Raw genomic sequence first — 134,675 nt, 5'->3', positions numbered from 1 at the left:
TCTTCCTCACAGATAAACATGCAGGAGATGGAAAGCAGTGGAAGGTGCTTAATAGGACAAGAGTATCAAGGTTGAGAAACTCTACTTTTTTTGGAAAAAGAATGAAAAGAGCTAGGGTTTATTTCTTACACTTGTTACTTAGGTAAGTCATTCTATCTCTCTCATTTCTCTACCTGTAATAGACACAATTAACATTTTCATTTAAAAAAAATTATCTAGAAAAATTAGGAATTCCAATACACAGGGGAGAAAGTAAGAATTCCACCACCCAGAGAACCAGAACTGACATTCATTCATTCAACAAATACCTGTCAGGTACTTTCCTAGTGTCAGGTACTGTTGCTAGTGCTCAGGATGACACAGTGATTGGGGTAGATAGAAAGTAAACAAAGAAAATATATATGGTCTGTCCGAAATCAATAAGTACAGTGGAGGAAAAAAATCAGAGGAAGGGTAAAATGAGTGCAGGACTGGACACGTCAGAAGACCTCACAGAAAAGGTGACATATGAAAAAATCTGAAGGAGGTAAGATAGTAAGTCTTAGGTATATCTGGAGGAAGACTGCTCTAGGCAGAAGGAACAGTAAGTACAAAGTTGCAAGATGAGAGCAAGCCATGAGTGCCCAAGAAACAGCAAGGAGGTCACGATCTGCCTGGAGCTAAGTAATGGTCAGGGAGACTAGTAGGGAACATTGTTGTTGTTAGGTGCCATCCAGTTGATTCCTACTCATAGAGACCCTATGTACAACAGAGCAAAACATTGCCCAGTACTGTGCCACCCTCACAATAATTGTTATGCTTAAGCCCATTGTTGCAGCCAGTGGGTCAATCCATCTCAATAAGGGTCTTCATCTTTTTTGCTGACCATCTACTTTACTAAGCATGATGTCCTTCTCCTGGTCCCTCTTGATAACATGTCCAAAGTACATGAGACAAAGTCTCACCACCCTTTTTTCTAAGGAGCATTCTGGCTGTACTTCTTCCAAGACAGGTTTGTTGGCTCTTTTGGAAGTCCATGGTATATTCAGTATTCTTCATCAGCACCATGCTTCAAAGGTGTCAATTCTTCTTTGGTCTTCCTTATTCATTGTCCAGCTTTCTCATGCATATGAGACAATTGAAAACAACATGGCTTGGGTCAGGGTCACTTTAGTCCTTAACGTGACACCTTTGCATTTTAACACTCTAAAGAGGTCTTTCTCAGCAAATTTACACAAAGCAATGCATCACTTGATTTCTTGACTGCTTTTTCCATGGGTGTTGATTGTGGGTCCAGGTTAAATGAAATTCTTGACAACTTCAATCTTTTCTCCGTTTTTCATGATGTTGCTTATTGGTCCAGTTGTAAGGACTTTTGTTCTCTTTATGTTGAGATATAATCCATACTGAAGCTGTAGTCTTTAATCTTCTTCAGTAACCTCTTCACTTTTCAGCAAGTCTGTCTTAGTCTGGAAGCTCAGCTGAAACCTGTCCACCATGAGTGACCCTGCTGGTATTTGAAATACCACTGGCATATCTTCCAGCACCACAGCTACACACAATCCACCATAGAATGACAAACTGGAGGGGTCAGAAAAGTAATGGAGAGGGCTGAGTCAGATCCATAAGGTAAGTTAAACCATTACAAGTACTCTAATATTTACTCAGGGTAGCATAGGGAGCCATGGAAATATTTGAGCAGAGAAGCGACATGATCCAACATCAGCCTTGAAAGGAACTCTCTGGCTTCTATGTTGGGACTTTGTTTTGGAGAGCAAGAAATCAGGGAGACCAGATAAGAAGCTATTGTAATAATCTATGTAAGAGAAAGTCATTGTACCAGTGGAGTCGTGGAAGTGATCACATTCTAGATATATTCTGAAAGCAGAACAGACAAAATTTGCTGATGGTTTGAATATGGTGTATGAAAGAAAGAAGAGTCAAGGATAATTTCAAGGTTCAGTGACACAAGTAATCAGGATGGAGTTGCCAACTGCCAAGATGGGGATGACTGCAGGAGAAGTTTTTGAAGAAAACATGAGGAGTTCCACTTAGAGCACGTCAACTTTGAGATGTCTATTACATAGATGAAGAAAGTAAAAGGTCATTAAAAAGACAGGAAAGGCAGACAAGACCAAAATGGATGTCAGAAGACACTCTGAAACTTGCTCTTGAACATAGAATAACTAAAGCAAATGGAAGAAATGATGAAGTAAAAAAGATGAATAGAAAATTTCAAAGGGCAGCTTTAGAAGCTAAAGTATTATAATGAAATGTGCAAAGACCTGGAATTAGAAAACCAAAAGGGAAGAACTGGCATTTCTCAAGCTGAAAGAATTGAAGAAAAAAATTCAAGCCTTGAGTTGCAGTATTGAAGGATTATACGGGGAAAATATTGAACGATGCAGGAAGCATCAAAAGAAGATGGAAGGAATACACAGAGTCATGGTACCAAAAAGAACTGGTCGACTTTCAATCATTTCAGGAGGTAGCACATGGTCAATAGCTGATAGTACTGAAGGAGGAAGTCCTAGCTGCACTGAAAGGAATGGCAAAAAACAAGGCTCCAGGAATTGACAGAACACCAATGTTTCAACAAAGGGATGCAGCGCTGTCAAGAAATTTGAAGACAGCTTCCTAGCCAACTGACTGGGAGAGATCTATATTTGTGCCCATTCCAAAGAAAAGTGATTCAACAGAATGAGGAAATTATCAAACAATATCATTAGTACCACACACAAGTAAAATTTTGCTGAAGATCATTCAAAGGTGGTTGCAGCAGTACATCAACAGGAAACTGTCAGAAATTCCAGCCATATTCAGAAGAGGATGTTGTGGAACAAGGAATATCATTGCTGATGTCAGATGGATCTTGGCTGAAAGCAGATAATTCCAGAAAGATGTTTAGCTGTGTTTTATGGACTACGCAAAGACATTTGACTGTGTGGATCATAACAAATTATAGATAAATTGTGAAGGATGGGAATTCCAGAACACTTAATTGTGCTCATGAGAAACGTGTACATGGACCTAGAGGCAGTTGTTCGAACAGAACAACGGGATATTGCATGGCCTAAAGTCAAGAAAGGATCTGTAAGGATTGCTTAGAATAGAAGAATTGGGTTCGTTTTCAACCACATATTGATAGGGGATTTTTGTGCTCACAGTAATAGTATTTATGCCCTTAAATAAATACAGATGTGGTGCAAATGTGAGCTGGGGTCAGTCTAGGAGAGGCTACGTGATGAAGGCAAAAGGAAGTCCAGGTTCTTCCAGAGAAGAACCAGCTGTACAAAGAGTAATCAGGCTTTAACAGCTCGCTTGGGGAGTGTGCCTTAATGACAGAGTTGACAAACACTGCCTTTAGACAAGAGACAACCACACCTTTTTACCAATAGGGAAAGCACGGGGCTGTAAAGAACTCCTATGTAGCATATTTATGAATTCGAATATGTACTCAGAGCATAACAATGTAGATAGAATGAAACATCTGACTCCAGGATAGTGGTTGTTGCTTAGGAGAGAGGGAGGTAAATGGAATCAGAAGGGGAATGAAAGGATTTCAACTATATATGTAACATTCTATTTCTTAAGAGCAAATATTTAAAGCAAAGAAGGCAAAATTAAGGTATCTTAAATTTGAGTGGTAGGTACATGATTGTTATGCTATTCTCTATACTCTTGTGTGTTTTGAAGTTTTTATTTAAAAATGGGTATTGAATTGTACCTAACAAGGTAGTAAACAGAGTTAATAATATGCTTCAGTGTTTGATACTATGTATCTCTATGCTGCTGGACAGAAATGTTTGGAAGTGAAGTCAGTTCTCTCACAGAGGTTTTTTTTTTTTTTTTAAATTGTAAGTTCACTCAAGTGTGGGCTTTCTTAATATATGATATTTTTCTATAGTAAAATAATAAGTGAATGCAACTTGAACTTGAAATAATTCTTGAGAGTTATGATGAGGATGGCAACTCTAGAATAATCAGGAAAAGCAACAATACAAAAAAGATGGATGCTTAACTGACTTTTAACTGGCACACAAATATATATAAGAAAATTATATTCTTACAAAGAATCAAGAACATATTTAAATAATCCATAAAATTCAAAATAAACTTCATGTACTCATTGAGTACTAAGGCTAGAATTATGTAAAACAAATACATTTTGGTATTTTCTTTCCTATCTTTATAAAAAAATATATACGTATAAATGTATACATATACATGTATATATATAAAGACAGGAAAGAAAATACCAAAATGGATGTTAGAAGACACTCTGAAACTTGCTCTTGAACATCAAGTAGCTAAAGCTAAAGGAAGAAATGATGAAGTTAAAGAGTTGAACAGAAAATTTCAAAGGGCAGCTAGAGAAGCCAAAGTACAGTATTATAATGAAATTTGCAAAGACCTAGAGTTTTTTTTTTTAGAGTTAGACAACCAAAAGTTAGACACACTCAGCATTTCTCAAGCTGAAAGAACTGAAGAAAAAAAATTCAAGCCTCATGTTAAAATTTTGAAAGATTCTGTGGGGAAAATATTAAATGACTCAGGAAGCATCAAAAGAAGATGGAAGGAATACACAGAGTCACTATACCAAAAAGAACTAGTCAACATTCAACCATTTCAGGAGGGACCATACAAGCAGGAACCGATGGTACTGAAGGAAGAAGTCCAAGCTGCACTGGAAGCATTGGCAAAAAACAAGGCTCCAGGGATTGACAGAATATCAATTGAGATGGTCCAACAAACGGATGCAGTGCTGGAAGTACTCACTCATCTATGCCAAGAAATTTGGAAGGCAGCTACCTGGCCAACCAACTGGAAAAGATATACATATACAAAGAATTGCCAGAAATTCAAGCCAGATTCAGAAGAGGACGTCATGGAATGAAGGATATCATTGCTGATGTCAGATGGATCTTGGCTGAAAGAGGATAATTCCAGGGAGAAGTTTAGCTGTGTTTTCTTGACCATGCAAAATTGTTCGACTGTTTGGATCATAACAAATTATGGAAAATATTGTGAAGAATGGGAATTCCAGAATACTTAATCATACTCATGAGGAACCTGTACATAGACCAAGAGACAGTTGTTTGAACAGAGCAAGGGGATGGTTTAAAACCAAAAAGGTGTGTGTCAGGGTTATATCCTTTCACCATATTTATTCAATCTGTATGTTGAGTAAATAACCTGAGAAACTGGGCTATATGAAGAAGAGCGTAGCATCAGGATTGGAGGAAGAATCATTAACAACCTGTGACAGGTAGATGACACAACATTTCTTGCTGAAAGTGAAGAGGACTTGAAGCACTTACTAATGAAGATCAGAGACCACAGCCTTCAGTATGGATTACACCTCAACATAAAGAAAACAAAACTCCTCACAACTGGACCAATAAGCAACATCATGATAAACAGAGAAAAGATTGAAGTTGTCAAGGATTTCATTTTCCTTGGATCCACAATCAACACCCATGGAAGCAGCAGTCAGGAAGTCAAACAACACATTGCATTGGGAAATCTGCTGCCAAATATGTCTTTAAAGTGTTAAAAAGCAAAGACGTCATTTTGAGAACTAAGGTGCACCTGACCCAAGATATAATATTTTCAATTACGTCATATGCATGCAAAAGCTGGACAATGAATAAGGAAGACCAAAGAAGAATTGATGCCTTTGAATTATGGTGTTGGAGAAGAATATTGAATATATCATGGATTGCCAAAAGAGCAAACAAATCTGTCTTGAGAAAAGTACAACCAGAATGCTCTTTAGAAGCAAGGATGGCAAGACTACGTCTCACGTACTTTGGACATGTTGTTAGGAGGGATCAGTTCCTGGAGAAGGACATCATGCTTGGTAAAGTAGAGGGTCAGGGAAAAAGAGGAAGACCCTCAGTGAGATGGATTGACACATTGGCTGCAACAATGGGCTTAAGCATAACGATGATTGTGAGAATGGTGCAGGACCGGGCAGTGTTTTGTTCTGTTGTACATAGGGTGGCTATGAGTTGGAACTGACTAGATGGCACCTAACAACAACAATGTATGTAGAAAATATATCATATATCAAACATGCTCATTAGATCAAAACTATTCAAATAAAAAATGAGAAAGGAATTAATAAAACATGGAATCTCAGAGGCTAGGTCAAAATCCTTTTGCGAAGTAAATGGCAGTTTTTTGGGGGAGGTTATAATATGTATACAAAAATTAAGAGCTTCTGGGAACTGTATCTAAATTATATTCAATATTTAATTATTATTAAAGTGCAATTTTTTTAAAGGAGCTTAGAGTATGAAAATGATCAAAAATCTTATGTGTATGTGTGTGTTTGGAAAATAGTTTTATTTAATAAGCCACAAAAACATCAAAATTTTGATTTGGAACCAGAAGCATATGTGACCTTTTCCCAGTGAAGATACTGTTTTCCATCATAGGTTACACAGAGTAATCTGAAGATGGATTCAAAGAGTTTACGTCAAACTGTATCCATGGGCATCAAGGTGTTCTCATGTAACATAGAGAAAGCAAACAGCAAACATCATTCGAAGCTATCTATAATGAAATCCAAGTACAGTAAATATTACTTCATAAAACAACAACTGTATCAGTTAGTCCATTCCTAAGTTGATCTGACACAGTGAAAGGAGGTATTTATTCATAGAAGCTAGGTAAATAGAATAGATTTTTTTTTTTTTATTTGCTACATAAACCTGAGAGCTAATGCCTTGGGAACCCATCCATATGGATATAAAAGTTCCCAGAATTGTTTTGCTGTTTTAGCTGAAGAGATTTCTCCTCCTTGATATATTTTATATTGTTGAGTCTGTTCTCAGGGTTTTCCACTCATTAAACCACAAAGAAATGTAATAGATTTTATCAGGAAGAAATTTTGTACAGAGTACATCAGGTAAAATCAGTCATATCAGCCTAGAGCATCTATAACAGTTCTATCCGCTTACCTATTCTTGTTATGGCCAAGAATTCCTTCTAATTTTCAATACACAAAACCATAAATGATTTTGTTGAAGAAACACATAAGCTGACACAGATTTTCATTAGCAGTATGTTTTGGATAAACTTACATGTATGTAGAACTTTTTTATTACAAACAGCAATAGTCTTATTACATGGATTTCACATTTATTGAAGAAGCCCTGGTGGCACAGTGGTTAAGCACTTCATTGGTAAGCAATAGGTTGGCAGTTCGAACCCACCAGTTGCACCATGGGAGAAAGATGTGGCAGTCTGCCTTTGTAAAGATTACAACCTTGGGAACGTTATGGGGGCAGTTCTACTCTGTTAGATAGGGTCACTCTGAGTTGGAATTAACTCGACGGCAATGGGTATGGGCCCATTTATTCCCTTCTCTAATTTCGTTCTTTTGAATGTCACGGAAGAAAGGTCCTCAACTCTCAACCTCCCACCACCATAAAGAAATAGAACAATCCATTGACAAAGTAAGAGAACAACCATTCTGTCATTTGTATCACAAAAAAAAAAAAAAAAAAAATGAATTAAGAAAATAACTCCCAAGAACCAGTGAAAAAAAAAATAACATCTCAAGTTCTTTCTGGAAGTAAATATGGTAAGATATAAATAAATGAAAATTAATTCAGAAGGACAGCACCTGCACAGACCACTCCAGCCAGTTGTCAGATGAGGCTTTCTGAAAACATCACAGCCCCAACCTAAAATCTGAAATAGGCCAGGAAGTGTTAAATCTGGACCAAGTAATTAGGCAATCGAGACACCTAAAGAGATCTGTGTCTTGACAGTACATAACTATTGCCATTCTAGATACACAAGACAGAAAGCAGTTCATTACAAAGCGTGTTTTACTAAGGCTTAGGGCATTAGAGCTTAATTCTCTCAGAAGCCTGGTTGAGAAGAGGTGCTCTAGAAGGTGTTTGTTCACACATAAATGGACATAATTAGTCATCTATATGGCAAGCACTAATGCCAAAGATGAAGGAATTGAAGATTTTTACTAACTTCTGCCCTCTGAAATTGAATAAACATGTGATCAAGATGCATTGATAACTACTGGTGATTGGAATGAGAAAGTTGGAAACAAAGAAGAAGGATCTATAGTTGGAAAATATGGCCTGGGTGATGGAAACGATGCCAGAGATCACGTGATAGAATTTTGCAAGACCAACGACTTCTTCATTACAAATACCTTATTTCAACAACATAAACAGCAACTATACATGTGGAGCTCACCAGATGTAATACACAGGTGCATCAGTTTGATGGGGACAATGGAGAAGCTCAATATAATCAGTCAGAACAAGGCCAGGGGCTGACTGCGGAAAAGACTATCAATTGCTCGCAAATAAGTTCAAGTTGAAGCTGAAGAAAATTAGAGCAAGCTCACGAGACCCAAAATATGACCTGAAGTATATCCCACCTGAATTTAGAGACTATCTCAAGGATAGAGTTGACTCAGTGAACACAATGACTGAAGACCAGATGATTTGTGGACTGACATCAAGGACATCATACATGAAGAAAACAAAAGGTTATTAAAAAGACAAAAAAGAAAGGAAAAACCAAAATGGATGGCAGAAGAGACTCTGAAACTTGCTCTTCAACATAGAGTAGCTAAAGCAAATGGAAGAAATGATGAAGTAAAAAAGCTGAACAGATTTCAAAGGGCAGCTCCAGAAGACAAAGTAAAGTATTATAACGAAATGTACAAAGACCTGGAGACAGAAAACCAAAAGGGAAGAACATGCTTGGAATTTGTCAAGCTTGAAGAAGTGAAGAAAAAATTCAAGCCTCAAATATTGAAAGATTCTAAGGGGAAAATATGGAGCAATGCAGGAAGTATCGAAAGAAGTTGGAAGGAATACACACAGTCACTGTACCAAAAAGAAATAGTTGACTTTGAACCATTTCAAGAGGCAGTATATGATCAGGAAATGATGGTACTGAGAAGAAGTCCAAGCTGCACTGAAGGGAATGGCGAAAACCAAGGCTCCAAAAATTGAAAGAATACCAATTGAGATGTTTCAACAAACAGATGCAGCACTGTCAAGAAATTTGGAAGGCAGCTTCCTGGCCAACCGACTGCGAGAGATTCATATTTGCACCCATTCCAAAGAAAGGTGTTTGAACAGAATGTAGATACTGTCAAACAATATCATTAATATCACACACAAGTAAAATTTTGCTGAAGATTATTCAAAAGTGGTTGCAGAGGAGGTGAGGCCAAGATGGCAGTGTAGCCAGAAGCTTTCTATGGTCCCTTTTACAACAAAGACTTGGAAAAAAACAAGTGAATTGATTATGTATGACATCTAGGAGCTCTGAACATCAAAAGCAAAGATGAGGAATTGGACTGAGTGGTGGGGGAGAGACGGTTCAGAAGCAGCTAGGAGTTGCCAGACCTGACCCAGTGGAAACCAGCAACCCACAGGCCAGACTCACTGTTGTGAGCAAGGTGAGGCAAGCGGTGATGTTTGGGACATGTTTTCCACATCAGCAGAGACCAAGCAGCAGGGAGTCCACTCATGCCTCCAGAATCAGCAAAAAGTGGCGTGCAATTAGCTAAACATAAGTACTTGCATCTAATCTACTGTGTGGAGCAAAAAACACCCCTTTGGGAAAAAATCTCTGCCATTTATCTGACTCATACCTGCTATGCTCCAGGTCCCGAGCTGGCTTCAATGATAGCCGCTTCTTCTAGGCCAGAAGTAGAACCTGTTGCTTGTTCTGAGCCATTTTCCTGGCCTTGGAGAAGGAACAAATTAACAAACAGGGGAAAAAAAATAATCTACTGGCCCCCCTAAGCTAGGAACTCAGGGCAGAAACAGCTCCTTTGCCTAGGAACAGGAAGAAGGGGTCCATGGACTTTTAATGTCTTTCACCCCTGCACAGACTTCTGTGGGCCCATTTCAACAGTGTAGGCCCTCACTAGCACAGTACAAGGTATATACCTGAAGTCTAACTTCAAGTGGTTCAGCTACGAGGTGGAAAGGCAGGCTTGTGACATTTGACACCACCTTGCCTATTAAGCAGAGTTCTCCCCTACCCACATCAGGGACCTGAGGACTGGTGGCTCCACCCATGCTACCTAGCCACCAGTGACAGGGGTCCAAGGATAAGTCATGCCTCCCAAACCTTACAGCCAACAGCATTGGGTGCCTATAGTGCAGCTGCAAAACACACCCACCTATGTGCTCACTTAAAGCACAATTAAAAAAAAAGATGAAAATTAAAAAAAAAAGTGGTTGCTGCAGTACATCGACAGGGAACTGCTAGGAATTCAAACTGGATTCAGAAGAGGACACGGAACAAGGGATAGATATCATTACTGATTTCAGACGGATCTTAACTGAAAGCAGAGAATACCAGTAGGATGTTTACCTGTGTTTTCTTGAGTATGCAAAGGCGTTCAACTGTGTGGATCAAAACAAATTATGGATATCATTGTGAAGAATGGGAATTCCAGAACACTTAATTGTGCTCATGAGGAACCTTCACATAAACCAAGAGTCAGTCATTTGAATGGAACAAGGGTTTAAAATCAGGAAAGGTGTACATCAGGGTTGTACCCTTTCAACATATTTATTCAATCTGTATGCTGAGCAAATTATCCAAGAGTCTAGACTATATGAAGAAGAATGCTACATCAGGATTGGAGGAAGACTCATTAACAACCTGAGATATGCAGATGACACAACCTTACTTGCTGTAAGTAAAGAGGACTTGAAACACTTACTGATGAAGAACAAAGATTACAGTTTGAGTATGGATTGCACCTCAACATAAAAAAAAAAAAATCCTCACAACTGAACTAATAAGCAACATCATGATAAATGGAGAAAATACTGAGATCGTAAAGGATTTCATTTTACTTGGATCCACAATCAATGTTCATGGAAGCAGCAGTCAAAAAATTAGTCGACACATTGCATTGGGCAAATCTGCTGCAAAAGGCCTCTTTAAAGTGTTGAAAAGCAAGAACGTCACTTTGAGGAAGGTGTACGTCACTCATGCCATGGTATTTTCAGTTGCCTCATATACATCCTTAAGCTGGACAATGAATAAGGAAGGCAGAAGAATTGACACCTTTGAATTATGGTGTTGGCAAAGAATATTGAATATACCATGGACTGCCAGAAGAACAAACAAATCTGTCTTGGAGGAAGTACAATCAGAATGCTCCTTAGAAGCCAAGATGACGACTTCGTCTCACATACTTTGGACATGTTATCATGAGAGACTAGTTCCTGGAGAAAGACATCATGCTTGGTAAAGCAGAGGATCAGTGAAAGAGAATGAGATCCTTGTGGTGTGATGGATCACTTTTATGTGGCCTTTCTTGCCATGGTCTTGTAACTCCTGCCCAAGCGATTGGCTGGGACAGTGTGATAGGGTAATTGTTACCCACCAAAGGGATTGGTCAGTTTTGCCACTCTGCTGAGCTTGAAATGAGCCACCCCAGAGGCAAGAAAGAAAGGATCCAAACACTACCAAGGAAGAAAAGCCAGGAGTGGAGAGGCATCCTTTGGACCTGGGACCCCTGCACTGAGAAGCTCCTGGAACCAGGAGACTCAGCCAGCGAGCAAACTGTAACACTGAAGACATCGAGAATCACCGACAGAGACCTGGCAGCAGGAAAACAGCTTGGTGGGCTTTCCGGCCCACAGAGTGAGAAAGCTGAGTGCCTTTGGGCGGAGGCCTAGGGCCAGGGAGCGACATGCCTGCAAGCATGGCTGGGAAGAGGCTGTCCTGGTGGAAGAACTGTGTCCTGAGTGTTCCTGATCCTGGCTTGTAACCTGTTAAAAAAAAAAAAAAGTTACTTCCCTAATAAACCCCATAACCGTGAGTATGGTCTGTGAGTTCTCTGTGGCCATTGCAATGAATTATCAAACCCAGCAGAGAAGTAGAGAGTGACGTCAGAGGAACGGTTGGTGTCAGAACTGGTAAAGATGGCTGAGGGAGCAGGCCTATCTGACCTCCACCTCATAGGAATCAGCACTGATCTTGATTCTCCTTCCCCCTTGTGAAGTAAGAGGTCAGACACCGCTCCCACGCAGTTTCTACATTCCTCAACAAAATGGATTGTCACAGCGGCTACAACAAAGGGCTGAAGCATAACAAAGATTGTGAGGATGGCACAGGACCTGGCAGTGTTTCGTTCTGTTGTACATAGGGTCACCATAAGTTGGAACCAGCTCAGTGGCACCTAACAGCAATAATGTGGCAACCAGATGACCTCTAACTACAAATCCATTGCTGTGCAGTGGAAACATGTTCATGTGAAACTCTAAGCTGTTATTCTGCCAGTTCTTTTAATCCTCTGCTCAGAAAACCTTTGAGAACAATTAGAATAAAAAAAAATTCCACCCCTCTTGAAAAGTGTGAAAGAAACTAAAATGAAAAAGGCTCATTTTAAATTTACTTATATGAACTCTTGTCTAAGTATTGATTTCACAGTTCAGTGGCTCAAGTGTCAACTGAGGAATGAAAGCCCAAGATTTACAATCAGACCCTGGAAAAGTGAACTTCCCCAAGATATCTGAATATGTACCTCATACTGTCAGACTTGGAATTCCTGGGTGGCACAAACGGTTAAGTGCTCCACTACTAGCTGAAAGGTTGGTGGTTCGAACCCACGAAGAGGTGCCTTGGAAGACAGGTCCGGTGATCTACTTTCAAAAGGTCACAGCCTTGAAAACCCTACGGAACAGTTCTACTCTGTCCACATGGGGTCGTCATGAGTTGGGATCAACTTTATAGCAACCAACAACTGTCACAGGCAGTTGTTATTAGAGACCAAAACTCTTTTCTTGCACCAGGTAAATTCTCTAGCAGAACAGAAAACAGGAGAGTCAAAGAAGCCATTAAATTAGCTTTCAGAAGCTTGTTTCCGGCACCATCCTGGCACTCCTCAGGGCCAACCTGGTCTAGAAGCAAAACCCAACAGCGGCTGCACTCTTGTGTGGTCACACTGGCCACTCTCTGCTCCAACAGTGCCCACCCATCTATGTCAAGGTACACGACTGTTATACCAACACCCCACCTAAAAAATCTATAAATCCCCCTAAAGTAATCAAAAACAAACACTAGCAATTTTTCAGGACCGCAGAAAAGATTGCTTGATGCTACTGAAAATGCGGACTGGCGTTTGTAAAATCTATAGTTTTAGAGAATTTATAATACATGTCAAATATACTGTAAAACTGACGTTTTTCTCTTGCTTATACAGTTCTTAAATCCACCCTAAAATCTTCTTGAAAGTTTCCAAAGAGATTGCAACTGGTAGCCCACAATCCTTTTATTACGTTAACAATTCTACTGATAACTCCAGTAAGAGAATGAGCCCCAAGGAACAAATACAGCCAAGTTGCCTCAGTGATTTTAAGATACAGTGTGAAGAATATACAATATTTTCATATGGTGGAATATGGCTCAAATACACAGATTAAATTTTTCATGTACGATTAAGATGTGGTCAAAAATATAAGTCTACACTGAATATATGTGGAAAAGATATTTAATCGTAAAATAGAAAAGTAGGCCAGAGTACAGTTTTAAGGGTAATTGCTTCTTCATACAGTCTAAAGGGGTCTTAGGGTTAAACATTTTCATAAAGCGACAAAACATTTTTAAAAATAAAGCAAGAAAAAGGAGCCTGAAGTTATGTTTTACAAAAAAGAATGAACAGAATGTCAGAGTTTTATGTCTATACATTGTGGGATTTAACAATCTTGTGATGAGAACAAGTCACAGCACAGACACACAGCTTTCACAAAGTAAAAGTTACATTAGACACATCTATGGCATCCCTATAGTACAAAAAGTTCTTGTTCTACATACAAAAGCAATTTTTTTCCATAAGAATAATTTCCTGGGAGGCAGGGGCTTGGAGAAAGGAGTCCATGAAGTATTTCAGAAGCCCACATGCATTGAGTTTTCCAAAAACATTATCTTAAAATCCAGTGCCTTAAAGTGCTTTCATGTGGAAATCATGATGGAAGGCACAGAATACAGGTTCACGTCCCCATTATGAAATTAAAAACAAAACAAAACAAAACATAGATTTTGCAATTTCAAGTTATCTTGTAAGCTGCTCCTTCCGAGAACATTGTCATTCCAATAAAACCGGCTGCCAGCTTACTTAATTTCAATGACCTATAGAATAAAAGGCTTTTTTTTTTCCTTAGTAACTTTCATCATCTTCGTGGGAAAAATACGTATGCAAGTGATGCATTTTGAAATTAGAAAACATGCAAAATATTTACAAACAGAAAGTTTAAAAAATATTTGTTTCATATACATGTAAATCTACTCGGGTATAGCTGAAATTGAACAAATATAAAAGTTTTGCTTTCTAAAAAATGTTTTCAGAGAATCTGAGACAACTTAAGCTGTACAAAGATTTCCTGGGAGAAATCCTCTCTTCATATTGAAGTTTATACCTACAGGAATAATTCCAGCATCGGTTCGCCACATAATTATACACAACATTTGGTCTAATCAACAACGATCACCCTTAAAACTGTTCTGTTTCTGGGAAATTAAGGTTCATACTAAAATCAAAAGGCTTTCACAAAAACAGTGGCTTATTGTGTTTTTGGATCTCTTCAACAATCTTTTATCAACTCATTTGGAACCGTAAAAAAAAAAAAAAAAACAAACAACTATTTACAGAATTCGGCTTTAAATACATCTCACAACTTCTAAAGTTTTATGTTACAAGAATTCAGAGCTCATGGCTTAAGTCCAATTATCAACTGTAGTCTCTTCTATTATCCTGTGTTCCCATGACTGTACCCATACTGTGTACAGTTCAAGATTGTATTTTCTTGACCAAAAGTAAAATCAAACTACATGTTCATTTCAATTAAACAGCTTCTTTATTAGTTTGAAGACGAGTCATTGCTTCTAATTTCTGTCTGTAGGCCTCTGCTTCCTGTTCTTTTTTTAGAAGCTGCTGTCGATATTTTTGCGCTTCTCGATTTGCTTCATCCAGCTGTTTCTGAAGAGCTTCTCTCTCCTAGTTAAAAAAGAAAAAGTTTTATTTTCAATTTTAGCACAAGAGCTTTATTAACACAACAAGCACGCATCCTGCAAATAAAAAAAAAAAAATTGCAGCAGCTGAAAGCAGCCACCCTGTTGATGTTTCCTAGACATCTTCTCTTTCTAACCAGTTCAGTATCAATTAAACCCTCATTCTGGGCTCCACACTATGTTGCATTTGATGACGGCTTAAGGAAATTACTTCCTAATTAGAAATAAGACTAACAGAATGAACACAAATCGACTGTACTTTTAGTGAAGAGTTTTAAAGGGGTGGAGGTGGGAGAGACATATAATCCTAACTCTTCATATCTATATTTGTGATGTTTTTGCCTAAAGGTAACAATAATAAAACAATATTTTTTGAGCACCTACTATATGACTAAACTAGGTGATTTCTAATAATAAGCCTCTAAGATAGATATGTCCATTTACAGATGAGAAAAATGATGCTCAGAGATGACGGAGCTTTCCCAACATTACACAGTGAGGAGTTGGGTTTATGGGGTTCTGATATTACTGTTTTTAAATCTAAATTCTTCTATGATAACAAGCAAGATTCCTCACCTTTAAAATGAAAGTGGTAATCTGGATTAGTGTTTCTTAGATCACATCATTTAAAAACCACTAAAATGTCTCAATTCTATACTCTGATCCCTTAAAATTATACTGGTATAAAACATATGTATTAAACTACTCGGTAAATCGAGTTGAAACAGAACTCTAGTCCAATAAGAATGGTAATTTCTTCCTTTCCACTCTCCCCCTCTTCAGTCCCCTCAGGGAAAGCATTTCAAAGAATCCTTTCCTTTACCTCTGGTGCGCACAAGGACAAAAGCTCCACCTGTAAGGGCCCCAGTTAAGGGAACACTCCATAGTGAAGCCATCTCATTGCAAAGACCCAGGACCTCTGAGTAAGGTAGGGGCGGGGGAGAACTATTGAACACAAGGAAGGCTAGGTTCACACTGGACAAGATAACTGACCAGAGTGAATCGAAGGTGAGGGGTCAGCAGCCTGCTGAAAAGAGGGACTGTGTGAAGGTCTCTTCCTACTTGTACCCTGCCTCCTTGACACTCGCCTATTATTAACACCAAGAGTCCCTCCCCTTCATTACCCACATGGGCCACAAGGAAAAGCATATATAATCCTCCTGCCTTTCCCAGATTGCACCCCTTTCCTCACACTGGGAATGACGCTACATCAGACATTTCTTTTTCCCACAAGTCTATCAGCTCTAAAAGTGATTGATTATACAAGCAATCCACAAATCTCCCAGTTACATAAAATGTACAAGTGAAGAAAGGTGTGTCCCTCATCTCCAATTGAAGCAATGCCCACAACCCTCCCTGCTACTGCTCTCCACCCCTGACATCCTGTGGTTACCTCCTTACCCTAACTACAGGATGACAGTGTAGGAACAAGTAGAAAGGAGACCCAGGAGACTGGCCTCATGTAAGAAATTAAGCCCATCACCCTGCCAGTGAACTATACAAGCCTTTGAATACACTAGTGGGATGGATGAGGGGATGAAGGGTAGGGGTAACTAGAGCCCACCTCTGGCAGGAGCACTCACAGCCATGTACACGTTTTAAAATTTTGCATGTGTCAAGAAATAAGATTCTTCGGTAGCAAAAATTTTGAATATGGATAAAAATTTGCCATGACTGATAGGAAATATGGGAACGGATGAACACTTTAAGTGTCGTCTAGTATTATTTATTAGCGTTTAGAACCATAAATATTACCAGCAAAGAATACACAATTATTTTAGAAGAACAAACTCAGTGAGGTAAACAGTCCAACAGCAAATACAGTTTAACCCTATTTTTCTTATTGCAAATTTGTATTTCGAGAAGTAGAATATATTTTAATATAAATGAAAAGATAGCTCCTTTTGGCCTATTGGGCCAAATAAGACTCCTTTTACAATGCATCTTTAGCTAAATCTACAAAATGTAAAAGGGAAAGATCTTTACCTCTACTCTTTGAATACATTTAATCTTGAGACTGCAAGCATGGTTAACATTATGATATATATTTTTAAGTGCTTTCAGTTTTTACCTACTACTCAGGCATTTGGGAAGAGAATCTCTTTGTTATCTCACTTTTCAAAGCAAATAAAAATCTCTGAGAAGTAGAATTATAATTTCTTATTTTACTCAGAGATCCTTTGTTTCCAAATTTATTCATTAAATGTTCATTGAACATACATTACATGCAAGACACCTCCTTAATGCAAACAGTAATTTGGCTGTTTCACACATGAATGGTACAAAAGACTTATATTTGAGGCTTATATTTAAGAAGAAATGCCAATCCAGTGGGTTTAACCTTTTGCAATAAAACCACAATAAAAAGGATTTTGATATTTTTACATAAACATAGTTTAGCCTACTAGTATGTAGTACTATTTTTCCCTTAACAGTCTAACATTGAAGAATTCCAGGAAAAATAAATTCTGTTGATAATCAAGATTTGGTAGCAACAAGGAAGTTATTTATCTTATGCTAAAATTCAAAACTTAAGTATTATATCACTATTAGATTAGGCAATGAGATAACAGAGCAAGGATAGACTTGAGTTTGGTTTATTTTCACACATGATTCTTGAATTCTGTTCCAGCTAGCTGCAATTAACTCTAGTTTTATAATTTTTAATATATAATTTTCTAATACTCAAATGTCTATTTTGTTCTGGTTATTATAAGAGCAAAAATCATCACAGTGATTTATCTTTTACCATACTTCGATATAATTTTAGAAGGATAATAATAATACTGATACTTATCGAGCATTTACTATATACCAGCCAACGTACAAGCTTTTCACACGCATTATCATCTAATCCTTACAACAATCCCGTAAGTGCTGTTATTTTCTCCTTTTTACAGATGGGGAAGCCAAGTCTTGAAAGCTTAAATAACTTGCCTAAGGTCACACGATCAGAAAATTATAAATTAAAATTCCAACCCAAATCCAATTCCATACCTGTATTTCTAAGTATTGTTTTCAGAAAGAGAAACTGGGCAGGGTGTGTGAGCTGTTTTGCTTGTGTGTAAACATCAGTTTTCTAACCTCCACAGGCCAAACATAGTCCTGCTTTTATAGACAAAGTTTTACTGAAACAGAGTCATACCCATTCATTTCCCAAATTGTCTGTGGCTGCCTTCCTGTTGCAATGACAGAGCTGAGTAACTGTAACAGAGATTGCAAGGCCTGTAAAGCCAAAACTGTTTACTATCTGGCCCTTTACAGAAAAAAATTGCCTACCCTTGTTCTAAAAGAAAAAGTTATCAAGGAGAAGACTACAGAAATATTTAAAACTTTGGCATATATTAATTTTGCATCCAATAAAACACTGAATAAAGAGCTCATACAAATCAATTTTTGTAAAAGAACAGTAAGGATCCCAATCTATCACTGGTTAAAGGACACATATACTCCACTAAAAATAAACAAGTAAAAAATTACTAATAAACATACCCATCTCTAACCTTCATGGCAAGAAAAAAGTCAAAGTATTAACTGAAGTCACACAGATAGTAAGTGATGGAGAAAATCTGTCTGTCCTAATGCACTGACGGCATTTTCTTCCACATTTAGAGAGACCGGTTTTCAGCTCAACTCAGAACAGGCTAATGTTGTTTACTTATGGGCGAAATCTGCAAATGGCATGCTTCCTTCAGAAATATCTCTGATACAGTAATATCAAGGGCTGACAACAAAACGACACAATTACTGCAATTTAGTGTCTTATTCATACCTTTCTCTTCAAAAAACAAACCTATTTCATTTCCTATATTGCTATAATGTAGATGTAAAATCCACAGAATTCATAGTAAATTTTCTATAATTTAAACTAATTTTCCATCATCAGCTGGGAAATCATATATATAGTTTCTTAACACCTTCATTGTAGACAGGTGCTCTGGTGATCGCAGACACACACACACATAGAGCAAACCCAAACACGGTAGATTCTGTATAATGAGGTGATTTTTTAATCCCTTTAGAGCAGGGTTTCTCAATCTCAGTATTATTAATATTTTCCAGCTGGGTACGTCTCTGTTGTAGGGACTGTCCTATCCACTGCAGGTTATTGAGTGGTACTGCTGGCCTCTCCCCACTAAATGCCAGAGGCCCCCCCCCACCAGTCATGACAACCAAATCATCCCAGTTGAGCACCACTGCTTTAGAGAAACTTTGGGTTAATGGCCAAGCTGTCACTTAGAAGTATAAAAGTCTGCTTCCAAAACAGCTCTATTTGTCACCAAGGAAATAAATCAAAAGAACCCCTTCAAGCATATAAGGAAATAATTACCTTGTTTGATGAAAACATTGGAGGTCATCTCTTCATTCTACATCCTCAAGCCTGTCTCTACCATCTATCCTCACTGTATGCTTCAAGGTCTCCCTGTTATAGCCCTAGGAAGTCATGCAACCTTGACCTGAACATTTCCAGAGATGGAGAATGAGATTTCCATCGCCAGAAAGGTCTAATTAGTGAAAACAAAACAAACAAAAACACTCTTCTTTACACCAAGCTAAACTTCCATTACCATAAAGTCCCATCTCCTTGGTCCTAATTAAATACCTCCGTTAACACTTTCCTATTTTTTGTGATTATTAATTTCTTCCTAGGCTCTGAAAGACTGTAAGAGAGGGATTGGGCTGAACTTTGAGGAAAACAGCAACTCTTACTGGTCATTAAATAAATAAAGGTCTAAATTAGCTGCTCAGTCATTCTGTTTTAAAAATAAAATTTGTTGAATTGAGTAAGCTTTTACTGAATTAAAATGCAATTGAAAAATAATCTGTATTGCTAGATAATGAAATCAAAGTAGCGTACATAACATTTTTTCCACTTATATGCCTAAAATTTTTTTTTCTACCTCATCAGAAAGATAAGCTAATAAAAAGATTATTTATTAAATAATAAGTGCACCAATCTTGTTCAGTGGAATAAATTAATAATCTGTGAATAAGAACTTCAACATCCTGAACATCACTTTAAGTTTTTAAAAAAAATAAAACAACTTTCAATAACTTTATTTAAAGTCATAATTCTACCAAACTTCCTGGTTAAATCATGAATCAGATCATTTTTAATTCAATAATATGTTATTCCCAAAGATGTATCAGTCTTATATTTAAATGAGTTTGAGCAAAGATATTTTCTAATTGTCTTCAATCAGAATTATGGTACCTGCCAGTGATTTTATTTTTAATATTCTCTTTTCCATAATAACTAGACCCTTTACAAAGAATTTCTAAATATTTGCCAACATTCATTAATTATATATATATATATCAGACACTATGAATATATGTATAAGTGAGTATATTAACTTTTTCAATTCTCATAAAAACCCTAAAAAGTAGATACTGTTATTCTAAATGCCAACTGGGAGAAAATAAAATTGAAGCTCAGAGCTCAGAGAAATAAGCTGCCTCAAAGCTAAAAGGGCCAAGAGTTGAGATTCAAATCCAGCTCGTTAGACTTCAAGTCCAGTGCTCTGCTCTTTACACAGCAGTTGCTCAATAGCTTTGTTTACTTTTCATGTTAGCTGATATCAAATTCAGGGGACATAATTTGATGTACAGCCATATGAGAAAAAAAACCCTATGAGGTAACTAACTACAGTTGAGTTAAACTGATGAACTAGCTTGGGAGAGGGGAAAAAAGTTGAATCCTACGAATAGTTAGTCTAAATTAATTTAATTTCCTTAAAGGACTTACCAGTGAAATTAGCAGGTGTCTGTCGCTTATTAAAAGATACCCCATTTGTCAAGTGTCAGTCTTCTTTAAGAGGATCCCCTACCCCAACTTGGCATTTACATTTCATTTTTGAAAGAAACAAAAATTTAGTCATATATGGTGACGTTTTCTTTCGGTGATTTGTGAGAATGAATATATCCAAGTTTAATAAAAATAAAGGATGGAGTGCAAGAACCAAAGACATCCAATGTTAACATAATGACAGACTTGTTACAAACAAATTCTTCATTCATTCATTCAATATTTATTTATTGAGGGCTTGCTATACGTATAAGGTAAAAAAAAAAAAATAGACAAAATGATAATACTATGCACCTTCATTCTATATCAAAACACTTTCTGTAATAAATATAAAAGACAAAAAAAAAAAAAAACAAAACAAAACCAAATTGAATTTATTTCTGATGACTGCGGCAAAACACACCGGGTAAAAGACTCCTTACTTCTATTTCTGCAGATTCCACCCGGTTTTCAATTATTTCGATACATTGTCTCTTAGCTGGTGGTTCTTCACTTATAACAGTTTCTTCGGCAATGTCTGTTGCTGGTACTGTTAATACTGAAATGAAAAAATAATACATTACTTCACTTCAGATAGGTTTAATAGAAATAAAACTAGTCCTGCCATTGCAGATACAACAGAACTCAAATATATTCCAAAATAATAATTTCAAAATATTGATTTGTTTTTGTGAGCATATCTATATTCATCTTCTTCACTTTCTTGCAGTAATCTGATTACTGGTATGTACTTATTTATTTTTAATTTTAATAGATAATATAGTCACTTATATGGCTGAAAAATCAAAACAATATTTAATGAGCATACTTTGAGAGGTCTCTCTCCCACCCTGTTAACACAGATAAACATTTTTATTAGTTCCTTATGTTACTTCATGTGTTCATTCACGCAAAAACAAACATGAATATGGAATCTCATTTTTCTCCCATTTGTACACAAAAGGTAGCATATGTATATAGATGCATTGTTCTGCATCTTGCTCTTTTCACCCCATATATCTAGGGTATCTTTCTGTTACCAGTGCATAGAGAACTTCTCTTTGTTCAGCTGTATAATATTCAATTATGTGGATGTACCATGCACATTTTTTGGACTGTCTGCTCTATAACATTTGCTGGTCTTTCTACTGGGTTTTGGACTTTGTCTCAGTTTTTAGTTAATTCTTTGTATAAATGTAATATAAAATATATAATTTTATATATACATATGTAAATGCCAAGTTGGGGTGGGTGATCCTCTTAAAGAAGACCGACACTTGTCAAATGGGTTATCTTTCAATAAGTGACAGACACCTGCTATATATATTATATATATAATATAAAATTTATATATATATATATATAGATATACGCAGTCCTCACTTTGCACATAAAAATGACTGGGCTAGCCAAAACCATGCAAAGCAATCTTAATAACCCATGTAGGAAATTAAAATTGTTTCATGAACTTTAAAATTTTTTGTCAAAACATTGAACCTCTCTTACTGTCAAGTTTTATGTACAAAGAAATGGAAAAAAGTGGTAACACTAGTACTTAGTACACTGCCATTTAAAACATTAGAAAGATTGAGAATTAAAATTTTTTTTTTGTAAAAAATTTATCAAGAGTAGTTTGACCAGTTTTGCCTTCTTTGTTAAGTTACCATACTGAGCAAGCATCTTTTCTATGCCTTGGCAAACTGTCATACTTTTTTTTTTTTAAGCAGGGCAGGAATCTTTTTTTTTTTTTAATGTTACTTTTTATTAAAGTCAGTTAATATCATAGAATTTAGTCAGAGAAATAATTCCTACCATTCTACTTTCTTTTTCTTCCTCCCCTCCCCCTTTCTTTTTTTTGGATTTATTTTACTTTTGGTGGAAATATACACAGCAAAAGATACACCATTTCAAATATTTCTACATGTCAGTTCAGTGACATTAATTACATTCTTTAAGTTGTACAACCATTCTCGCTATCCTTTTCCAAATTATTCCACCACCATTAACATAAATTCACTACCCTCTAAGCTTCTCATCTAACCTTATGAGCTGCTGTTACCAATTTGATGCCACACAGACAATTCTTTAAAAGAGCACAATGCTCAAGGCAGACATACTTCACTAATTAAGCTAAAATATTATTTGGTTCGAGAAGACTTCAGGTAAGTCTGTTTGAGGTTTCAGGTAAATCCACACTTTCTGGAGCCACTGAGGCTGGATGAACCCTCCGAACTATTGCCCTATCATGATCCTTTTTAAGTATGGATCAGCTTCCAAATTTTACCCTTTGCATCTTCAATGCCATGAATTCTCTCTGAAGGTTCCTTTAATACCAAGTTTTTTTGCTGGCATCACTTCTGGGACATCTTCATTCTTTTCATCAAAATCACTTTCCTCATTTATGTTGGTAAGTTCACCTTCACCAAGTTCCTCTGGCTGCTTATTACAGTCTTCTGAATAGCAACCAAGTAAACATTCCCATCGTTAGCTGTTTGTTCTATTAACTTTATTTATGTTTGAGTCACATTTTACTTCTAGCATTATTATTTTTTTTTCTTTGTCCTTTCATCTTTGTTGGCCAATTCCTGTTTTGATTATCCATTTTTCTAAGATGTCACATTGGTTTATCACTAAGAGGCAAAGAAGTAATACAGCTCCATGCTTTGCTGTCTATGCATGAACTGAACCATAGACACACAGTGATCTATCACAGACAGGCTTTGAAAAAAAGTGATGTGATTAGTCACTGACCACTATGTGTGTTTCTTAGTCACACAGTGATTTGTAGGCTAAAGAGCTATCAAGGAAGTTGGTGCTTTATGCAGTTACCACAGCTAATATACCATCGTAAGTGAAATCTGAACGACATTGCTAACAAGGTTGGCGTTATTTAACCAAATTGGGGAAACTGCAATTAGCGCATACTGGAACTGTGCGACGTGAGGACTGCCTCTATGTGTGTGTGTATGTATGTGTGTATTTTAAAGTAGGGAGCTGAGTCCTCTGCCTTTACGTCAAATATCTTTTCTGTTTCCGTTTTCTGAAATTGCTTATGGTATGTCAGTTACCGTACAAAAAGTTTTGATTTTTATGTGGCTAAATTTATCAAGTTTTTGTTTTCTGGATTTATGCATCACGGCTAAAAGGGCCATCCCCACACCAAGGGTATAAGAGTTTGTGTTTTTCTTCTAACACTCTTACACTCTTAGTTTTGTTTTTTAAATTTAAATCTTTGTGCCATTTTGGATTTTATCTGAATGTACAGTAAAAGGTAAGGATTCAGTTTTTTTCTAGATGGCTATCTTGTTGCCCCAACACCATTTATTAAGGAGATCATCTTTTTTCCAGTGATTTGAGATACCATCTTTTTCTATATCTATCTGTTTATCTATCATCTACCTACCTACCTGCCTACCTACCTACCTACCTACCCACCCACCTACCTATATATCTATCCATTCATGAAGAAAATATTGAAATCAGGGAGGATTTCATTTTATTTGGGTCCACAATCAATGCCCATGGAAGCACCAGTCAAGAAATCGAATGACATATGACATATTGCATTGAGCAAATCTGCTGCAAAAGACCTCATTCAAGTGTTAAAAAACAAAGATGTCACCTTGAGGACTAAGGTGCACCTGACCCAGCCACGGTATTTTCAATCGCCTCACACGCATGTAAAAGTTGGACAATGAATAAGGAAAACTGAAGAAGAACTGATGCCTCTGAATTATGGTATTGGCAAAGAATACTGAATAGACCATGAACTGCTAGAAGAATGAACAAATTTGTCTTGGAAGAAGTACAGCCAGAATGCTCCTTAGAAGCGTGGATGGCGAGACTTCATCCCACGTACTTTGGACATGTGATCAGCAAGGACCAGTCCCTGGAGAAGGACATCATGCTTGGTAAAGTAGAGGGTCAGCAAAAAAGAGGAAGACCTTCAACAAGATGGGCTGACACAGTGGCTGCAACGATGGGCTCAAGCATAGCAATGATTGTGAGGATGGTGCAAGACCGGGCAGTGCTTCATTCTGTTGTACAAGGGGTTACTATGGATAGGAACCAACTCAACGGCACCTAAAAGAGCTTATTTCTGCACTTTCCATCTGTTTCATTGTACTGTCTGTATATTTATATTCATACAACTGCTGTTGTTGTTAGGTGCCATCGAGTTCGCCCCTGACTCATGGCAACCCCATGTGTTACAGAGTAGAAATGCTCCACAGGGTTTTCTTGGCTGTAAGCTTTATGGAAGCAGTTCGCCAGGCCTTTCTTCGTGGAGTGGCTGCGTGGGTTTGCACCACCAACCTTCAGGTTAGCAGCAGATGACAAACTGCTTGTGCCACCCAGGTTCCTCGTGTTAGTTACACATTTTTAATTAAGGAGGCTTCAAAAGTTTATTTTAATATATAGTAGGGCCCTCTTGGAAACCCTGGTGGTGTAGTGGTAAGTGCTATAGCTATAGCTAACCAAAAGGTCTGCAGTTAGCTGGTTAGGGCCCTCTCATTGCTCTTCTTTTCCACAGTTGTCCTTCTTCTTCCTCTAACCCCTCCCCCATCAACATAAACTTTAGAATCAGTTTGTTAAATCACAGAGCATTGATAGCTTTATGACACTGAGTCTTCATGGGTTTCTTTGCATTTGTTCATCAGTGAGATTAGACTGTTTGTACAATGTCAGGCTTTAGAAACAACGCTATATTTGCTTTGAAAGTTTTCTTCTTTTCTATGCCATTGGAATTGTTTCTTTAAAGTTTTGTAGAAGCACCTGGGCCTGATCCAAATCTTGGACCAACTATCAGCAGATTTCTGCAGAGCAGGAGAGAAAGTCCTCCCAGGCATCACAAGTCCAGGGCTCCCTCCTCTATTGCTAAGTTAATAAACTCTACTTGAAACATGGTGTCTCTATAGTGTCATACCTCCTCCGTCACTCAAAAACCACACTTCTATCTCCAGATAGAAGAGATTGTATCTCCAGGCCTTCCTTTCCTGGGTTCCTTCAGTGGCCATAAAGGGACGCACTGTCTGTGATCCTAGTCATTTTCTAAAGGGTTATGTGTACACACACTTTTTGGAGGGTGGCAGGGGTTGATGCTTGCAGAAATAAGCATTTTCTCTTTATGGCTGCCCCAGCCTTCTTGCCCTAGCCTATCTTAGCCTTGTTTGCAGCAGTTCTTACTAGGGTGAGACTGTAACTTTCTGGGAGTGTATATTTCTTGCTGATTTTTGAGCCCAATGATGATTTTTAATTATTTAGTGTATTATTTATGGCAAAATTTAAGCTCATTTTTCAACCAGAATACTTTGTGGCCAATTCTTCTTTCTACCTAGTGTATATGCAGAGAAAGTAAGCTAATTTTAATACTAGCGTAAGCAAAATAAAATTAGGCAATTAAATCTGTTGCACAGGTTACAGTAATATAATTTAAGGCAAAAATAAATGATTTGGGAAACATCACAATTTCCTGCATTAGTGTATGTAAGTAAGAACTGAAAATAAACATAAACTTTATGTAAATGTCTACTACTAACCTTGCTGTCCATCCGGCATGGTCACAATGATGGGCTGACCTATTCCACTGGTTGGAATGGAGTGCAAATTTCCAAGCTGAATTCCATCTGTAACTATTGTGATGACTTGTTGACCCCCTGAACTAACTACTTGCTGAATTGCACCGTCCACAGATTCTGCAGTAACCACTTCCTCTGTGGCCACTACTGGAAAAAAAGAAGTATATAAAAATCAGTGAACATATATAAAAGAATGAGTAAAACTTTATTTTTGCTTTTTCTGCTACCTTTGCTTTCTCTGCTTCTCACACAGGAAAATTTTGTGTGTTTTTAAACTCAGTCCCCAGTGGTGCTGCAGATGGCTATTGAACAGCTGACTACAAGTCCCACAATTTATAATAAGTTAGCTCCTATTTATTGCAAACACCCTTGAATACAGTGATATATTTTTTAAATGCTTATTAAGCCAAATGCTTTTCAAATATAATATCTATCTATGCATATGCATGTTTAAGTAAATAATTTCTCTTTATTTAGTTACATAAAGTACAAAATCTCCTAAGGTCACAGGTTATGGCAAAGGTTACATCTGATTAATAAAATTCCACAATACAAAAAAGAACATCATACGTGATTATATACTTCATTGACATATGAGTTTACATATATTTCCATATTCAACAAAACATGGAAATTTGTGTATTTAAAGTAGACAGAAAAAACACTTTTCCCTTTTTGAATTAAGTGATCAAGGGTTGCCTTGATAATAAGTGGCACACAGATGTGATATTTGTATAACAATGAATAATATATTAATGTTTACATAAATAATATCCCAAAATATGCTCTTAATATTTTATAAGAGAGGCTTAGAGAAGATTCTGGCAGTTGGAAACAGTAATAAAAGTAAAAAAATCACAATAGTGCCAAAATCCTTTGCCAAAGGCAATCCTATGTCCAACTTCTGTCCCTAAAAGACACACACAGGAATGTTCACAGCAGCTCTACCTATACCAGTCACAAGCAGGAACAACCTAGATATCCACCCATAGTATAATGGTAGATTCATACATTAGGATACTATACAACCAAAAAAAACCAAACGCACTGCTGTCAAGTTGCTTGTGACTCATAGCAACCCTGTAGGACACAATAGAACTGCCCCGTAGAGTTTCCAAGGAGTACCTGATGGATTTGAACTGCTGACCTCTTGGTTAGCAACCATAGCACTTATCCATTACGCCACCAGGGTTTCCCGGATACTATATGGTTAATCAAAATCACTACATATAACAAAAATAATGCTCAGTGATGTAAGAGGACACAGAAAAGTATTCACTGCCTGCTTTCCATTTATGACCTATCAATGGTTACACAGTTGTGATCACTTTGTGATAATTCATCAAAATGTACACTTACATGACCTATATACTTTTCTGTAAGTATGTGTTACGGATTGAATTACGTGCTCAAAAAACATGTGTTGTAAATCCTAATCTCTACGCCTGTGCTTATAATCCCATTTGGGAATGGGCTGTCTTTGTTATGCTACTGAGACAGGATTAGTATAGTGTGTCTTGAGTCAATATCTTTTGAAATATAAAAGATATTAAACAAGCAAGCAAAAGAGGCAGAGACATGGGAAGACATACGCCAAGCCACATGAAGACTGCACAGGAGCAGAAGCTCAGAAAAGACAAGGACCTTTCTCCACAGCAGACAGAGAGAGTGAAAGCCTTCCTCTAGAGCCGGCACACTGAATTAACTGTGAGAAAATAAATGTTTATTAAACCCATCCATTTGTGGTATTTCTGTTACAGCGGCACTAGATAACTAAGACAGTATGATACACTTCAACAAGAAAAAAACCATAAGGAATAATGATAGTAATGAATTATATAACACTAAATTTCTAAAAATCCATTTGTCTGTAGTACTACTATCTCATGAAAAAGAGGTGAAGGGTACAATCTTCTTGATGGAAGAATTACATCTATTTAACAAAGAAGGCCTAACAAAATCAGAAAGATCATACCGTAATTCCCAATGTGATAACTGATTTAGGCAAGGATCACTAATGGATGCTAAAATCATCACTAAAATGTTTTTAGGGGACAGGATATTCAAATGGTCTCAAAGTATCACATGATATTAATATTAATACTATTAATATTAGTATTAATATTACTATTAGTGACAAAGGGGAAAATGTGTCTATAAATATATGGTAGTCACCAGTTTTACCAAGTGGTCCATATCAGGATGGCCTGATGTGATGCCAATAGAAGTTTACAAAATATCACCTGTGTTTTTCCTGGAAATGCTTGACCTGAATCTAATCCCTAAGAAACAAATGGATATAGATTATGCACCCATTTGTCCTGCAGGCAAGTGACCTGAACTCTATACCAAGATTTCATTCCCGTAAAAAAAAAGAGGAGGCAGTAAGGCTGTTCTAGATTGGAGGAGACTAAAATACACAATAACCATATACAAAGTGTAAACCTGGATTGGATCCTGGATCAAAAACAAACAAATGGCTATGAAGGATATTTTGGAGACAAATGGGAAAATCTGAGTATGGGTCATATGTCAGATAATGTTACTAAATTAATGTTGATGTTTTGAGGTTATATAATAGAGCTGCGGATGTGTAGGGTACGGTCCTTGCTCTTGGGAGATAGATGCTGAAGTATTAAGGATGAAGTTGTCATGATGTCTGTAGCCTACTTTCTGATAATTTGGCAAAATGGAAGCGTTGGGGAGGTGTGTGTCAGAGAGGGCATGCGAGTGTTGCAATATGTTAAAGTTGGTCAATGTAGGTGAAAGGTATAAAAAGTTCACTATGTTGCTCATCTTCCAATTTTTCTGTGGGTTTGAAAGAGAAAAATAATAATTTTAAGTAATACTGGTAAGTTCAGATAAAAGAAATGACATAAAAACTACTTCTAAATGAAATATTTTTTAAGTGTTATTTGAAGTTAACACTTTATAAAAAGTATAACTCAATAAAATCATTCTCTACTGAAGTCGAGCTACCATTCAGATACTCAAGTGCTTTGAAATATGCTCTCTGAGTTGCTACCAACTCACAGCAGAATATATGAATATCAGTAATAAGAGAGGTCATAAATATATGAACTCCTTCAAACAAAAAAGGCAAGATAAATACTGGGACCATAGTTTTCAAGGCTGTACTCATGGCAACAGGCCTGGCTTCTACTCTATTACTGTGCCATTTCATACTCAAGGGTCACATACAGACCACAGAAGATAACATCTGAAATGCAAACAACATTTACGTTTTGAGTTCTCTCATTATTTTTGTTTGCTTTTAAACTATAATTGGCTTTATAACCAAGTACTTAAGAAAATTTCAAGAAAGTCATTACAAAACATAATGTAGGGTACAAAATAGTAACATACTCAGTGGAGAAATTACTGAGGTTTTCAAACACATTAACTATTGCTTTGATTTTTTAAAAATATCCATATGAAAAAGAAATGTCCACTCTGGCTGAATACTATCTACAGACAGTAAATATCCTAAAGCATAATCATATGTAAGAAATTTCCGAGATTACACACAATAAAGGCACGACTCAAGAACTTTCATCTTTGCCCTATTTTCAATGACTGTCATTAAAATAATAGAGTTTTTACTTTTCATCTAAAGAGCTTTCTTTTTAAGTTGTGCTATTTTATGGCAAGGAATTTAAGAAAAAATTACAAAGAAACCTTTACGTAAGAAGACAAAGTGTCCCCCCAGAAACTCTACAGACAACCTAATAGTAAAATGTTGAAACATGTAAGAATAAAACAGAAAGCTTAATAACTCTAAAGAGTGTTGTTTTAAAATATATATATTTTCCCAACCATAAAACCTCTAAATAAAAATAGCTACTATCATAAATATTCATTGATTTGATTAAAAAGTCAAGTTGTAAAATTCAAAGAGAGACTAGATAATTAATACCATTTTTAAAAAAATCTCTCTTGTTCAACATGACTTCTGATTGTAATGCCATAAGATTCAAGTAAGACTGGGAAAAACTTTGTAAAAATATTCTAAAAGATTAAAAATTCTATATAGAAATATTTTCAACAATAAAATAGAAATTATGTTTATTACAGAAAAAAGATAACATTTCAAATTTATCATGCCTGCAATTGAACTTGAAATTAAAAGTAAAAAAGCAAAAAACAAAACAACCTCATAACTCATTCCTTAAAGCCAATTCATTTATATTGCCCAATTTTAGGAACTGACCAAAAAAAAACAATGTGTAAAAGGGACCTGGTTCAAATTTCACTAGTAGGGAGAAAGAACAGAACATTTATCAGCTACTAGACATATCATGGAAACGCTGGTGGCGCAGTGGTTAAGTGCTACAGCTGCTAACCATGAGGTCAGCAGTACAAATCCGCTAGGAGCTCCTTGGACACTCTATGGGGCAGTTCTACTCTGTCCCATAGGGTCACTATGAGTCGGAACTGACTTGACGGCAGTGGGTTAGACATATCGTAGGAGTCCCTGGCTGGTGCAATGGTTAATGTGCTTGGCTGCTAACCAAAAAGTTGGAGGTTCCAGTGCACCTAGAAGCACCTCAGGAGAAAGGCCTGGCAATCTACTTCCAAAAAAATCAACCACTGAAAACCCTATGGAGCACAGTTCTACTTTGCTATCCATGGTGCAGCTATGAGTCAGAATCAATCTGACAGCAACTGGTTTAGATCTGTTACACCTTTACAGAAACCACCTTATTAGCGATTAGCAGAAACTGCTCTAAAGATGAAGAGAAGGATGGTCACAGGTGTCTACTTAATCAAAGGATTATGCAGCTGGGTCACAAGGAAGGATAAGGTTAAGCAAAGAGTAGTTGATATAGGACTGCAGGCTAGATCCACAAAATAGTGTTTTATTAAAGAGTACAAAGAAGATCACACAGTAGACGTAAGGCTCACATCTAACCAATCACAACTTCCAATTCTATATCCAAAAAACTCCCAAATCTATTCACTTCTTACTATCTCTTTGACACAATCCTAACCCAAGCTACTATTATCTCTTTCCTGAGGAGTTAAATAGTTGGAAAAATAAAAGTTCATCAGGAAAAGATAAAACTAAATATTTCATGAAAAAAGGCTATTAAGGGAGCAATCCAATAAGACACACAAATGATCAAGTATTAACATCGTGCAGTTGTATTTGCTCGTAACGTCAAGAAAAGACAAAGATACCGTTTGGTTTCGTAATCAAAGCATTGTAATAGACTAATTCCCTTTATCAGGCTCCCATTGGACTAACATTGAAGTTCATTTTAGGTGTCAAAGATGGTACTAACGAAGTAGTCTGAAGGTATTATTTAAACTCGTAGTTTCCAAGTGGAAAGCCACAGTACCTTAGACTCTCACAAGTGTCTTCTCTGTATATATAGGACCATACCTGTAAAAATACAGTCCAGGAGGCAGAGCCATAAGGCACTATAGACAGAAGCACCATACCGTCTCTCTGCAGCCAAGCCCAGAAAAACTAAGTAAAACAGATTTAAATGTCAATCCTGGAACCCCAAATGAAGGAATAGAGAACTCAATCAAGCACCGAACGGAATAAGAAACTGATAGAGAACACAGAGAATGAGGAGAGCTGTGGAATGGAGGTCCCATACCAGCTAACATGGTTGGATTTGCCATTTTGGGCTACAGCCACCAAAGAACACAGACAGGGGGTAAGGGAAGGGAACTTCACGGAGCTCCCATCAGGAGACAGAGCACCTGGTAACCAGGGATACATGCTTTCCCACCTCACTTCCTTCTTCCCTGTACGAGAGTTTTGCCACTTGCCAATGCTCCACAGTCACTCGGCCAGATGGATGCCAGCTCACTGCCTCCCGGATTCACCATCTTGGCCTACAGCTACCAAAGAACTCTGGACAGGGAGAACAGGAAGGCAACTTCACAGAGCTCCCAACAGGAGACAGGGCTCCCGATAACCAGGGATACATGCTTTCCCATCCCTCATCCTTTCTCCCTCTATGCAGTCCCCGCCTGCTCTTGCCAACAGGCAACAGTTGCTCTGCTGGAGAGAAACTAGCTCCCTGCCTTGGAGATCTGCCCCGTCCCCACTGGCCAGCCCCTTCAGCATCATTTTTTTGGTTTTTATTTTTCTTTGGTGGGGGGGGGGGGCTTTTTGTGGTTACTTCTCTCTTCCTTCCTTCCTTTCCTTTCTCCCGCCCAGCTAGCCCCATGTGCTATCCCCTCCCCTTTTTGATGGGCTATGATGTTTTTGGTTTGCTTTCTTCATCTTTTGTGTGTGTGTGTGCGGTTTGTGTCTTTTTTCTTAATTTGTTTGTTTTTTGATATTGTTTTGGGGGCTTTTTTCCTTGCTTACCTGTCTCTTCCTTCCTTCCTTTCCGCCACCCAGCAAGTCCCCTGTGACATCCCCTCCCCTTCTTGACAGGCTGTGATTTTTTGGCTTGTTTGCTTTGTTCTTTTTTAAACATTGTGCTTTAAGTGAAAGTTTACAGTTCAAGTTAGTTTCTCACACAAAAATTTATACACACATTGTTATGTGACCCTAGTTGCTCTCCCTATGAGATGGCACACTCCTCATTTCCAGCCCGGATTTCCCGTTCCCATTCAACCAACTCCTGTCCCATTTTGCCTTCTCATCTCGCCTCTGTACAGGAGCTGCTCATTTAGTCCCATGTATCTACTTGAACTAAGGAGCACTCTCTTCAAGAGTATCATTTTATGTCTTATAGTCAGTCCAGTCTAACTTCTGAAGAGTTGGCTTCGGGAATGGTTTCAGTTCTGGGCTCACAGAGAGCCAGGGGCTCCTCCAGTCTCAGTCAGACGATTAAGTCTGGTCTTTTTACTAGAATTTGAGTTCTGCACCCCACATTTCTCCTGCTCCATCAGGGACTCACTGCTGTGTTTCCTGTCAGGGTGGTCACTCGTGGTAGTGGGGCACCATCCAGTTCTTCTAGTCTCAGACTGATGTAGTCTCAGGTTTATGTGGCCCCTTGAGCCTGTTGGGCTAATATTTTCCTTGTGTCTTTGGTGTTCTTCATTCTCCTTTGCTCCAGGTGGGTTGTGACCAGTTAATGAAAATTAGATGACTCCTCACAAGCGTTTAAGACTCAAGACGCCACTCACCAAAATAGGATGCAGAACATTTTCTTAATAAACTTTGTTATGGCAGTTGACCTAGATGTCCCCTGAAACCATGGTCCACAGACCCCCGTCCCTGCTACTCTGTCCCTTGAAGTGATTGGTTGTACTCAGGAAATTCTTAGCTTTTGTTTAGTCCAGTTGCGATGACCTCCCCTGTACTGTGTGTTCTTCCCTTCACCAAGATAAATCTTATCTACTACCTAGTTAGTGAATACCCTACTCCCTCCCTACCCACCCTCGTAACCACCAAAGAATGTTTTTTCTGTGTTTAAACCTTTTCTTTAGTTCTTACAATATTGGCCTCATACAATATTTGTCCTTTTGTGACTAATTTCACTCATCGTGATGCCTTCCAGATTCATCCATATATTATGTTTCCCAAATTCATAGTTGTTCTTTATTGTTGCATAGTATTCCATTGTGTGAATGTACCATAATTTGTTCATCCATTCACCAGCCGATGGACATCTACATTGTTTCCATCTTTTTGCTACTGAAAACAGTGCTGCAATGAACACAGGTGTGCATGTATCTATTCATGTGATGGCTCTTATTTCTCTAGGATGTACTCCAAGGACTGGATTCCTGTATTGTACGGACTTCTATTTCTAGCTTTTTAAGGAAGCGTCAAATCAGTTCCCAAAGTGGCTGTACCATTTTATATTCCCACCAGCAGTGTATAAGTGTTCCAGTCTCTCCACAACATCTCCAACATTTATTATTTTGCGTTTTTGGCATTAATGCTAGCCTTGTTGGGATGAGATGGTACCTCATTGTAGTTTTGATTTGCATTTCTCTAACGGCTAATGATAATGAGCATTTCCTCATGAATCTGTTTGCCGCCTGAATATCTTCTTTGGTGAAGTGCCTGTGCATATCCTTTGCCCATTTTTAATTGGGTTATTTGTCTTTTCGTTGTTGAGGTTTTCCAGTATCTTGTAGATTTTACAGATTAAACCCTGATCAGATATGTCATAACCAGAACTTTTTTCCCAGTCTGTAGCTTCTCTTTTTAATCTTTTGGTGAAGTCTTTTGATGAGCATAAGTGTTTGATTTTAAGGAGCTTCCAGTTATCTAGTTTTTCTTCTGGTGCTTGTGCATTGTTAGTAATGTTTGGTATTCTGTTTATGCCATGTATTAAGGCACCTAGCATTGTACCTATTTTTCTTCCATGATCTATAGCATTTTGGATTTTATATTTAGCTCTTTGATCCATTTTGAGTTAGTTTTTGTACATGATATGAGCTATGAGTATTGTTTCATTTTTTTGCAGATGGATATCCAGTTATACCAGCACCATTTATTAAGGACACAGTCTTTTCCCCATTTAACGGGCTTTGGGACTTTGGCAAATACCAGCTGCTCATAGGTGGATGAATATACATCCAGGATCTCAATTCTGTTCCACTGGTCTATGTCAGCTGTTGTACTAGTACCAGGCAGCTTTGACTACTGTGGCAGTATAATAGGTTCTGAAATTAGGTAGTGTGAGGCCTCCCGCTTTGTTTTTCTTTTTCAGTAATGCTTTACTTACCTGGGGCCTCTTCCCTTTCCACATGAAGTTGGTGACTTGTTTCTCCATCTTATTAAAAACTGCCATTGGAATTTGGATCGGGATTGCATTGTATCTGTAGATCGCTTTGGGTAAAATTGACATTTTCACAATGTTGAATCTTCCTACCCATGAGCAAGGTATGTTTTTCCACTTATGTATGTCTCTTTTGGTTTCTTTCAGTGGTGTCCTCTAGTTTTCTTTGTATAGGTCTATTAAGTCTTTCCTTAGATTTATTCGTAAGTATTTTATCTGCTTGGGGCTACAGTAAAAGGTACTGATTTGGTGATTTCTTTTCTGTGTTCTCTTTGTTGGTGTACAGGAATCCAACTGATTTTTGCATGTTTACCTTGTACCCTGTCATTACAATGACATGGGCAAAGAGCTGGAGACAGAAAACCACAAGGGAAGAACACGCTCGGCGTTTCTCAAGCTGAAAGAACTGAAGAAAAAATTCAAGCCTCGAGTTGCAATAGTGAAGGATTCCATGGGGAAAATATTAAACGATGCAGAAAGCATCAAAAGAAGATGGAAGGAATACACAGTCATTATACCAAAAAGAATTAGTCGATGTTCAACCATTTCAAGAGGTAGCATATGATCAGGAACTGATGGTACCGAAGGAAGAAGTCCAAGCTGCTCTGAAGGCATTGGCAAAAAACAAGGCTCCAGGGACTAATGAAATATCAATTGAGATGTTTCAACAAACAGATGCAGCGCTGGAGATGCCCACTCATCTATGCCAAGAAATATGGAAGACAGCTTCCTGGCCAACTGACTGGAAGAGATCCATATTTATGCCTATTCCCAAGAAAGGTGACCCAACCCAAATGCAGAAATTATAGAACAATATCATTAATAGCACACGCAAGCAAAATTTTGCTGAAGATCATTCAAAAACAGCTACAGCAGTATATTGACAGGGAACTGCCAGAAATTCAGGCCGGTTTCAGAAGAGGACGTGGAACCAGGGATATCATTGCTGATGTCAGATGGATCCTGGCTGAAAGCAGAGAATACCAGAAGAATGTTTACCTGTGTTTTATTGACTATGCAAAGGCATTCGACTGTGTGGATCATAACAAATTATGGATAACATTGCGAAGAATGGGAATTCCAGAATACTTAATTGTGCTCATGAGGAACCTTTACATTAATCAAACGGCAGTTGTTCAGACAGAACAAGGGGATACTGATTGGTTTAAAGTCAGGAAAGGTGTGCATCAGGGTTGTATTCTTTCACCATACCTATTTAATCTGTATGCTGAGCAAATAATATGAGAAGCCGGACTATATGAAGAATGGGGCATCAGGATTGGAGGAAGACTCATTAACAAACTGCATTATCAGATGAGACAACCTTGCTTGCTGAAAGTGAAGGGGACTTACTAATGAAGATCAAAAACCACAGCCTTCAGTATGGATTGCACCTCAACATAAAGAAAACAAAAATCCTCACAACTGGATCAATGAGTAACATCATGATAAACGGAGAAAAGATTGAAGTTGTCAAGGATTTCATTTTACTTGGATCCACAATCAACAGCCATGGAAGCCGCAACCAAGAAATCAAAAGACTCATTGCATTGGGTAAATCTGCTGCAAAGGACCTCTTTAAAGTGTTGAAGAGCAAAGATGTCACCCTGAAGACTAAGGTGTGCCTGACCCAAGCCATGGTATTTTCAGTCACATCATATGCATGTGAAAGCTGGACAATGAATAAGGAAGACCGAAGAAGAACTGACGTCTTTGAATTGTGGTGCTGGCGAAGAATATTGAATACACCATGGACTGCCAAAAGAACGAACAAATCTGTCTTGGAAGACGTACAACCAGAATACTCCTTAGAAGCAAGGATGGCGAGACTGCATCTTACGTACTTTGGACATGTTGTCAGAAGGGATCAGTCCCTGGAGAAGGACATCATGCTTGGCAAAGCACAGGGTCAGTGGAAAAGAGGAAGACCCTCAACAAGATGGATTGACACAGTGGCTGCAACAACGAGCTTGAGAGTAACAACGATTGTAAGGATGGCGCAGAACCGGGCAGTGTTTCGTTCTGCTGTGCACGGGGTTGCTATAAGTCAGAACGGACTTGACAGCAGCTCACAACAATAACAACAAATCTTGTATCCTGACACTTTCCCGAAATCTTCTATTAGTTCCAGTAGTTTTCTTGTGGATTCTTTGGGGTTTTCCGTGTATTAGATCATATCATCTGCCAATAGAGATACTTTTACTTCTTTCTTACCCATCTAGATGCCCTTTCTTTTTCTAGCCTAACTGCTCTGGCTAGGACCTCCAGCACAAAGTTGATTAAGAGTGGTAACAAAAGGGCATTTTTTTCTGGTTGCCGTTCTCAAGAGGAATGTTTTCAGACTCTCTCATTTTAGGATGATTTTGGCTATTGGCTTTGTATAAATACCCTTTATTATGTTGAGGAGTTTCCTTTCTATTCCTATTTTGCTGAGAGTTTTTTTCATGAATGGGCGTTGGACTTTGTCAAATGTCTTTGCTACATCAATTGATAAAGTCATATGGTTCTTGTCTTTTGTTTTATTTATGTAATGGATTACATTGATGGTTTTTCTAATGTTGAACCAACCCTGCATACCTGGTATGAATTCCACTTGATCATGATGAATTATATTTTTGATTTGTTGTTGAATTCTATTGGCTAGAATCTTGTTGAGGATTTTTGCATCTATGCTCATGAGGTTTACACCAAAAACCACACCCAGTGCCATCGAGTCGATTCTGACTCATAGAGACCCTATAGGACAGAGTAGAACTGCCCCATAGAGTATCCAAGGAGCACCTGGCAGATTCGAACTACCAACCCTTTGGTTAGCAGCCATAACACTTAACCAGTACGCCACCAGGATTTCCATGAGGGATATAGGTCTGTAATTTTCTTTTTTTGGATGTCTTTACCTGGTTTTGGTATCAGGGTTATGCTGGCCTCATAGAATGAGTTTGGGAGTATTCCACAGTTTTTTAGGCTCTGAAATACCTTTAGTACTAGTGGTGTTAACTCTTCTCTGAAAATTTGGTAGAATTCTCCAGTGAAACTCCCAGGGCTAGGGTTGTTTTTTTGTTGGGAGTTTTTAATTACCTTTGCAATGTTTTCTTTTGTTACAGGCTTATTTAGTTGTTCTACCTCTGTTTGTGTTAGTTTAGGTAGGTAGTATGTTTCTAGAAATTTGTCCATTTCCTCTAAGTTTTCAAATTCATTAAGAGTACAATTTTTCAGAGTATTCTGTTATGATCCTTTTAATTTCAGTTGGGTCTGTTGTGATATCACCCATTTCATTTCTTATTCAGGTGATTTGCTTCCTCTCCTGTTTTTCTTTTGTCAGTTTGGGCAATGGTTTTATCAATGTGGTTGATCTTCGTAAAAAACCAGCTTTTGGTCTTAACTCTTTCAGTTGTTTTTCTATTCTCGATTTCATTTTAATTCTGCTCTGATTTTCATTATTTGCTTTCTTCTGGTGCTCTCTATTTGTTCGAGTTGTAGAGTCAATCTTTTTTTTTTTTTTTTTTTCATTTTGGCCCTTTTTTCTTTTTGGATGTATGCATTTATTGCATATCTATTGCTATAAATCGACCTCTGAGCACTGCTTTTGATGTGTTCCAAAGGTTGTGATAGGAAGTGTCTTCATTCTCATTTGATTCTGTGAATTTCTTTTTTCCATCCTCGATTTCTTCTATAACCCAGTAGTTTTTGAGCAAAGTGTTTTTCAGTTTCCATGTGTTTGAATTTTTTTCTTGTTTTTTCTGTTACTGATTTCTACTTTTATGGTTTTATGGTCAGAAAAGATGCTTTGTAATATTTTGATGCTTTGGATTCTGGAGAATGGTCCACGTGCACTGGAAAAGAAAGTATACTTGGCTGCTGTGGGGGTGGGATGGTCTGTACATATCTATGAGGTCAAGTTGGTTGATTGTGGCATTTAGATCTTCGGTGTCTTGACTGAGCTTCTTTTTAGATGTTCTGTCCTTCACTGAGAGTGGTGTGTTGAAATCTGCTAGTATTATTGTGGAGCTGTCTATCTCTCTTTTCAATGCTATTAGAGTTTGTTTTATGTATTTTGGAGCCCTGTCATTGGGTGTGTAAATATTTATCATGCTTACATCCTCCTGGTATACACTTTAATCGTTACATAGCATCCTTCTTTATTCTTTGTGGTAGATTTTACTTTAAAGTCTATTTTGTCAGTAATTAATATTGCCACTGCTGCTCTTTTTTGATTGTTGTTTGCTTGATATATTTTTTTTCCATCCTTTGAATTTAGCTCGTGTCTTTAAGTCTAAGGTGTGTCTCTTGTAAGCAGCATATTGATGGATCATGTTTTTTTTAATCCACTCTGTCACTCTGTCTCTTTATTGGTGCATTCAGTTCATTTACATCCAGCGTAACTATTGATAAGTATGAGTTTAGTGCTGTCATTTTGATGTATTCTTTTGTGTGTGTGTGTGTTGTTGCCAGTTTCTTTGTTCCACTTAATTTTCTAGTTTGAGGCAGTTTCCTTTATGTATTTTCTTTTCATCTTTTTCACTGTTGTTGATTTTGTATTTGCTTAGTTTTTATGTTTTTCTTGTTTTTTATTCTGATGTGTAGGATTATTAGTTTCCTTTGTGGTTACCTTAATAGTTAACCCTGTTTTTCTAAGTTCAAACCAATCTCTTATTTCTTTATATTGCCTCGACTTCCTTTCCATATGAGAGATCTGTGACTACTGTCATGGATTGAATTGTGTCCCCTTAAAATATGTGCTGACTTGGTTAGGCCATGATTCCCAGTATTCTGTTGGTGTCCTCCCTTTCCTGAATGTAATTTTATGTAGTAAGGATTAGGGTGGGATTGTAACGCCACCCTTACTCAGGTTACCTACCCGATTCAATGTAAAGGGAGTTTCCCTGGGATGTGGTCTGCACCACCTTTTATCTCTGAAGAGATAAAAAGGAAAAGGGAAGCAAGCAGAGAGTGGGGGACCTCATTTTACCAGGAAAGCAGCACCAAGAGGAGAGCGTGTCTTTTGGACATGGGGTCCCTGCACCTGCGAAGCTCCTTGACCAGGGGAAGATTGAGGACAAGGACCTTCCCCCAGAGCTGACAGAGAGAAAGCCTTCCCTTGGAGCCGATGCCCTGAATTTGAACTTATAGCCTACTTTACTGTGAGGAAATATACTTCTCTTTGTTAAAGCCACCCGCCTGTGGTATTTCTGTTATAGCAGCACTACATGACTAAGAGTAGTGGTGTAACGAGAGAGTGGGGTGCTCCTCTAACAGATATCTAAAATGTGGAAGTGGTTTTGAAACTGTGGACGGATAGAGTTGTGACAGTGGCAGAGGACCAGTGCAGCAGAGAAGCAGCAACAGCAGAGAACCAGGAGCAGCAGAACCAGGAGAACAGCGCGACACAGCACTGGATCCAACCCACAGAGCGAGAGAGCTGAGTGCCTGTGCACAGGAGGCTTCCTGACGCAGTGGGGTGCCTCAGGGCACTTACTGGTGAAGCTAGGCTTGCCGACCCACAGAGCACGAGAGTTGAGTGCCTGTCTGCAGGAGTCTTCCTGGCGGAGCAGGGTGCCTCAGGGCACTTCTGTTTATCTGAAAATCCCCTGATTTCACCATCATTTTTGCGAGACAGTTTTGCTGGATATGTAAGCGTTGGATGGCAGTTTTTTTCCTTCAAGGTTGTGTATATGTCATCCCATTGCCTTTGCGGTTTTTGCTGAGTACTCCGAGCTTGGTCTTAGGACCCTCCTTTATAGATGACTTTTTGTTTATCCCTAGCCACTCTTAAAATTCTTTTATCTTCGGTTTTGGTAAATTTGATTATAATATGTCTTGGTGACTTTCTTTTGGGATCTACCTTGTATGGGGTTTGATAAGCATCTTGGATAGATATCTTCTCTTCTTTCACAATATCAGGGAAATTTTCTGCCAACAAATCCTCAACAATTCTCTCTGTATTTTCTGTTATCCCCCCCGTTCTGGTACTCTAATCACTCATAGATTATTCCTCTTGATAGAGTCCTACATAATTCTTGGGGTTTCTTCATTTTTTTTAATTCTTTTTCTGAATTTTCCTTAAATACTTTAGTGTGAAGTGCTTTATTTTCAATCTCACTAATTCTGGCCTCCATTACCTCAATTCTCGTCCTATGGCTTTCTACTGAGTTGTCTAATTCTGAAACTTCATTGTTAATCCTCTGGATTTCTGTTTGCTGTCTCTCTATGGATCCTTGTAGGGTATTAAATTTGTCCTTGTGCTCTTCTATAATTTTCCTAAGTTCCTCTACTGCTTTTGGCCTGTGTGTTCCTTTGGGTTTTTCTGCGTTTTGCCTGATCTCCTGAACGATTCTGTATATTAATCTTTTGGATTCTGCCTCTGATAATTCCATGAAATTACCTTCCTCTGGGAAACTCCTTGATTCTTTGTTTTGGGAGCTTGCTGAAGCCATCATGGTCTGCCTCTTTATGTGATTTGATATTGACTGTTGTATCCGAGCCACTGATAAGTTATTATATTTATTATATGTTTGGTTGGTATGTCCTAGATTCTTGTTTTGTTTTTATATGCCCATATAGGCTGCTTGTGTGAGCTAGTTTGATTATCGGTGCCTTTGAAGCTCTAACATCCTCTCACCAGGTGGTTAGATCTGTTACTGAGTACATGAGTCTGTTTACTTTTCTTGCATGGATTCAGCTCAGGTGTCCAGGTCATTGGTCGCTGAGTGCATGGTGCAGGCTCTCACTCACAGTCCTAGATAGGCAGGGGTGATTAGGGTAGGCACAGGTATCTGGCTGCAGTAGGGGGTCAAGTGTTGAGCAAGCCAGGAGGCTGACGGCTGACCTGAGTGTCTGAGAGGAAAGTGTGTCCCTGTTCCCTAACGTGCGTAGGTGTGTGGGCTTTACAGCCAGACTACGGGCACCTAATACTTTTGGCTGTAAGTACTGGGAAGAACCATTTACTCTTGGACCCCTGTCGCAGGTGGCTAGGTTGTGTGCGTGGAGCCACCAGTCCATAAGGCCCTTGATGTGGGTAGGTGAGGACCCTGCTTAATGGGCAGAGCAGTGTCAAATGTCATGAATGTGCCACTCTACCATATAACTGATACAGTGAAATTAGGCTTCAGGTGTATACTCTGTTGTACTGTGCTAATGAGGGCCTATGCTGTTGAAATGGGCCCACATAGGTCTATGCAAGATGAAAGGCATTCAAAGTCCGTGGACTGCTTATGCCTGTGTCTAGGCAAAGGAACTGTGCCTGCCCTGAGTTCCCGGCTTAGGGGAGCTGGCAGATTATTTTTTCCTGTTTGTTAATTCGTTCCCTCTCCAAGGCAAGGAGAATGGCTCAGGACACATAATGGGTCCTGCTTCCGGCCCAGGGTAAGCAGCAAGTGGCAACTGCTGAAGCCGACTTTGGACCTGGTGCAGAGCAGGGAGGGAGCAGATAATTGGGAGAGGTTCTTCCCCAATGGGGTGGTTTTTGATCCATGTGGTAGATTAGATACATGTACTTCTCTTTTGCCAATAGAGCACTGCTTTTCACTGGTTCTGAAGGCTTGAGTAAACTCCACTGCTGATCTCTCCCCATGTGGAAAACATGTCCCAAATGCCACTGCTTCCCTCACCATGCACACCAGCCAATCTGATCTAATGACCCAGTAGGTCAGGTCTGGCAACTATTCACTGCTTCTGAACCACGTCTCCCTCCTCCTGCAACTCAGTCCAATTTCTCAACTTTGCCTTTGATATTCAGGGCCCCTAGGTTGTCACACATAATCGATTCATTTGTTTCTTCAGGTCTGTGTTGTAAGAGGGATCACTGGAAGCACCTGACTACTCTGCAATCTTGGCCTCACTGCTTTTTTTTTCTATTTCTTTTCTCTCTCTTTCCTTCCTTTCCTCTCTCCCGTCCACCAAGCCTTGTGCACCACCCTCACCTCTACTGGGGTGACCATGCTGCATAGCTCAGTTGAAGTGTCACTACGCAAGGCCTCCCCAGGTCTGCGCCGGTGTCACTGACTTGCTCCCTCAGTGCCAGTTTTTAAATTAATTTTTTTTAATTCTTTTTTTGTTATTGTTTCTTCTTTCTATCTCCCTTCTTTCCCCTTCCTTTTCTCAACCACCCAGCCCCATGTACCGCCCCCAACTTCTTGGTGGGCTGTCCTGTACCACTTGGCTGGAGAGCCTCTGGCACATGGCCTCCCAGGGTCTGTGCCACACCCACAGGCCAGCTCCCTAAACACTATATCTTTTACTTTTCTTTCCCATTCTCCCATATCTAAGCCTTATGTTGCCTCCGCCCCTTCCTAACGGGCCATGCTGTGCACCTGGCAAAAGAGGCATCGACTCGCCGCCACCTCTATCCTGCCCCCCCCATCAGCTGGTGTGCCACTCCTATAATTTTTTTGTCGTTATTAGCTTTTTAAAAATTTGTATCTATTTATTTTTTCTTTGTTTCTTTGGCTGTTGGTTTCTTCTCTCTTCCCCCTCTTTCCCTTCCTTTCTCCCACCAACCCCGACCTGTGCACCACCCACAGTACTCGGGTAGAGAGCCACCAGCAGACAGCCTCATCAGGTCTATACTGCCCCCATCTGCCGAAGCCTACTGCACCGCCATTTTCTTTTTTTATTATTTTTTATTTCATTTTTTGCTTTTCTTATAACACATTTTTTTCCTTTGTCTTTCTCTCTCTTCTTTTACCCACCCACTTAGCTCTGCACATCACATCTTCTCCTTTCCCTCCTGCCTATCTGCACAATGCACCAAGTGCCACACCCCCGAGCAGTACTGACATGGTTCCCCAGACCCCACAATGCACTGCTCCCCAGCCCCACTCCATCACCCCCAGTTTGTGCCACAAACTAACCACCCCCACCCCTCTATCCCCACTCGACCTGCCCTGCTGTACCATAGCTGAGTGACCAGCCCTGCACATCAGGAAAAGGTGGTGAGAAGTACCATGCCCACAGGCGAGCAAGCAACAAAACACACCCAGTGTGCCTGCCCAGAAATAACCAAATAAAACAAAAAAGCAGGATGAAACAAGCAAATCTACAATCATTAAATGAATATAATTCCTGAATGTCTTGGAGACAGAAGACAATATCAAAACATATAAAAAAACAGAAGACTGTGGCTCCAGAAAGGGATAAAAATAAAACACCAGATGACCTGCTACAAGAAAAAGCACTAGAACTACCTGATACAGAATTCAGAACTCTAATATTCAGCATTCTCTAAGAGATGAAGGAAAATGCAGACAAAAGATTAAGGAAAAAATAGACAAAATCATGGAAAAGATAGACAAAACAATGGAAGAAATCAGGAAAATAATGCAGAAAAAAATGTCAAACAGCTAGAAATCATATAAAAACAGCAATTAGAAATCCAAAATATAAACAAGATTTCAGAAATGGACATTGTCATAGAAGGTTTTAGGAGCAAATTTGAAACAATGGAAGACAGGATCAGAAAATCGAAGAGAAATCCTTGGATACTACCTTGTGTGAGGAAAAATAAGAGAAAAGAATGAAGAAACCCTGAGAACAATGTGGGATACAAACAGAAGCAGAAATTTGCATGTGACCAGAGTTCCAGAATGGGGAGAAAACGAAAAACACAGAGGATCACTGAAGATTTTCTGACAGAAATCTTCCTAATGTCATGAAAAACAAAAAGCTGACTATCCAATCTCAACAAACCTCATATAGGATAGGCCCCTCAAAGAAGATCCCCAAGAAATATCATAATCACACTAAAAAAAAAAGACAAAGAATCCTGAGAGCAGCTCAAGAAAAACAAAAAGTCACATACAGAGGGGAAACAATAAGACTAAGCTCTGATTACTCGGCAGAAACCATGCTGGCAAGAATGCAATGGGATGACATATACATAATCTTGCAAGAAAAAAACTGTCAACCAAGAATAATATATTCTGCAAAACTCTCACTCAAATATGATGGTAAAATTAGGACATTTCCAGATAAACAGAAATTAAGGGAATACAAAAACCAAACCAAACTTAAAATAATTATCAAAGTAGTCCCTCGGTTAGAGAACCAATAACATCAGACAACAACCTGAATCCAGCACGTAAGACACCATCAGCCAGATGCCAACCTAGGAAATGAACTCTCAAGGACTATCAAAAGTATTGCAACAGGGAAACAGAGAGGTCAATCTGTAAATGACAACATCAGGACAATAAAAGGGAATAAACGATGTAGGTATAGAACTTTCAACTGGAGAAGAAGTCAAGGCTTTACCAAGTAATAAAAGACCAGTTTAGATTTAGGAAGATAGGGGTAAATTTCAAAGTAACTACAAAGAAAGTTAACAAATGCACTCATCAAAATGAAGAAAAACATAAAGTCTCAGTAAACACAAAATTTACACAAATGAAAAACAGGAAAAAAAAAAGGAATTCACAGAAGGATAAGACAAACAAAGAAAACATCAGCACCACAAAAAAGCACTACAAAATGAAAACAATAAACTCACACCTATCACTAATCACACTGAACACAAATCTTAAGTACACCCATAAAGAGACAGAGAGTGACAGGATGGATTAAAAAAACAGGGCTCACCAATATGCTGTCTACAAGGGTCACACCTTAGAAACAAAGAATTTATTAAAAATCAAAGGATGGAAAAAAAAGATACATCAAGTAAACGGCTACCAAAAAAGAGCAGGAGAGGCAATACTAATGTCAGAAAAAATAGACTTTAAAACAAAATCCACCATGAAAGACAAAGAAGGGCATTATATAATGACTAAAGGGACAATCCTCCAGGAAGACATAACCACATTAAATAACTATGCACCCAATGACAGGGCTCCAAAACACATAAAATGAACTCTGACAGCATGGAAGAGAAAGTGACAGCTCCACAACAACAGTAGAAGAGACGTCAACACACTACTCTCAGTTAAGGACGGAACATCTAGAAAGAAACTCAACAAAGATATGGAAGATCTAAAGGCCACAATCAACCAACTTGACCTGATAGACATACAGAACACTTCACCCAACAGCAGCCAAGTACACATTCTTTTCCAACGCTCATGGAATATTCTCCAGGATAGACCACATCTTAGGCCACAAGGTAACCCTCAACAAACCCAAGACACTGAGACAATACAAGTATGTTCTAATCACAGAAAAGTAATAAAAATCAGAACAGAAATAAATGAAAGAGAGAATAGAAAAATAATAGAATCAACAAAGCCAAAATTTGGTTCTTTGAAAGGATCGACAAAACCGATAAACCTCTAACCAAAATGACAAAAGTAAAACAGGAGAGGATGCAAACAGCCTAAATAAGAAATGAAACGGGGTACATTACAACGGACCCAACTGAAATAAAAAGGATCTTAACAGTACTATGAAAAACTATGCTCCAACAAATTTGAAAACCTAAGGGAAATGGACAAATTTCTAGAAACACACTACCTACCCAAAATGGAAAAAAAAAAAAAACCCTAAGGTGAAAATCTGAACAGATGCATAAGAGAAGAGAGATTCAAAAGGTAATAAAAAAACTCCCACGAAAAAAAAGCCCTGGGCCAGATGGTTTCACTGGAGAATTCTACCAAACACTCAGAGAAAAGCTCACATCAGTACTACTCAAGCTATTTTAGAGTAGAGTAAAAGAAGGAATATTCCCAAATTCATTCTATGAAGCCAGCATAATCCTGATACTAAACTAGGCAAAGACATCACCGAAAAAAAAAAAAAAATACAGACCAATGTCTCTTATGAATATAAATGCAAAAATTCTCAACAAAATTTTAGCCAATAGAATTTGGCATCATATAGAAAAAAAAAAAAAAATACACCACAATCTAGTGGGATTCATACCAGGCATGCAAAGATTGTTCAACTTTAGAAAATCAATCAACATAATCCATCACATAAATAAAAGAAAAAAATCATATGATTATCTCAATTGATGCAGAACAGGCATTTGATAAAGTCCAACACCCATTCCTAATAAAAACACTAAATAAAATAGGTACGAAGGGAAATTCCTCAACATAATAAAGGGCATGCACTGGGTTATACAAAAACAACAGAAAACATCATTCTTAATGGAGAGAGGGTGAAAACATTCCCCTTGAGAACAGTAACAAGACAAGGAAGCCCTTCAACACCACTCCTATTTAACATTGTGCTAGAAGTCCTAGCTAACGCAATAGGCAAGAAAAATAAATAAATAAAGGGCATCCAAATAGATAAAGAAGAAGTACAACTGTCACCATTTGTGGATGACGTGATACAGAGAAAACACAAAAGACTCCATGAGAAAACTATTGGAACTAATAGGAAGATTCAGCAGAATAGCAGGATACAAAATAAACATACAAAAATCTGCTGAATTCCTATACACCAACAAAAAAATGACTAAAAGGATATCCGGGAAACAATACCATTTATAAAAAAAATAAAATAGTTAATAAATCTAACCAGGGATGTAAAAAACCTATACAAAGAAAACTATAAAACAGCACTGCAAGAAACCAAAAGAGAACTACACAAGCAGGAAAACATACCACATTCATGGACAGGTAGACTTAACATTGTGAAAATGTCAATTCTACCAAAAGTGATCTACAAATACAATGCAACCTTGATCCAAACACCAACAGCACTCTTTAACAAGATGGAAAAACTAATCATTAACTTTATATGGAAAGGGTAGAAGCCCCAGATCAGTAAAGCACTCTTGAAAAAGAATAAAGTAGGGGAATTTGCACTACCAGACCTCAGGACCTACTATACAGCTATGGTAGTCAAAAAAGGCTGGTACCGGTACAACAGCAGACACACTGACCAATGGAAAAGCCAGATGTAAACCCACCCACCTATGGTCAGCTGATCTTCGACAAAGTCTCTAAGTCCACCAAATGGGGAAAAGATAGGATTTTTAACAAATGGTGATGGGAAAACTGGATGTCCACATGTAAAAAATTGAAACAGGACCCATACCTCACACCATACACAAAAACTAATTCAAAATGGATCAAAGACCTAAATATAAAACCAAAAACTATAAAGATCATAGCAGAAAAAATAGGATCAACACTAAAAAAAAGGCCCTAAAATACAGCATTAATAGGACATAAACCATAATTAACTATACATAAACACCAGAAGATAGGCTAGGTAACTGGGATCTTCTAAAAATTAAACACTTATACTTATCAAAAGAATTCATCGAAAGAGTAAAAAGAGAAACTACAGACTGGGAAAAAAAAATTTGGCTATGACATATCCGACAAAGGTCTAATCTCTAAATCCTATATGAAAATCCAACACCTTTACAACAAAAAGACAAATAATCCAATAAAAAATTGGCAAAAGATATGAACAGACACTTCATCAAAGAAGACATTCAAGTGGTAACAGATACATGAGGAAATGCTCGTGATCACTAGCTATTAGAGAAATACAAACCAAAATCACAATGAAATGCCATCTCACCCCAGCATTACAGGTGTGAATGAATAAAAAAAAAACCCAGAAAATAACAAATGTTGGAAAGGCTGCGGGGAGATTCGAACTCATACGCACTGCTGGTGGGAATGCAAAATGGTACAACCATTTTGGAAAACGATATGGCGCTTCCTTAAAAAGCTAGAAATAGAAATATATGATCCAGCAATCCCACTCCTAGGAATATACCCTACAGAAATAATAGCCATCACACAAATAGACATATGCACACCATGTTCACTGCAGCTTTGTTCACAATAGCAAAAAGATGGAAACAACCTAGGTGCCCATCAACAGACGAATGGATAAACAAACTATGATACACACACAATATGGAATGCTACGTATCAATAAAACACAATGATGAATCTGCGAAGCATCTTACAAGTGGATGACTGGAGGGCATTATGCTGAGTGAAATAAGTCAATCACAAAAGTACAAATATTGTATGAGATCACTACTATAAAAATCATGAAAAGGTTTACACAGAAAAATAAACAATCTTTGATGGATACGAGGGACGGGAACTATGGGAGGGAAAAATACTAAATAGACAATAAATAATTAGTAACTTTGGTGAAGGGTAAGGCAGTACACATTATTGGGGAGGCTGGCACAACTTGTCCAAGGCAAGATCATGGATGCTGTGTAGACACATCCACACTCCCTGAGGGATCGAATTACTGGGCTGAGGGCTGTGGGGACCATCGTCTTGGGGAACATCTAGCTCAACTGCCATAACATAGTTTATAAAGAAAATGTTCTACATTCTACTTTGGTGAGTAGCACCGGGGGTCTTAAAAGGAATCACAATAGAGGGTCCAGGACAGAGCTGCAGAAATATGTAGAACAAAATTTTAACTCAAAAAAACAAAAAGACCAGATTACTGGTCTGACAGGGACTGGAGAAACCCTAAGAGTATGGTCCCTGGACACCTTATGACTCAGGAATGAAGTCACTCCTGGGGTTAACCCTTCAGCCAAAGATTAAACAGGTCCATAAAAGAAAACAAGACTATATGGGCACGCCAGCTCAGGGCAAGGATGAGAAGGCAGGAGGGGACAGGAAAGCTGGTAATGGGGAACCCAAGGTTGAGAAGGGGAGAGTGTTATGTTGTTGGGTTGGCAACCAATGCCACAAAACAATATGTATATAATTGTTTAATGAGCAACTAGTTAGCTCTGTAAACCTTCAGCTAAAGTACCAAAAAATAAAAAAAGTCCATCTGTAGGTACATTCTAGCTGTTTGGTATCCAGAAGTGTTTTATTATACATAAACCTCAATTTCATCAGATGAAAAATGAGGGTCTCATTATATTTCCTTAGCCCTAGATGTCCCTTCAAGACCAAGACAGACTAGGAAGAAGGACCCAGCAATGGTCTACTTCTGAAAAGAATCAGCCAGTGAAAACCTTATGAAGAGCAGCAGAACATTAACACAGTGCCGGAAGAAGAGCCCCTCAGCTTGGAAGGGACTCAAAACATGACTGGGGAAGGACTGCCTCCTCAAAGTAGAGTCGACCTTAATGACGTGGATGGAGTCAAGCTTTCAGATCCTTCATTTGCTGATGTGGCATAACTCGAAATGAGAAGAAACAGCTGCAAACATCCTTTAATAATCGAAACCTGGAACACGAAGTATGAATCTAGGAAAATTGGAAATCATCAAAAATGAAATGGAACACATGAACATCGATGTCCTAGGCACATCAGTGAGCTGAAATGGACTGCTACTGTCATTTTGAATCAGATAATCATATGGTCTACTACACCAGGAACAACAGCTTGAAGAGGAATGATGTTGCATTCACCGTCAAAAAGAGTATTTCGAGATCTATCCTGAAGTACAACACTGTCAGCGATAGGATAATATCCACACGCCCGCAAGGAAGACCAGTTAAGACAACTATTATTCAAAGTTATGTACTAACCACTAAGGCCAAAGTTGAAGAAATTGAAGATTTTTACCAACTTCTGCCGTCTGAAATTGATCAAACATACAATCAGGATGCACTGATGATGTTAAAGTTGGAAACAAAGAAGGATTTGTAGTTGGAAAATATGGCCTTGGTGATAGAAATGATCCCAGAGATCACATGATTGACTTTCACAAGACCAACGACTTCTTCACTGCAAATACCTTTTTTCACCTAGATAAATGGCAGCTATACACATCGACCTCACCAGATGGAATACACAGGAATCAAACTGAGTACATCTGTGGAAAGGTACTCACTCGTTTATGCCAAGAAATTTGGAAGACAGCTACCTGGCCAACCAACTGGAAGAGATCAATATTTATGCCTATTCCCAGGAAAGGTGATCCAGCTGAATGACCAAATTATTGAACAATATCACCAATATCACATGGAAGCAAAACTTTGCTGAAGATTATTCAAAAGTGGCTGCAGCAGTATAACCACAGGGAACTGCCAGAAATTCAAGTTGGATTTAGAAGAGGTCGTGGAACCAGGGATATCATTGCTGATATCAGATGAACTCTGGCTGAAAACAGAGAATACCAGAAAGATGTTTACCTGTATTTTACTGACTATGCTAAGGCATTCAACTGTGTGGATCATAAAAAAAGTTACGGATAACACTGCAGAGAATGGGAATTCCAGAACACTTACTTCTGCTCATGAGGAATCTGTACATGAATCAGGAGGCAGTCGTTCGAACAGAACAAGGGGATACTGCATGGTTTAAAGTCAGGAAAGGTATAGGTTAGGGTTGTATCCTTTTACCATATCTATTTAATTTGCATGCTGAGCAAATAATCTGAGAAGCTGGACTATATGAAGAAGAATAAGGCATTAGGATTGGTGGAAGACTCATTAACAACCTGTGTTATGCAGATGACACAACCTTGCTTGCTAAAAGTGAAGGGGACTTAAAGCACTTACTGATGAAGATAAAAGACCACAGCCTTCAGTATGGACTACACCTCAACATAAAATAAAATAAAAATCCTCACAACTGGACCAATAAGCAACATCATGATAAACAGAGAAAAGACTGAGGTTGTCAAAGACTTCATTTTACTTGGATTCACAATCAACAGCCATGGAAGCAGCAGTCAAGAAATCAAAGACACATTGCACTGGGCAAATCGGCTGCAAAAGACCTCTTTCAGGTGTTGAAAAGCAAAGATGTCCCCTTGCTGAGTAAGGTGTGCCTGACCCAAGCCATTGTGCTTTTAATCACCTCAAATGCATGTGAAAGCTGGAAGCATGAAAAGCATAAGGAAGACTGAAGAATTGATCCAAATATAATGGCTTAAGAACTGTATTAAAATGAACATTTTATTGAAGTTTTTTAATTTAATTTAATTTCCTGAATAAATTTTAGTTTTTACTTACGTAATAATTATAGCAAGAAGTATTTCATTACGGAATTTCTTCAGCCTGATAGAGGGCATTTATGGAAAATCCACAGTTGATATACTCAAGAGTGAAAGACTGAAAGCTTTCCTATAAGATCAAGAACAAGACAAGGATGGCTACTTTCACCACTGTTATTCAACAACATTATACTGGAAGTTCTAGCCAGAACAATTAGGAATGAAAATAGAAGGCTCCCAAATCAGAAAGGAAGTAATACTACATCTGTTTGCAGATGACATGATCCTATACATAGAAAACCTCAAAGAATCCACAAGAAAGCTAGAACTAATCAACGAATTCAGCAAAGTTGCAGGGTAGAAGATAAACACACAACTGTGTTTCTATACATCAGGAATGAACAACACAAAAAGGAAATTAAGAAAATAACTCCATTTACAATAGCATCTTAGAAAACCAAATATCCACTGCAACTCAACTGACTCTGACTCATAGAGGCCCTACAGGAAAGAGGACAGCTGCCCCGTAAGATTTTCAAGGCTGTAATCTTCACAGAAACAGACTGTCACATCTTTCTCCTGCAAAGCGGTTGGTGGGTTCGAGCCACCAACCTTTCAGTTTGCAGCCAAGTGCTTAATCAAAGCACCAGCAGGACTCCTTGAAAAAAATTAAAGAGAATTTAAATAAATGGAAAGACACATTCCACGCTCATGGACTAAAGGCTTAATACTGTTAAGATATCAATACTACCTAAAGTGATCTACAGATTCAACAAAATTCCTATCAAAATTCCAATAGCCATTTTTGCAGAAACGGAAAAGCCAATCTTCAAGTTCACATGGAATTAAATTTGCAAAGTGCCCTGAACAGCTAACGCAATCTTGAAAAACAGTAAAGTTGGAGGACTAACACTTCCCAATTTTAAAACACACTTTAAAGCTACAACAATCAAACAGTGTGGTAGTGGCATCAGGTAGACATACAGACCAATGGAATAGAACTAAGGGTCCAGAAATACACCCATACATCTGTCTATGGCCACTTGATTTTCGACAAGCGTGCCAAGTCCATTCAATGGGGAAAGAATAGTCTCTTCAACAAATAGTACTAGAATAACTGGATTTTAACACACAAAAGAATGAAGTTGGGCACTTACCTTGCACCATATATAAAAATTAACTCAAAAGGGATCAATGACCTAACTACAAGAGCTAAAACCATGGAATTCTTAGAAGAAAACATATGGGTAGATCTTGATGGCCTTAAATTTGGCAATGGATTCTTAGAAATGACACCAAAAGGACAAGCAACAAGAAAAAAGAGATAAACTGGACCTTATCCAAATTAAAAACTTTTATGCATCAAAGGACATCATGAAGAACGTAAACAGACAACCTACAGAACGGAAAATACCAGAATATACAAAGAAGTCCTACAACTTAAGACAACCCAATTTTAAAAAGGGCAAAGAACTTATTAGACATTTCTCCAAAGAAGATATGCAAATTATCAATAAGTGCATGACTAGACAGTCAACGTTAGTCATTTTGAATATATAATTCAAAACCAAAACGAGATACTACTTTACATGTACTAGTATTGCTATCATTAAAAGAAAAAAAAAAAAAAAAGTCTTGGTGAGGATGTGGAGCAACTGGGGCCCTTGGGCATTACTGGTGGAAATGTAAAATGGTGTCACCACTGTGGAAAACAGTTTGGTGGTGGTTCCTCAAAAACTTTAACACAGAATTCCCAAAAAACCCAGGAATTTCACTTCTACGTATATACTCAAAAAAGCATTGAAAACCGGGACTCAAATGACACCTGTACGCCAATATTCACTGCAGCATTATTCACAACTGTCAAAAGGTGGAAACGACCCAAGTGTTTATCAACAGATGAACGGATAAACAAAAAGTGATATACACATGCAATGGAGGATTATTTGGCCATAAAAGTAAAATGAAGTTCTGATACATGCTATGCAATGGATGAACTTTGAAAACATGCTGAGTAAAATAAACCAGACACAAAAGGACAAATATTGTAAGATTCCACTTAGAATAGGTAAATTCAGAGACAAAAAGTATATTAGAGGTTACTAGAGGTTGGAAGTAGAGAGGAATGGGGAATTACTGCTTAACGAGTATGAGATTTCTGTTTGGGGCAATCAGACAGTTTTAAAAATAAAGAATGGTGATGGTTATACAATATTGTGAATATAATTAATGCTACTGAGTTGTATTCTTAAAAATGGTTAAAATGGCAAATTTTATGTTATATATACTTTACCACAATAAAATAAAATTTTAATTTTAAAAAATAAATATTTTGGTTAAGTATAAAGGAAATCCCTGTCTACAAAAAAAAAAAAAAAAAAAAAAAAAACAGCAGCTATTAATTCATACTGCTGGTCATTATTTGGAAACCGTGGTGGCACAGCGGTTAAGAGCTACGGCTGCTAACCAAAAGGTCAGCAGTTCAAATCCACCAGGTGCTGCTTGGAAGCCCTAAGAGGCAGTTCTACGCTTCCAACAGGGTTGCTATGAGTTGGAATCAACTCGATGGCAATGTTTTTTGGGGGGGGGTCGGGGGGGGGTCATCATTTAACAGATGTTCCTTTAATGGTGGTTTTGGTAGGCTATTTCCTGGTTCTGTCACTAAGATTCTATGTGATTCTAACTACCATAAATTAAAAGTTAAGAAAAAGAGAGGAACTTCATATATATTATCTACTTTATTCATTCAAAAGGGCCAATTTGGACACATGGATATGTTTTCTGTGAGCCACAAGTTTCTTTTTTAATTTCAGTTAGTGGCCAACATTTAATACCAAGATTTAATATTTTAAAATATAGGTTTCCAGCTTCCCTTGAAAAGAGAGAATCTGATAAACCAGGTGCACGGCTATAACCCACTACAGGCAAGTAGCACGTGCCTCCCTGCACTTCCCCACGCTCTCCACCAAACATAATCTCGACCTTGCCCACATAGCCTGCCCAGCCTTTCTAAGTATTGGAATCTGCAACTTCTAATGTACATATTTGACTTGATTTTCTAACCTGGAGTTTCTGAAGAATTAGACAATGGAGCAGATGCTTCAGCTAAGGCAGCTAACGTAGCTAACACTGATGTAGATGAGTTTCCAAACTGAACAGCAGATACACCCGTTTCATCTATGAGAAAAGAAAAAAATAGGTTTGAATTTTTAAGGCGTTTAATGAAATGCTTACTCCTGATGCTCTATTTTATTCAGCTCTTACATGAAGCTTGGATAGTATTTGTTTTATAAAAAAACAAGCTTGGAAAGCATTAGTTTTTGAAAGATAATATTGCAGTGTGTTTGCAATATTCTCCTTCTTTAGATTATTTTGTCTCAAAAAAGTTTGTTTCTGCCAATGATACAAAGAAGACCAACGCAGCTGATATAATCTTACCCTCATTCTCCAACAGTCCTTTCTTAAAAAGGATGAATGCCTACTAAAAGCATAACAACTGTCCAACAGCTACCCTATATGCATCTCAATACCTGTTGCCTTGGATGAATTTTCTGAAGATACCAGACCTGTTAGGTTCACCACCCCTCCAGGTCCGATGATAAACTGTGGTGTTGCAGCATGTATCGTCACAGTGTCGGGACTCTCTGGGTTTGTGTTGATTTGGTTCTGCATTGCAATCTAGAGGACAAGTCACCACAATGGTTTCAGAGTTATAACCAGCACGTATAGCACAGATTCTCAATGTAGTATATACACATGAAAAAGAACGTTCTCTAATTTAAGAGGAAGCATCTAATACAAAATGGACACCTTTCCTCATGGTCTACTGAGAGCATAGTGCTAAACTGCAGTTATGAATTTACATCCTGAGTTCCTCTATCTGGTAAAGCAGCAACATTCCATGGGAGCAGAAATGGGTATCTGAAAGGCTATAAAGAACAGAGATGTACTGTACATTGAAAGATATTCTGCCACCCTGTGGTTACAGAAATACAATGATCAAGCTATTTCCTCTCTACTATATTCAGCATTACATAACATATATAAGGCAAATCTTCCCAATTACTGTTCCCTATCTTCAATCCCAGCCCCCAAACTACACTCCTAGGAGTAAAAGAATGAGAAGAGACATGGCAAAATTCATTATCTTGAACATAGAGCATCTTTTAAGCAATTAGGTAAAGTTCAATGCAGTCAAATGGTCTGAGGGAGGAAGAGTTCCACTGAGAAGGGAAACAAGAAGATAGGAAAGAAGAGACAGTAAGTAAAGAAGATAATTTACATCAATGTCGCCTAACCAAAGAAAAGAGAAATAATGTTGGTTACTAGAAAAATCTGCTTAGAACTAGAAATAACTATGGTTGCAAACAGACCTTTGAGAATGGTGATAAATAAAAGAAACGAACGATAAAGGCTGCATCACTCACTTAATGGATATTATTATGTTCGCTAAAAAAATATTTTTTAAAGAAAGTGTAAGAGATTTTGAAAAACCCGTATGAGATCCAAATAATGCAACAAAATACCTAATAGAATCAAATATCTAGAAGAGGAATTTAGGAACTTAAAACATGCCGAGTAATCACTTTATCTAATCTTCCGATGCTACATTAAAACACTGTGGTTATATGAAACAATAGTTTAGTCTAACTAGTAAAAAAAAAAAATGTCTGCCTTGAGCATTATGCTCTTATAAGAACTATCTCCCCCAACCATCTGTCAGTTTGTTGTACTGTGGGGGCTTGCAAGCTGCTGTGAAGCTGGAAGCTATGCCACCAGCATTCAAACACCAGCAGATTCATTGATGGTGGACAGGTTTCAGCTGAGCTTTCAGACTAAGACAGACTAGGAAGAAGGACCTGGCAGTCTACTTCTGAAAAAAAATTAGCCAGTGAAAACCTTATGAATAGCAGCAGAACACTGTCTGATATAGTGCTGGAAGATGAGGCACTCAGGTTGAAAGGCACTCAAAATACAACTGGGGAAGAGCTGCCTCCTCAAAGCTGCCTCCTAAAGACGTAGATGGAGTCAAGCTCTCAGGACCTTCATTTGCTGATGTGGCGGAACTCAAAATGAGAAGAAACAGCTGCAACCATCCATTAATAACAGGAATATGGAATGTACAAAGTATGAATCCAGGAAAATTGGAAACTGTCAAAAATGAAATGAACACAAAAAAATCAATATTCTAGGCATTAGTGAACTGAAATGGACTGGTACTGGCCGTTCTTAATCAGGCAATCATATGGTCTACTATGCCAGGAATGACAGATTGGGAATGGTGTCACAATCATCGTCAAAAAGAACATTTCGAGACCTAACAATGTCACTAATAGGATAACGTCCATACGCCTACAAGGAAGACCAGTTAATACAGCTATTGTGCAAATCTATGCACCAACCACTAAGGCCAAAGATGAAGACATTGAAGGTTCTTACCAACTTCTGAAGTCTGAAATTGATCAAACATGCAATCAAGATGCACTGATAATTACTGGTGACTGGAATGAGAAAGTAGGAAACAAAGAAGAAGGAATTGGTAGTTAGAAAATATGGCCTTGGTGACAGAAACGACAGGGAGATCACATGACAGAATTTTGCAAGAACAACGACTTCTTCATTGCAAATACTTTTTGTCACCAACATAAATGGTGAGTATACAAGTGGACATCACCAGATGGAATACACAGGAATCAAATCGACTACATCTGTGAAAACAGATGATGGAAAAGCTCAATATCATCAGTCAGAAAAGGCCAGGGGCCAACTGTGGAATGGACCATCAATTGCTCATATGCAAGTTAAGCTGAAGCTGAAGAATATCAGAACAAGTCCATGAAAGCCAATGTACAACCATGAGTATATCCCACCTGAATTTAGAGACCATCTCAAGGATAGATTTGATGCACTGAACACTAATGACCAAAGACCAGATGACTTGTGGAATGACATCAAGGACATCATACATGAAGAAAGAAAGAGGTCATTAAAAGGGCAGGAAAGAAAGAAAAAGACCACAATGGATGTCAGAAGAGACTCTGAAACCTGCTCTTGAACACAGAGTAGCTAAAGCGAAAAGAGAAATAATGAAACAAAAGAACTGAACAGAAGATTTCATAGGTTGGCTCGAAAAGACAAAGTAAAGTATTATAATGAAACATGCAAAGATCTGGAGATAGAAAACCAAAAGCGAAGAACACACTCAGCATTTCTCAACCTGAAAGAATTGAAGAAAAAATTCAACCCTTAAGTTGCAATATTGAAGGATTCTAGAGGGAAAATACCAAACAATGCCGGAAGCATCAAAATGAGATGGAAGGAATACACAATGTCACTATACCACAAAGAACTGGTCGACGTTCAACCACTTCAGGAGGTAGCATCTGATCAAGAACTGAAGAACTGAAGAACTGAAGGAAGAGGTCCAAGCTGCACTGAAGGCACTGGAAAAAAACAGGCTCCAGAAATTGACAGAATATGAATTGAGATGTTTCAGTAAACGGATGCAATGCTGAAGTGCTCACTAGTCTGTGCCAAGAAATTTGGAAGACAGCTATCTGGCCAGTCGACTGGAAGAGATTTATATTTGCACCCATTCCAAAGAAAGGTAATCCAACAGAATGAGGAAATTATCAACAATATACTACACGCAAGTAAAATTTGGCTGAAGATCATTCAAAAGTGGTTGCAGCAGTATATGGACAGGGAACTGTCGGAAATTCAAGTCGGATTAGAAGAGGACTTGGGACAGGGATATCATTGCTGATGTCAGATGGACCTTGACTGAAAGCAGAGAATACCAGATAGATGTTTCCCAAAACCAAACCAAACTTACTGCCGTTGAGTCGATTTCGACTCATAGCGACCTAATAGGAAGAGAAGAACTGCCCCATAGAGCTTCCAAGGAGCACCTGGTGGATCAGAACTGCTGACCTTTTGGTTAGCAGCTGTAGTACTTAACTATTACACCACCAGGGTTTCCAGAAAGATGTTTACCTGTGATTTACTCACTACATAAAGGCATTCGACTGTGTGGACCATAAGAAATTATGGATAACATTTTAAAGAATGGGAATTCCAGAACACTTAATTGCACTCATGAAGAACCTGTACTTTGACCAAGAGGCAGTTGTTTGAACAGAACAAGGGGATACCATGTGGATTAAAATCAGGAAAGGTGTGCGTCAGGGTTGTATCTTTTCACCATACTCATTCATTCTGTATGCTGAGCAGATTATCTGAGAAGTTGGACTATATGAAGAGGAACATGGCATCAGGATTGGAGGAAGACTCATTAATAACCTGAGAAGTACAGATGACACAACCTTACTTGCTGAAAGTGAAGAGGACTTGAAGCACTTTTTGATGAAGATCAAAGATCACAGCCTTCATTATGGATTACACCTCAACATAAAGAAAACAAAAATCTCACAACTGGACCAACAAGCCACATCATTATAAATGGAGAAAAGACCGAAGTTGTCAAGGATTTCATTTTACTTGGATCTACAATCAACACCCACGGAAGCAGCAGTCAAGAAACAAATGACACATTGCATTGGGCACATCTGCTGCAAAAGATCTCTCTAAAGTGTTAAAAAGCAAAGATATCACTTTGAAGATTAATATGTGCCTAACCCAAGCCATGGAAACCTGGTAGCCTAGTGTTTAAGAGTTTGGCTGCTAACCAAAAGGTTGGCAGTTTGAATCCACCAGGAGCTCCTTGGAAACCCTACCAGGCAGTTCTACTCTGTCCTATATAGGGTCACTATGAGTCGGAATTGACTCGACAGCAATGGGTTTTTTTTTTTTAACCCAAGCCATGGTGTTTTCAATTGCCTTCTATGCATGTGAAAGCTGGATAATGAATAAGGAACACTGAAGAAGAATCGAAGTCTTTGAATTATGGTGTTGGCAAAGAATACTGAATACACCACGGACTGCAAGAACAAATCTGTCAATAGAGGAAGTACAGCCAGAATGTTCATTAGAAGCAAGGATGGCTAGATTTCATCTCATGTACTTTGGACATGTTATCAGCAGGGACCAGTTCCCGGAGAAGGACATCAGGCTTTGTAGAGTAGAGGGTCAACGCAAAATACTAAGACCCTCAATGAGATGGACTGACACAATGGCTGCAATGATGGGCTGAAGCATGACAATTGTGAGGATGGTGCAGGACAGGGCAGTGTTTTGTTCTATTGTACATAGGGTCACTGTGGGTGAGAACCAACTTGACAGCACCTCACAACAAAGGAACTATCTATATAGGATCAAACTGGCAACAGCAACTTGAAAGATTAGATAGGAACCTTAGGGGACCATGAATTTATGTCATAAGGGAGGAACAATTCAGAAAAAGAGCGTGAGAATGGTTGCACAACTTGAAGAATGTAATCAATATCATTAAATGGTACGTGTAGAAACTGTTTAATTGTTATATGTTTTACTGTATATATTCTCAACAACGATAAAATTAAAAAAAAGAAAGAAAACCTGATGGAGCAGTTCTACTCTGCAACACACGGCATGGCCATGAGTCAGAACTGACTTGGCAGTAATGGGTTTGTTTTTGTTTGTTGGTTCTTTTTTACCTGTTATCTATCACTGTACTAGGCACTGAGGAATATAACAATGAATAATAGGAAAAAAAAAGACGACTGTGGTTATATACTCATAAGTGTGAACGGTAATGAACAAAGACGAAGTAAAAGAGGAAAAGACCTATCCAAAGCAACTAAGTTCAAAATGAAAAGCTTGAAGTTAAATAATTCAACTTATCCACAGGACAGAAAGCCATAAATAAAACCTTCCTTTTGTTGATTTTCTTAAGTTAAAAGCCAAAAGTTACCTGTAGTATCTCTGCTAAATCTTCATTCCCATTGTCTATTGAAATATCAAATGCAGTTTTACAAAATTTACTTTGTGTGTGTACATCAGCACCATATTTGATTAAAAGCTCCACCACCTCTTGATGATTGTGCTCTGTGGCCCAGTGTAGAGCTGTCATCTTCAGCATGTCCTTCGCATTGACATCAGCACCATGCTACAAAATTATTTCAAAATAAGATATTGCTAAAATATGAAATATAATGAATTTCTCATTTGAAAATACTAGCCACTAAGCTTCAAAGCAAAAATTTGCTACCAACATAAACTATTCATTTCTTTGTGTTAAATAATCCATAAATTCCAGAAATCATTTTTCTATCATGCTGACTTTCCTAACTGCTTTCCTTCTAATTTCATAGGAAGCCAGCAATTATTTTTTTCAATATCCAGCTATGGGCATGAAGGGCTAAAAAGGCATCAGAAGGGAAGGAAAAATATAAGTAGTCCTCCAAACTCTTTTTTAACGCTGTTAAAGGAGCTGTTTACCTCGTTCCTCATTTATACAAATATATCCTTTGCTTTCAAAACCAGTTCAATAGAAGGCATTAAAAGGGAGCTATCATCTAGGGGTAGGCTTGTCCAGTATAGTAGCCACCAGACACATGTGCTTATTAAGCACTTGAAATGTAATAGTCTGAATAGGGATGGGCTGTAAGTGTAAATACACGCTGAGTTCCAAAGAAGACTTAGTAGCAGCAAAAGGGTAAAATATCTCATTAATAATTTTTATATTATGTTGAAATGATAATACTTTGCACATATTGGGTTAAATTAAATATAATATTAAAGTTACTTTTTTAAATGTAGATATGATACTAGAAAATTTAGAATTACGCGTGATTTGCACTTGGGGCTTACAATCTATTTCTTTTGGATAGCACTGATCTAGATTCCAGCATAAAAAGGATGACGAATAGCGTCTAAATCTAACACTCTCCATTTCACAGTTTTCTATATAACTCTTTGGCACTTAGATGACTACAGAAAAATTCCCGTTTGTTTATCAATCATTCAGTCCTAATGTTACCTTCCATGAGCATTTTAACAGTATACTGAGTACAGTCAAAAGTGCAGAAGACAAAGCTGTAGCCCCTTACCACAGAGTGCCTCAAGGTCTAAAACATCAATTGTTCATTTAACTAAGACTATACGTAAAGGAACACCCCCCCTCCCACCACCGACAAAGGAAAACTTTAAGATAATTTTCATTTGATGGGCTTACACACACACACACACACAAAATGAAGAACATAGGAAAAACACTAAGTAGACATTCAATGAAACTAGCTCTCTTCTCTCTTTTATAAAACCATAAAAGCGTTAGGGGCTTATTTTCAAAAGCAAAGAGCAAAGAGAAAAAACATACCTTAAGCAACACCTCAACTATCCTGGCATGGCCCTCAGAAGCTGCCATGTGTAATGGTGTCCGGTCCACTTTAGTTCTGGCATCCCTACTCACACCGGCCCGGAGGAGCACCTCTGTTGTGGAATAATGTCCGTACTGTGCTGCCAGATGAAGTGGAGAAGTTCCCAGCTATGCCACAGGAAAAAATCCACATTTGTAGTCACTTCTACTTCCACACACTACTACTACTACCTTTTATATTTCCTGCTTACAGAGTAAACAGGTTATATTATCTGTCTACAAAGCAACTCAAAACTTGAAATAAATTAATGCTTAACACATCCTCTAGAGGCCAAGAATTTCCATATACTTTTCAGCGAAGAAGAAACGCTAGCATTTGCTTTAACTCAAACTTGCTTCCTTCATTAGTTTATCAGAAAAATAACCTAAATAAGATTAATTTCAGATAATTAGGGTTTGAGAAACTTTTCTGAGTATTAAAATGTTTTCCTTGAATCAATCACTCAAAGCTTGCTATATTAACTTCTTTCTATCTATAAAAGTCATATCAAATAAATGTAACAGTGCACATTTTTATGTTAAATGGACCAAAGTGCACATTTTTATGTTGAATGGATCAAAATTGTTTTGCAGGACTTAATAAATTAAAGCACCTCAGTTATCTTTTCAAAAGGAACTCATAGTCATCTTTCAAGGGCAAAATCTTAAGTCCACTTGCCAAAAGTAAGTCAGGACAGAAACAAAACAGCCTAGTTCTCCTGAAATTGGTTCCATGTGGTATACCCACTGAATTGATACTACATCCACAATATAAAAAGGAAAGTACTAAAATATAAGTAAAAAACCAAAAAGCGAACCAGCTGCTGTCAAGTCAATTTTGACTAATGATGGCTCCAAGTGTGTCAGAATAGAACTGTGCTCCACAGGGTTGTTTGTGGCTGATTTTTTGGAGTTAGATCACCAGGCCTTTATTTGAGGCTTCTGAGTAGACTCGAACAGCCTACCGTTCCTTTAGCAGCCGAGCTCTTAACCATTTGTGTCATCAAGGACTCCTAACATGAGTAAAACCAAACAAAACCAAACCCGTTGCCATTGAGTTGATTCCAACACATAGCAACCCTATAGGACGGAGTAGAACTGCCCCATAGAATTTCCAAGGAGCACTTGGTGGATGTGAGCTGCCAACCCTTTTTGGTCAGCAGCTGTAGCTCTTAACCACTACGCCACCAGGGTTTCCAATACGAGTAAAGGGACAGCCATATCAGAGGCATAACTTTTAATAGGTGAAAATTAGAATTGTCATATTACATGTCTTCAGAGGTATAAAAAGTAACTACAACTCTGATTACCAACTCCCTGATGCTCCAAAGAGCCAAACATATTTCACGTAGGACATGAAATTTGCTACAACCATCACTGTAATAACAGCAACTAAGGTTTTTTGAGCACTATTCTAAGACCTTTACACATACTATCTCATTGAATTTCCTCATAAGATAGGTCCTATTATATAATCCTTATTTGGCAGAAGGTTAGTAATTTGTCTAAAGTCACACAAGTAAGAGCCATTATACAAAGTTAGGCATGTGTTCTGTCCTCTCTCAGTAATTGGCAAAATGGAAATCACTTGCCCTGGGAATAACTATCTTGTTATTATTAAAAACCTTATATTTTTAAGAGAAGGTCATTCTAGCAGGGAAAAAAAAAAAAGATTCTTGAAGAATTCTTTCTCCATTCCTTCTCATCCTTTTCCATAAAGAGCCCTTTCTACACTTTTAAAATTCTAAGATTTAATGGAAGTATCTCAATAGCCCATTTGGCAACCACAACTTTTGCTTACTGTGATATTACAGTCCATTTTGTGTTTTTTTATTTCAGACCTTCCCTTTTAGGCTGCTGAAAGTACTCACACATACATATATGTACCTGAAAAAAAAATAGCAACGCAAACACCCATGAAACGACCACAATGGCCTAAACATAAAGCATTGGCAGTTATTTAAAATCTTCCCACATGCCACTCCCTGATCACAAGTCCTTCCCTCAGTCCCAAAAGTTAACGACTATTCTGAATTTTGTGATAATCATATCTTTGGTTTTATTTTGTTTAATCGCTTATACGTCTCCAAATAATATACTTTAGTTTTGCCTGTTGTGACCTTTATTTAAACAGAATCATTCCATGCATTTCTCTGTGACTTGCCTTTTATTTAACACTACATTCATGAGATTCATCCATGTTGATGAATGTAAGTGTAGTTCAATAATTTTCTGTTTTATAAAATTTCATTCAACAACTAAACCACAATTAATTTAACAAATTTACTAGTGAACATACAGGTTGTCTCCAGTATTTTATTATTATAAACAATGCTGCTGCTAAAATGTACTGCATATGCCTTAGGCTCATAAACAAGAGTTTATTTTTTTTTAATTTTACTGTGCTTTAGGTGAAAAGTTTACAGAGTAAATCAGTTTCTTATTCAAAAATTTATACACAAATTGTTTTGTGACATTGGTTGCAATTCCCACATTGTGTTAGCACTCTCCCCCTTTCTCTCTCCACCCCCTCGCCACCCATTCCCCATGTCCATTCCTCCGGTTTTCCTGTCCCTTTCTGCCTTCTCGTTTTTGCTTTTGGGCAGGTGTTGCCCATTTGGTCTAGCATGCTTGATTGAACGAAGAAGGACATTCCTCACGTGTGTTATTGTTTGTTTTGTAGGCCTGTCTAGTCTTTGGCTGAAAGGTAGACTTCAGGAGTTGCCTCAGTTCCGATTTAGCAGACTGTCCAGGGTCCATAGTTTCAGGGGTTCCTCCAGTCTCTGTCAGACCAGTAAGGCTGGTCTACTTTTTTGTGTGTGTTTGAATTTTGTTCTACATTTTACTCCCACTCTGTCTGGGACTCTCTATTATGATCCCTGTCAGAGCCTTCAGTGGTGATAGCCGGGCACCATCTAGTTCCTCTGGGCTCAGGCTTGTGGAAGTTCTGGTTTATGCGGTCCTTTAGTCCTTTGCACTAATATTTTTCTTGTGTCTCTGGTTTTCTTCATTCTCCTTTCCTCCAGATAGGACAGGACCAATCTCTGGCTGTAGGCCTCTGCCCAAATGCACTCACCTTTCTCTCTCTGTGCCATCTCCTGCTGTTGGGTCTCTCATGCCACTGCTTCTCACCACCTTCGGGATTACAGCTCATTGACTCTCTCTCTCAGTATCCTGCTTCCAGGAACTTCTCAGCACAGGGATCCCAGGTCTAAATGGCACGCTGGCTCCTGATTGTTCTTCCTTGGTGATGGGGGACCTTCTCTTTTCCTTTCTCTGGGGTAGATCATTTCAAACCCAGAAGGATGGCAAAACTGACCAATCCTTTTGGTGGGCCACAATTACCCTATCACACAGTCCCACCCAATCATGAGGACGGCTGTTACAAGATCACAGCTAGAAAGGCCACACCAAAGTGATCTATCACACTACAGTATGTACCATAGTTTGTTTATCCACTCATCTGCTGATGGGCACTTAGGTTGTTCCCAAATTTTTGTTATTGTGAATAATGCTGTAGTGAACATGGGTGTGCATATGCCTATTCATGTGATGGCTCTTATTTCCCTAAAATATATTCCCAGGATTGGGATTGCTGGATCGTATGGTATTTCTATTTCTAGCTTTTTAAGGAGGTGCCATATAGTTTTCCACAGTGGTTGTACCATTTTACATCCCCACCAGCAGCGCATACTGTATGAGAGTTCCCATCTCCCCATAACCTCTCCAATATTTGATGTAGTGGTGAGATGGTATTTCACTGCAGTTTTGATTTACATTTCTCTAAGGCTAATGATCTTGAGCCGTTAGCCACTTGAATGTCTTCAGTGAAATGTCTGTTCATATCCTTTGCCAATATTTTAATTGGATTATTTGTCTTTTTGTTGTTGAGGCATTGAAGTATTTTAGAGATTTTAGAGATTAGATCTTTATAGGATAAGACGTAGCCCAAAATTTTTTTCCCAGTATGTAGGTTCTCTTTCTACTCTTTTACTGAAGTCTTTTGATGAGCATAAGTGTTTAATTTTTAGGAGCTCCCAGTTACCCAGCCTATTTCCTGATGTTTGTGCATTGTTAGTTACTGTTTGTACTGTATTTATGCTGCATATTAGGGCCCCTAGAATTGTCCCTATTTTTTCTTTCAAGGTCTTTATCATTTTAGGTTTTATATTTAGGTCTTTCATTCATTTTGAGTCAGTTTTTGTGTATGGTGTGAGGTATGGGCTCTGTTTATTTTTTTTACAGAGGAACATCCAGTTTTGCCTGTATTATTTGTTACAAAGACTACCTTTCCCCCATTTAATGAACTTTGGTTATTTGTCAAAGATCAGCTGACCATAACTGGATGGATTTATTGGATGGGTTCTCAATTTCATTCCAGTGGTCTACGTGTCTGTCATTGTACCAGGCTGTTATGACTACTGTAGCTGTATAGTAGGTTCTGAAATCAGGTAGTGTGAGGCCTCCTACTTTCTTTTTCTCCAATAATGCTTTGCTTCTTTGTGGCCTCTTTCCTTTCCATATAAAGTTGGTGATTAGTTTTACATCCCATTAAATAATGGTGTTGGTATTTGGATTGGGATTGTATTATACCTGTAGATCACTTTTTGGTAAAATTGACATTTTCACAAGTTGAGTCTTCCTGTCCATGAGCATGGTGTGTTTTTTGATTTATATAGGTCTCTCTTTGTTTCTTGTAGCAGTGTTTTATAGTATTCTTTGTATAGGCCTTTTACATCCATGGTTAGATTTATTACCACATATTTTATCTTTTCAGGGGCTAATATAAATGGTATTGTTTTTCTGATATCCTTTTCAAAGTTCTCTTTGTTGTTGTACAGGAATTCAACTGACTTTTTTTATGTCGATCTTGTATCCTGCTACTCTGCTGAACCTATTAGTTCCAGTAGTTCTCTTGTGGAATCTTCAGGGTCCTCTATTTATAGCACAACATCTGCAAAAAGGGATAGTTTTACTTCTTCCTTTTCAATTTGGGTGCCATTTATTTTTCTTCCTTATTAATCTACTTAGGATTTCCAGCACAATGTTAAATAAGAATGGGGATAAAAGGCATCCTTGTCTTTTTCCTGTTCTCAGGGGAAATGCTTTCAGCTTCTCTCCGTTAAGAATGATGTTAGCTGTTGGTTTTGTATAGATGCCCTTTATTATGTTGAAGAATCTCCCTTCTATTCCTATTTTATTGAGAGTTTTTTTTTACCAGAAATGGGTGGATTATATTGATTTACTTTCTAATATGAAACCATCATTTTATGTTGTTGTTGTCAAGTTCCGTCGAGTTGGTTCTGACTCATAGCAACTCTGTGTACAACAGAACGGAACATTGCCTGGTCCTGTGCCATTCTTCGCAAGGTATCCATAATTTGTTATGACCCACACAGTTAAATGCCTTTGTATAGTCAATAAAACACAGGTAAACGTCTTTCTAGTATTCTCTGCTTTTAGCCAGGATTCACCTGACACCAGCAATGATATCCCAGGTTCCACGTCCTCTTCTGAATTGGCTTGAATTTCTGGCAGTTCCCTGTCAATGTACTGCTGCAGCCATTTTCGAATGATCTTCAGCAAAATTTTACTTGCTTGTGATATTAATGATATTGTTTGAAAATTTCCTCATTCGGTTGGATCACCTTTCTTGGGAATAATCATAAATACGATCCCTTCCAGCCAGTTGGCCAGGTAGCTGTCTTCCAAATTTCTTGGCATAGACAAGTAAGCACTTCCAGTGCTGTATCCATTTGCTGAAACATCTCCATTGGTATTTCATCAATTCCTGAAGCCATTTTCTTTGCCAATGCCTTCAGTACAGCTTGGACTTCTTCCTCTGTCCATCGGTTCTGGATCATATGCTACCTCCTGAAATGGCTGAATTTCAACCAATTCTTTTCGGTATAGTGACTTTGTGTATTCCCTCCATCTTCTTTTTATATTCTTGTGTCATTTAATATTTTCCCTGTAGAAACCTTCAATATTGCAACTCGAGGCTTGAATTTTTTCTTCAGTTCTTTCAACTTGAGAAATGCTGAACGTCCTTCTTCTTAGTATGTCTCAGTCTGGAAGCTCAGCTGAAACCTGTCCGCCATGGTGACCCTGCTGGTATCTGAATACTGGTGGCAGAGCTTCCAGTATCACACAAGCCCCCAAAGCACAACAAACTGACAGATGTATTGGAGCATCACTGTCTATCTGGTATGAATCCCACTTGGTTGTGGTGTATTATTTTTTTTTTTTGATATGAAGCTGAATTTCATTTGCCAGAATTTTGCTGAGAATTTTGGCATCTATATTCGTTACAGATACTGGCCTGTAATTTTCTGGTGTGTGTGGTATCTTTTCCTGGCTTTGGTATCAGGGTAATGCTGGCTTCTCAGAATGAATTTGGGAGAATTCCTTCCTTTACTATGCTCTGAAATAGTTTGAGTAGTACCTGGAGTACACTCTTTTCTGAATGTTTGGTAGAATTCTCCAGTGAAGCTGTCCAGGCCCCAAATCTATTTTGTTGACAGTTTATTTTATTACCTCTTCAATCTCTTCTCTTGTTACGGATCTGTTCATATTTTCTAACTCAATTTGAGTTACTTTAAATAAGTAGTGTGTTTCTAGAAATTTGTTCATTTTCTCTAGGTTTTCAAATTTGTTGGAGTAGAATTTTTCATAGTATTGTGTTATGATTTCTTTTATTTTAGTTGGGTCTGTTGTAATGGTGCATATTTCATTTCTTATTTGGGTTATTTGCTTTTTCTCCTGTTTTTCTTTTGTCAGTTTGGCCAATGGTTTGTTGATTTTGTTGATCTTTTCAGAAATAACCAACTTGGGTCTTGTCGATTTTTTTTTCTGTTCCCTATTTCATTTATTTTTGTTCTAATCTTTATTATTTATTTTCTTCTGGTACCTGTGGGCTTCTTTTGCTGTTCTGTTTCTACTTGTTCGAGATGTATGGCCAGTGTTTTGATCTTGGCCCTTTCTGTGCATTTATTGCTATAAATTGACCTCTGTTTTTGCTGTATCCCAAAGGTCTTGGTATGATGTGTTTTCATGCTCATTTGATTATACTTTGTTTTCATTTCCTCTTTGATTTGTTCTGTTACCTAGTAGTTTTTAAGCAAGGTGCTATTCAGTTTTCCTGCTCTTCTTGTTATTGGTTTCTATTTTTACAGTGTTGTGATTAGAGAGAATGCTTTGTATTATTTCGATGTTTTGGATTTTATTGAGCTTTGCTTTGTGCTTAAATGTGGCCTAATCTGGAGAATGTTCCATGTGCTTTGAAAAAGAATGCATGCTTTGCTGCTGTTGGCAGGAATGAGTGTTCTGTATATGTCTATGGAGTCAAGTTGGTTGACTGTCCCCTTCAGATCTTCTGTATCTTTGCTGAGTTTCTTTCTAGATGTTCTATCGTTTACTGAGAGTGGTGTGTTGAAGTCTCCTACTATATCATGGAACTGTTTATTTCTGTTTTCAATGCTGTTACATTTTGTTGTACGTACTTCAGAGCCCTGTCGTTGGGTGTGTAAATATTTATTAGGGTTATGTTGTTTTGGTAGACTGTCCCTTTAACCTTTTTATGTCCTTCCTTGTTTTTTATAGTTGATTTTGCCTTAACATCTATTTCATCTGAGATAAATTTTGCCACTCCTGCTCTTTTTTGGTGACTGTGTGCTTGATATATTTTTTTTCCATCTTTTGATATTTAATGTATTTACGTCTTTTTTCTAAGGTATTTCTCTTGTAGACAGCATATTGAGGGGTTGTGTTTTTTAACCATTCTGCCGCTCTCTTTCTCTTAACAGGTACATTCAAGCCATTTACATTCAATATGATCATCGATGCTGTTGTTGTGTGCTGATGAGTCAATTCCGACATAGCAACCCAGAATAGAACTGCCCCATAGAGTTTCCAAGGAGCGGCTGGTGGATTTGATCTGCTTACCTTTTGGTTAGCAGCCTGAACTCTTAAACACTTTGCCGCCAGGGTGATCATTGATAGGTATGAGTTTATTTTCGTCATATTGTTGTGCTTTTGTGTGTGTGTGTGTGGTGCTGACATTTTCTTTGTTCGTCTTACTTTCCTGTGCTCAGTTCCTTTTGCTGTGTGTTTTCTTTGTTATTACAGATCTTGTATGTGCTGGGTCTTTATGATTTTCTTCTTTTTTTATTTTGATGAGTAGGTTCGTTAACTTTCTTTGTGATTACCTTGAAATTTACCCTTATCTCCCTATGTTTTAACCAGTTTTTATTACTTGATATCACCTGACTTCCTCTCCTTTTGAAAGTTCTATACCTATACCATTTATTCCCCCTTTTACTGTTTTGACATTGTCATCATTACCAATTGACATTTCTGTTTCACTCTTAGCTTTATTATTGAGCGTTATTTACCTAGGGTGGTATCTGGCTGATGTTGTCCTGTGTCCTAGACTCAGGTTGTTGTCTGATGTTGCTGGTTCTCTAACCAAACCACCAATTTTAATATTTCTTGTTAAGTTTAATTTGGTCTTTATGAATTCCCTTAATTTCTTTTTATTTGGAAATGTCCTAATTTCACCATCATATTTGAGTGAAAGTTTTGCATATATATCATTCTTGGTTGGCAGCTTTTTTCTTTCAAGGTTTTATATATGTCATTCCATTGTTTTCCTGCCTGCATAGTTTCTGCTGAATAATCAGAGCTTAATCTTGTTTCCACTTTGTACATGACTTTTCATCTTTCTTGAGGTGTTCTCAGGATTCCTTCCTTGTCTTTGGTTTTCACAAGTGTAATTACCATGCCTTGGTGATCTTTTTTTGAGGTTTACCCTATATGGCGTTTGTTGAGCTTTTTGGATGGTCAGTTTTTTGTCTTTCATATTTGTCAAATTTTCTGCTAGCAAAACTTCAAAAAATTTTCTCTGTTTTCCGTTTTCTCCTTCTCATCTGGAGCTCCCATCACCCACAAATTTTTGCTCTTGATTGTGTCCCATATATTTCTTTATTCTTTTCTCTTATTTTTCCTCAAAGTGGCATCCATGGATTTGTCTTCAATCTCACTGATTCTGCCTTCCACTTTTCCAAATTTGCTCCAAAAACTTGTACTGCGCTGTCCATTTCTGAAATTTTGTTTTTTATCTTTTGGATCTCTAGTTGCCTTTTTGTATGATTTCTAATTGTTTACTTATTTTGACGTTTTGTTCTTGTATTATTTTCCTGAATTCTACTACAGCTCTGCCTGTGTTTTCCTTGATTTTGCCTACATTTTCATTGGTTTTGTCTGTGTTTTCCATGATTTTGTCTATTACTTTTCCTTGGTTTTGTCTGTGTTTTCCATAATCTCTTCCATAATCTTTTGTAGAGCCCTAAACATTAGTCTTTCAATTTCATATCTGGTAGTTCCACTGCTTTTTCTTCTACCAGGAGGTTATCTGATTCTTTATTCTGGTCACTTGTTAGAGCCATCTTGTCCTGCTTTTTTACATGTTTTGATATTATCTGCTGTCTGTCTTCCACATATTAAGGTATTATTTTCTTACTTATTATTGTTTGTTTCATCCTGCGTTTTTGTTTTGTTTTGATGTTAGGATGGCTGGGCAGGCACGCTTTGCTCGTTGCTCATCTGTGAGCAGGCCAGCAGCAGGCAAGGCAAGCCCACTTCTCTGTACATTGGTTTGGTGAGGTGGCTGAGGGTGGACTGGGAAGGTGCTGTGAGTCTTCTGATGTTCGTTCCAGTAGTGTGGGAGCTTTCAGGGCCCCTCACCAGATAGACTGGGGTGTGATATGAGGAGTGTTGTGAGCCTGCTTCCCACCGTCCAGCAGTTGATAGAGTGTTGGGAGGGCAGGGGCAATGCAGGCCCACTGCAATGGCAGACCGATCGCCAGAGGCACTGTGCCCACTGTGGGATGGCAGGGGGATGGTGGGAAGGGGGGTTGGTGATAGGGAGAAAGAAAAGAGAGAGACAGAACAAAACAGGAAGGTGCGGTGGTAGCCGGTGGATGGGGGCTGGGTGGACCCAGGGGCTGATGGAAGGGGAGAAAATGGTGTACAGAGTTAGGTGTGAGGGAGAAAGAAAAGGAAGAAAGAGAGAATAAAAAAAGAAAAAGGAAACAAAAAGGAAGCATGGTGGGTATCGGTGCACACGGGCATGGTAGACCTGGAGGCTGGTGGGCAGGGCAGGGAGGTGACGTATGGGGCTAGAGGAGAGGGAGAAAAGAAGTAAACAAAACATAGTGGTGCAGTGGGGTTCAGCAGGTGAAGGCATGGCAGACCTGGGGTAGCGGTAGGCTGGTGGCTCTCTAGCCCAGGCAGTGTGGTGGGGCCTGGTGGGAAGGGAGGGAGGTGGCATAGAGGGCTAGGTGGGAAGCAGAAAGAAAAGGAAGAAAGAGGGAAAAAGAAAGAAAAAATGTAATTATTAAAAAGGAAAAAAAAATGGCAGTGTGGGGCCAGTGAGTAGGGGCAGGGGTTACCCGAGGGCTAGTGGGAAGGCAGGTGACATAAGGGTCTAGGTGGCAAGGAGGAAGAAAAGACAGAAGAGAAAGAAAAAAAGAAAAGAAATGATGGTGCAGAGGGTGGGGGCGGAGTGGACCCAGGGTGGCAGTGCACTGGTGGCTTTCTAGCCACACCAGCATGGCGTGGTGGGTTTGGTGGGACGTGCGTGGGAGGTAGCATACAGGGATAGGTTGGAGGGAGAAAGACAGAAAAAGAAAAAAAACAAAAAAATGGCAGCACAGCAGGAGCCAGTGGATTGGGGGTGGGACAGACCCAAGGCAGTGGTGGGCTGGTTGCTCTCTAGCCATGGTGGTGTGGTGGGGGCCGGTGGGGAAGGGGGGAGGTGGTGCATGAGGCTAGGTGAGAGGGAAAAAGAAAAGGAAGAGGAAAAAAAATAAAGGTCACAGAGCGGGAGGTGGTCAGGTGAGCCCGGGGTAGGGGGTTCATACTGTGGACCCTGGTGATAGGGGCTGCCAGGATGGGGGCTTCTTGCTTCAACTCACCATAAGCGTGAGGGGTGGGAAACTGTGTTTCTCTGGTGCCAGATGGGAGTTCTGTGAAGTTGCCCTCCCATACTCCCTGTCCGGGGTCACTGCTGTCTTTATCCCAATATGGTGATGCTGTGCCATGTTAGTTGGCAGGGACCTCCACTCTGTATCTCTCCTTGTTCTCTGTTTTCCGTCAGTTTCTTCTTCTATTCTACTCTTCTACTTGGTGTTTAATCTAGTTATTTATCCCTTCATTTGATGCTTAGAGTTCCAGAACTGATGTTTGTATCTGTTTACTCAGTTTTTCAAGTCTCTGCTGCAGAGGGACAGCATAGTACGTCCGCCTAGGGTGTCATGTTGGCTTGCCTCAAGTTCCTTTTGGGAATATACTTAGCTGAATTGCTAGGTTATAGTGTGTGCACATGTTTAAATTTACTATGTACTGTCAAACTGTCCTTCAAAGTAATTATAGCAGTTGACACTTCCACCAAAAGTGTTTGAGAGTTCCCATTTTACTATATCCTCAACAAAGTTTGGTACTGTCAAATTTGTTTTGATAATATGATGGTATTTCATGGTTTTACTTTGCATTTGCCCAATTATTAATGTAACTGAGTATCTTTTCATGTTTACTGATCATTCAAATATTTTCTTTGGTACTGTATCAAGTCCTTTGCCAATTCTTCTACTGTCTTGTTTGCCTTTTTATTATTGATCTGCGGGTATTCTTTATGTTCTGGACACCAACCCTTCCTAAATTTTTTTTTTTACTATGATGTGTCTAGATAAAGATTTTTCATTGATCCTGCTTGAGATTTATTAGGCTACTTGATTCTGTGGGGTGTCATCTTTAATCAGTTCTGGAACATTTTCGGCCATTACTTCTTTAAATTATTTCATCCCTATTCTCATGCTCCTTCTTCTAGATCTATAATTAGATATATACAACTTTCTCATACTACGCTTCAAGGTCCAACTTCTCTTTTATGTTTTCCATCTATTTTTCTCTGTGCTTCATTCTGTATAATTTTTTTCATATCTTTTGGTTTACTCATTTTCTCTTTAGTTGTTTCTAATCTCCTATTAAAATCTTATCTAAAATTTCTGTAGGTCTCCTTCTGTTGTTGATTGTTTCAGTAGGTTATTGCTCAAGTTGCCGTGTCCTTGTTTAACTTATTTTTGACTGCTCATTTCCTTAGAATTTAATTTGTAGATATGAAGCCTGGGATGAACCTAGGTTCCTCCAGAGAGGATATGCATTTGTTTCTGCCAGGGACCCGAGGTACTTCCTAGTCCTAAATTAATTTCTCAGCTTACAGTTTTTCAGAATGCACAAGTACTGAGTTTAGGCTGTAAACGTGTGAGGGATGACTTCAGATTCCCAACTTTCACCAATAATTTTTTCCTCTCTCCATTCATTGCCTTGGTTCAAATCAGGTAGTTTTCTTTGCAGTTCCCTAGTTTTTTTTTTTTTTTAGGGGCAGAGGCAGGAGAAGGAGCAGGTAGGTGTAGGAAAGCAGGTATTTCGGGCCTACCCTTACACTAAAGTTAGAGTTGTTTGGCATTCCAAAATTATGGGGAGAGGATCTCCTAATAGATTTCTCTCCACGAGTGGTCCCAGGGGTTTGTCTTCAGTACCCCATGCCAAAAAAAAAAAACATTGCCATTGAGTTGATTCAGACTTATAGCAACTCTGTAGATCATGGCAGAACTGCACCATAGGGTTTCCAAGGCTGAAATCTTCATGGAAGGAGACTGCTACATCTTCCTCCCGTGGAGCAGCTGGTGGCTTTGAACTGCCAACCTTTTGGTTAGCAGCTAAGAGCTTAACCACAGCACCACCAGGACTCCATCCCATGCCACCAAAAATCCAAACCCATTGCCAGAGAAGTGAAAAAACCAACAGGTGAATTTACTCAGTTCAGCAAATCCTCTCAGGGTAAAAATTCTCTGGGTTCCAGCCTTTACTTAGTTTTTCAGGCTGATAATCCCTTTCTTTCTAAATCATCAGTGCACTTAAGATTTTCTAAAAATGTTTAATAAAAGTCAATCTTTTAGAGATTGGTGCTAAAATATTTATAGATGAAATGATATGCTTAAAAAAAACTGAACAGAGAAAATTGACAGAATTAATAGAGGAAATAAGATTTGCCATGATTTGGTAATTTTTGAAGATGATGAAGGGTATACAAGGGTTGATATATGCTTGAAATTTTTCATAATAAGAACTGTGCTTTTTTGTTTTTAATGAAAAGGAATAAATAAGCAAAGAAAAAAAATCAGAATTTTTCCTTGTTAGCAGTGGGAGGGTTCATCCACATTTCTAGCTTCCCACATTATCCAAGACCTTTTTTGATTTAACACCAAAATTAAACAGTTATGTTTTCTGCCTTCCTCACAATTGTCTTTTATAGATATAGGAACTTGTTCCCTTTCCTTTCTTCCATTTGGTCATGATTACAATGATTTTACAAGTATCAACTGCAACACATTTTTTTTTCCTTTTAGGAGCAGTCATAATATTAACCTCAATCTTTACTATTTTCTGAATTATAAACTTCACCTGTGCTATTTGTAAGACATGTGAGATAAAACCCAAACAAATACATTTTATATTCATCCTATACTACTGTATTCCACAGTCTAAAACAAAAACACTCTGTGGACAGAATATTTGGATAAGGCTGTTCAATTAAAAAAAAAAAAAAAAAAGATACAAACCATTCCTTTTAAAAGATAGCTAAAATTCTAAAATAACAAGCAAATTTGAAAAAAATTAATTTTTACTATTTATAAATGCAACACTAAATTACTATCTAGAAAAACCCAAAAATGAGAAGAAAAAAACCACTACAGCATTAAAAGCATTCCTTACCCAGTCTGTAGTAAAAGGAGCTCCATTTGCCATCAAAATACGAACTTCATCATCTTGACCTGCTCGTGCGGCTTCTAAAAGCTTCTTTCCCAAGTCTACCAGGGACATCTAAAAATATATATATATAGATGAACTTAACATCAACATCTCCATTTACATGTTATGACATGACTTTTTTCCCCTCTTGTCTTTATTAATGTCATTTCTCAATTATCTCTTCAAAAAGTTGTGGCATGGTTTAATCTAAAACTACACATCACATAAAAGCAATTTATATGTGGATTTTTGGAGTAGCTGTGCCTTTATCAAAGAAGCCCTAGTGGTGTAGTGGTTAAAGTGATCAACTGCTAACTAAAAGGTTGGCGGTTCAAAGCCACCAGCGGCTCTGTGGGAGAAAGATGTGGCAGTCCGCTTTTGTAGAGATTTACAGCCTTGGAAACCCTACGGGGTCGCTACAAGTCAGAATTGACTCGAGGTCAATGAGTTTTGGTTGGATGCCTTTATCATTAAGTTTTTTACTGGATAAAAAGTTAGTTTGAATTTTCTAAGAACAAAAGAGGTAAGTAGCAAAGAAAAGCTGGTGTAAAATTTAAACTTGACAACTAATTGTTTTCACTGGAAGAGTTGTAGCAATAAAGTTTTTCACAAAAGAATACAGAAATAAGGTACAAGATACTGTCCTCTGTTATTGATACAAATTAAATCTACTATAACTTTTTTTGCCAACTGTGTTCAGAATTTTGAAATAAGTTATTTCTCACCCTTGTACATGCAATATACATTTAAGTTCTTCCAGAAAAGAGCACAATTCACATTCTAAGAAAAAACTGAAGAGAGAGTCTAACAGTATTATGAATACAGTGTAAGTCTCATTAAGAAGCTAGAAAGTGCGCACCAAGGGATGAATGGATAAACAAAATTTGATAAATACATACAATGGGATACTACTCAGCCAGTAAGAGAAATGAAGTCTTGATACATGCTACAATAAGGTGGAGCTTGAAGACATTATGTTGACTAGAATAAGTTAATCACAAAAAGGACAAATACTGTATGATCTCACTTATATTAAAAAGACAAGAACAGGCAAATATGGACAGTTCAAAGTTTCTTAGTGGTTACCAGGGATGGGAGGAAGGGGGTAAGAGGAGATTACTGATTACAGAATATGAATTTTGGTTTATGGTAGTGGAAAAATCGTATTGATTAAGGATAGGATTGCATAGCTGATTATTCTAAGTGCTGCCAATAAGTTGTATAACTGTAAAAAGTTGTATTGGCAAAAGATGTGTGACAGATATATTTACAACCAAAAAAAGAAAACCAGTAGCTGCTGAGGCTGCTTATGTATAACCAAACACCTCAGGGGATTTGGTTCCTTGGTTTGGAGATTTAGGGTTATAGTTTCATGGAACATCCCAGTTAATTGGCCTAATAACGTGTTTAGTGGTTCTGCTCTACCTTCTAGTTCACTGCGTAGCGCTTGGGGTCTTAAAAGCTTGCGAGCAGCCATCCAAGGCACAACAACTGGTCTCTATTTGCCTGGACAAACAGAGGAATAAGGGGAGCCAAGAATAGGAGGAGGAAGTGGATGGTGCCAGCTACCATTACTGAACATTTTGATCAAAGACTCTATAGAAGAACCCTGATAAAAGGGGGGAAATGCAGAACAGAATTTCAAATTCTCATGGAATCCAGTCTTTCTGGAACCATGGAGACTGAATGAACCCTTGAAACTACTGCCCTGATATAATCTTTAAATCAAAAATATCCCCTGATGTCTTCTTAAAAACAAACAATAGTTTAGTTTTACCAATAAAGAATGTCTGCCTTGAGCATTGTGCTCTTTTAAGATCCATCTATATGGGATCAAATTGACAATACCAGCTCGAAAGATTAGATAGTGAGTTTAGGGGGCAGTGAGTTTATGTTAATGGGACGAAACAACTCAGAAAAGGAGGTTGAGAATGGTTGCATAACTGGAACAATGTAATGAATGTCACTGAATTATAAATGTAGAAACTTGAACTGGTGTATGTTTTTGCTGTGTCTATTCTCAATAACAAAACATAATAAAAGAAGCTAGAAAAGTATACAATGTCACTTCAACTCAAGATATCTGAAAAAGCTAATCCCCAGCACAGTGTATGCATGTGTGGACATTGAATAAGAAACACAGAAATAGGAGTTATAAAAGGATCATCACAGGAGTACATAGGTGATAAAAGATTTGAACATATCAGAGATGTTCAGTTTCAAGGGATAACAGTTCTGAGATGAAAGTTTCCAAATCCTGAAAGACTATCGAGCCACAAGACTACCAAAGATGTACATATGGAATATCCTGAAGAAAGGTAACAAGTAAAATTTGAAGGCTATGGGGAGGGACAGATACAAAACCTCTTAGATTTATACATGAAAAAATAAGCCTGGGGAATAAATTTGTCCCAAAAAGTATATACTCTTTGAAGGTTATGTAAGGGGGAAATAAGTTATAAGAGAAGAATGTCAAGTTGATTAGCACATCCCAATCTCATGAACAGATATTACTCAAGAAGAGGAGATAAGTATGTGTCTGAGAACAAAGTTCACAGATGGTGCTCCCTATGACAGAAGTACAATGATAATGCTCACAGAAGCAAGGATGGCGAGACTTCATCTCACATACTTTGGACATGATATCAGGAGGGACCAGTCCCTGGAGAAGGGCACTGGAAACCTTGGTGGTATAGTGGTTAAGTGCTACAGCTGCTAACCAAAAGGTCGGCAGTTTGAATCCATCAGGTGTGGAGAAGGACATTAGGCTTGGTAGAGGGTCAGTGAAAAACAGGAAGACCCTCAATGAGATGGACGACACAGTGGCTGCAACAATGGCCTCAAGCATAGAGCAACGATGGTGAGGCTGGTGCAGGACTGGGCAGCGTTTCGTTCTGTTGTACATGGGGTTGCTATGAGTCGGAAGCGGCTCAATGGCACCTAACAACAACAATGACAGGAAGGAATAAAATGTACTACATAATTAGGATGTTCAAACCCAAACCAAACCCACTGCCGTCAAGTCGATTCCGACTCGTAGCAACCCTATAGGACAAAGTAGAACTGCCCCATAGAGTTTCCAAGGAGTACCTGGCAGATTCGAACTGCCAACCTTTTGGTTAGCAGCCGTAGCACTTAACTACTACACCACTAGGGTTTCCAATTAGGATGTTAGGGTATCTAAAAGGAGTAATTATAAGAAAAGACGTCCCTGAAAGTATACAGAACTATGGTTAGAGTACTACAAATTTTTAGTAGATTTCCTAAAATGGGAACAGTCAAGCCTAGAATGAGTAACCAGGAACTGAAGCTAATACTGGGAGGCTTGCACAATGAGGTAAGATTATCTATGTCCAAGACAGGTATTTGTCACAAAACAGGAAAGAATTTCTTAGAGTTGCTCCACTGATAAGATAAAAATATTTCAGAATATATCCTATGGTGAAGAATAAGAAAAACCTCCACATGGTACTTGGAGTTTCTGTGCAATTTTGTGTGTGCGTGTGTTTTCAGGGTGTATGTGTGACATGTGCAATATTTTCAAACTTGAATTTCTGGGTTCCTTTCTTTTTTCCTTCCATTCTCTCACATTTATACCTTGGTGTAGTCACTGAATCCCAAGACTGTCTTTTATCCTGCTAAAGATATTAAGATATAAAGAGATTAGTGATTGCTAACGAAGGATTTTTGCTAGAGAATGTGAGCAATTGAACAGCAAAAATTAACATCATGTTCAAAAGGCAAAGAACTTGTAGTGATATCCTGCCTAAGGCAGGATAAGGCAAAAAGAAACTAACCTCTCTCCTACAGAAGTACAGTAAAATCTAAAGTTGCACACTAACAAATACAGTGTCTCCTCTGGATAGCCATAATTTAACATAAATCTGGCTTTAAAATTAAATATGATATCTCAAATATGAAACATACATTTTAAAATGTTCTACGTGTTGTTGTTAGCGGCTGACCCATGTCAATGTTACGTATAACAGTACAAAATGTTATGCAATCCATGCCATCTTCATGATCAGTGGTATATTTTAGTCCATTTTAACATGTTTTACACAGGTAGTATAAAATCAGTTTGTATTCATTCAGAACATATACTGCCAGGTAGTTCAGACATCTGGATATCTTTTATGAAGTGCTTGCTCATGTCTTTTCCCCATTTTTGAAATTGAGCTATCTCCCCATTTTTTATTGATTTGTAAGCCCTGGGTTCAGTGGTTAAGATTTACAACTGCTAACCAAAAGGTCGGCAGTTCAAATCCACCAGCCACTCCTTAGAAACCCTATGGGGCAGTTCTACTCTGTCCTACAGGGTTGCTATGAGTTGGAATCAACTCGACGGCAATGGGTTTTCTGTATGTATATTCTGGATATGAGTCAGGTATATGTATTATAAATGTCTTCCTCCATAAATGATTTCTTGGATTCTCCATCCCATGTTCTTCCTTTGATATCACATACTATAGATGTGATAATTGTCACGTCTCATAAAAATCTGAAACTATGAATTAAAAATAAAATCAAAAGACAGAAGGGGAAACTGTTTACCATAAAAATTACTGGAAGTAACATCAATATTTTAATTATTTAAAAGGTATGACTCAAAATGAAAAGGGAAAAAAATAAACACCAAGAGTCTAGTCACAGGATATAACCATACACTTAACAAAGAGAAAATAGGAATAACTCACAAGTATAAAATATATTCAGCCTAAATGACACCCAAATAAATGTAAAGTTAGTAATTTTATAGTAATTCCCAATGCAGTCGAGGATGAGGGAAAACCGATACTTTCATATACTGACATCTCTCATTTTGCTAGTAGCAAAATAAAGTGGATCAATTTTATTTTTTTAAGCCAATAGAGCAACATTGACAAAAGTTACAAAAATCTCTAAGTCTATTGACCCAATCAATGATCCTACTTCAGAGAATCTATTCTAAGGAAAAAATATGTATATATTGAAACAGATCTATAGATAAAAATAATACACATACACACGTTCCACACACATATATACTATATATAGTAATTATTTATAATGTGAATAATATAAGGGCAGGAAAATGGCTAAACTGTGGAACCTAACAGAATGAGATTTAGCAACTTAAAATAGTTTTGAAGGCATATAACCACATAAAAAATTAGTGCCATATTAAGTGAAAATTTAAGATACAAAACTAATTTTTGAATGTGAAAATATGCATATAAAGAACAGAACCCTGAAAAATATTAACAATCATTAGAGTGGTATGATTATGAGAAATTTTATCTCCACTTAATAATGCTACTATATTATCTCCCTAATTTAAAAAGTGTTTTTAAGGTAATTACATTATATGACTGCCATCAAAGTAATGACATTAAAGAAAGTTATATACTACTGGCTGACTAAACAGAAAAGTGGAAAAAATAAGAAAATGCAGGATATTGAGGGCTAAAAATAAACTACTGCTCTAAGAATGAAATATTTGAATAAATCAACTTCTGCCATAATTCTGAAACTATCTTAATTGTTCAAAACATGCCATATTTAAGGACCTAGTATACTTAAAGGTGCTTTGACTTTAAAAGTCCACGCACAATACAGCTGTGTAGTAGACCAGTGTAGCTGGAAATTTAAATTAGTGGTTCTCAGCGGTAGGAACACTGCTCCCTAGAGGACCCTCTGGATATTTGTGGAGGCATTTTTTGGATTTATGGGGTGGGGGGCAGTGTTGGAAGGAGGCTCTACTAGCACTTAATGAGCAAATGCCAGCAATACCATAGGTCCTGTAATGCAGAGAACAATCCCATGTGGCAAAGAATTGTCACATGTCATAGATGATTTAGCTTCCACTAAATATATCTAAACCGGGAACTTAACTAACATGTAAACAATATGCCTTTTCCCACAGTGTTAATGAATCCCCAATTTTTCCTTCTATTTCTCTTTTTATATTACAGTTAGGGCATCGTAGTGAATTTTTTAAAATTATACAGATAGAAAATATTAACTGATTTTCATTTCAAGTAAGCAGAAGGAACAATAAAAATATTTATTCTAAAAAGGTAACAATGGATCTGATGAGATTAAAAAATCAGTGGAAGAAAACAAACATGGTATCAAATAAGACCAAAAACAAAAGTACTCCAATTTTCTTGTCAATATAAGTACTAACACTTGAAATAATGAAAATACCAAAACAGAATTTCACTTTTGATTCTCACATGCCAGGAACTACACACATGACAGTAGAATAATTACGACCCCTAAAGAAGTTCAATTGCATGAGACAACAAAACTAACCAAGGGTTAATTGCTCCAGATTTGGCCCCCAATTTACTCAGTTCAATATATATTAAATCCTCAGAGGTAAAGTGTTAAATTTAAATAAACCCATTTATAGAGTTAGCAATAAAAATATGTTGCTTTTTTTTGGCATGGCAAATAATTTTTCCTCAAATCAAATAAAGATGCGTAATTCAATACCTTCTAATGAGGTTGAAAATGCTGAAAATCTACTCTAGATGACACTAAATGCCATCAAGTTTAATTCTGCTTTCTTCTTAAGGAAAAACATAACCACGAAAAAAAATCATTAATAAATTCAATCTTGAATTTCGTTACTACTTCTAATAAACTTCTCACAATCTGGCAAAAATCATTATTTTTTAACTCCAGTTAAGATGTATTTTAATAAGATCTACAGGGAGACTTCAAAATGTCTACAAAGTAGCTACTTTTGCTCCAAAGTACATGCTGACAGGGCCATCTAGTGGAAATAGGAAGTGCTACCAATAATCACACTTTAAAGCTTAAAGTCTATTTTGTTTTGGATTTTTGTAATTCATAGCTCACACAGTTGTTGTGAGGATGACAGCATCTCCCGGATGTGAAAACTCTCTATAAGACTGTGAAGTACTAGTTATTCAGGAATTGTTACCAGCACTCTTAAATAAAAATGCATGAATAAAAAACACCGAAAAATTCAAGGCTATTGTAATATACTTTCCCCTGCATCTGTCAGTTTGTCGTACTGTGGTGGATTGCATGTTGCTATGATGCTGGAGGTGATGCCATCGGTATGTCAGATACCAACAGGGTTACCCCTCGGTGGACAGGTTTCAATGCAGCTTCCAAACTGAGACAGACTAGAAAGAAGGATCTGGGGGTCTACTTTGAAAAAATTAGTCAGTGAAAGCCTTATGAACAACAGCGGAACATTGTCTGGTGTAGTGCTGGAAGATGAGCCCCTCAGCTTGGAAGGCACTCAAAATATGACCAGGGATGAACTGTCTCCTCAAATAGAGTCAACCTTAACGATGTGGATGGAGAAAAGCTTTCGGGACCCTTCATTTGCTGAGGTAGCAAAATGAGAAGAAACAGCTGCAAACATCCATTAATAATCAGAATGTGGAAAGTAAGAAGTATGAATCTAGGAAAATTGGAAGTCATCAAAAAATGAAAAGGAACACATAAACACCAATATCCTAGGCATTACTGAGCTGAAATGAATTGGTATTGGCCATATCGAATCAGACAATCATATGCTCTACTACGCCAGATGTCTGAGGTTGGGTTCAGCAGAGAAACAAAACTAGTAAAGCATATATACGTATACAGAGGTTTACATCAAAGAAACGGCTCATGCAACTGTAGAGGCTGGAACATCCCAAGTCCAGGGATTAGGATAGAGGCTTCTCCTGGTTCACATAGCCACAGGGGCTGGCAAACCCAAGATCAATCAGCATGTCGGAAAGCAGGGCTCTTGCTCACAGGCTGTGAATATCAATGAATGCCAAGACTGGTGGGCAAGACCTCAAGGCTTCTCCTGATTCACATAGCTGCAGGGGCTGGCAAACCCAAGATTGGCCAATAAGCTATTAGGTCAAGTCCCAGGAACTGGAGTTTGGATGAACAGTAAGCAGTCGCAGGATGCAGAGTGCGCAAAAAGCCAGAATGTCTGCTTATATTCAGATGCAAGCCACACCCCCAAGGAAAATCCCCTTCAACCGACTGGCCACTCGCACCAGATCCCATCACAGGAGTGACCACATATAAACACTGAGATTCATGGCCAAGTGAAGCTGACATACATCATACCGGGAATGACAAATTGAAGGGGAATGGTGTCGCATTCATCATCAAAAAGAACATTTCAAGATCTATCCTGAAATATAACACTGTTAGTCATAGGATAATATCCATACATCTACAAGGTAGACCAGTTAATATGATTATTATTCAAATTTATGCACCAACCACTAATTCCAAAGATGAGAAAATTGAATTTATATCAACTTCTGCTGTCTGAAATTAATCAAAGGTGCAATCCAGATGCACTGATAATTACTAGTAATTGGAATCAAAAGTTGGAAACAAAGGATTGGTAGTTGGAAATATGGCCTTGGTGATATAAATGAGGCTGGAGATCACATGACATAATTTTGCACGACCAATGACTTCTTTATTGCAAATATCTTTTTTTCAGCAACATAAGTGGTGACTACAGATGTGGACCTCACTAGATGGAATACACAGAAATCAAAACGACTACCTCTGTGGAAAGAGATGATGGAGAAGCTCAGTATAATTAGTCAAAATAAGGCCAGGGCGACTGTGGAACAGGCCATCAATTGCTCCTAGGCAAGTTCAAGCTGAAGCTGAAGAAAATTAGAAGTCCACAAGAGCAAAAATACGACCTGGAGTATATCCCACCTGAATTTAGAGACCATCTCAAGAACAGATTTGCTGCAATGAATACTAATAACCAAGGAACAGACATGGTGTACAATGACATCAAGGATATTATACGTGAAAGCAAAAGGTCATTAAAAAGACAGGAATGAAAGAAAAGACCAAAATGGATTTCAAAAGAGACTCTGAAACCTGCTTTTGAACATATAGTAGCTAAAGCAAAAGGAAGAAATGTAGAAGTAAAAGAACTGAGCAGAAGATTTCAAAGGGTGGCTCGAGAAGACTAAGTATTATAATGAAGTGTGCAATGACCTGGAGTTAGAAATCCAAAAGGAAAGAACATGCTCAGCATTTCTCAAGCTGAAAGAACTGAAGAAAAAATTCAAGCCTTAAGTTGTAGTACTGAAGGATTCTACAGGGAAAATACCAAACAATGCAGGAAGCATCAAAAGAAGATGGAAGGAATACACAGAGTCACTGTACTAAAATGAATTGGATGTTCAGCCATTTCAGGAGGTGGCTTATGATCAAGAACTGACTGTACTGAAGGAAGAAGTCCAAGTTGCACTGAAGTGAATGGTGAAAAACAAGGCTCCAGGACTTGATGGAATATTAATTGAGATGTTCCAACAAACAGATGCTGAGCTGGAGGTGCTCACTCATCTCTGTTAAGAAATTTGGAAGACAGCTACCTGGCCAAACAACTGGGAGAAGTCCGTATTTGTGCCCATTCCCACGAAAGGTGATTCAACAGAATATGGAAGTTATCGAACAATACTATCTATCACACGCAAGTAAAATTTTGCTGAAGATCTTTCAAAAGCGGTTGCATCAATACATCGACACAGAACTGGCAGAAGTTCAAGACAGATTCAGAAGAGGATGTGGAATGAGGGATATCACTACTGATGTCAGATGGTTAAAAGCAGACAATAAATACCAGAAAGATGTTTACCAGTGTTTTATTATGTATGCAAAGGCGTTCGACTATGTGGATCATAAAAAATTATGGATAAAAATGTGAAGAATGGGAATTCCAGAACACTTAATTGTGCTCATGAGGAACCTGGACATAGGCAGTTGTTTGAACAGAACGAAGGGATACTGCATGGTTTAAAATCAAGAAAGGTGTGCATCAGGGTTGTATCCTTTTTCACCATAGTTATTCAATCTGCGTGCTCAGTAAATAATCCGAGAACCTTTACTATATGAAGAAGCAACATCAGGATTGGGGGAAGACTCATTAACAACCTGAGATAAGCAGATAACACAACCTTGCTTGCTGAAAGTGAAGAGGACTTGAAGCACTTACTGATGAAGATAAAAAACTACAGCCTTCAGTATGGATTACACCTCCACATAAAGAAAACAAAAATCCTCACAAACAGAGAAAATACTTAAGTTGTCAAGGATTTCATTTTACTTGAATCCATAATCAACATCCACGGAAGCCAAGAAATCAGACAACATATTGCACTTTAGCAAATTCGCTGCAGAAGACCTCTTTGAAGTGTTAAAAAGCAAAGATGCCACTTTGAGGACTTAGGTGCACCTGACCCAAGCCATAGCATTTTCAGTTGTCTCATATGCATGCAAAAGCTGAACAGTAAGTATGGAAGACCAAAGAAGAACTGACACCTTTGAATTATGGTGTTGGCAAATACTGAATGTACCATGGACTGCCAAAAGAAAGAACAAAATTTCTCAGAAGTACAGCCAGGATGCTCCTTAGAAGCAAGGATGGCGAGACTTTGTCTCACATACTTTGGACATGTTATCAGGAGGGACCAATCCCTGGAGAAGGACATCATGCTTGGTAAAGTGGAGGGTCAGCGAAAAAGAGGAAGACACTCAACGAGATGGATTGACACAGTGGCTGCAACAATGGGTTCAAGCACAACAAGGGCTGTGAGAATGGCGCAAGGCTGTGCTGTCGTACATAGGGTCACTATGAATCGGAGCTGACTCAACAACGTAATATACTTAATAAACCTTGGTTGTCTCGCAGACAAAGTTGCTATATCACTCCTCTCCTCAGTGAGTACAACTATAAATTTAATAAAATTCTTCTAAAGTTTTTCATCAATCAATTTAGCCATATCTATGTATCAAAAGCCTTAAAATGTTTATACCCTTTGACTGGTAATTCCATTCATATAAATCTATCATAAGGAAACTATCTGAAACATAAATATATTAATAGTAATATTATTTAAAATGGGGAAAATCTGAAATGCCCAACTATAATGATTAAGATATGTCATAATGGAATACTATATTCTTTTTTTTTTTTTACTTTTTATTATGAAAGATTTTGTGCATATACAAGAGTAGAGTAGACACAGTACTATAATGGACCCCCACGTGGCCACTACCCAGCTTAAATATTATTAGCTCATGGCCATCCCACTTCCTGCCCACTCATATTATTTTGAAGCAAGAATTACACATACATTTTATCTGTAAATATTTCTATATATGGCTCTAAAAGATAAAAAACATCTATTGCACATAATACTGTAGCCATTTTTGAGTATTCTTTACAAATAGCATGTAACAATATAAGAATTAGGACTCTACATTGTATATACACTTTGAATAACTATACAAAAATTCATAAGAAACTGTCTGGAAATTATATACCAAGCTAATGAAAATTACAGATTTCTTCCTTTTTGTCTACTCTTCTCTATTGCATAGGTTTTCTATAATGATCATATGTTTACTCACATAATTTAAAATAAACTTTTAGGAAAGCTTTCCATCGAAATTAATTAGATTGCCGAGAGGCTTGTTAGGTGCTGTTGAGTCGGTTCCAACTCTCACAGTGACCTGATATATAACAGAACAAAACGTTGCCAGGTCCTGAGCCATCCTCACAATAGTTGTTATGTTTGAGCCCATTGTTGCAGGCACTATGTCAATTCACCTCACTGAGGGTCTCCCTCTTTTTCGCTGACCCTCTACTTTACCAAGCATGATGTTCTTCTCAAATGTTGAAATAACTTTTTTTTTAAATAATAAAAAGATGTAGAACGTGACTTCAAGTAAAATTAAGCATATCAGAACCACGTGTGTGACTATATCATACATATATACACACGTATATGTATGTATACATGAAAATATTCTTGGGCATCAGAATTTAGTTGTCTACATCTTCTAAGAAAATTTCAAAAATAATAAAAATAGTGCCCGGCATTTAGCTTTATACTAATTTTTATTTACACTGTCCCATTAAATCTGAACAGCCTTTCTAAGATAGTTACTGTGTCTATTTTGCAAAGGTGACAAGAAGTAAAAAGATTTACCAAAAATCATTAGTTTCAATGTAAAGATAATATCCATATTCTTAATCCCTCTTCTTGCCTCACAGCTCCCCCTCCCCCCACCCCCAATTTTAAAGGGGCCACTGCTCCATAAGCATTGCGTGGTTAAGATCTTGGTGCTTTGACTCACATTTTTCCTCCTTCCTGTTGTCTCTTCCATGTTTTCTGTTACTCCTGATCATACTATTTGCAGAAATCTGAATTCCTAATGTGTCAAAGTCTGGATCCAAGGTCTCTACTCCCAAAGCCAGAACCTTGATCCTAGATCTAAGTCTTCCTAAAGTCAAGGTTATGAGTTGAAATTGACAAGACAGCAACGGGTTTGGTTCGGTTAAAGTCAAGACCAAGTATCCAGCGATGTCACACTCACAAAGCTGATGAAAAACTCCCTTCCAGGCTAACTCTCTTTCGGTAACTGTGATCTGAGGGAATTCCACTACCACACTAGGAGAGCAAGAAGTAAAGGATACAACTGTTTTAACACCACCTTTGCAGCCTGTGTTAAAAGGGCTTTCTTTGACTGGTAGTCAGGCAAAAAATGCCTTTCTTAGATTCTGTCATGGCATATTTCACCCACTTTACCAGTGAAAGCCTGGCCAAAACCGTATGTGTTCACATTAAGTTCTATACAGGGAATGAGCATTCCTTGTCTGGGAGGCTTTTCCTTCTCTAGTATCTGTCTATCCTGTCCAAAACATGGGCCTTCATCTGACCCACCAAATTACCAATTATTAAATAATAATAATTCCAAACATTTATATAATACTATATAGACTGTGCCAGTTAATGCTACATTAACTCATTTAATCTCAAACACTATAGGGTAAGAGTTATTATCCTCATTTTACAAATGGAGAAACTGAGGCACAGAAGATGCCTTCGTTATCTAGTGCTGCTATAACAGAAACACCAGAAGTGGATGGCTTTAACAGAGAAATTTATTCTCTCACAGTCTAGGAGGATAGAAGTCCAAATTCAGGGTGCTAGCTCCAGGGGAAGGCCTTTTCTGTCAGCTCTGAGGGAAGGTCCTTGTCATCAATCTTCCCTGTTCTATGAGTTTCTCAGTGCAGTGACCTAAAGTCCAAAAGACGTGCTCCCCTCCTGGTTCTTCATTCTTGGTGGTAGGAAGTCCCCCTGTCTTTCTGCTCGCTTTCTCTCTTTATATCACAAAAGAGATGGACTCAAGATACAATCTAATCTTGTAGATTGAGTCCTGCCTTATTAACATAACTGCCTCTAATCCTGCTTCATTAACATTATAGAGACAGGATTTATAATACACAGGAAAATCACATCAGGTGACAAAATGGTGGACAACTACACAATACTGGGAATCATGGCCTAGCTAAGTCGACACACATTTTGGGGGGACACAATTCAATCCATAACAGAAGGTCACACTGCCCAAGGTCATATTGTGTTGGTGGGAATTTGAACCAATGCAGTCTGGCTTCAGAACCCATGTGTATAATCATTACGCTATACCCCAAGGTCTGAATCCTCCTAGGGACCATAGGCGAGACTGCCCCTACTGAATGTAGTCCCACCAGTGCAACTCCCTAGCCTAAACACTAATCACTATCTCTACCCACCCACCTTCATTTCACACAGAACACAGAGGTGATACAACCAAAACTGGCACCAAATTATACTCTTGGTCATCAAATGGTTCATGTTTGTGTGTCTTAGCTAAATTATAAAATCCTTGGAAGCAAGGACGGTAGCTTATGTCTTTCAATTGCATTCCTTTTCTTCTCCCCTTAAAGACTGGTGTTCCTCAGTGTTCCATCTTCAGCCCTCTTTTTCCTTCTTTACATTCTCTCCTCTAGGGAATTTTATCTATTTCCTTAGTCATGATTACCTAATGACTTCCAAAACTCTATCTTCAGTCTAAGCCTCTCTCCATAGCACCATACCCAAATATGCAATTGTAGAGAGACATCTCCACCTATAAATCTTAAGGCATACAAATTCTGTTACACACATTTCACCAAAAAAATATTTTTTTTTAAGAAAAATAAAATTCAAATTGTAAATGTATCAGCTTAATTCTCTGGCTCATAAACTTTAAAGTCAGCCTTGGTTCCTTCTCCCTCATCCTCCAATTCCAATGAACCAAGAGCTGTCACTCTTACCTCCTAAATCTGTCTCCAATCCTTCTACTTCTTTACACTGATACATAGTTGGCCTCCAATAAATGTTTGTTGGCTGGCTTTTCTCCTCTGTCACAATCTTTGCCTATGCCTTCAACCTCTTTCTCTTAAAGAGCCCCCAAACACGTGTCTATGCCTCAGTCTTGCTCCCCTCTAATCTATTCTCCACTCTGCTACCAAACTTCTTCATGATTATTAAACAGAACCATGTCCTTCTCTCAGTTAACTCAGCTCAAGTCAAACTCTTTGGCTTGGCATACAAGGCCTTTCACATTTGGCATCTGTTGTCATCACTCCCATCCCCACTATTTATCCCCAGTCTCACTGAACTCTATACTCCAGACAGGCTGAAAGCATGTCATATTACACTCTTTTTCTCACCTGTGGGCCTCTAAACAAAGCATTCCTTTGCCAGGAAAATGTTCTCTTTCTCATGCCCACTTTTGCCATTCTTACCCCTTCCAGTACTTCAGAATTCAGCTTACCTCCTCAGAAATGCCTTCCTTGATCTCCCTAAATTAATTCAAAGTGCCCTTCCCATGTGTTCTTCCAGTGTCCTAAGTTTATCCCTATCATGGCATTTACCATTCCACATTAAATTTGCCTGTTTACATGGCTATGACTTGATATTGTGCCTGGACTGTGGTCCCCGGTAAATGGTAAATGCTGAATAAATATTCATTCACTAAATGAATAAACATTGTTTCACACCACAGAAACTCCAGAAGTACTAGGGATAACCAAGAGAGTACTATTTGATTTTTTTCAAGTAAACAAGCTGACTGTCCCTCAAACTCCAGGGAGTACCATAATTAACAGAATGCTTACTGAATTCCTAAGTCTGTCTTATAACTAAATTCCTTATAATCAAATTAGATTGGACACCCCCTGAAGCTGTCTCCTTTTACTGGGAGTAACTCAAATTGACAAACTTGACTCAGAAAATCTGAGGTCAATTCTATGTTTTCTGAGTCAAAAGAAAAAACTGCAAACATAATAAATCTGGATATTGGCTTTGTCTGGGACCCTTGGACCTGCCAGGTTAGAAGTATCTGGGTAAAAAAAAAAAAAAAAAAAAAAAAAAAAAAATCCACTATTTAATAACGAGAAATAAAACTGTGAAGCAAGATCAGCTCAGGGCCACCCTCAATGACAGTGGATCAAATCAATACCAAGCTGAGTTCAAAGGCTTCATCTGAGTATCTTCTAGAACTGAGTTGTTCAATGTAGTAGCTACTAGTATATGTGCCTGCTGGGCACTGAAATGTGGCTCACCCAAACCGAGATGTGCTGTAAGTGCCACACATTGGTGGTTCAGTGACAGACTTCTCACCGTCCATGCAGGAGGCTGGGGCTCAATTCCCTGCCAGTGCACCTCACGCACAGCCACCACCGGTCTGTCGGGGGAGGCTCGCTTGTTGCTGTGACGCTGAACAGGCACCTCACGCACAGCCGCCACCAGTCTGTCAGCGGAGGCTCCTTGTTGCCGGGACGCTGAACAGGCACCTCACGCACAGCCGCCACCGGTCTGTCAGCGGAGGCTCCTTGTTGCCGGGACGCTGAACAGGCACCTCACGCACAGCCGCCACCGGTCTGTCAGCGGAGGCTCCTTGTTGCCGGGACGCTGAACAGGCACCTCACGCACAGCCGCCACCAGTCTGTCGGCGGAGGCTTGCCTGTTGCCGTGACGCTGAACAGGCACCTCACGCACAGCCGCCACCGGTCTGTCGGCAGAGGCTCGCTTGTTCCCTTGACGCTGAACAAGCACCTCACGCACAGCCACCACCAGTCTGTCGGCAGAGGCTCGCTTGTTGCCTGGATGCTGAACAGGTTTCAGCGGAGCTTCCAGACTTACACAGGCTAGGAAGAAAGGCCCAGTGACCCACTTTCAAAAATCAGCCAATGAAAACCCTAGGTATCACAATAGCCCAACCTGTAATCACAGTCAAGGACCAGGCAGTGTTCTGTTCTGTTGTGCATGGGGTTACCATGTTGAGGGGCCAACTTAACAGCGACTAACAATAATGACTTAAGTGTAACACACCAGATTTTCATGATTTAGCACCAAAAAAAGAGTATAAAATATCTCATTAATAACTTTTATGTAGATTACATGTTAAAATGGTAATATTTTGGTTATACTGGGTTAAATGTTGTTGCTGTTGTCAGGTATCAAGTCGGTTCCGACTCATAGTGATCCTATAGGATAGAGTAGAACTGCCCCATAGGGTTTCCAAGGATCTGCTGGTAGATTTGAATTGCCAATCTTTTGCTTAGTAGCTGAGCTCTTAAACACTCTGCCACCAGGGTTCCACTGAGTTAAATAAAATATGTTATTAAAATTTATTTTACCTGTTTCTTATTTTCTTTAATGTGACTAGCAGAAAAATTTTAATTAAATATGTGGCTCGCATTACATTTTTATTGGACATAGCTGTTCTAGAACTATTAGCCAAAGCTTCTTGAAGGCACCAACTTTAGAATTTGCAAAAAGTTATAACCTTTTTAGATAAAATACGTGGAGTTAAAAAGAAAAGGGAAACTGCACTTGGTGAGTTATTCCTGTTATGATAATTCTCTCTAAAAACTATGGGAGGATATGGCCTTTGTCCTTGTAACACTCCTCAAATTCATTTGGGGATTAAGGTACCCATGGGTTTTACTAAATTCTCTTCATCTTTGAGACGCACTTTGACTTTATCACATTCAACTACTAGGCTCTTTTAAAACACATGTGCTACTGTATTATACCCAGGAAGTGTACCCAAGAAGAGGCTTGAAAAAGTAGAAGAAGAGAATGAGATAGGGCCATAACTCTACTGGAACTAAGCTAGTAGACATTTTTTAATTAATCAGAGAAGCACAACTTACCTGCTTACTACAAAGTGAAGTCAATAAATTGCTGGCTGTTATAAGTCACAACAGTGAACTATCACTATCCTGTCCATCAAAAAAATGTGTACATTTTGTTCCTTTCTAAGACTTCTCATATTCATTCCTTTCTCTCTACTATCTCCACTCCTACACACTCATTGTAAACGTCGCAATGGCCTCTTGGCTGACCTAACTCCACTCTTTCCATGCTGCTGCCAGGCAATCCCCTTACAGTATACTTTCAATCAATTTAAATATTTCTGCATGTGAGTGTCTACATAGTACCAGCCTTCAAAAAATTCACAATCTAGTAAAAACATAGATTTTGTGGTTCTCTTGTTCAAAAAACCCATCAGTACAACCATTCGAAGAACAATTTATCATTATCTAGCAGAGTTGAAGATATGCCTTCCATTTAACCCAGGAATTCCACTAGTAGGAAACTATTCTATCTCCTCGAGTACTCTTAAACATGTATACATAAACATTGAAGGAAAATTCTTAATGTTTATAGAAACATCATTAGTAATAGAAAAAAAGGAACTACAACTTATATGTCCATCAACAGAAAAAATTTAAATTTTATTATAAACTTTTTTAAATATAGAAAAAGTATATATATATATACACATGTACTGTATGTATGTGTGTGTATATACACACATGCTCATACACTCATCGCTCACATTCTAAATTAAAAGTTGACCATCTTGCTTCATTCTACTCCTTTCCAAAAAACTTATTTTATAGCTGACACACTGCATTCAAGTGTTTTATCTCTAAGTAAATTTTAACCTAGAACGATATCCCTTTCCTCCATCCACCTTGTCCCTGTTTTTCAACCCCATGAGAATGATCTCTTGAAGAGAATGGCGGTTCATCTGTAGAATATCTCACATTCTGGATTTTTCTGATTGCTTACTTGGGATGGCATTTCCTTCTTTAGCTTCCATGTATCTTGTAAACTGATAGTTTTAAAAATTTTATTGAATTCAAATTAAACAGTTTGCACAGAAATATTTCATAGTTGAAGCCATAAACTTGATATTCAATCATATAAGGAAGCATTTGTTTTTCAGTTGTTTCATTTTTAGTGATACTAATATTGATAACTGGATTGGTGATAGCCTGATCCTTCCACTGAAAAGTTATATTATTTCCCCTGAGACCAACTAGTAATCTGTGGACTGATGTCAATATCCATATGAATATCCAGTCAACCTAGCCCACCCCACTGCCACTGAGTTAACTGAGACTCATAGTGGTCCTACAGGACAGAGTAGAGCTGCCCCATAGGGTTTCCAAGGAGTGGCTGATGGATTCAAACTGCTGACCTTCTGGTTAGCAACCGAGCTCTTAACCACTGCACCACGAGGGCTCCAATCAACCTAACCCAACTCAATTATTCCATTAGGTGTTGTAACAAATTGTGACTTTCTAATTCTATAATTCCTTCTACATTTATTTTCTGGCATTCATCTATACAAGAGCTTTCCTCATTGGAGAATTCTGGGAAGATGATGGCGTAAACAAACCATTGTTCTGGTCCTCCCCCACATACACAAGAAATACAACCAGGAAACAGTGCTTGGCTTTAAAGAACTCTGAATCAGGGCTCAGAGGAAAACAGCAGGGAAATACAAACAGGCAAAGATCAACAATGAGTCACATGTGGTAGGAAATTAGCTTCTCCCACTGTCCCTACCCCTCCCCTCAGCCACAGGGGCCACTGGCTGTTGTGAACTGGGAAAGTGGCCCCACAAGAAACCCTGTTTTTCTAACCACCATACGCCTTGCCTATACAAGAATGACAAGGCCCCAAGCTTCTGCTCTAAAAGCAACAAGGAGGACCTTCCTAGGGTTCCACTGGGAGTATACCAGCATCTCCCCCACCTGCACACTGCTGGCTGTTAAGCCTACTGTGAATTGCTATAGAAGGCCCCTTTAAGCGGAGTCTGCTCTCACATTCAACACTCTACCTGCTCTCTGTGCATGGCATACCTCAGACCTTTGAGACCAACAGGATAGACCTCCCAGGGATTCAGTCTGGGTCTGTCTGCTCGCCATTCCATTCTGTGTTAAGGACCGCTGACTGAGGCTGCCAGACATCTTGAGTGGAGAATATACCCACAGCCAACATATTCCAGGGGAGGCTCGGACAGCAACAAGGCAGACTTCCCTGGGGCCCATCTGAAGTTTGCCAGCACCTCCCCCACCTGGACACCGCTGGCTGCAAGCCTACTATGAATTGCTACAGAAGGCCCATGCAGTGGAGTCTGCTCCCACAGTAAACACTCTATTGGCCTCCCTGTGCACCCCCATAGTGTAGGCCTCTGAAACAAACAGGACAGACCTCCTGGGGAGTCAGCTCAGGTCAGGGCGGAGGACTGCTGAATGATGCTTCTGTGTGCTAAGAAGCAGATATCTTTAACGGAGGCTATACCTACAGCCAGTATACTACAGGGAGAGTTCTGATTGCAACAAGGCAGACCTCTCTGGAGGTACGTTTGGAGCATGACAACCCCTCCCTAACCTGGACACTGTCACCTGCAAGCCTGCTGTGAATCACTACAGAAGGGCCCTGCAGTGGAGTCCACTCCCACAGTCAGCATTCTACCTGCCTCCCTGTATACTTCATAGCTCTGGTCTCTGAAACCAACAGTACAGATCTCCCTAGAGGTCAATTAGGGTTAGTCTGCTCTGCTTTCAGTTGGCACTGAGGACTGCTGACTGAGGCTGCTAGGAAGCAGGAGTGACAGAAGCTGCTGTATCCTAGGAAGCAGGCATCTTGAGTGGAAGTTTCACACACAGTCAACATACTATGGAGCAAGCTCAGATAGCAACAAGGCAGACCTCCCACGGTTCCATTTGGAGTGTGACTACCCCTTCCCCAACTAGTAACTTTTGGCTGCTGGGCTGATATGAACTCCTACAGAAAGTTCTTTACAGTGGCATCAGAAGGTGGGTCACCTAAGTGGAGACTGCTCCTGCTACCACAGGGCCACTGGGGTTCTGAAACCAACAGCTTCTGGAGGTCCTTCTGAGAGTGCCATCCCCTCCTCCCCCTGAAACAGAAGAAAAGTCTACCTATACTTCTCCTGAATGCCACCTCAGATACAAGCAGCCCCCACAGAGCAGGAACAGAAACCTTGGGCAAAACCAGATGGCAACACCCAGCCCTCAAGTGAGATCACTGGGTGTGAGTTTTCCGACTGAGAACCTGATTGCAGAAACAGAAAAAGGAAGGGAGTAATAACCAACGAGAGGGGACTGTGTGCGTCTCCTGGTGGACAGATGGATTAGTATATGATATCTCTCTCACCTGAGTGATGGTGTTTGCTGGTGGACAGATTGATCACAGTGTGTTCTCTGGCATGTTTGGGAGAGACCGAAAGTTGAAAAACAAGATCTGGAACTTCTGAATTCCAATTAAACCAGGAAGGGAGAAGGGGCTATCACAGAGGAGAGGAAAAGGTAAGCAAAGGTTGAAGGCTCTGCTCACCTAAGAGTTTCTTGCAGAAAGTACTGCAGGCAAAAGCACCAAATACTGGGAAAAACTGAGAAAGTAACATCCTTGAAAATCCAATGCCCCTCGCCCCCCCCCCCCAAAAAATCACAAGACACACAATGAACATGACAAAGGGAGTGAAAGTACATCTAGGGATAACCAAATAATGAAAAAAAAAAAAGAATACAATAACATTAAACATAATTAAAGAACTAAGGGAAAACAAAGAGCTAAAAGAAACTAGGAAAACAATGCAAGATCTAAAAAATGACATATTGCCAGAAGAACTAGATGGTGCCCAGCTACAACCAATGACTGCACTGACAGGGAACAAAAAAGAGAACCCCCGAGGGAGCAGGAGAGCAGTGGGATGCAGACCTCAAATTCTCGTAAAAAGACCAGTCTTAAAGGTCTGGCTAAGACTAGAAGGACCCCAGAGATCATGGCCCCCAGACCTTCTGTTACCTCAAGACAGGAACCATTCCCAAAGCCAACTCTTCAGACAGGGATTGGACTGGACTATGGGATAGAAAATGATACTGGTGAAGAGTGAGCTTCTTGGATTAAGACACATGAGACTATGTGGGCAGCTCCTGTCCAGAGAGGAGATCAAAGGGCAGAGAGGGTCAGAAACTGGCTAAATGGACATGAAGAAAGACAGTGGAGGGAAGGAGTGTGCTGTCTCATTAGAGGGAGAGCAACTAGGAGTATATAGCAAGGTATATATAAATTTTCATGTGAGAGACTGACTTGATTTGTAAACTTTCACTTAAAGCACAATAAAAAATTTTTTTTAAAAAGACATTGCAATGGAAAGGGGCAATAAATAAAATGAGAAACACAACAGAAGGACTTACTGACAGATTTAATCAGGCAAAAGAAATAATGAAAAAATTAGAGGATAAGACAGTTAAAATTAGTTAAATGGGGAAAAGGCAGTCTTTTTAACATATGGTGCAGGCATAACTGGATATTCATCTGCAAAAAATGAAACAAGACCCATACCTCACTCCATGCAAAAAAAGGAGCTCAAAATGGATCCAAGACCTAAATATAAAATCTAAAATGATAAAGATCATGGAAGTAAAAATAGGGACAATGTCAGGAGCCCTAATACATGGCATAAACACTATACAAAACATTACTAACAATGCAGAAGAAAAACCAGATAACTGGTTTAAAAAAAGTAAAAAACTGGGAGCTCCTAAAAATCAAGCACCTATGCTCATCCAAAGACTTCACCAAAAGAGGAAAAAGAGAACCTACAGTCTGGGAAAAAGTTTTTAGCTATGACATTTCCAATCAGCACCTGATCACTAAAATCTACATGATACTTCAAAAACTCAATTACAAAAAGACAAATAACCCAATTAAAAAATGGGCAAAAGATATGAACAGACACTTCACTAAAGACATTCAGATAGCTAACAGATACATAACGAAATGCTCATGACCACTAGCCATTAGAGAAATGTGAATCAAAACTACACTGAGATTTCATCTCACCCCAACAAGGCTGGTATTAATCCAAAAAACACAAAACAATAAATGTTGGAGAGGCTGTGGAGAGAATGAAAAACTTACAAACTGCTGGTGGGAATATAAAATGGTACAACCGCTTTGGAAATCAATCTGGTGCTTCGTTAAAAAACTAGAAATAGAACTACCATACAATCCAGCAATCTCACTCCTTGGAATATATCCTAGAGAAATAAGAGCCTTTACACGAACAGATACACGCACACCCATGTTCACTGCAGCACTGTTAACAATAGCAAAAAGATGGAAGCAAGCAAGGTGCCCATCAATGGAGGAATGGATAAATAATGGTATATTCACACAATGGAATGCTACGCATCGATAAAAAACCGTGAGGAATCTGTGAAACATTTCATAACATGGAGGAATCTGCAAGGCATTATGCTGAGTGAAATTAGTCAGATGCAAAAGGACAAATGTTGTATAAGGCCACTATTATAAAAACTCAAGAAATAGTTTAAACAGAGAAGAAAACATTCTTTGGTGGTTATGAGAGGGGGGAGAGAGGGAGAGTGGGAGAGAAGTATTCACTAATTAGATAGTAGATAAGAACTACGTGAAACCCAGACCCAGTGCCGTTGAGCTGATTCAGACTCATAGCGACCCTATAGGGCAGAGTAGAACTGCCCCATATTGTTTCCAAGGAGCGCCTGACGGATTTGAACTGCCGACCTCTTGGTTAGCGGCCGTAGCACTTAACCACTACGCCACCAGGGTTTCCAGAACTACTTTAGGTGATGGGAAAGAGAACACACAATACAGGAGAGGTCAGCACAACTGGACTAAACCAAAAGCAAAGAAATTTCCTGAATAAACTGAATGCTTCCAAGACCAGCATAGCAGGGGCCTGTGGTTTGGGTACCATGGTTTCAGGGGACACCTAAGTCAAATGGCATAATAAAATCTATTAAGAAAACATTCTGGATCCTACTTTGGAAAGTGGCATCTGGGGTCTTAAATGCTAGCAAGCGGCCACCTAAGAAGCTCAATTGGTCTCAACCCACCTGGATCAAAGAATGAACAACACCAAGGACATAAGGTAATTATGAGCCCAAGAGACAGAAAGGGCCACATAAACCAGAGACTACATCATCCTGAAACCAGAACTAGATGGTACCTGGCTACAACCAATGACTGCCCTGACAGGGAAGACAACAGAGAACCCCTGAGGGAGCAGGAGAGCTGTGGAATGCAGACCAAAAAATTCTCATAAAAAGACCAGACTTAATGGTCTGAGACTGGAAAGACCTCAGTGGTCATGGCCCCAAGGCCTTCTGTTGGCCCAGGACAGGAACCATTCACAAAGTCAACTCTTCAGACATGGATTGCACTGGACAATGGGTTGGAGAGGGATGCTGATAATGAGTAAGCTTCTTGGATCAGGTGGGCACTTGAGGCTATGTTGGCATCTCCTGCCTGGAGGGGTGATGAGAGGGTAGAGGGGTTTAGAAGCTGGCGAAATGAACATGAAAAGGGAAAGTGGAGGGAGGGAGCGGGCTGTGTCATTAGGGGGAGAGCAACTGGATGTAGCAAGGTGTATGTAAGTTTTTATGTGAAAGGCTGACTTGATTTGTAAACTTTCACTTAAAGCAAATAAAAACTAAAAAAAAAAAAAAGAAAACCCTATGAAGCAGGTCTACTGTGTACTACACTGAGTGCGATGAGTCAAAATCAACTCAACGGCACCTAACTACTTATGTAACATCCCTCCAAAATATAGTGTTTTTCTGTTTTTTTCTTATTTACATAAACGCTATCTCAGCACACACGTACTGTTCTACAAGTTTTCATTCAACAGTACATGTAAATTGTTAAATTAAATCAATACACATTATTCCATAGTATGAATGTACCGATTTATTTGGTCATTCTATTTATGCTCATTTTTGCTTACTTTTCCAGTTTTTCACTATTGTGAACAATGCTGCAGTGAACATCCTTATACATATCTCATTATATACAGATACAAGTGCTTCTCTACTGCATAAAATGGATAGTGGAATTACGAAATTGTTGGGTATAAGCATTTTAAATTAATGGATACTGCCAAATTACCCACACCAATTCACACCCCTAAACGGCTATATCATTTTATATTCCCAACAGTAGTTTATAATATTTATTTCCCCATATTACGGTCAATGCGTAGTATTATCAAGCTATTTAAAAATGTTTGCCAATATGATGGGTAAAAAATATTATCATTGTTTTAATGTGCATTTCTTAAACTATTGATAAGGTTGCATATCTTGCCAAATATTTGGTGGTCACTTGTTTCCCCTTCTGAAACTGCCTGTTTATATTCTTTACCTATTTTTCTGTCATTGTCTCTTCGTGGAAATGCATTGTATTTCTGATTTATTATATATGTTTCAAGTATTCCTACCAGTGTTTTAAATTTGTATATTTTGAACATCAAACCAAAACCAAACCCATTGCTGTTGAGTCGATTTCAACTCACAGAGAACCCGTAAGACAGAGCAGAACTGCCCCACAGGTTTTCCAAAGAGCGGCTGGTGGATTCAAACTGCTGACCTTTTGGTTAGCAGCCAAACTCTTAACCACTGCACTGCCAGGATGCCATTTTGAACATCAGTCCTAAATTTTGGTTTTGTCGTATTTATGAAATGTCTTTCTAAAATGTATCATGTATTCCAATCACCTACAGAATACAGTAAAACTGAATCATTTATATTTAACTTGAAGTGAAATATTAAATAGTAGGCCATCCACCATTCTAGTTCATAAACATAAATCCCAGGATTATCCTGAAATGTGAATTTCCCACTTCCTCAGTCTCAGTTCTCAAATGCTTCTTATGAACTTCTTATCGCAATGGGTGAGAATCTAATGTTTAAGAGGCCTTTTTTATTTTTTTTTGGTTCAACATAGCCCATAAATGTAGGCTAACTTCCTCTAGGGCACAACTGAGGAAACTAAAAACTTCCCTTATTGGACTTATTGAAGAATGCTATCTCTACTTCCCATGAGGCAACTTCCTAGGAGTAACTGTGACTATACATCATTTTTACTTTATATGCATGCTCACTGAATAAGTGGTGACTCTAATGCATCCTTAAAGGACCTGGTCCCTACCTCATAACTCACCATGTCCCCCCTGATTTTATACTCCAATAATACAAAGTTATCTACAATTACCTTTATGTGCCATTCTTTCTCATGATACCATCCCTTTACGTTATTCTGCCTAAGAAGTCTCCCCTTACCCCAACTTTCCTGACAAATATTTCTATTCTTCCTCCAGTTCAGACATTACCTCCTCTAACAAGTTCCCCTTGACCTTCTCAGTAAAAATAATCACTGCTCTGTTCTCTTATTATGGACTTCATCACATCATATATGATTTGTTTACAAGCTGTCATCTTCCACAAGCCTTAGGATGTCAGGCAGGATTTATCTTATTCTTATGTGTTTCTAATTAGTTAAATAAAACAAGTATTCTCCATGTAGCATTAAACATTATACAAAAAAAAAAACCTATAAAAAAGGAAGCCCTGATCCTCAGCCGAAAATATTTTATAATCAGAAAGCAATCTATAGTTGAGTTTTGTTTTTAAAGTGGGTATATACTATACATCCCTGTTTTTCAAACTGTGGGTCATGTCTATTACCAGGTTATGAAATCACTTTAGTGGGTTAAGGTGAACATTTTTTTAAGTAGAACAGAACAGAAAATATATCACATGTAGCAAATATAAATATTGTTTCATGAAACCTTTTTCTAGTTATCCCACATAAGTACACACATAAAATCACATATATACTCAGTTATGATATAAAATACATTTGTGGGTCTCAATAAATAATAATTTGAAAGCTACTCTCAATTGCTGTGTGGAGTCAGAGAAGGTTTAAAGTAACAAACAAGATGAAGAAATCAAGGAAGGCTTCTTAGATGAAGGATATGTGAAGCATAATCTGACTGCCCACCACCTCTCCAAGCTCATCTACCACTCCCCCTCAGTCACTGGGCTCTAGTCACACAGGTCTCTTGGCTATCCTTCAAGTGAGCCAAACATGTTTCCGCCTTCGGGTCTTGCACGTTGTTTCCTCTGCACTCCACTTAGATAATGGAATGGCTTGCTCCCTCATTCAGGTCTCCCAAAGAAAGCTTTCCCTGGCTACCTAAATTAGCAATCACCTCCTACCACTCTATCCCTTTACCCTGCTTTATTCCTTTTCACTGAACTCACTACCGCCTGGTATCTTACATTTGTGTACTGTCTCCCCTCATTAGGATGTCAGCTCCAAGAAAAGAGACTGTCTTGTTTTGTTCACTAAAACACCAAAACCTAGAAGAGTTACTAGAACATCCTTGAATAAATAAGTTTGACAAAGAAAAAGGAAGAACACATGGATTTGTGACAAGGCATGGTATACTACAGAGAAGTGACCAGCTTGATTATGTTAAAGAGTAAAGAACAAGGTTGAAAGCAGAATGCAATCAGAATATGAAAATGATTGAAAGCCAGAAAACAAAGTTTGGACTTTATCCAGCAGAAAATTGGGAATCACAGAAGTTTTGAGCAAAAGGTGACCCATCCAAACATGTATTCAGCACAAGTTCAATTCACTTTGCTTAGTACGATGTAGAGTGCAAAGGTCAACACTTTGTTCTCTCCTCGGGTTGCTTAGAGTTCAGTAGCAATAGATTCAAAAAACCTTTGGGAAAACTATTCTGGCAATCGTATGCAGGATGGATGGGAGGAAGAAAAATATAAAGTTAGAAAGTGCAATTAATAGGCAATGTAAAACACCGGAACAAATTGAGATCCTTAATTTAAAAAATCATGCTGACTGACAGATATAAGAAATGACAAAGTATACACTACAGATAACTTCAAGGTTTAAGAATAATTATATGAAACTAGCAAAGACAGAAAAACTGGAAGTAGGTAGGAGGTTGGGTAATAACAAATCTAAAAGTAATGGAAATTCCTTGAGCCTTTAAAGTAACAGTCTGAATATGGTATTCCACAACTGCAGCTGGTTAAGTGCTTGGCTGCTAACTGAAAGGTTAGCAGTTCAAACCCATCTAGCAGCTCTGTGGGAGAAAGGCCTGGCGATCCATAAAGATTACAGCCAAGAAAAAGCTACGGGGCAGTTTTACTCTATCACGTGGGGTCCGTGTGACAGGAATCGACTTGAGGGCAAGCAACAACATTCCAAACCTGCCGTAGGTTCAGGTGGAAGCAGTAAGAGCTGGACTGCAGTAGGTTAAGGGGAAGGCAGTAAAAGAGCTGAGGGCAGCAAGTGTAACTGAGGTCTTCAGACGAATGAATGAGGCAGCTGGAAAGAAAACCAGCAGGAGTTAAAGTTTTTTCTTTTTTTTTTTCCACCTAAAATATAAGTCAATACAAATTTGAAGGTAGGGAGGAAAAAACCAATGCAAATAATAATAAAAGGGACCAAAGAAGGGCCAAGTGTGGCGGCAAGATTCCTCAGGAAAGCCTAAGAAGATTCCTCTTCCATTCAGTTTATAAAATTAGATAAGAAGATAAACAATTATGTCATAGTGGCAATGGGGGAAAAAAGTGGAAGCTTGTACCTTACTTATCTTTTTTTTTTTAATTAAGTTGAAGTTAATCGCATCAACTAAGAGTTAAAGAGGAAAAAGATACACAACAGAAAAATTAGATAAAAAAAAGATTGCCACAACATGGCAAAAGCCCATTTGGAATTGTTCAACAAACATTTATAGTGGACAAGAAATCTCATAATTATACACGTTCCTCCACAAATATGCTGCAACCTGTGAAGAAAAACACAGGACATAGATGGTAGAAAGATTTGACAACAGGAGCCCAGTACAACACAAAAAGAAGTGACTTCTGGACCACGACAAACTATGGATAATATTTCAAAGAATGGGATTTCCAGAATATTTAATTTTGTTCACGAGGAACCTGTACAGAAACCAAGAGGCAGTTGTTTGAACAATGGGATATCACGTGGGTTAAGGTCAGGAAAGATGTGCATCAGGGTTGTATCCTGTCACCATGCTTATTCAACCATCACTTATTCAAGCTGAGCAAATAATCCAAGAAGCTGGGCTATATGAAGAATGTGGCATCAGGACTGGAGGAAGGCACATTAACAACCCGTGATGTGCAGATGACACAACCTTGCTTCCTGAAAGTAAAGAGGATCTGAAGCACTTACTGATGAAGATGAAAGACCATACAGCCTTCGGTATGGACTACACCTCTACAAAAAGATAATAAAAATCCTCATCAATAAGTGACATCATGATAAATGTAGAACGATAAAATGGACACACAATCAATACCTATGGAAGCAGCAGTCAAGAAATTAGATGATGTACTGTGCCGGGCAAATCTGCTGCAAAAGACCTTTTTAAAGTGCTGAAGTACTGAAAAGTAAAGATGTTACTTTGAGGACTAAGGAGTGCCTTACCCAAGCCGTGGTATTTTTAATTGCCTCATATGCCTGTGAAAGCTGGAAAATGAATAAGGAAGACCAAAGAACTGACGTCTTTGAATTATGGTGCTGATGAAGAATACCGAATATACCATGAACTACCAGAAAAACGAACAAATCTGTCTTGGAAGAAGTATAGCCAGAATGCTCCTTAGAAGCAAGGATGGCAAGACTTCATCTCACGTACTTTGGACATTATCAGGAAGGACCAGTCCCTGGAGAAGGACATCATGCTTGGTTAAGTGGAAGGTCAGAGAAAAAGAAGAAGACTCTCAATGAGATGGACTGACACAGTGGCTGCACCAATGGGCTCATGCATAGTGAAGACCATGAGGATGGGGCAGGACCAGGCAGTGATTCGTTCTGTTGTACACGGGGTCACTATGAGCAGGAACTGATTCAACTGCACCTAACAATAAGCAGGTATAAGCTAAGGCACAAAAGTTGAGGGTCTCTATGACCAGAATGGATAAAGGAACAGAGGTTGAGTGATGATATATATAAAAATCACAATAGAAAAAGTTCATATAAGCCATTTAGGATATAAGGGAGATTTGTCTATATCATTCGCCTATACTTTATAGGGTTCGAATACAATTTTTTCCCATGTTTAATCTCTCTTCTAGTCTTAATTTTCTTACCTTTATCCTCAACCCTCATTCACACTTTCATAGTATCTGAATATTCAAAAGTCACCATAAATTCTTCTGTAGAATGAGATGGAATACAAATAAAAATTTTTAAAATCAAACTTATCATTACTGTCTGTTGACTACATACTATTTTGGATACAAGCTAACTGTTAGAGTTACAAAAAAGTACAAGAATGAGAAGGGGCTGCTCATCCAAGTAGCTTCATCATGAGAGGAGTGACCTAATTCTAATGTCCAGTTCTATGATTAATATTATGATCTAAAGCAAGTTAACACCTTCGTTTCCACATCTATAGAATGGGAGGGTTGCATCAGAGGTATCATGGTGACTCCCCTTATGCCCCGTTAAGAATCTCTAAGACAGAAATATCTTATCCTTCAAGTGTGATGAGACAGAAAAAAACTACAGAGTTGGAGAAACTCTCAAGCTTCTCTTCCAGAAAAAGTATTTTAGAGTATGTTAGTCTCACTGTACCCATGGGTTTAACATATGTTAACCAAAAGAAATTAAAGTGAACATTTTCCATTATTTTCATTTTGATTTAATTTTTAGTTTACCACACATTATAAAGCTACGTAATACCATGAAAAGGTATACATTTTAACACCAAACTGAGCAACAAAATTAAGTAAATATTTTAGAGATTCCTTGCCTACCATTTCAAAATCCAAATTGGCCCTAAAAAGCAAAACTCATTTGGCAGCAAAACCTTACCTAAACTGACATCCAACTATTTAACCCATTTAGAATGAATATTTATATATTTTGCTGCAGAAACAGTAACATATTTGAAAAGGGATATTGCGCTGGACTCCACTGAAGGTTAAATAATATTACTACCTTATCAAAATCTGAAGAACTATTTATTTCAAAGCATATTAGACCCCAAGAATTCTGGATAGTAGACTATGATTCTATAACAGCAATTGCTAACATTCACTGCACGGTTACCTACGTATCAGGCACTGTTCTGATCATTTTTACGTGCATTAACTCATTTAATCTCCATAGACATCATGAGGTTGGTACTATAATTATCTGTTTTTCAAAGGAGGCACAACGGAATTAAGTAAATTGCCTGCAGTTAACAGAACTAGAGAGGGATTACTCTAGGATGAATACATTTAAAATATTACACGTTAAGACAAAGAAAACACAACAAAATAGAGAACTGGTTTGGGTAGAATGGTAGGAAGGCAGTGATATTTTTCTATATTCAATTAACACACATTACTTCTTGAATGGTGAGAGTTCAAACTTAAAAAAAAAAAAAGGCATTTCATGCACTTACAAACTAATCTGTGTGCAATTCCTAAGTCAACATGCATATATTACATAGTACAAAATCCGATCTCAACTTAGGTCAATACCTTTAATTTTTTTTACTGAAATATAACATCTTAATACCATTTTGTATGGGAGAAAGACATGGCAGTCTGCTTCCCTAAAGATTTACTGCCTTGGAAACCCTATGGGGCAGCTGTACTCTGTACTACAGGGTTGCTATGAGTCAGAATCAACTACACAGCAACAAGTTTAATACCTGGTTTTAATTAAAAGTACACATAATAACCCAAATTCACTGCAGAAGTTAGAAAATTTGGATAAACACAATTACCTGCAAAGCCACACTTGGAAATAACCACGTAACAATTTAGTACATATCCTTTCAGATGTGAATTTTTTTTTTTTACCACAATGAAATCATATTGTTCATACTGTTTCTAAATCTTTTTCACTTGTATATGCTAAGACATGATTTTGTGTCTTCACTTTATTCTAACACCATTATTTTAATGGCTATATAGTACTCCACTGCAGAGATGTACCCTAACAATCACTATGGAGCAGCTGGTTGTTTGTAATTTTACAGCACAGCAATCAAGAGTGCTGGCTCTGCTAAGTGAAAGGTTGGCAGTTTCACAAGAGAAAAATGGTGCATTCTGCTTCCATAAAGATCACACCTTTGGAAGCCCTATGTGGGCATTTCACTCTGTCCTACAGGATCACTGAGTTGGAACCAACTGGACACCAACAGGTTGCAGGGTTGTGACGAGGGCACAATTCCCAGGAAGAGCTTAAAAGTATTCAATAAATGTCATCTTTCTTTGGAACAGTTAATGAAAATGGTAATAGAAAAGAATGTGCCTACTCCTAACTATATAACCCAAAGAATTTAGAACAGGAGCTCAAAAAGATGCTTGTACACCAATGTTCAGTACATTTTTCACAAGAGCCAAAAGGTGGGAACAACCAAATGTTTATCAACAGATGAACGGATAAACAAAATGTGGCATATCTATACAATAGGAATATTATTCAGCAATAAAAGAATGAAATTCTGATATATGGTATGACGGAGATGAACCCTGAAAATACTATGTTAAGTGGAATACATAAAATATGTAGAATAGACAAATGCCATAAACCCACTGCCATCAAGTTGATACCAACTCACAGTGGCCCTACAGGACACAGTAGAGCTGCCTCATACGGTTTCCAAGGCTGTAGTCTGTACAGAAGCAGACTGCCACGGCTTTCTCCCGGGGAGCGGGTGGGGAGTGCAAACCTCCAACCTTTCAGTTAGCAGTCGAGCGCTTATCCACTCTGCCACCAGGGATCCTTAGGCAAATGCATAGAGACAGAAAATAGATTAGAGGTTACCAGGGCTTGAGGGGTGTAGGAATGGAAAGTTGTTGTTTAATAGGTGCAGAGTTTCTGTTTAGGACGATGAAAAAGTTCTGGGAATCATGGTGGTTACATGACATCGTGAATGCACTTAATGTCACTAAGTTGTACCCTTAAAAATGGGGAAGATAATTAAAAAAAAAAAAAAAAGCATAATTAATCCCATTAATCATAACGGTAAGGAAAAAAAGTGTGGAATTAAACTAATTTGCTCTGTAAACTCTCACTTAATGAACAATAAAAAATTAAAAAAAAAAAGTGGAATGCCAAAAAAAAAAAAAAATACTGGCTCTTCTTGGGTTCAAGTCCTGGCTTTTCCACTTAGCAGCTGTTACCTTGGGCAAGCCACTTCATTTTTTTATGCCTGCTTTCTCTTCTGAAAAATGGGATTGTATTACCTACTTCATGAGTATGCTCTACAGTTAGTGGTTTTTAAACGTGGGTGTCTATCATCTTCAGGATCTTGAGAGAAATACTGAGGCCCAGATCTTGTCTTACTTCCCCAAGCCTGGGCTTGTTTTTTAATTAGCTCTTCAGGTGATTCTGATACTAAAGTTTGAGAATGGACGTAAAGAACTACTTATGATAGTATGCTACCCAGAAAGTTGACACAATACTCCAAGTATAATATGACCAGTACAAAAAAAGCTAACACCTTCCTTTTTCTATACACTGTTCTACCTACTTAAAATTACATTTACTTCTTTAATTATACCAGGATTGATTAACACTAAATATATAATCAGTTAAAATGATCAAGTCTTTCCCACATCCTCTTTTTGTATATTAGTATTTTGGACTCTTAAATGCCAGCCTTTATCATTATTCCTATTAAAAGATAAGATAACTAGGCCTAAGAGTTTTAGATTTCGATTTCTAAACTTATCAAAGGCCCTGCAAATAGATTTTTCTAAACTTACCAAAGGCCCTGCAAATAGATTTATCTTTAAGGGAGAAATCACTTCAAGCTCAAGCCTCTACAGGTATATCACAGACATACTAAGACCAAATAAAAGTACACTACTCCACCAATCACAGAACTGATGGCTGATTGCACCAGAACATCTCTGCGCAGAGCACTGCCGTCAGCACGATGAGGAAGCACAAAGCCCTAATACTAACAGACTTAACTTCTAGAAAGCACGATGGAACATCTTCAGAAAAGTATACTACTACAGGTCCCAAAGTACTATAAAAACAAATTATTACCAGTGGAAAGCAATGGGGCCAAAGAAATGATACCCAGAAAACTAAACTATGCCAGAACTTTTAAGATTTTGCTTCTCTGGGTTTGTTTCTTACGCTTGCAAAGAGATGATGCCCACAGTGAGTTCATCCACACTGGGGATACCGCGGAGGGGCGCTGGGTAAGGGCCTCATGCATTCTCAAAAATGGACCCATGATACAAATTTCATGTAATGATTTCTTAACTCCTATGCCTTGTTTGTGAAGCCCTGGTGACACAACGGTTAAGTGCTAGGCTGTTAACCAAAAGGACAGCAGTACGAATCCACCAGCTGCCCCTTGGAACCCTATGGGGCAATTCTATTGTCCTATAGGATCTCTATGAGTGGGAATAAACTCGACAGCAAGTTTTTTTTTTTTTTTTTTTTTTTTTTTAATGCCTTGTCTGCTTTACCCGTTATTATTTCTAACACACAACATACTCAAGAGTGAAAAAAAAAAAAAAAAAAGTCCATTCTACAGGAGATGAAGCCTAAAAACACCTCAGTAATTCTAAAGGTACCTTAGAGATGGGGGGCGGGGGGCGCTACAATCAGGTAAAACGAACCAAGATCCAATGTGGTATTTATTTCCATTCGAACGGCAAACATTAAAGACATACCTGGCATTTTCTAACAATTACATGAAGAATGACCAGATGCTTCCTGTTGATGGAACGGTAGAGAACTACAGACTGACAGATTCCGATTAGAGTTCACAGAAACAACTAGGAATGAATTCAGCTTCCTCTCAAAACCATTTATACCAAAGTAAACATGGCCTTAGAAGTTTCACACATCACAGTATAATTGTCCCTAAACCTAGAAAAACCAGATTAATTCAAGGAGACTGACAACTCTAAGGGTACATACATGCATTACTAAAAGCAGTCTTCGTTTCACCAAAGGTTACACTGCAGGGTTCCTTTTCAATCTGGAGCTCTTTTGGTGCTTTTAGTGTCCCATCTTTAAAAATTATATTTACACACAAGCTTTCAAAATACATCGAGTGTTAACTTGTGTGCATCATCAAAAATAACTAATGAAATTAAAAATTAAATTTAACCCCTTAAAATATTTTCAAATGTTTTTGAATCTCCAGGGTCATATGCAGTCTATGCATTCTTTATTTTTGATATTGTATATGCACCTAAATCCCAACTTTGAAAACAGTTACAGCCCAAGAAAAAAGGTACAGGAATCAACCTTCTTACTCCTATCTCTTATATGTGTCTTACATAATATCTTAATGTGACTTGTATGGTAAGACACTCAGGAATGACACATTTCTCAGCTTAACTTAAAAAAAAAAAAAAAAGAGGTTATGAACATACAATGGAGTTCTACAGCAGTTACATGGTATGATACCCCCCAAAACTAAATGCAGAAGTAGATCTAACCATCTGTCTTCTATTAAACCAGTATTACAGAGATATGTAGAAGCAAGTTTACGTTAATGAGGGCGGAACAAGACAGAAAAGGAGAGTGACAATGGACGGACAACTCCAAGTATGTTATCAATGTCACTGAACTGTACATGTAGAAACTGTTGAATCAGTGTATGTTCTAGTGTGTATACTCTCAATAACAAAAGTAAAATAAATTATAAAAGAGATGTACAGAAATGCGAAACAATGTTACTCTTCATTTATGTGCCATTTATGCTAACATGTAATGAATCAGTGAGAAAATTAAGAAACATAAAGCTGTTTTTAGCTTCCTTAAATTCAAAGTCTGAGAGGACGCATCAAGGCTGATGGTTACATGTCAGTTAATAAAGCATGTGCAAAAACAATTTTTGACCATTAACTTCCACATAATGAATTATGGCGCATCTTTAACTCTGGAATGGCAAGCTGTTTTACAAGGACCTTTTACTAACGATATCAAATCTTTTTCCAGACAAAACACCGTACGTTTGGAAGTAACTTGCCTGAATCGACTCAGCAAATTAGTCCCCAGACAGAGAACTTAAAATATTTGCCGATACCAAGCCCTCTTCAAGAGTCTCGTGGTCTCGGCCCTTCCTTTGAACAGATATCTGTTTCGTCACAGTCCAATCAGGTTTAAAACAAGGGTATGTGTACTGAAAATAAGTGCAAAGTGAGAAAACACACACTAAGCACCCTGTATCATTCCTTTGGTTTGTTTTCACGATGCATCCGGGCGGCTAGGCAAGCTGATTCAACAAGGTTGGAGCGCTTCAACGAAACACGTGAAATACACACAGAGTAACTGTGTCCAGGCAGAAATGACCTGGCAAAACTCTTAACTTCTCTCCCGAAGCCGTGCGCTGGCTGGTCCCGCTGCAAAGCCCCTAAGACGTAAGTCCCGAGCATCCAGAAGGACAGGCTTCGTCCCCTCAGGGACCCGAGTTCCCAAGGCCGAGGCTGTCGTCGCGCCGCCCCGCGCGGGAAGGGCTGGGCTCCCCCGTTAACCCTCTCCGGGCCGTCCGCTCCCGCTGCGGCCCAAGCGCCTCCCAGCCCCGCGGGCCCCGCAGCACAAGGCGCCCGGGGCCCGCCGCTCCTTCTCCGCGCCGGGGTGCCCGGCAGGGCCGTCAGGCCGCCCGAAGGAGCAGGGGCGCGGGGGGGGGGGGGGGCGGCGATGAACGCCGAGCCTGGGCCTCGCCTGCCTCCTTCCCTCTTCCGCCCACCGCCCTCCTCCCGACGCCCGCTGAGCCCCGGCCGCCTCCGCGCGATCCCGTCCCGGCCCTGCCTCTCGGGACCGGTCCGGTAGGAAGCTGCGGGGAGGCCGCGGCGCGCAAGGCCGAGGAGGGGGCGGCGGCCGCCACCATGTCTGCCGCCCCTCCCAGAAGCGCGGTGCCCAGCGGACAAAGCACGGCGGCAGCGCGGGTGGAACCGGGGGCCAGGCCGACCCCGCCGACCCCCACGGAATAAGCGGGGCCAGGAGCCCCGGAAACCCGGCGCCTTAATGCAATAAACAGGAAATCGCGGGGATGATCTGGGTTCCGGGGGAAGTGGAATTATTTTTTACCAGCGAAGAGATCAACTTCCACATCCGGTGGTAACAGGGCCCTACACAGACCCGCACTGACCTGGAAAAGCTTCGGGAGCGGCAACGGGGGCCAGCAGGAGGTGGTGCGGGGACCCGAGGCGCCTCGTACCCGGCCGGGCTGACGCGGCCCCGCTACACACAAAGCGCTTCAGCTGCACCGGCCGCTATTTTCCGAAAATGCCGCGTCTGGTCGGCGCCCAAAATCCCCACCGAAAAGTCCCCCGTGCTGCGCGCGGAGGGACACATGGCGTGCGAGTGAGTGAAAGTTCCCAGCATCCCTCCCGACCGGCCCTCTAAATCCCCACGCCTCAGCCCTTTCCGCCCCTGTCGTCGTCTGTAGATCCTTTTCCCACCCACCCTCTGACCCCATTCTGGCGGGAGAAAGGGGCGAGAGATGTGATTTTTCTTTTTAACGGAGCGGAGGAAAATATGTACTTTTTAAAGCCTCAGCCACACAAAGAAACGGCGGAATGATCCGCTCTCCGCGACCGCAAGTCCCGGCTCGCCTGGCGCCTGCGCGGCAGCGGTGGAGGAGCTGCGGCCGGCCATGTGCGCGACGGGGCTGCCGGGCGCCCGCAGACCTTTCCCGCCTCTTTCTGCTGGGCAGGAGTTTGGAAACTTACGTGCGGTGCGTGTGCTAACCACCTTCTCTCTCCGACGTGACCGTTGAAAGACGGGGGATCCGGACTCCTTCGGCTTTAAGCTTACCAACTCAGCGGCCTAGCAGAATCTTGGGAGACTGGAAGGGCATTCAAGAGGCTAGTTTTGAACATCAAGTGGCCCAACGTTCAGCTGGGCAGACTGGGGCGGGAGTCGCTATTGAGGTACAAAATGAGGAGCGAAGGATGTTCCTTCTCCACCTCACGTGAACTGAGCAGTCAGCGTTATGACGAGGATGTACCTGTTCCTGTAGCCTTTTTTAAAATACGTATACATATGTCTATGTTCACGTGGTGTCCATAATTCGTAGAACCTGTAACTGTTCCCTGGATTGCTAACGCTGTCACTGCAGCAAGTAGGTAGAGATCTGTTTTTCCGTGGCTAGAACGTCAAGATGTTTGTTAAGTGTTGCGTTTTATTAGGAAAGCAAAGTTTTATTTTGAAATGGTGATTTGCTTTGGTGAAATACCTTATGGGCTTAATTTACATGTTTGATTTGCTGGGGAACTCAACAGTGGTATGTTTTTAGCAGAGGAGCATAGGAATGGCTTCGCAACCTGCTAATCGTGGTATTTTTGGTATTATGTCTAGGAGTCGGGGATATCTGGGACAATGCCAAGAGTTTAATGCAGGACAGGAGATGCACTTAAATGAAATTCATACTATATTCCCCGCTGATTTTGTGTGGCCTCGGATAAGTAATCTGTCTCCACTTACCGTTTTGTAACGTGTAGTAAAGATTTGTAGTCGTTGTGTAACTTACTAGAGTTATGCCAAAAATAGAAGCAAACTATAAATAATATAGGGACACATATTCTGTGTTTTGATTTGATAGTTTCCATGGCTTCAATTGGTAAACATTTGTCAGATTTTTTTTTATGTCACATGCTTTTCTTTAACATTGAGCAAATGTTCAGCTAATGAATGGTATAAATTCTTGCCCCCTGATGTAATGCAGTAGAATGCAGACCAGTCAATAGGCATCATCAGTAGTATGAATGTGGAAAGCTGCTGAATAGAATCTCATAGATGAGGAACCCGTTACCTGGGAAGGTAGGGACAAAGGGAGGAATGGAGTGGGACTGGAGAAGCAATTAGGTTTAATAGGGGAGCTAGGGAAGAGCCTTCAAGACAGAGGATGTAATAAGTGCAAACGTTAGGAGGCAACACACTAGGGAGACTGTTAGGTGAAGAAGGCAATGCTGTTTTGTTTCAGATGAGATGTAGAGACATAGTTCCTGTGTAGTCATGAAGGGCCTTAAATGCTGTGTGCAGGAATTCGTCTCCGAGAGCCAGTAGGAAACCAGTGAGAGATTTTAAAACAGTATCATAGGATTGGATTTGCATTTTAGAAAGAGCACCATAATGCAAACTTGGAGGCAAGGTAAACCATTTGGGGAAAACACAGATGCAGAAGTGAGTAATGACATGCAGTAAAACCAGACACATTGCCACGGAGTCAATTCCGACTCGTAGCGGCAAATAAGAGTGAAGAAACATGGGCAAAGTGAATATAGAAAGCTTGGTGATTTGGTTGACTGGATGAGGAAATGACTGAGAGGGAAACATCAAAGATGACTCATAAATATGTTGGCGGAGCAACTCATAGGATGCTAATATCTTCACTGAAATTAAAAACAAGGGAATAAGAAGACAGCATGTTGGGTAGGAATAAGGTTCTGTTTTGGCCATGTAGACTTTGAAGTGCCTGTAAGCCAGCCAGGCAGACGTGGCCAGTAGGCACTTACCGGTAGATGTTAGTCCATTCAGCAGTTTCAAGAGCACTTACTCCTTGTCTGTCACTGTTCGGCACGTCATTTACATAGTAGCATTAAAACAACTAGGGTTTCTACTCCTGTTTGTATTGGAGAGAAACAGACCGTAAACAAGTAAAAAAAAAAAAAAAGATAATATCCCATGATAAGTTCCATGGAGAAAATAAAAGGATAATTGAATAAAGTGTTTGTCTAGGGGAGAGAGCAGGCACATTTTTGATAGTTGGTCAGACATGGTCTTACTGAGAAGGTATTCTCTAAGACCTGAGTGGAAAGAAGTCGGGCAGTATGCCAGACCAAAGAAATAACAGCAAATGCCCTAAAGTGAGGAGGAGTTTGTTGTGTTCTGTTGTCGTTAGGGGCCATTGAGTCAGTTCCAACTCATAGCGACCCTGTGTACAACAGAACGAAACACTGCCTGGTCATGCAGCATCTTCACAACCATTGTCAAGTTTGAGCCCATTGTTAGCTGCTGTGTCAATCCATCTCGTTGAAGTTTTCCTCATTTTCACTGACCCTGTACTTTACCAGCATAATGTCCTTTTCCAGGGACTGATATCTCCTGATAACATGCACAAAGTATGTGAGACGTAGTCTCGCCGTCATTGCTTCCAAGGAGCATTCTGGCTATATTTCTTCCAAGACAGATTTGTTTGTTCTTTTGGCAGTCTGTGGTGTAGTCAACATTCTTCGCCAACACCGCAATCCAAAGGCACGAATTCTTCAGTCTTTCCTGTTCATTGTCCAGCTTTCACATGCATAGGAGGCGATTGAAGACACCACAACTTTGGTCAGGTGCCCCTTAGTCTTCAAGGTGACATCTTTGCATTTTTCAACACTTTAAAGATCGTTTGCAGTGGATTTCCCCAGTGCAGTGCAACTTTTGATTTTTTGACTGCTGTTTCCATGGGTATTGATTGTGAATCAAGTAAAATGAAATCCTTGACAATTTCAATCTTTTCTCCATTTATCATGATGTTGCTTATCGGTCCTTTTGTTAGAATTTTCTGTTGAGGTGTAATCCATACTGAAGGGTATGGTCTTTGATCTTCATCAATAAGTGCTTCAGGTCTTCTTCACTTTCAGCAGGGTTGTGTCATCTGCATAATGCAGGTTGTTAATGAATCTTTCTCCAGTCATGATGCCCTGTTCTTCATATAGTCCAGCTTCTCAGATTATTTGCTCAGCATACGGATTGAATAAGTGTGGTGAAAGGATACAATGCTGACGTGCACCTTTCCTGACTTTAAACCGTGCAGTATCCCTTTGTTCTTTTGAAATGACTGCCTCTTGATCTATGTACAGGTTCCTTAGGAGCACAATTAAGCTTTTTGGAATTCCCTTTCTTTGAAATGTTACCCGTAATTTGTTATAATCCACAGAATTGAATGCTTTTGCGTAGTCAATAAAACACAGGTAAACATCTTTCTGGTATTCTCTGCTTTCAGCCAGGATCCATCTGACATCAACAATGATATCCCTGGTTCCATGTCCTTTTCTGAATCCGGCCTGAATTTCTGGAAGTTTCCCGTTGATACACTGCTGCAGCCGCTTTTGAATGATCTTCAGCAAAATTTTACTTGAGTGTGATGTTAATGATACTGTAAACACAGTATCAACAAAAAACAAAAACAAAAAGAGGCCAGTGTGGCTGAAGACTAGTGAGCAAAGAAAAAAATGGTAGAAGAGTTCCACAGCCTTAGTGAGAAGGTTTAAGTGCTGTGGAAGCCACTGAAGGGTTTTAAGAAATGGAGTAGCATGGGCTAGGATATTGGCAGTAACGATGGAGAAAGTGGATGGATGCAAGACATTTTGTGATTAGACCTGACCAGTGAATCAGACGTGAAAAGTGAAGGAAAGAGAGGAATCAAGATTGATTCGTTCCTAGGTATATTGGGTGTGGTTATCTGGGTTGGTGTTGTGCAATAGAAACATAATGCAAGCCACATGTGTAATTTTAGATTTTCTAGTAGCTATTTTTTTATGGTAAGTAAGAAGAAACTGATGAAATTAACTTTAATATCTTTTATTTAACCCAGTATATCAAAATATTACCATTTCACATATGTGGTAAGTATAAAAGTTATTAAATATTTTTAAGTGTTTTATTGGGTCTTTTTATGTGCTGTATCTGATTACTAAGTGTTTGAAATTTAGTATTTTGCACTTACAGCTCATCTCAATAGTTGATTTGTGTTCAGATTTCATAAAATACATAATTGAAAAAGTAGATTCACGTACCCAAGTCATTCTAAACCTACTTACACATGTCCCAATAACTAAATCAAGTATCAGTTTTTCAAATTTAATTTTAAAGATTAAAAATTAATTTTCTCAGTTTACTAGTCATACTCACATTTCAGGTGTCCAGTAGCCACATTCTAGTTGCAGCCGTATGGGACAGTGTAATCTAGTGGAATAGAAGATGGTAGAAAATGAGACAAAAATAAAACTTGTTTGGAATCAGCCTGGACAACCTTGGATGACAGGCTAAAGAATTGGAATTATACCCTAGAGATATGGGGAACAAAGGTTTCTGAGCTGGGAGTTACATTATCGTGCTTGAAGCATTAAGAAGCCACTAGGTGGCCTGTTAATCACTCAGGACTAAGGGCAACCCTTCAGTTGGATGCCCATGGTCCAGGCACTGCCTTCATACCTGCAAATTTAGAATTTTGATTTTTGTCAGTACGCTAGAGCAATATCACCAAAGATATGGCTTCTGCCAGTTTATGAACCCTTTGTTACTGATCTGTGGCAAGGCATTTGCAGAAACTGAGAGTAAGAATTTAGAAACTTACAGCAATTTAACAGTAATATTGTGTGTGGATCTAATAAAAATTTTGAGTTTGTATCATATGTCTTTGTTTTACTTGCCTTTTCTAGCAGTTCATTTTTATTATATAAAGAATTTTATGGTCTTTCCTGATAGGTAATTTTTGAAGCACTGCTCTAGAGGTGCTCAGACGAAGGGAGTCAGAAGGACCAAGTTCCTGGAAAACTTACCTAATACAAACACCTCTGTTTTTACTTTATAAAAAAATTGCCGTCGCGTTGATCCAGACTCATAGCTACTGTATAGGACAGAGTAGAACTGCCCCACAGAGCTTCCAAGGAGCGCCAGGTGGATTCGAACTGCCAACCTTTTGGTTAGCAGCTGTAGAACTTAACCACAATGCCACCAGTGTTTCTTATTACTATATAATGAGAACTATAATGGCTAAAAGAGAAGTTGACGTTGGCACATTTTCTCCCTCCATGTAGAAATAGAAGACTACATGGAAATACCAGCATTTGTAGTGTTAGTTGAATCAGTTCTGACTCATGGCAACTCCATGTGTGCAGAGTAGAACTGCTCCATAGGGTTTTCAAGGCTGTGACCTTTTGAAAGCAGATGGCCTGGCCTTTCTTTGGAGGCTCCTCAGTGAATTCAAACTGCCAACATTTCAGCCAGTAGTCAAGCACTTACCTATTTGTACCACCCAGCAATTCCAAAGTTTTTAATAAAAGAATAAAAAACCAAACCCATTGCCATCAAGTCAGTTCCAGCCAAAGCGACCCTATAGGACAGTAGAAGAGCCCCACAGAGTTTCTGAGGCTGCCATGTCTTTCTCCCACAGAGAGGCTGGTGAATTCAAACAAGCGTTTTGTTTGCAGCCGACTGATGTAAGCACTGTGCCACCAAGGCTTCTTAAATTTGATAGTAGTTGTCATTTATGAATCCACCAGAACTTTGCATGTTTCCAAAGTACACAGTGTTACAAGGACTGGCTTTTTCCCAATACATTCTGTGAAGGAGAAAACAATTTAGAGTTTCTCCCATTCAAGTACATAAGGTCTAAAGTGTTTTATGTTTTCAAAGCATACCTTGGGATACAAGAACGTGAAGCTTCCTAATGCATTGTGTAAATGAGAAACTAATGCACAGTTTCTCTCCAAGTAAATGAAGTCGTATAAGGGTTTTACCCGTTATCGGAAAACAGTTTGTGATACAAGTACGAAAATTACTTACACATTCTGTAAGAAAACAATATACAGTTTCTCCCGTTCAGGTATGTGAAGCCACCAGAGTTTTAACTGTTTTCAAAAGACACTTTGTATTACAAGGATGGGAAAGGTCCCTGTACGTTCTGTGAAAGAGAAAATAAAAAGTTACTCCCATCCAAGTATATGACATCAAAACCGTTCTGTTTTCAAAGTACACTTTTGGTTACAAGGGCACAAAAGCTCCCAGTACATTCTGTAAGTGAGAAACCAGTATATAGTTTCTCTCATTCAAGAGGATGAAGTCAAAAGATTTTACCTCATCAGAAATCACTTTGTGTTACAACCACAGGAATGTTCCATATACATACTGTGATTGAGAAAACAATGTATAGTTTCTCCCATTCAGGTACATGAAGTTACCAGTTTTACCTCTTTTCAAAGCACTCATCCAAACTCCCCGAGGGACCTAGTTATGTTGCTTAGGGCTGGGGGCCATGGTTTCAGGGGACATGTAGCTCAATTGGCATAACAAATGTTATAAGGAAAATGTTCTACATCTTACTTTGGTGACTAGGGTCTGGGGTCTTAAAAGTTTATGAGGGGCATCTATGATACATCTACTGGTCCCACCCTGTCTGAAGCAAAGGAGAATGAAGAAAACCAAGAGGCAAAGATTAGTCCAAAGGACTAACGAAAGGACCAGAGCTACCACAGCCACCACCAGACTGAGTCCAGAAAAACTAGATGATGCCCAGCTATCACCACCAACTACCCTGACACGGATCACAATAAAGAATCCTGGACAGAGTGGGAAAATTCAAACTCAGGAAGACCAGATTTACTGGTCTGACAGAGACTGGAGAAACTCTGTGAGTATGGTCCCCAGATACCCTTTTAACTCAGTACTGAAGTCACTCCTAATGTTCACACTTCAGCCAAAGGTTAAAACGTGCGTATAAAACAAAAAATAGCACAAGTAGTTCATGTATATGCGAGTAAATGGACACACCAGCCGAAAAGTAAAGACAAGAGGGCAGGAAGTGAAGAAAAACTGGAAATGGGGAAACCAACATCTAGGAGGAGTGTTTAAATATGGTGGGGTTGGCAATCAATGTCACAAAATAATTTCTGTATTAATTGTTTATTGAGAAACTAATTTGCTCTAATTTTCACCCAAAGCACAATAAGATAATAGTAATTTTTAAAAACCCTATGAACCATAGTTCCACTCTGACATACATGTGATCACCATAACTCAGAATCAACTGGATGGCCACAGTTTTTTGTTTTTCGAGATAAATGAAAAATAAACATATTTAATAGTTTTTTTTAAAAAAATACTTTGTGTTATAATCATGAGAAAGTTCAATACACATTCTGTGATTGAGAAGACAATGTACACTGCCTCCCATTCAAGCACATGAAGCCACCAGAGTTTTGCATGTTTTCAAGGTACACTTTGTGTTAAAAGCACAATAATGTTCCCAGTACAGTCTGTGAAGGAGAAAACAATGTAGAGATTTGCCATTCAGATACATGATGTCAAAAGCGTTTTACATTTTCAAAGTACACCTTGGATTACAGGAATGCAAACGTTCCTAATTTATTGTGTGAATGAGATTCCAATATACAGTTTCTTTCAAGTAGATGAAATCATAAGAGTTTTACTGTTTCTCGAAAAACAATTTGTGTCACAAGCACAGGAATATTTCTTATGCATTCTGTGAGGAAGGTAACGATATACAGTTTCTCCGGTTCAAGTACGTGAAGCCACCAGACTTTTGCATGTTTTGGAAGAACACTTTGTGTTACGAAGAATGAAAAGGTCCCAATGCATTTTGCAAGAAGAAAACAATGTGGAGTTTCACCCATTCAAGTGCATGATGTCAAAACCATTTTATGAGGTGGGGCCAAGGTGGCATAGTAGTCAGAATCTTCCTGTGGTCACTCTTACAACAAAGACCTGAAAAAATGAGTGTATCAATTATGTAAGACAATCTAGGAGCCCTGAAAATAAAAGGCAAAGTTGAGGAATCAGGCTGAGTGGCAGGGGGAGGGAGAGATGGTTCAGAAGCAGCAAGGAGTTGCCAGACCTGACCTGGGGGAACCAGCACCCTGCAGGCCCGATTCGCTGGTGCGAGCACAGAGACAGGCAGTGGCACTCGGGACGTGTTTTCCACATGGGGAGAGACTGAGCGGCAGGCAGAGAATCCACTCATGCCTTCAGGATCAGTGAAAAGCAGTGCTCTTGGCAAAAGATAAATACACACGTCTGATTTACCTCACAGACCACAAACAACCCTGTGGGAAACTAACAACTAAGGCGCCCATCAACGGAAGAATGGATAAAAAAAAATCATGGTATATCCACACAATGGAATAGTATGCAACGATAAAGAACAATGATGAATCCGTGAAACATCTCACAATGTGGAGGAATCTGGAAGGCATTATGTTGAGTGAAATTAGTTGCAAAAGCACAAATATTGTATGAGACTACTGTTACAAGATCGCAAGGTTTAAATGCAGAAAACATTCTTTGATGGTTATGAGGGTGGGGAGGGAGACGGGTATTCACTAACTAGACAGTAGACAAGCAATATTTTATGTGAAGGGAAGGACAGCACACAATACAGGGGAAGTTAGCACAATTGGACTAAGCCAAAAAAGCTAAGAAGTTTCCTGAGTACAACCAAACACTTAAAGGGACAGAGTAGCAGGGGCGGGGGGTCTGGGGACCATGGTTTCAGGGGACATCTAGGTCAACTGGCATAACAAAGTATATTAAGAAAACTTTCTGCATCCCACTTTGGTGAGTGGCGCCTGGGGTCTTAATAGCTAGCAAGCGGCCATTTGAGATGCATCAATTTGTCTCAACCCTTCTGCAGCAAAGGAAAATGAAGAACACCAAAGACACAAGGAAAATATGATCCTAAGAGACAGAAAGGGCCACATAAACCAAAAGACTATCAGCCTGAGACCGGAAGAACTAGATGGTGACTGGCTAACACCAATGACTGCCCTGACAGGGAACACAACTGAGAATCCCTGATGGAGCAGGAGAAAAGTGTGAGGCAGATCTCAAATTCTAGTAAAAACACCAGACTTAACGGTCTGACTGTGAGTGGAGGCACTCTAGAAGTCATGGCCCCTTGGATAGCCCAAAACTAAAACCATTCCCAAAGCCAACTCTTCAGACAAAGGTTAGGCTAGACTATAAGACATAAAATGATACTGATGAGGAGTGTGCTTCTTAGCCCACGTAAACACATGAGGCTATGTGGGCAGCTCCTGTCCAGAGGCGAGATTGAAAGGCAGAGGGGGACAGGAGCTTTCTGAGTAGACACAGGAAATACAGAGTGGAGAGGAGGAGTGTGCTGTCACTTTACAGGGACTGCAACTAGGATCACATAATTTTTGTATGAGAAACTGACTTGAATTGTAAACTTTCACTTAAAGTAAAATAAAAAAAAAAAGCGTTTTATGTTTTCAAGTTACACATTGGGATACAAGGATGCAAAGTTCTTATATATTGTATGAATAAGAAACCAATATACAGTTTTTCTCCAGGTAAATGAGGTCATAAGAGTTTTTCCCGTTATCAAAAAGGCAATTTGTGTTACAAGCACAGGAATGTACCTTATGCATTCTGTGATTAGAGAAAATATGCAGTTTCTCTCATTCAGGCACATGAAGGCACCAGACTTTTAGCTGTTTTCAAAATATACTTTTTGTTACAAGGACGGGAAAGTTCCCAATACAGCCTGTGAAATAGAAAACAATGTAGAGTAGCATTTCTCCCATTTGAGCACATGATGTGAAAGTGTTTTATAATTTCAAACTTTGGGTTACAAGGATGCAACAGTTTCCAACACATTGTGTGAATGAGAAACCAGTATACACTTTCATTCAAGATATTGAAGTCAAAATAGTTTTATATGTTATCAAAAAACATTTTGTGTTACAAGAACAGGAATGTTGCCTATACATCCTGTGATTTAGAAAACAATGTACAGTCTAAAACATTTAAATAAATGAAGCCACCAGTATTTTTACTGTTTTCAAAGTACGCTTTCTGTTACAAGGATGGGAAAGTTCCTAATATGTTCTGTGATGGAGAAGAAAACATAGAGTTTCTCCCATTCAAGTACATAATGTCGAAATCGTTTTATGATTTCAAAGTACACCTTGGGTTGCAAGAACTTGAAATTTCCCAACACATTGTGTGAATGAGACACCAATATACAGTTTCTCTCCTTCAAGTAGATGAAGTCAAAAGAGTTTTACCTGTTATTAAAAAGCACTTTTTTGTTACAAGCACGGGAATGTTCCCTATACAATTGTGTGATTGCGAAAATGAAATTCACTTCCCCCCATTCAAGAACATGAAGCCACCAGATTTTTGCATGGTTTCAGAGTACACTTTCTGTTACAAAGACAGGAATGTTTCTAATACATTCTGAGAAGGAGAAAACAATGTAGAGTTTCTCCCATTCAAATACATGACCTCGAAAGCATTTTACATTTTCAAAGTATACATGGGGTTACAAAGACAAGACAGTTCTTAATACATTGTGTGAATGAGAAAACCAACATACGGTTTCTCTCCCTTAAGTAGATGAAGTAATAAGAGTTTTACCCTTTATAAGAAAATAATTTGTGTTACAAGCTCGGGAATGTTCCTTGTATATTCTGTGATTTAGAAAGCAATGTACAGTTTCTCCCATTCAAGTAAATGAAGCCACCAGAGTTTTACCTGTTTTCAAAGCACACTTTCTGTTAGAAGGCCAGGAAAGTTCCCAATGCATTCTGTGATGGAGAAAATAATTTGGAGTATTTCCCATTTAAGTACATGATATCAAAAGCATTTTATGATTTCAAAATATACTTTGGGTTGCAAGGATGTGCAAGTTCACAATACATTGTGTGAATGAGAGACCAATGTACAGTTTCTCTCATTCAAGATGAAGTCACATTAGTTTTATTTGTTATCAAAAAACATTTTGTGTTACAAGAACAGGAATATTCCCTATACATTCTGGGAGTGAGACAACGATGTACAGGTTCCCAAATCCATTTAAGTAAATTAAACCACTAGAGTTTTTCCTGTTTTCAAAGCACACTTTCTGTTACAAGGACGGGAAAGTTCCCAAAATATTCTGTGATGGAGAAAATAATGTAGGGCTTCTCCCATTCAACTACATGACTTCAAACTCATTCTATGATTTCAAAGTACACCTTTGATTGTAAGGACATGAAAGTTCACGATACATTGTGTGAATGAAAAACCAATATACAGTTTCTCTCATTCAAGTAGATAAAAATCAAAAGATTTTACCTCTTATCAAAAAACACTTTGTGATACAAGCACGGGAATGCTCTATACATATTATGGTTGAGAAAACAGTGTATAATTTGTCTCACTCAGGTATATGAAGCTACCAGAATTTTACCTGTTTTCAAAGTACGCTTTGTGTTACAAGGACCGGAATGTCCCCAGTGCATTCTGTGAAGGAGAAAACAACGTAGAGTTTCTCAGTTCAAGTACATATCAGAAGTTTTTTTTTTTTACGTTTTCAAAGTACACCTTGGGTTACAAAGACGTGAAAGTTCCCAATTCATTGTGTGAATGAGAAACCAACATACAATTTCCCTCTTTGAAGTAAATGAAGTTAAAAGATTTCACCTTTATTAAAAAACACCTTGTGTTCCAAGAACAGAAATATGTTCTCTATACATTCTGTGATTTGGAAAACAAGATAAGGTTTCTCCCATTGAAGTACATGAAGCCACCAGGGTTTTGCATATTTTCAAAGTACACTTTGTGTTGCAAGGACAGGAAAGTTCTCAGGAAATTCTGGGAAAGAGAAAACAGTGTAGACTTTTTCCCATTCAAGTAAGTGATGTCAAAAGAATTTTATGATTTCAAAGTACACCTTGGGCTACAAGGACTCAAAAGTTCCCTAAACATTGTGTAAATGAGAATCCAATATACAGTTTTTCTCATTCGAGTAGATGAAGTCAAAAGAGTTACACTTGTTACCAAAAAACAGAAATGTTCTTTATGCATTCTGTCATTAAGAAAACGATATACAGCCTCTCACATTCAGGTACATGAAGCCACCAGAATTTTACCTTTTTTCAAAGTACACTTTATGTTACAAGGATGGGAAAGTTCCCGATATATCCTGTGATGGAGAAAATAATGTAGACTTTCTCCCATTAAAGTATATGACATCAAAAACGTTTTCCTTTTCGAAGTACACCTTAGGTTCCAAAGACATGAAAGTTTCCTATACATTGTGTGAATGATAAAACAATATATAAATTCGCTAATTCAAGCACATGAAGTCAAAAGATTATAAAAAACACTTTGTGTTACAAGCACAGGAATGTTCCCTATACATTTCATGATTGAGGAAACAATGCACAGTTTCTCCCATTCAAGTACATGACGTCAAAAGCATTTTAAGTTTTCAAAGTGCACCTTGTGTTACTAGTTTGCAAAAGTTGCCAGTGCACTGTGTGAATGAGAAACCAATATACAAGTGGGGCCCTGGTGGAACAGCAGTTAAGCATTTGTCTGTTAACCAAAAAGGCCGGCAGTTCCAATCCACCAGCTGCTCCTTGGAAACCCTGTGGGGCAGTTCTGCTCTGTTCTATAGGGTCACTATGAGTCGGAATTGACTCGATGGCAATGGGTTCGGTTCTTTGGTTTTCTCATTCAAGCACACGAAGTCAAAAGATTTTATCTCCTATCAAAAAACGCTTTGTGTTACAAGCATGGAAATGTTCCCTATACATATTTTGTGATTTAGAAAACAATGTACGGTTTCTTCCATACAAGTACTTGAAGCCACCTGAGATTTACCTGTTTTCAAAGTGCATTTTGTGTTGCAAGCAAGGGAAAGTTCCCAACACATTCTATGAAGGAGAAAACAATGCAGATTTTTTTTCCCCATTCAAGTAAGCAACATCAAAAGCATTTTATGATTTCAAAGTACAACTTAGGTTGCAAGGACCTGAGAGTTCCATACATTGTGTGAATGAGAAAGCAATATAGAGTTTCTCTCATTCACCTAGATGAAGTCAAAAGAGTTTTACGTCTTGTCTTAGACTGGGTTCTCTAGAGAAGCAACACCAGCAAAGCGTATAAATAATTACACAGAGAGATTTATATCATGGAAAGGGCTCATGGGATTGTAGAGGCTGAAACGTACCAAGTCCGTGGATCAGGATGAAGCCTTCTCTCGATTTGTAGCCGAGGAAGGGGCTGGAGAACCCAAGATTGGCAGGTAGGAGAGTGGGGGGGGGGTCCTGTTCTCAGGCTGTGAAGATCGATGAATTCCAGGATTTTCAGATAAGCTGATAGCTCAGGTCCAAGAGCCGGGGGTCAGACCAACAGGAGGCAGCGCAGGATCCAGAAAGAGCAAAAAAGCCAGAAGATCTGCTTATATTTGGATGGAGGCCACACTACCAAGGAAACTCCCTTTCAACTGATCGGCTACTCACAGCAGATTCTATCACGGGAGTGATCACATAAAAACTCTGAGAATCATGGCTCAGCCAAGTTGACACACAATCTTAACCATCACACCTGTTATCAAAAGCACTTTGTTTTGAAAGAATGGGAATGTATCCTATACATTCTGTAATTCATAAAGCAATCTACAGTTTCTATCATTCAAGTCTACAGTTTTACATGTTATAAAAGTGCATTTTGTGTTACAAGTGCAGAACTAGGTTCCCCGTACAAGTACATGACATCAAAAATGTTTTCCATTTTCAAAGTACAGCTTAGGTTACAAGAATGTGAAATTTCCAATGTATTGTGTGAATGAGAAAACAATATACAGTTTCTCTAATTCAAGTACATAAAATTGAAATAATTTTACCAGTTATCAAAAAAGACTTCGTGTTAAAAGCATGGTAATGCCCCTTACACATTTTGTGACTAAGAAAACAATACACAGTTTCTTTCATTCTGGTACACGAAGCCACCAGAGTTTTACCTGTTTTTCAGCATACGTTTTGCGCTACAAGGACAGAAAAGTTCCCAATGCACTCTGTGATGGAGAACATAATATAGGGTTTCTCCCATTCACATACATGATATCAAAAGCATTTTAGGTTTTCAGAGTTCACCCTGGATTATAAATACTTGAAAGTTTCCAATACATTGTGTGAATGAGAAGCCGATATACAGTTTCTCTAGTTCAATTAGACAAAATCAAGAGTTTTACCTATTATTAAAAAACATTTTGTGTTACAAGCACAGTAATGGTCCCTGTGTATTCTATGATTGCAAAAACAATGTGTACTTCCTTCCATTCAAGAACATGACATGAGGACATTGCATATTTTCACAGTGTACTTTGTATTACAAGGACAGGAATGTTCCCAATATAATCTGTGAATGAGAAAACAATGTAGAGTTTCTCTCATTCAAGCACATGTTGCCAAAAACGTTTTATGTTTTCAAAGTACACCGCGCGTCATAAAGACGCAAAAGTTTCTAATGCATACAACCATGATCCCTAGCACTCAGCCCCAGTAACTCAGCCCCTCAAGGTGCTTGAATGTGTCTTCTATGATTTTGCCTTGGTCAAGTTGTGCTAGCTTCCCCTATATTGTGTGTTGTCTTCCCTTTACCAAAGTTAACACTTGTCTACTATCTAGTTGGTGATTTCTCTCCTCCTCATCCCTCCCATCACTCCTAACCATCAAAGATTGTTTTTCTGTGTGTAAATCTTTTCTTGGGTTTTTATAATTGTGGTTTTATATTTTGTGATTGATGTATTTCACTCATAATGCCCTCCAGATTCATCAATGTTGTGAGAAGTTTCACACATTCATCATTGTCCTTTACCGTTGCATGGTATTCCATTGCATGTATGTATCATGATTTGTTTATCCATTCAACTGTTAGGTACTGAGGCTGTTTCCATCTTTTGGCTATTATAAATAATGCTGCAAAGAACATGGCTGTACATATGCCTACTCATGTGATGGCTCAAATTTCTCTAGAATATATTCCTAGGAATGGAAAAGCTGGTTTGTATAGTAATTCTCTTTCTAGCTTTTTAAGGAGGCACCATAACATTTTCTATAGTGGTTGTACCATTTTACATTCCCACCAGCAGTGCATAACAGTTTCAGTCTCCTTGCTACCTGTCAAAAATTTGTTTTGTTTTTTTTCTGGTTGTTTCTTTTAGTGCCAGTAATATCTGGGTGAGATGGTATCTCATTGCAGTTTTTTTTCGCATTTCTCTTTTGGCCTGTGATTATGAGTATTTCCTCATGTGTCTGTTAGTGGCCTGAATGCATTTGGTGAAGCATCTGTCCATATCCTTTTCCAATTTTTTAATTGAATTATTTGTCTTTTTGTTATTGAGGTGTTGAAGTATTCTATATATTCAAGAAATTAGACCTTGTCGGAAATTCCATAGCCAATTTTTTTTTTTCCAGTCTCTAGGTTCTCTTTTTTCTATTTTGGCAAAGTCTTTTGATGAGCATAAGTGTGATTTTGGTGTTCCCAGTCATGTAGTTTATTTTCTGGTGTCTATGCATTATTAGTTATGGCGTATATTCTCTTTATGCCATGTATTAGGGCCCTTAGGGTTGTCCCTATTTTTTCTTCCATGATCTTTATCGTTTTAGGTTTTATATGTATGTCTTTGATCAATTTTGAGTTGCTTTTTGTGTATGGTGTGAAGTATGAATCCTGTTTCTTTTTTTTTTTAATAGATGGGCATCCGATTATGCCAGCACCATTTGTTAAGGCTATCTTCTCGACTTTGGCCCTTTGCCAAATATCAGCTGTTTATAGAAGGATGGATTTACATCTAGGTTCTTGGTTCTGTTCCACAGGTCTACGTGTCTGTTGTTGTACTAGTACCAGGCTCTTATGACTACCGTGGCTGTATAATAGGTTTTGAGATCAGGTAGTGTGAGGCCTCTCACTTTGTCTTCTTCTTCATTAATGTTTTACTTATATGGGACCTTTTCTCTACCATAGAAAGGTAGAGACCTGGCTGTTCACGTCTAAAAAAATGCTATTACAATTTGGATTGGGACTGCATTGTATCTGTAGATCACTTGGGGAATATTGACCTTTTCCCAGTGTTAAGTCTTCCTATCCATGAGCATGGTGTTTTTCCACTTAGGTAGGTCTCTTTCGGTTTCTTGTAATACTGTTTTGTAGCTTTCTTTGTATAGGTATTACATCCCTGGTTAGATAAAATTCTCTCCTTTTTTTTTACACTTTAAAAAAAACTTCATTTTGCTGCAAGTGAAAGTTCACAAAACACGTCAGTCTCACACAAAAACTTATATACACCTTACTACATATTCCCAATTACTCTCCCTCTGCTCCCTCCCTCTACTCTCTCTGTTCGTGTCCATTTCACCAGCTTCTAACCCCCTCTATCCTCTCGTCTCCCGTTCAGGCAGGAGATGCCAACATAGTCTCAATTGCCCACCTGATCCAGGAGCTCACTCCTCACCAGCGTCCCTCTCCATCTCATTGTCCAGTCCAATCTCTGTCTGATGAGTTGGCTTTGAGAATGGTTCCTGTCCTGGGCCAACAGAAGGTCTGGGGACCAAGACCACCGAGGTCCTTCTAGTCTCAGTCAGACCATTAAGTCTGGTATTTTTATGAGAATTTGGGGTCTGCATCCCACTGCTGTCCTGCTCCCTCAGGGGTTCTCTGTTGTGTTCCCTGTCAGGGCAGGCATCGGTGGTACCAAGGCACCATCTATTCTTCTGGTCTCAGGCTGATGTAGTTTCTGGTTTATGCGGCCCCTTATGTCTCTTGGGCTCATAATTACCTTATGTCCTTGGTGTTGTCCATCCTCCTTTGATCCAGGTGGGTTGAGACTCATTGATGCATCTTAGATGGCGTCTTGCTAGCATTTAAGGCCTCAGATGCCACTCTTCAAAGTGGGATGCAGAATGTTTTCTTAACAGATTTTATTACGCCAATTGACTTAGATGTCCCCTGAAACCATGGTCCCCAAACCCCTGCCCCTGCTACACTGGCCTTACAAAACATTCAGTTTATTCAGGAAACTTCTTTGCTTTTGGTTTAGTCCAGTTGTGTTGACCTCGCCTGTATCGTGTGTTGTCTTTCCCGTAACCTAAAGTAGTTCTTATCTACTCTCTAATTAGTGAATATCCCTTTCCCACCTTCCCTCCCCCCCCATAACCATAAAAGAATATTTTCTTCTCTGTTTAAACTATTTCTTGAGTTCTTATAATAGTGGTCTTATACAATATTTGTCCTTTTGCAACTGACTAATTTCATTCAGCATAATGCCTTCCAGATTCCTCCATGTTACAAAATGTTTCACAGATTCATCGCTGTTCTTTATTGATACGTAGTATTCCACTGTGTGAATATTACATAATCTATTTATCCATTTATCTGTTGATGGGCACGATGGTTGCTTCCATCTTTTTGCTATTGTAAACAGTGCTGCCATGAACATGGGTGTGCATATATCTGTTTGTGTAAAGGCTCTTATTTCTCTAGGATATATTCCAAGGAGTGAGATTGCTGGATCGTATGGTAGTTCTATTTCTAGCTTTTGAAGGAAGTGCCAAATTGATTTCCAAAGTGGTTGTACCATTTTACATTCCCACCAGCAGTGTATAAGTGTTCCAATCTCTCCACAGCCTCTCCAACATTTATTATTTTGTGTTTTTTGGATTAATGCCAGCCTTGTTGGGAAGAGATGAAATCTCACTGTAGTTTTGATTTACATTTCTCTAATGGCTAATAATCGTGAGGATTTCCTAATGTATCCGTTAGCTACCTGAATGTCTTCGTTAGTGAAGTGTCTGTTCATATCTTTTGCCCATTTTTTAATTGGGTCATTTGTCTTTTTGTAGTTGAGTTTTTGCAATAACATGTAGAGTTTAGAGATCAGGGGCTGATTGGAAATGTCATAGCTGAAAAACATTCCCAGTCTATAGGTAATCTTTTTATTCTTTTGGTGAAGTCTTGGGATGAACATAGGTGTTTGATTTTTAGGTGCTTCCAGTTATCTAGCTTTTCTTCTGCATTGTTAGTAATGTTTTGTATGCTGTTTATGCCATGTATTAGGGCTTGTAACATTGTCCCTATTTTTTCTTCCATGAACTTTATTGTTTTAGATTTTATATTTAGGTCTTTGATCCATTTTGAGCTTGTTTTTGTGCATGGACTGAGGTATGGGTCTTCTTTCATTTTTTTGCAGATGGATATCCAGTTATGCCACCACCATTTGTTGAAAGACTGTCTTTTCCCCATTTAACTGTTTTGGGGACTTTGTCAAATATCAGCTGCTCATATGTGGATGGATTTATGTCTGGATTCTCAATTCTGTTCCATTGGTCCATGTATCTGTTGTTGTACCAGTACCAGGCTGTTTTGGCTACTGTGGCTGAATAATAGGTTCTAAAAACAGATAGAGTAAGGCCTCCCACTTTGTTCTTCTTTTTCATAATGCCTTACTTATCCAAGGCCTCTTTCCCTTCCATATGAAGTTGGTGATTTGTTTCTCCATCTTATTAAAGAATGTCATTGGAATTTGGATCGGAATTGCATTAAATCTGTAGATCGCTTTTGGTAGAATAGATATTTTCATAATGTTAAGTCTTCCTATCCATGAGCAAGGTACGTTTTTCCACTTACTTAGCTCTCTTTGTGTCTTGCAGAAGTGTTTTGTAGTTTTCTTTGTATAAGACTTTTACATCTCTGGTGAGATTTATTCCTAAGTATTTTATCTTCTTGGAGGCTACTGTAAATGGCATTGATTTGGTGATTTCCTCTTCGATGTTCTTTTTGTTGGCGTAGAGGAATCCAACTGATTTTTTTTAATTAACTTTTATTAAGCTTCAAGTGAACATTTACAAATCCAATCAGTCTGTCACATGTAAGTTTACATACATCTTACTCCCTTCTCCCACTTGCTCTCCCCCTATTGAGTCAGCCCTTTCAGTCTCTCGTTTCGTGACAATTTTGCCAGCTTCCCTCTCTCTCTATCTTCCCATCCCCCCTCCAGTCAAGAGTTGCCAACACACTCTCAAGTGTCCACCTGATCCAAATAGCTCACTCTTCATCAGCATCTCTCTCCCCGCCGCTGACCAGTCCCTTTCATGTCTGATGAGTTGTCTTCGGGGATGGTCCAACTGATTTTCGTATGTTTATCTTGTATCCCGATATTCTGCTGAACTCTTCTATTAGTTTTAGTAGTTTTTTGGAGGATTCCTTAGGGTTTTCTGTGTATAAGGTCATGTCATCTACAAATAGACATAATTTTACTTCTTTCTTGCCAATATGGATGCTCTTTTTTTTTTTATTTCTGTATCTAGGACCTCTAGAACAATTGCTCTGGCTAGGACCTCCAGAACAATTTTGAATAAGAGGGGTGAAAACTTTGTCTGGCTCCTGATCTCAAAGGGAATGCTTTCAGGCTTTCCCCATTTAGGATGATGCTGGCTATTGGCTTTGTATAAATGCTTTTTATTATGTTGAGGAATTTTCCTTCTATTCCTATTTTGCTGAGAGTTTTTTATCATGAATGAGTATTGAACTTTGTCAAATGCCTTTTCTGCATCGATTGATAAAATCATGTGATTCTTGTCTTTTGTTTTATTTATATGGTTGATTACATTAATTATTTTTCAAATGTTGAACCATCCCTGCGTACCTGGTCTGAATCCCACTTGGCCATGGTGAATTATTTTTTTGATATATTGTTGAATTCTATTGGCTAGAATTTGTTGAGGATTTTTGCATCTACATTCATGAGGGATATAGGTCTATAATTTTCTTTTGTTGTGGTGTCTTTACCTGGTTTTGGTATCAGGGATATAGTGGCTTCGTAGAATGAGTTTGGTAGTATTTCATCCTTTTCTATGCTCTGAAATACCTTTAGTAGTAGTGGTGTTATCTTTTCTCTGAAAGTTTGGTAGAACTCTGCAGTGAAGCCATCCAGACCAGGGCTTTTTTTTGTTGGGCATTTTTTGATTACCTTTTCAATCTCTGCTTTTGTTATGGGTCTATTTACTTGTTCTACCTCCGCTTGTGTTAGTTTAGGTAGGTAGTGTGTTTTTAGGAATTCATCCATTTCTTCTATGTTTTCAAATTTGTTAGAGTACATTTTTTCATAGTAATCTTATATGATTCTGTTAATTTCATTTGGGTCTGTTGTAATATTGCCCATCTCATTTCTTATTCAGGTTATTTGCTTCCTCTCCTGTTTTTCTTTTGTCAGTTTGGACAATGGTTTATCAATTTTGTTGATTTTTTCAAAGAACTAGCTTTTCGTTTTGTTAATTCTTTCAATTGTTTTTCTATTTCATTTAGTTCTGCTCAAATTTATTATTTGTTTTCTTCTGGTGCCTGAGGGTTCCTTTTGTTGCCCTCTTTCTATTTGTTCAAGTTGTAGGGACAATTCTTTGATTTTGTCTCTTTCTTCTTTTGGGATGTGTGTATCTATTGATATACATTGACCTCTGAGCACTGCTTTCTCTGTGTCCTGAAGGTTCTGATAGGAAGCGTTTTAATTCTCATTGGATTCTCTGAATTTCTTTATTCCATCCTTAATGTCTTCTATAATCCAGTCTTTTTTGAGCAGGGTATTGTTCAGTTTCCAAGTTTTTGCTTTCTTTTCCTGTTTTGATTTCTGCTTTTATGGCCTTATGGTCAGAGAAGATGCTTTGTAATATTCAATGTTTTGGATTCTGCTAAGGCTTGCTTTATAACCTAATATGTGATGTATTCTAGAGAGTATTCCACGTGCACTAGAAAAGAAAGTATACTTGGTTGCTGTTGGGTGGAGTGTTCTGTATATGTCTACGAAATCAAGTTGGTTGATTGTGACATTTAGATCTTGCGTGTCTTTATTGAGCTTCTTTCTGTATGTCCTGTCCTTCACCGAGAGTGGCGTGTTGAAGCCTCCTACCATTATTGTGGAGCTGTCTATCTCACTTTTCAATGCTGATTTTGTTTTCTGTATCTTGCAGCCCTGTCACTGGGTGCATGAATATTTAATATGGATATGTCTTCTTGGTATATTGTCCCTTTAATCATTATATAGTGTCCTTCCTTATCCTTTCTGATGGATTTAACTTTAAAGTTAATTTGGCAGAAATTAATATTGCCATTCCCGCTCTTTTTTGATTGTTGTTTGCTTGATATATTTTTTCCATCCTTTGAGTTTTAGTTTGTATCTCTAAGTCTAAGGTGTGTCTCTTTAGGCAGCATATAGACGGATTTTTTTTTAATCCATTCTGCCACTCTCTGTCTCTTTATTGGTGCATTTAGTCCATTTACCTTCAGCGTAATTAGGTACAAGTATGAATTTAGTGGTCATTTTGATGTCTTTTTTGTGTGTTGTTGACAGTTTCTTTTTCCCACTTAATTTTATGTGCTGAATAGATTATCTTTACATATTGTCCTTTCCTCTTATTATTATTTTTGATTTTGTTTCTGCTGAGTCTCTTTATTTTGATCGTATTTTATTTTGATGTGTAGGATAGTTTGTCTCCTTTGTTGTTACCTTATCATTTACCCCTATTTTTCTAAATTTAAACCAATTTTATTTCTTTTTATAGCCTTATCTTCCTCTCCATATGGAAGATCAGTGACTACATTTCTTAGTCCCTCTTAATTGTTTTAATATTGTCTTCTTTTATGTAATAGCATTGCTGTTACCCTGTTTTGAGCTTTTTTTTTAATCTCGCTTTGGTTTTTTTTTTTTCCCTGTATGGGTTGACTTCTCATTGCTCTGCCCAGTGTTCTAGTGTTGGGTTGATACCTGATATTATTGATTTTCTAACCAAAGAACTCCCTTTAGTATTTCTTGTAGTTGTGGTTTGGTTGTTACGAATTCCCTAAACCTCTGTTTATTTGGAATTGTCCTAATTTCACCTTCATATTTAAGAGACAGTTTTGCTGGATATATGATTCTTGGTTAGCAATTTTTTTCCTTTAGGTTTTTAAATGAGTCATCCCATTACCTTCTTGCCTGCATGGTTTCTGCTGAGTAGTCTG

At 38.6% G+C, this 134,675-nt stretch overlaps 1 protein-coding gene across 7 annotated transcripts; it reads right to left on the bottom strand.

Moving 5' to 3' along the window:
* Positions 1–13,464: 13,464 nt before the first annotated feature.
* On the bottom strand, positions 13,465–112,891 carry GABPB1 (GA binding protein transcription factor subunit beta 1). 7 transcript variants are annotated; one of them, XM_049897642.1, is made up of 9 exons: positions 112,835–112,891; positions 76,042–76,149; positions 62,167–62,334; positions 60,760–60,954; positions 55,439–55,586; positions 54,972–55,085; positions 26,338–26,523; positions 21,244–21,359; positions 13,465–14,998 (listed from the first exon to the last, which is right to left on the bottom strand). In XM_049897642.1, exons 2-9 carry the CDS (start codon positions 76,147–76,149, stop codon positions 14,846–14,848), a joined length of 1,188 nt encoding a protein of 395 aa, XP_049753599.1. In that variant the 5' UTR covers positions 112,835–112,891; the 3' UTR covers positions 13,465–14,845. The 7 variants fall into 7 exon arrangements, with proteins under 7 accessions (XP_049753599.1, XP_049753597.1, XP_049753598.1 ...); XM_049897640.1 differs by lacking the exon at positions 112,835–112,891 and adding an exon at positions 112,252–112,469; XM_049897641.1 differs by lacking the exon at positions 112,835–112,891 and adding an exon at positions 111,130–112,155.
* Positions 112,892–134,675: the final 21,784 nt, after the last annotated feature.

This window comes from Elephas maximus, chromosome 10 (genome assembly GCF_024166365.1).
Source record: "Elephas maximus indicus isolate mEleMax1 chromosome 10, mEleMax1 primary haplotype, whole genome shotgun sequence".
NCBI classification, from domain to species: domain Eukaryota; kingdom Metazoa; phylum Chordata; class Mammalia; order Proboscidea; family Elephantidae; genus Elephas; species Elephas maximus.
Note: the sequence above shows the minus strand (reverse complement) of the source record. Positions and strands in the feature narration are given on the sequence as shown.

Excerpts from the sequence above, each read along its gene's own strand:
- GABPB1 (XM_049897642.1), bottom strand. The coding sequence starts at position 76,149 with ATGTCCCTGGTAGACTTGGGAAAGAAGCTTTTAGAAGCCGCACGAGCA. Across the intron at positions 60,955-62,166 it reads TAGTTGAGGTGTTGCTTAAG|CATGGTGCTGATGTCAATGC; the intron begins GTATGTTTTTTC and ends ATAATTTTGTAG. Across the intron at positions 55,086-55,438 it reads AAATTCATCCAAGGCAACAG|ATGAAACGGGTGTATCTGCT; the intron begins GTATTGAGATGC and ends CTTTTCTCATAG.